Source organism: Desmodus rotundus, chromosome 7 (assembly GCF_022682495.2).
Source record: "Desmodus rotundus isolate HL8 chromosome 7, HLdesRot8A.1, whole genome shotgun sequence".
NCBI lineage: Eukaryota > Metazoa > Chordata > Mammalia > Chiroptera > Phyllostomidae > Desmodus > Desmodus rotundus.
Window position 1 is genome coordinate 100848424 of NC_071393.1, and position 144179 is coordinate 100992602.

A 144179-nucleotide genomic window follows, 5' to 3' on the forward strand; every position below is an offset into this window, starting at 1 on the left:
TTAAGCCCTTAGCACTGTATGTCGGAGAGAACCTGTGCTTTTGTGAATGACTAAATGCATGACATAACTCCACCCTTTTTGAGCATCAAGAAGGGAACAGTTGTTGGGTCTGTCTTGGAGAGGGGAGCTGTAGTGTGGGAGAGCCTTTGCAAGATTGCTGTCCCATGAATTAGGGTGGAATGAGCAAGCTGGCCCAGAGCTGAATCACCCATGACATATCTTTATTATTAGATTTGTGACATTTTAGTGAGTGCTGGGTCTGTGCATGTGTAAATACTACTCCAGAGCCTCTTGATAAAGGACATGGATATGGGTTTATATGCCCCAATTAAATGATACAAGTGAAAGTGACAGGATTAGGATTTGAACTTAAGCAGTCTAACTCCCAAGTTCCAGTTTTTAATGGCTACACTACACTGAAACTTCCTGATATATACATAGAATCAGAACAGTCATCATCTAGCCATCAGAGCTCCAATAGCTTGAAACACCAGCCAAAAGTCCTAGGCAGTGCCACAGCACCCCTGCTGGGGCCCACATACTCATTTTCTAGGCCAACAAAGCTAGGCCTGGGGGGAGGATGTTGTGTAGCCTCTAACTCAAGTTCTAGAAGGAAGTAAGCTTCCCTCGGTTATGTGGTTGGTTTAGAATCAGTCTGAAAAGATAGGAGGGAGTTAGCCTGCCTTATCAGTAGGGAGACCATACAATTTACTATCCAAAATAAGTTACTTTTGAGAGTGAAAGAAAACGCTATAATAGTTATGTTAAACTACGAATGTAAACTGGGACTATCCAAGGCAGTCTTCACTTACCAAAGCCTCCAGGGAAAGGGAAAGAAAAATGTATGTAAACTTGGTAAATGTGGGAAGTCAATTATCTGAAAGAGGATAAAGTTGAGGTGAGGGCGTTGTATGTAGGGACAGAAATAGGATGCAGTTAACGATGGTCAGAAAAGAATTGAGCAAGTATGTATGATAGAATGAAGCAAAAAAATATGTCTAGACAAGCAGAACACTATGGTAGTTTGCATGAGAGTTAAAATAATTTGGGAGAACAAAGGAAGCTGAAAATGGATTTCAAACAATTTGGCAGGAGGGTGAGGCCAAGATTGAACTAACATCAGATGGGCACATCACTGCAGGAGGTCTGAAACAAATGGTGGTCATCCAAGGCTCGGGGTGAACTTGAGAATCCAGGTTTGCTACATCAGATTCTTCCTGGGGCCAGGATTGTTCCATATTGTCAGATGATGTGCAGGCACCTCTTCTTAGTTGGCTGAGCTTTCTGAAACCTCCAATGGCCAAACAAATGTAAGTAAAGTTGGGAAATTTAGGAAGCCAACTATCTGAAAGAGGACAAGCTTGGGACAAGCTCAGTGCATCTAGGAACAAAAACTAATGTAGTCAATGCTGTTAAGGAAAGAATTGGGTGAGTATATAGGACAAGAAGAGACCTGATATCCAAATGCAAATTGAATGTGAGTCAGTGGTGCATTTCCAGATCAAAAATGATGGAAATTCGACATCACAACTCGGAAAAAACCTTTTGTCATTCCAAGAGTTGCCAAGGACTTTATGAGAGCAGTATGGGTGGTTCTGACTTTGGCATGTTTTAAATGATGCAAAGAATTAAAGTCCAGAAAAGCATATCCAGATAGAATATAGTGGTGAGAGCGTGTCCTCTCATCAAATTTAGTCGGGAGAGAGGAAGCGAAGAGTTGATTCACCATTTTCAGGTATCATGAAGAATATGGATCCTCGTTATTTTGCTCCTCCACAGTATATTGAAAAGAAATGTGTTGACGCAGCAGCAAGAGACATACTAGTAATGCTTAAGGTAGAACTTCCTGACCAAGTACTGGGGCAAGGAAGTGCTGAAATCTCTGACCCTGTAATCTTTTTATAACAGGACAGAAAATCATTAGTCCTGACTTGTCCTTATACAATGTGTTTGATGTAGGAGGCCCTGAGAAGAGAGTAGAAGAATCGGAAGAGTATGACAGTGTCTCTTAGCAGATCTGACTGGTCTGAAACTGGCTAGAGGAGAGAAGGAAAAACCAAAGTCGATTAGCCATAAAAGTGATAAAGTGGACTCTATTCCAAGGCTGTGGGTGTGTTGGGACGATCCTTACATGGCAGGGCCCAGCCCCCACTTCTGAAATCCAGATGGTGACTCTCTGATATTGCCTGTGACATCAGCACTGTTATTCCTCTTTATTCTACTTTAGTCCCAGGTGACTCACCTGGGTGGGGACCCTGCCTCTGGCTCTGCCTCTGTGAGTTAAGCATGACTTCTCCCTTTAGAGCTGGGAAGAGCAGCTTCTGTAGCTGTCCCTCCCAGACACTGTACGCAGCTTCCTTAAGCTTCAGAGGCTTTTCTCTGGTCAGAGACCCAAGACAGCATGTTCACCGTGTTCTAATGTGGTTGCCTTCGATTAGGAAAAAGGAACACCCTCTCATCAGGGCAGCAGCCGCCACCATCAAATCAGTTTCAGCTACTGTGTAAACTGATGATGTAGCAGTTCACCCAACACCTTTCTTGCTGCTGCAGAATACCACTTAGAGTTCAGCACCAGAGTCTCTAAGCCCCACTGGCCACTAGCCTTGAAGCTCCCTCACGCAGATCCTCAAGCCTAGAATCTGCAGAACTGGAGCTACACAGCTGTCCTCAGCAGTGAGGTGCCGGTCCCCTTAGTGGACAGGCTATGCTCTGCGTGTGAGGCAAGTGACGTAAGTGGACAACCTCTCAGTAAAGATTCACAGCTTATTCCTGAGAGGTAGAAGGTCAGCAACAGAGAAAGGATGCACAAACCTACCGCTTGCAATGTGGGTATGTGTACAGTCATCCTGGCATTTGCTCTGAAACCACTAAATTGAGTAAGTGATCTCCTTGCTTCCTGATGTGACTTTCAGAAATGAATCTTCCTGCCTTTAGATCCTAGGCACTGTTTTTGCCTCCTTTGCAAGCCCTGGATTTGCTGAGCTCAATAGCTACGACACTCTTCCACAGCCACTAAAATATAGTGATAAGTAAGACCAAAAACATCTCACTCTCGTGGGGTTTACACCTAATGAGAGGAGACAGAGTATAAACAAATAAGCAAAAAATAAATAGATAAAAAATATCAGATGGTGACAGGTGATAATAAATCAGGGTGATGACTAGGGAGTTACTACTGGGGTGGGGGAGAGTGGTTTAGCTTGAGATGTTGAGGACAAGCTCACCGAAGAGGTAACTGAAGAGGTTAATGAGTGACTTAAGTGATAAAAAGAGCCAACTGGTTAATGATGCAGGGAAAGAGCATCCCCGCAGCAGGACTTGCTAGTGGAATGGCCCTAACCTGGAAAGGAGCTGGGCGTTTTGGAACAAAGAAGGGAGGCCCATGTGGCTGCAGCTGAAAGATAAGTTTGGAAAGTCGGTCAGGAGCCAGATCACAAGGGCCCCTGTGGGCCAGGACGAGAGTGAATTCAAAATGGTCTTAGATACAGATTAGACCCTAGAGATCATCTAGTCTGCCCTTCTTATTTCAAAAACGAGGAACCAGAGCCTGGAGAGGTGACATTTTGTTACTCCTTCTCTACCAGCCAACCTCGGTAATGCTACGAGCACAAACAAAATCTTCCGACAGGCAGCCCTGGCCACTTTCCATGAAACTCCTCCTGAAGGCTGAAAGGTGGGACTCCTGAATGTCATTAGACATATAAGTGCCTCGTGTTTAAAATAGTCCACAATCATTTTATCTTTTGGACTCACATTCTACAAGTAGAAAATCATAGAGGCAAAGTGAATCTTGTCGAGGAGGTTTTATTTTCTATACAGGAGGGGAGTGTGACCATTTGCTTCTCATACATAATTAAATTTTATATGGAAAATAATTTTGTTTTTCACCAAGAGCCTCTGTTCAGCTGTCATGCTTGCCATGAAGGATCCTCATAGCCAAGATCACACTTCGGAGTTTGCAGTATTGATCCCTAAAGCTTGGGTAGGACCCGTTTAAGTGACTAGATGAGCATGGCGGGAGGGGAGGGGCGCATGTGTGGTTATGAGGCAAACATGGGTGAGGACTGGGCAATTGTTAGAGCTACTCAGCAGCATGGTGTACTTCCTGAGCACACACGACTCAGTAGACTGCCTGGATCTGAATTCCAGCTCTGCCACTAACTAGCTCTGATTCTCATTTTCTGTACCTGTCAAGTGGGGCAGTGATAGTATCCAGTTCATAGGGAATTAAACACATTAATATCTGTAGAGACATTTTCAACAATGTTTCTTACATAGTTCTTGTTATATAATAAACACTAAATAAAAGTTTCAAAAATTAAAAAAAGATAAAAACGTGGAATTATCCTTCATCTACCTTGTGAAAATGGCAGAGGGTGAATCTCATAAACATCTCTGTAAACCAGTTATGCATTGTCTCAATGGTAGGTGCTTGGTTTGACTGTTTCATGTTACAGACAAAACGCAACTGTTTTACTCTAGGATTGGGACACATTCCCACTACAGGGACATATGGTGCAGCTTCTACATCTGGGAGGAGCTGACATTCCACAGTACATACAAACATTCAGAATCAGAAAATTGTATTGTAAGTTCTGTACACACAGGACACATGTGTGTGCATACATCTTGGTTTTTCAAACAGCAATGACATTGCCTGAGGGAGCAATAGCTTTCACATCCTGCTTTATTTTGAAATGAAGGCTTTATTGAAGAGGACATATGGATGGAGATTCATGCTGGAATAGCTGGGGTCTTCAGTTCTAAGAGGATTTGAGGCTGGCTCCAATAAACAGAAGCCCATGGCTAGAGATGTGCTGGTACAATAGAAGCTTGTTGTCACTGCTCTGGCCCTTATTCAGGATTTATTTGCCACCAGCCAGATGTGATGGCAAGTGACACCCTCCTTCTGTGGCCTGAGTTTTCCAGATTTCATGCTACTATCGTTTTTGCTTCCTTGTGCTTTCCTCCCCTTAGCGAACTGGTGGACTCAGACAGACTTTCTGTTTTCTCTACTTTCTATGCTCTCCCCTTGGCTCCTTGAGGGAGAACGTAATGGAGAAAAGTCCCATTCCTTCCACAGGGCGATCTTGAGTGGACAGGAGAAGCACTTTGTGTTTGTTTGGGGATGAAAGTATGGATGAGGCGATGGCTTTAAACCAAAGATAACAGGCTGCAAGGAACTTCAGAGTCCATTGGGACACATCCTTACTTTCTGGGTTTTTACAGCATGTGTAGAAGGGGTTACTGTGTGTAGAGTGCACTAAGGTAAATGGAGGAGATTGCTACAGCTGATGTACCCGCCTGGGCACTCCAGCTGCCTTGGGCTCTGCTCGGTCACCCTGAGGGCTGAGGGGAACCAAACTTAAACTTGACAGAAGCTCTGCAGCCTTCAGTGCCAACCATCTGTATCACTATACAGCCAAAGGCAAGCGAAAGGAGCATGAAGGATCATCAGGATTATTATCCAGGCTGACTGCAAATTGACTGGCCTTAGTCCACATTCCATTAGCCAGAACTTGTCATAGAGACACATCTGACTATAAGGAAGGCTGGGAACTGGGTTTAGCTGTGCATCCAGAAGGAAAGAAAACAGGCCTGGTGAATAGCTAGCCAATCCCTGCCATGCAGAGGATGTGGCCAATGATATTGTAGGGACAGTGGCAGAGTTGAAATGAAGACATACATTTCTTAGCCCATAGCACAGTGCCCTCCTCACCAAACCACATGCCTCCACGTACCTCATATGTCCCCTCCCTTAAAACAAAACACAGCCCACAACAGGTAGCAAAAAAGAGAGCCAAGAAGAAGTGGTTGGTCCACTTCCTAAGAAAGACTGGTATGCTGTGAACGCACCAGCTATGTTCAACATAAGAAATACAGAAAGACACTGGTCTCGAGAAGTTCAGGAACCAAAACTGCACCCAATGGCCTCAAGGATCATGTTTTTAAAGTGAGGCTTATTGCTCTGCAGAATGATGAAATTGCATTTGGAAAATCTAAGCTAATTACTGAGGCTATTCAGGGCACAAACTGCCTGACCAACTTTCATAACCTGAATCTTATCCATGAAAAAAATGTGCTCCATGGTAAGAAAAGAAAAAGGTAGGCCATTATTGAAACTCATGTTGATGTCAAAATAACCAATGGTTATTTGCTTCATCTGTTCTGTGATGGCTTTACTTTTAAAAAAGCAACAACTGCATCGGAAAACCTCTACACTTAGCTCTGACGGGTCTGCCAAATAGGGAAGGAGATGATGGAAATCATGACCCAAAAGGTACAGAGAGATGACTTGAAAAAATTGGTCCATAAATGGATTCCAGACAACACTGGGAAAGACTCAGGAAAGCCTTGCCAACCTATTCATCCCCTGTGTTCATTAGAAAGGTAAAAATTCTGAACAAGCCCACGTTTAAATTAGGAAAACTCATAGAGTTTCATTATAAAGGCAATAGTTCTAGAAAAGCTCTCAGGGATGAGACAGGTGATAAAGTTGAACAAACTGATGGATATGAACCACGAGTCCAAGAATCTGCTTAATATTCAGACTCTTAATAGTGACAAATAAAAAGCCTTACTTGTGGGAAAGAAAGAAAAGCACAGCCCAATAAATACAATTCTGATATACCTTCAGTCAAATTCTACTCACAAGAAAGCCCAGTACAACATGTGGGAGTCTCGCAAAGGGTCGGCCTTGCTTCCTGATACAGTGGAGAATTTCCACCGTACCATGGACTCTTTGTAAGGAAATCAGCATCTGAATCCTAAGCCTCGCTTTTTCTTATTTCTTTCTGTCCTTCCCCCATGGTCCTTCCCCACTTGGTTGCTTCCTGAGGACTGGAAGGCAAGATGAGGGTTATTGCACAGTTCACTGCAAACACCTGTCTCTCGGTTTTACCTCAGCCTTTGATTCAGATGTTTTCACTTCCTCCCCTTCTTCCATTTGGCCCTTTGGTCTCTGTCCCCTGCGCTGACTTTCATCATCCAATTAGAAAGAACACCCTCTTCTCGCTACCAGCTTCCCTGGGAACCTTAGGGAGTAAACCCCAAGCCTCCTGCCCTCCCCGAGGGGCCAGCAGGGCTTCAAAGAGCATGGCGGTGGCCGCACCAGCTCACGGCTGGGATTCCTTTCTGTTTGAACAGCTTCCATTGCTCACTGCTGATCAGTAACTCAATGATTCATTAAACACACAAACAATGAGTAAATCTGTTCCATTAACGAGGCCACCTGTTGATCTCAGACATTCTCAGCTGAACTCGGGGACATGAACAACAGAATGCCTACATCCGTCGAGTGCCCCGTCCCTATTTGATGGCATGTTAGAGCAGGAAAAGCAGGGTCTGGCTTTGCTGGTGCTTTTATGCTCTTCCTTTCATCTGGCGGAGGGCTGCAAGAATATACTGTGCAATACAATGCACCTCTCTATAATCAACTAGAGAACTCCAAGAGCTTGGTCATTATCGCCTTCTTAGGCTTTCAGAATTAGACAAAGAAGAGAGTGGAAAGATCTGCACCCTTTTGCCTGCAGGTGCTGGGGCAACAGAATTAACCAAGCACAAAACAAAAACAAAAATAAAAACAAAACAAAACCGACCAAAAAATAAAAAAACAGAAAGCAAAGCAAACTATCTGTGAAAGCAATCCTATTGATTGTGATGACATCTTCTCTCCCCTGGAAATAATACAGTTTCTTCGCTACTTATCCTCTGGTTGCCGCAGCTGCCAGGCCTTTAGGAGCTGGTGTGCTGGTGTTTACCGTCTACTATAAATCAGGACAGCTCGCATCCTGTAAAGGTGACTGAGGAAAGCTAATGCAGGCATTAGGAAGTCAACAAAAGTTGGTATTTTATTATTTATAACTTGATATTTGGTCATAAATAATTCTTCTCGTTATTATAAGAAAGAGGAGAGTTTTCATAGGGCCGGCAATGTTTGGAACCTGAAAGATATATCATAGCAGGAATAGGAAGACATGTAATCTTTCCTCGACTGAATATTAAATTGCCTCTTTAGGGCAGACTTAGCTTTTGCAGCACCATCGGTCGTCACACTGGTGCTGCATGCTTCAGAATTGGTACGTTTGAAAATTTGTCTACAGTGACGCTTCGATTAGAATATCCGATTGCATAGCTCAGTGTTTATATTTTGGATAGATTTATTCTAGGTGATAAGTTAAAAACTTAGTTGTCCAGTTTTTATAAGAAAATAAAAGATGAAGAAGTAGAGGAAAATGACTCCTCAAAGGAAATTCCAGTTCCTATTAGTTTAACATATAATTTTTTTAAAAAACCCATCAGTTTTAAATTTCATGACAGATTTCAGAGATGACTATTGCTAGTGGCTGTCTTACTTCATTCTTGTAGCCCAGCAATGACAGAAAGCCATGTGCGGAATTCCGTTGGAGCCTCTTTCACATGAATGTTCTTTTGCTTTTGGAGGGAGGATGTGCTGTGAGCTACAAACGTTCAGAATGAACAAGGTGAACAGATTGAGGCAGGCTGACCCCATGACTTGGGTTCTTTAGGCAGGGATGAGTAGTGTATCTCCCTCATCCCATACATAAAAGGACCCGGTGCATTTTCAGAGGGGTTTCTGCAAACATGGTCTTCTGACAACCACTGTATTGCCCAGTGCACGTGGCTGCGCAGAGGCCCAGGTGTGCAATCAAAAGCATCCTCAGATTCTTCTGTGTAAAAAGAAAGGCACAAGAAGTGGCTGATAAAGAAGACTAAAGAGATGGGGATATAAAGTAGAGCATAGGGAATAGAGTCAATAATATTGTAATAACTGTGTGTGGTATCCGGTAGGGACTAGATTTATTGGGTGATCACTTCGTGAGATATGTAAATGCCTAAACACTATGTTGTACACCTGAAATGAATATAATATTGTATGTGAACTGGAATTGAAAAATAAAGTAATTAAGAGCTCAAAACATGAAAGAAAGAGAGAAAGGAAGGGAGGAAGGAAGAAAGAAAGGAAGGAAGGGGGGAGGGAGGAAGGAAGGAAGGAAGGAAGACTAAGTAGAGGATCGCTACATATAAATTAAAAGTTAGCGGAGAGCCCTGGCTGGGTTGCTTAGTTGGTTCTAGTATCACCTCATACACCAAAAGGTTGTGGGTTTGATCTCTGGTCACGCACATACCTAGTTGCTGGTTCATCCCCGAGTCAGGACACGTATGGGAGGCAACCGATGGATGTTTCTCTCGTTCTCTCTCCCTTCCTCTCTCTCTAAAATCAATAAACATATCCTTGGGTGAGGATATGCTCTTTTTCCCACTTGTCCATCTTGGCAGATCCCTGTTTATCCTTAATGACTGGAAAGATTACTTTCTTTGGAAAGCCTTTGCCAACTGCCCCAAACCAAGTTAATGACACTTTTCTCTCAGTGTCTGTAGGGGTGTAGTGTACGTGTCAGAGCAGGGGCGTCTTAAGGCTGACCCTCAGATCTGTGTGTACACATGTGTAAGGAGATTCTCAAGGGAAACTAGGAAAGTCGTGGGTGCGGGTGGGGAGCAGGGAGGAAGGAACCCAGTGCATGCGCGGTCACGAAAGTGCACCAAGGTTGCTTCTGCCTGACCCGCAGGCCGACCACATTCACTCTGTAAATCAAGGCTCAGGGTCGTTCTCACCCGAGGCAAAGAAACTAGAGTTTCCACTCTCTCCCATCCACCGGTAATTGCACGTGCAGTCCCAGGCACTCGGTCTCTCCATTTGTGAGGCCAAAGAAATTCAGAGGATGGTTCTCCAAGGAAGAGGGCAGGCGCTGCTGTGGGAGGCGGACCCACTGGACAGGTGACACATCCACCCCGAGGGATGTCAGAGTTGAGTCTCTCTGGGCTCCAAACCCTGACCTATCTTTTCCTAGAGAAGTGACTGAATTGTTTTCAATCTGTTTCCTCCTCTATAAAACTTAGAAAGTAATTTTATCTCTACTCCAGTGCTTAAGGTGAAAATTAAATAGGATAATGTGCAAATTATTTAGGATAGCATGGGGTAACTAGTAAAAAGTCAAAATTTGCAGTTATTATTATAACGTAGCAGTTTATTTTTATTGCATATTTGACTCTTCCACTAGCCTTGCGGTTTTCTAGGGCTGTTATCTGCCTCATTGGTCCTTAAATCACTGGCACCTCAGCCAATGCCTGACCCCAAGTGGATGTCAGATCAATATTTCTTGAGTAAAGGAGTGACACTCAACTTTGAACCTTATCTTTCTCATTATCTCCAATGATATGTTACATTGAAATACTCTATTCATGTGTCTATTTTTCCCATCAGATCACCTGGGTAGGATTTATTGTTCTTTTCTAATTCCCTGAAATGTAACACAACCTGATATATGACAGTGGCTAAGTAATTGTCAAACTGACCTTTGTAGGGTAAGGGTCCAGAATTTTCGAAGGGTAAGACCATTATAATCCGAAGGGTTGTGTTCTCCACTTGAGTTTGTTTGTGGACAGTGACCTTAGGTCACACACGGTTCAGTACGGGAAAACAGAAGCGCCTCTGGGGTTTTCAAGCAGAACGTGATTGAACAGAAGAAGTTAGGTGCACAGTAGGCAGAATTTCAAAAATGGCCCCCAAAGATGTTCCACCCTACCCCCAAAAGCTCTGAATATGCTCATACAAATCACTCTTGTGATTATGATGGGCCCAGTCTCAGCAGGAGCCCCTCAAAGCAGCTGAGGGCAGACCCGAGCGTCAGAGTGGGGGTGTGTGGCAATGCTAGCTGAGGGATCCCGCTGACGGCTGCGATGTCCTAAGAAGGACTCGGGGTGTCATTGCTGGTTTGAAGATGGAGGTGGCCGCATGGAGAGGAATGTAGGTGGCTTTAAGGAGCTCAAAGTGGCCTTTGGCTGTCAGCCAGCAAGGAATTGGGTTCCTCAGTCCTGAAACCACAAAGGGATGCATTCTGAGCCTCTCGCTAAGATCCAGCCGGGTTGGCAGCTTGATTTCAGCATAGGACCCAGTTGACCCCACTTGAACTTCTGCGGAACTGTGAGGCAAGAAATAGGTATTATTTTAAGCTGCTAAGTTTGTGGTAATTTGCTACCCAGCAATCAAAAACGAATACAAATGCTTACCAGATTCCAGAAAAGCCTGGAGTCAAGAAAGTAAGATGGGCCACTGCTAGCTTTCAGGTTATGTCACCACAGGCTGCCACCTGAGATCAGGCAGCTGCAGGAAATTACAACTAACCCCAACTGAGGCCTGGCAGTGAAGTGTGGAGCCCAGCCACTGACGACAGAGGAAGATGGGCCTCTTGCTCTTTTCCACCTTACAGATATCCCACAAATGAGGTTTATGGTTAAATAGGTCATAGTCAGGATCTTGGTGGAAAGGAAGTCTGGGATATAGAGTTCCCAGGCATCCAGCACCTGAAATAAAGGGGAACCTATAGAAGTGGGCGGGGATAATGCTGACTGACAATGAATCATACCCAATGGGGCTCTTCAAACCTTCAAGCTCCTTTTAAGTCAGCTTTCTGTTAGGAGTTATTATTTTCATTTTACAGATCAGAAAACTGAGGCCCAATTGGGTTAAAATCTTACCCAGAATCTCATAAACAGGTAGTAGCAAAAACCAAGATTAGAACCCAGATCTGTTTCTCCCCAAGCCTACATTTTTCTGCCTCTGTGGTTGATGCTGTCCTTGATGTAGAATTTATGTAACTAGCGGGCAGTTGGACCTGTGGACTCCACTGTGGAGGCAAGTGAAGTGGCAGCAATTTCCTTGGGTTCCTGGTAAGAGCTGCTGTTAGTCTCTTGTCAGGGCCTTCTCTAGCTTTGTTCTCTCCTCCTTTTCACTTGTCCAAGCTTCCTCCTTGACCCACAGTCCTTGCCTTTGGACACAGACCTTGCAACGTGTGCTCTAATCTCTGGATTTATTTGGGGGAAGAGTCCTGCCTCCTTTCACGGGCAGTCCCTGCTGTCTCTTTGTCTGGTCAGGACACAGAATTGGCCTGTCTCCTCTGTGCTCAGGGTCTCCCTGCCTCTCCTCCACAGGGGGCTGGTGCTGGGCTAAGGAGCAACACTAGAGGAACAGCCCCTGGAAGGGGGGCCAGGGAACATGCTCCCCGCCCCCCTGCCTCTGACAGCTCTGTCTTCGCTGCATACCAATGTGATTACAAACAAATTAGCCCACGGGATTCAAGCACGAGAACAATTTGGCCCTCTCTCTTTCCTCGCTGACAGTTTTAAACCTTATTTCTTTAAAACCCCAACTCCAGGAAGAGATTTTAGCACCCACACTCAAGAGAGGGGGGACACAATTATCTCAAATATTGGGGTGTAGTGGGGCTCAGAGGAGGAGCTCCAGATAATATTTTTCAGGAAAAAATGTAAAAGAGATATGTTATCTAGGATTTCTCGGAGGCCGCAGGTTGGCTGCTGGGAGGCTGGCCATCCCAGCTCTGACTCCACTGGTGTTCTGGGTGCCCCCACTCCCACCTGGCCGGCTGCCCTTTCCTCTCCTGGACTTTTCTTCAATGGTGAGGAATTCATCCTCGGTTTATGGAGGGAGAGAAGGAATGTTTCAACATTCTTTGCCTTGAAAGATACACTTTTTTTGGAAATACATGCTCACAACTCAATACAACTGAACTCAAACAAAAGCAGGGCACCTGTGCCACAGATAAGTGGAGAGCCCACCTACTGAGGTCTAGGACAGGGGTGTCAAACTCATTTTCACCGGGGGCCACGACAACTTCACTGTTGCCTTCAAAGGGCCGAATGTAATGTTAGGACTGTATAAATGTAACTACTCCTTAACTAGGGGCAAGGAGCTTGGCGCTGCTGCTGGGTAGAAACAAGGTGCCGGGCTGGATTAAACCAGGTGGAGGGCCGGATTCAGCTGGCAGGCCTTGTGTTTGCCACCTGTGGTCTAGGATCAGCCAGGCTTTCTGCACTCAGGGACCCCATGGGAAAACAGTCAGGAGGGAGGCATGTGAAAAAAAGTACTCCTTCTGCCTTTTTAACTCTGTTTAAACATGCTCTAAATTGAAAACCCAACTTAACTAGAAAGAAAAGCAGATATAAAATAATGTTTGGCATATAGGTGGTTTTTTTGATTGAAAAAACCTCTGTCCACATTTTCCTGAAGTGGAATTATCCTGGGTTGCACGTTGACATTGGTTGAAAAAGTCTGCTCAATTTGCTTCCTTCTGTTTGCCCCTCTTTGTTGAGAAACATCACGTCATTTTTATCGTCACACCACTCACATGTCTCACTCAAGGACCTGCACGGAGTCTCTGGTGGAGATCTTGTTCACTTGGGCTGCAATGTCCAGCCAGCAGGGAGCCTGGGACAGGGCCCTCATCACAGGTCCCATCAGGGGAGCCTCTTCAACACCACTCTTTGGTTCAGAAAGATGTCTCAGGTGATGTCCAGGGTGATTCGGATGCTGAGAAAAACACAAGTCACAGGGTGGAACTAGAGATGGGCATGTGCTCTGCTCAGCACCAGGGGATACGGTGATGAATTGGATAGGTGCATTCTTTGTTCCCAAGTGGTCTGGAGTCCAGCAGAGGAAACAAACAAGCACAGGTGATTACAAGCAAGAGAAGTGGTGTGATAGGGAGAAGAATGTCTTGAGAGCACGAAGAAGGCATACATAACCTTGACTTAGCAGGAAGACCTCCCAGAAGAAATGACAAGCGTGCATAAGAATGTTAATGACATGGCCACAGTCTGTGTGATGAGATCTCAGAAACTGAAGAGAAGATGGAGGCGTATGTCACCGAGGGAAGCTTACTGGGGGAGTACCTCCGTCAGGTCCACTTGGACGGATTGCACCAGAATCGTGGCCATGCCAATGGATTCTGCAGCTGCGCTTTGATGGCCTTCGACTTTCCATCACTAAGTCAGTCGAAGAGCCAGAGCTCCTCCTCCTTTATTTCCTGCCTCTCTTAAACAACAGCTGTGTAACTCAGTGCCTCTTGAAGGGGGAGTGCTGAAGAGTAATAGGAATCCTGAGAGGAATGTGTGGTGAGGGGAGTGGGAGACGAGGCTGACTCTTCCCTCCACTCAATTATGGCACCTGCCTCACCTCATCTGAGCTTTCAGCCCTCAGGTCACGATGAAAAAGAAGATGCCGGGATCATCCTGTCAAACTGTCAAATTTGGGGGTGAATGAAATATCCACTAGGGATCTCCAAGAAGCCAGAAAACTCATATTTACTTTCAACCAGGGAGAATTCGTACCTATGTCTCCAGATTTGAAAGTCTAGGATATTAATTCATTGTGACATCTGGCTTGTCTCTTTGATATTTTAAAAATAGGCTAGAAGCAGAATTGTGAATCCATGCTCCAAAGTGCTACTCTCAGATTCTGGGAAAGAATGCAACTCTGAGTTTATCTTGTTTATCCAACTAGTCTCTGGTCATCTGTGTAATGTGATATTTCATCCATTGGATGCTGTAAGCCAATTTCTAGCACAAGGTTTCCATTTTGTTTTAATCATCCATGAAAGAAAAGAATGTGGGAATGTCTGTTTGGCCATTTTCAAGGACTGTGGTGGCACCAGTAGCTGGCTGCTGGCTTCTGGTCTTTGCTGCAGCTACTTGAGAATGTGAGATTCGCTAAGAATCCTAGAATTTTGGAATTAGAAAGAAAATTCAGCAGTATGTAACAAGAACCATAATGGTGCTCATACCCTTTGTTTCAGTCAATCACTCCACCAAATTTCAAAGAAATGTCACTTTTTAACAAACCCACAAATATATGAGTACATTCTCAAAGATGTTCACTCTAGTACAATTTTTTTATAAAAGGAAAAAATTGAGAAACCATCAAGATGTTCAACATTTATTGGCCTGGCTTTGAATGTTAGGGTACATTAACTTGAAGAAATATTATGCAGTCCTAAAATAATTATAAAAGCTACATACATTCACAAATGTTTATTGAATGCCTACTGTGTATCTGTGCTCCTATATAATAAAGGAATATGCAGATTTCAAATCTATGTATTTTCTTATGTCAGCTATATGGAGGGAAATTTGCAGAAATGTTTTTAGTTGGTGGGGTAAAGGATAATTTATAAGTGTCCTTAAAAAAACATGTCACATTGTCTTGTGTTAGGTAATATATGTAAAAAATATGATAGGAGTACAAAGGTGCTGCCAGCTTTGGGAAAGATGTCTCAGAGCGAAAGAGTGACTGTTTATTCTTGGTTAATCTATTTATTGAATAACTACTTCATGCTAAGAATTACAGCAGGGCTAAGACAGACACCTCCTCACAATTTTCAGTAAGATCTATGTTTTACTTTAACCTTTTAGTTAATAAGTATTTGAATTTTAAAAGTCACCTTTAAAATAATCTATGCTAATTTCCTTCTTTCCTATCTCCCTCCTCCCAAAACACTTGTTACAGGCATAGAATTTAAGTTACAGGGATGATTTTGCCTGAGGTCACACAGCCTATTTGCAACAAACCTGATTTAGAATCTGATTCTTGGTTTTCCAGCTACCTCACCCCCATGTTTCTCTTGTGATCCTCACATCTTTCATAAATATTTGATGGAACAATAACGGAAGATGAAATAAGTCCTTAGAACCATGATTTAGCGATATTGGGCAGAAAGTGAGAGTGATCTATACCTGTGCTTCTCAAACTCTGTGGCACATAAGAATCACCCACAGTTCTTGTCCAAATGCAGATTTTGATTCTGTATTCTGGGGCGGGGCTTGAGATTCTGTATTTCTTACAAGCTCCCAGGTGATGCTAACTTCACCTATTCTTAAGTAACAAAAATCTAAAGGATTGAAGCTGTCCCGGTACTGAAGAAATTCAAGATTATGTTCTAGCCAGTGTTCTCTCTAGTTTTATCAGTGGGGAAGTACATGAAGATGTCAATATTTTACATAGTCTATGTTTTCCATCCCTAGCTGCTGGTGCCTTTCCCCTGTCTTTCTCAGCACTTACTCCAGAGCTGAGCCTCTCTCGCACCATGTGCCCATGAAGGTCAGGAAAAGTATTCTAGAACCTTTCCACGGAGAGGTAATGGAATGAGACTTTACACCTGGGTCGTTTGACCCCCAAGCCCTTGCTCTGAACTGCTGTGATGCACAGCCCCCATCCTGTGCCCCCCATCACCAGTGGTCAAGGGCCAGGGGTCTGGAGTCAACACCAAACCTGAGCTGAAGCCCCACTGAGCATTTGATATGAGGGCAAATCACTTCATCTGTTTGCATTTCTATTTCTTTACCTATAAATGTGGATAATAATAACACTGATCTTGTTGGGTGGTTGTGTAGATTAAATGAAATCACATACACAAATAACTTACTTCAGCATCTAGCTTGATGTGAGTAGTCAATAAAAGTAGATATTATCTTGGTTAGTTGGGTCTGAATCTCATTCTGAATTCCTCTTCTAGGGAAGTTCATACAAGCCTAGTGCCTAAGGCAGACATGATATTAAACAGTTATATTTATTTTAAGTTAATATTTAATTGAACATACTCTAAATAGAAATGAATACAAATATATGAATAAAATGTTAAATAAATAAAAATGAAAACATATAAAGCACGTACATATACAAATGTGCATTTTAATTTGAACATATTTATAATTTAAATAATTAGTGATTTAATGAAACATTTACATAAAATTATATGAATATATGGATAAGATATAAATTAGTGATAACTCTATAAGTATATAAAGTTATAATGAAAATGTAATATAATTTAAATCATTTAACTTTAAATAGTATAACAAAATTATTTAAGTAAATATATATGTGCAACAATTGCTAGTGCTTAAGTGTTTCTCAATAATATGAGCACACAGAAGACGGTATAGCTAACTTACTTGCTGGGATGATAGTAGAGAGAACTTTTTAGCTGAGTCTTGGAAGATTAGTCTGAGGGGGAACAAGCACCCTGGGGTGAGGATCTGGGTGAGGAGCGCAATAGGCAATAAAGCCGTGATGAAGATCCGTGCGAGTTTGTAAAGAGCCCCTGAATCATGGCATTTATCTATGGACGTGGAGGGCTACGGGGGGTGGTTTTGAGCAGACCAAGCCTGTGATTAGACGTGTGTTTTAGCAAGTAAGCCTGGAGGGTCTGCTTCCTTCAAGGGTCTGAACTCTTTTCCAAGCATCCTCAAACCCTGCCATGGCCTTTCAGGATGGCCTTAGCCAATAGAAAGGTAAGGGGGAAGCAGTCACTGTGTAATTGGGTATTTTTCACTCAGTGTTCTCTGGTTACTAACATTGAACCTTTAGTGGTAGGGTTTGAGGCATTTTTCCTGCAGAGGAAAAAAGGCAGGGGGGAGTCAAAGATGGGAAAAAAAAAAAGAAAAGAGGTAACACAGAGAAGTGCCTTTCTTATGTTGCTATTGTTAACTACTAGTTTCTTTTCCTTAGAAATCCTTCCCCATAACCTGACCTTGAAAAGAATGAACTCTGAATGTTGCAGGAGTGTTTGTGATTGAGTGACATGTAAAGACTAAGGTAGAATGCTGTGTTGATGGAGGGAAATTTTAATTCTCTTCCTTCATCTCTGGCGAACTCCTGCAGTTGGGAAAGAAATGGAAATATTTTCTTTAAAAGGAAACATTCTAAAATTAGAATCTGATGAAATCCCTCCTATCATTTCCAAAAGGAATCACTTTATAGGCTGTTTGTTGGCAATCAGATGTATATCTGCATATTTTTATTGGACTTTGTCACAGGAATAGCATCTTAAAGTCTTATTCCACAACATATGCAAAAATGAATGATAATTAAACTTGACAGTCCCTTTTATCTCAGGATCCTAAGCTTCCAAACATTAATTAATACAGACTCACAACACCCTGTGAGGTAGGTAAATATCACTTCCTATTTTATGGGTGAGGAAGATGATAATAAGGAGATTAAGAAATTCGCCCCCAAACAAGGTGAGTTTGTAGATATGGGGGAGACAAACATAATAATTGCTAAACTAGGATAAAAAGCCTTTATTCATCTTTTTTAAATGATCTTACAGGAGTGAATCATGGCTTTTTCACTTCCAAGTTACCTAAGAACCTAGAGATCACCCCCCAAAATTTTTAAATGACAATACAGTTTTCAAAAAGGGAGAGTCTCACATTTATGTGTATGAATCTTCATCAGTTAACAGAACCTCAGGAGAGTAGTGTTTTGTTCCTTGATCAATTTGCACCTGCATTATAACCTTTTCCAAGAAGGTGTGGAGCGTGTTATTATTTGCAATACTCTCTTCTAAATCTTTCCTGTATGTAGATCTATACAGTGTAGGACACTCCTATGACAATCCTTTGCTGCCTTGGATGAGAATGAATCATTTCATACCACTTGTTAGGATGTAGGGTTCTGGTGCACTAGCAATACTAACTATACTTTATTGAGCACTTATTATGTGATACTCTGCTAAAGCTCAACATTATTCACATTTATTATTTAAATTCTGTGAAGAATGTCCTATCTCCATTTTACAGATAGGAAATTAGAAGCTTCAGTACATTAGGAAACTTGCTTAGTCAGGATGACATATCCAGAAGGTGGTAAAGCCTGTTCCCTGTCCTGAGAGTGTCTGACCCCAGAACCCAACTATTCTGAAAACCAATCCTGAGCACTAACACCAGCTCATTAGATTTCCTTCCTAAGAAATAACAGGACTTCATATACATGTCTTTTTTCTGTGCTCTAGTTTCTTTTACAATGAGGTTAAATATTTGACACACTTTTTTTTTTTTTACCTGGCCAAAAAAGTGGTAATGGAAATATGTAAGGTGGCTACAGGCCCAGATCTAGACTTTGTAGGAGGGTTGGAAACAACTATAGCAAAGCATTAACTTCAGAATGTTTCCTGATCCCTGGAGTTCTCATTTTTCTTCCCAGAATGGGGTGAGTATTTTACTCTTCACTGGTAGTCTCTGCCTCCCGTACCACACCAAGAATCTCCCCAGAGTACATACTTGCTGGTAGTTGTCAAAAGTTCATTTTGTTGTTCCAAAGCCTCTTCTGTCTGATACTCCATTTTGGTTCCCTTTCCTTTTTGACTCCTCCATGAAAAGTTGGCAATGTCTGAAGATTCATGCTCTCCTGCTCATGAGGACATTCCAGCTCTGTTACTATTTACTGTGTTGGTTCCATGGAGGACTTTTCTAGGTTGTTTGTTTTGCTAGAAGATTGGTAAATGATGTGTTTCAGAAGTGACATTTTGACTTGCAGGGGCCAGGCAATCTGGACACGGAGAGAATTTCTATAAATCCCACATGTTTTTCTGTATTTCAATGCTGTCATCTTAAAATGCAGCATCTGTAGCATAAAACTGCCAAAGAAGGTCATATTTTTATTTTTACCAATAATTCTAGGCGACCTGCTTTTGCCTAGATCCAACAACTTGGATTATTTACTGACTTTTCTATTAAATTGGGTCATTCTTTCTGAACATTAGAGATTGGATGTAGTATAAAATATCTCCTTGGCACTACCACTTAAAAATGTATACACATGCTGCTTCCAGAAAACAGTCTTCTTGAAGAACAAGGTGGAAAGTTAAAGGCAGCTTTAATTTTAACTTAAGACACTTACAATATTACACCAGCAAAGAAGAATTCACCAACAGCTGCGTGGCTGGGAGACCAAGGGACTGATGAAACCTGTCACACGGACAACATCTAGCTCTTTGAATGGTCGGTGTGCACTGCAGTTTGAGATAAGTCTGTTACCGGATGAGCCAACTTCAAAGACAGTGGTGGGCGTGCAGAGGATAGTAGGAGGTGTGGAAGCCTCAAGGCTTCAAAGAAAGTTGGTTAGTTTTAAGAAAATCATTAAAATTCACTGGATGCAGATATTTTGAGGTATGTTGATAAGGACCTAACAATTATTTTCCCCCCTTTTTTGGTGACATTAGTATGCAAAGACAGATTAAGTAAATAATGCAAATTAATTGCTTTTATATTTAAACAGAAGAGTACTTCAAATGCAAATAGGAGACATCCTGTCTACAAGGATTTTTAGCCAATTGCTTGATGCATGTGGTTGCAAAGAGGATTGAGTATTGTCCAAGAGGCACAGATGGGATGATTTAGGCACAAACAACTTCGATTTTGTTACTTCTGTGCAAACTCTTGGACATACCTGCCTTTATAAAAATTATATTCTTAATGTACATATGAAAAGCCTTAAATACACATCAAGAAATGATACAGAAAGCAGTTTCTTGGATAATAGCGAGAGTTATTAAACTTTAATATATTACAGATCCATATTCTTTACAGATTTGTTATAATTTAGGAGCTAAATGTTGACAGTTCCTAGTTATAGAACTTTTACTTAAGATTTCTATTAAAATACTATTTACCACCTGATTTGAAGCAGCAATTTCTAGGATTCTTTCTTTTTTTTTAAGCACACATATTGTGAATGCACTAAAAGATAGATTCAGCTTAAAGTGCTTTTAATACTAGGACACTCTCATGCTTGAAATGTTTTAAAAACTTTTTCCTGAGCCCCCAAATGCCCACTGAAGCGTTTGTTTGCCTTTCCTCCTTGCATTATTCCAGGGGGTGGAGAACCGTGTTTGTGGCCCAGCTCTAGTAATGACTAGGATTTCGTGACACACATATTTGTATACTACTCTCGCTTCTGGTTTGAACTGACTTTCCTATTCTTGTTTGCTTTTTAAATTTGTTAATATTAAAATTTTTAATTTCAAATAATTTTCTTTAAACTTTTACTTAATGTTATCATAAGCTACTCTAGAAAATCTTTTTTTTAAACCAAGTAGCAAATCAATGAGTGAAACAAAAAATACCAATGTTTTCACACCTACAGCTGACTCAAATGCCAAAGGTTCAACTCTGCTTTTTTGCAGAGATGGCAAAAGAAGTTACAGGGTTGCCTAGATTTCCAAGGGTAAAGGAGCATTAGAAATAATATTACTGTAAATGAATAACTTATCCTGGTCATAATGAGGATAATTATTTGTGTGTATCTTTATCCCTCTGGGATATGAAATAATTGCTTTGGTGCTCTGCCAAGTAACATTTAGATATTGTTATTGGTTGAAACAAAATGAAAATCTTTCTCTGGCCTCCTCCAGTGTGTCCATATGCAAAGGAAGATACAGAGAAGGTAACACCCACATTCGCATTTACTAAGGGATTCCAAATAATGCCCTAAATGACTATTTTGGAGCTCAGTTACATGCAGGTGCTAGGAGGATTTATGCTCTGAATGCCTGAAATACTTTCTCCACTGAGGGGAGATTATTAAGTACTAGTGAGCCAGAGTGTTTGGTGCCAATACTAACCATTAACTTTTGGCTCCGAGCCATGACTGTCTACTCTGCAGTGGATTCTGCCACCAAGGGGAAGGTCATTAAGGGCTGTTCTTTATTCTCGTTAGTATGTTCCAACATAATTAACAGAAGTTGTTCACCAGATGGTTTCCTTCCTGTCAGCAAGTACCTCCAGCTTAATGGGCTATGCAGGATTCTTTACTTTAAGTGGGTGAGGCGGGAAGCAAATTTAAAATATATCATCTTTGATCCTCCCACTTCTAATTAGTTCTAAAGGTTTTAGATAATAATGTAAAGGGGGCAGGGAATGAAATTATTCTAAAAATCAAAGAATCACAGAAGGCCAACAGGAGTTTATACACACCATTGGGTGTTTCTTCCTCCACTCTGAATCTGTGCCCAGCACCAAGAAAAGAGCAGAAACTATTGTCAGCCTACTACTGAAATATGTTCATAGAACCTTAGAGCTGAAATAGATTTAAAACCTGGTAATAAAACTCAGTAAATACTTACTTTGTTCCCACTGAGTCTCAGAACTTGTACTGGGTGCTGGGGACCTGCAGCAAGACCTTGCCCCACTTGTCCCAGAGGTTGGAGAGTACAGGGGGCTTCAGACATGTAGACAGGCAATTTACAGTAGAGCTTGGTGAGTACAGAACTGTATGAGACATTGTTGGCTTTCAACCCCAGAGCCATTTCTTCTTCCTGTGAAATAAACCTTGATCTTGCCCTCTCTTGCCCATGGCATTGGGTGCAAAGCGGTTCTGTTCTAAGCCAATCTTAGCTGTTCCATTCCCCTTGCCAGTGTTTGGTTTGTGAGTTGGACATGTGAGCCACCTCTGGCCAGTGAATCATGAAGGGAGGCTTGATTGGGAGCTTCTGGGAAAGGATTTCTTCTTGCTCTTAAGAAAGCACCAGAAGATATGGCCTCCTTTTCTTTCATCGTTGAGGTTGGAGTATTAGGAATCATCCAGCTATATGGTATAAAGCATCATAAAACACATTCTAGTTGCTCAAATTAAGTGGTTTCCCTCTAAACTCATCATGTTCAGGAAGTGTTTCTATTATAAGGAAAATACTAAAACGTCTTATCCATTATCTCAAATGATTATTATAACAATCTTGTGGATCACATGAGTCAGAAACCATCCTCTTTGTCTGAAAAATACTACTCTTGCCTTTTTTTTTTTTTTTTTTAGTTTTTATCCTGGAATTCTAAATTTGGTTGCATTTCCTCTATATCTTTACATGGAGAAATATTTGAAGTAAGGTAAAAGAAGTACTTTCTAATTAGATAAAATGATATTAAATATCAGTCAAGACTACTAATGATCAGATTTTGGGGAATAGCAAAAGCCTTCTAGCTTCACGCTCTGCATGTCATCATGCCGCCCAGGAAGGGCTGCAACGATGAGGAATGGGCTAGAAGGCCATGCTAGAAAAACAACGGCCGGGGTGGTTCCAGGCTTAATCATCATGAGGTATAGTTCAGTTGTGCAGACAATTTCACTCATTCACTATAGCTGTTGGGACTCCTTTTTTTGCAAGTGACAGAAAGCCCAACTCCATTGGTTGAAGCAAATGGGGATGGTTATATCCAACGATTATGTCTAGGGTTTCTCCATGTACCTTTCATCTTCCTGCACAAACAGCTCACATACAAGGCATGTTCTCCTTATGATAAAAGCAGAAGTGCAGCAAGAGAGTAAGCTCAACTGTGCAAATATACTCCAACTTCTTTTATATCATATAATTATTCATTTGGAGTCAACACCATTCAAGCGTAGCCTTTATCAGCCAAATCTCAGCCACCAGCAGAAATGTGGGCAAGAAACAAATGCTTGTTGCTATAAGCTAACTGAATCTTGGAATAATTTGTTATATGGCAGGACTAGAACATGAGCTAACTGATACAGTCCACTCCTTCCTTTACCCATCCCTATGCCAATATGAAGGCAGAGTGTTGAAAGGTGATTGGGTAAGCCTAGATTGTGAGGTCTGCTGTTGGAACCCAGTGGTGGAGCTGACTCACCTTTGGTGTAAAGGCTGAAAGGGCAAAGAAATAAGGACACTATTAGTGAAAGAAGGTGCTGACAAACAAAAACAACAGATGTCTTCTGCACCCACCATCAGCAAAACCTGCATTTAGAGTTGGTGATAGATTGCATCAAGCTGCCACATTCTGCATGCTGAACCCTTGTAAGTAACTGATAATCTGACATGCATGTGGCAAACAACTGATCAATGAAGAGCAGATAGTAATGACGGGGGGAGAAACAACCTTTGAAAACTGCATTTTATATTGAACCCTGTGCCTAGACAGAGCAAGTAGGAAGCTTGCTGTAGTCTATGATGGTTGGGACACACCTAAAATGTGGGGTGTGGTCCTGGCCATCATATTTTAAGAGATACATAACTAAATTGATATTTGCCATGAGTAAGGGATCCAGAAATTTTTTAAAAATGCAGGTATCTATTGGCAGAGCAGAGGTGGGGAGGATGGAATATGAATCAGGGTTAGCAAGAGCAGAGATGATAATTTTTTTTTTTACTTTTTTTTCATCCTTACTCAAGGACATTTTTTCATTGCTCTTAGAGAGAGAGGAAGGCAGAGAGGAAGGGAAAGAGAGAAAAGATCAATGAGAGAGAGAAGCATCAGTTGGTTGCCTCTTATATGCTCCCCGACCAGGCACACACATCTGGACTGGAGATTTTATGCACTCATTCCCAGACCAAGGATTGAACCCGCAACCTGGGTATGTGCCCTGACCAGGAATCTAAACTGCAACCTTTTGGTAATGGGACAATGCTCCAACCAACTAAGTCACACTTGCCAGGGTGAGATGGTAATTATTTTCAAATATCAGAAGGGCTAATGTATGGAAGAGAGATTGTGCTTTATGACCTGCAGATACATGTTTTTGTGGAAAGAATATGGGCTTTGGGATTAAGGGGACACAGCGTGGTTCAAATCCAACCTTACTACCTCTTCACTGTGTGTCTTTGGCAGGTGACATTCCCTCTCGGTGTCCGCTGCCTCATCTGTAAAATAGTGATAGATATCTCAGTGTAACTAGAGCTGATGGGGAGCTTCAAAAATAATACATGTAAGGCCTGGCCCTTCGTTTGTACTCAGTAACTGTTAGCTATTTTAATATTGGCGATGTCATCTTTATTAGGACTATTATTAGTACCAATGTGTGGAGTTTACAGGAAGCCATTTTTAGCTAAGGATAATAAGGAAGAACACTTAGCACCGTCCAAAAATTGAACAAGCTTCTGAATATCATAGCGAGTCCTCTGTCCCTGGGAACTGTGCCAGCAGAGGCTTGACTTGGGGAATGGAGAATATAGGACTTTCTGGGAATGCCAAGAGGCTACATTATGTGAGTTTCTAGGGCACCTGTAACTCTGAGATCCTAAGTTCAGTGAATTGTGAACCAGCTAAGTCCCCAACTAAGTGAACACTGAGAGGCATTATAAATAAGGAGACCAAACATCTGGATGTGCTTGGAAGAATCTTGGTTTAGACCTGTTGCTCTGGTGCAATTATGAAAGTATCCCCTTTCTGTCTCAACAGGGTCCCAGTTTAGATTTATTAATATATAATCACCCTAATTATAACTAATTCAGTGAGTAGAAACCAAGCATACTCCTGTTATTTCTAAATAAGTTGCCCCCGACCCCCTTAGTGCCAGAATTACTCTCTTCTGGGTTCCCCTTCCTGGTGTGATAGTATTATCATCCTCCTATTGATTCAGCCTCACACCTTGGAAGCCCCTTCAGCATTTCTGCCTTTCTGTCCCTGCACCTTCAATCAGCTGCCAAAGCCTTTTGATCCTACCTCCAAAGCACCTCCCGTATCTGCCCCTTCTTTTAAGTCTTACTGCTTTAATTCACGTCTTGTTACCTCTTGCCTGAGCATTGTAAAATCCTCCCATCAGTCCTGAACCTTGTACTATCCATAAACCCACTGCCCCTGGAGAGTGACTTTTAAAGCATGTCACCAATCTTGCTGATGCTTTTTATTCATCTTGATAAATAAAATTGAGTTTCTGTTGTCCAAGTCCTACTACATCATGTAAAAATGGATGGCAGGGTTTTCACCAAATATGGAGGGTACATTGAGGAGGGCGTGATTCACATGTAGAGTTATGTGGACTGCACAAAATCCCCCTGGAGGCACTTGGGAGGGCAGCTCGATGGGGCAGGTCATTAACCTTCAGAGCAGTGGAACCTGCCACTGAAGCCAGCCTGCGTGACTCCTGCTTGGAAGAGACAAAGCTAACAAAATCAGTCATGGGCAAAAAGACAACAAACAATGGTTTCCAATCTGAGCCCAAATTGAGTATTTAAGGGCAGGTTCTCTGAATTTCAGATGCTGATTTGTAATAGATACTGATTTTCCATGGAGTTGCTTCTTTCATGGACAATTTGATGGAGCATTTTCTGGAGTTATTTACACAATGTTGGTGAATGATTGCCTTGAGCAATACCAGAGAGACCAGCCAGAACAGAAAAAACTGCCAACTGCTTGGATAGACATTGACAGTCTTCTGAGGTGTTCATTCCCTCAGACTCCAGTGATGCTGTGTACACTGTGCAGACCACCTTATGGCTCTCACCTGGGTCTATATTCCCCTTCTTCCTGAACTGGGGCTCAGGTGTCTTCTTCAGGAGAAGTACTCACCCATCACCTCTAATGGTGGGAGGGCTTGCCCTCAGTAAGCACTCTGCTCAAAGCCACTCCCTCCGTAAGATTGCAAGCTTCTCCCAGGACCATTCATTTTCCCCCTGACCACTTTTCACTGCATGTTATTTATTTTCAAATATAGCTATTTGCTCTATACATGTCTTTTAACTTGTAAGCCTCAGAGAAGATAAATAATGTTCTATTCATCTTGGTATTATCTTTAGTGGTTTTCACATGGAGATTTTCAATAGGTATTGAAATGACATTTTAAAAGAGCATCTGCGCTGGGTTGGCAATCATGCAGTTACGAAGTGTCCCCTAAAAAGGAGACCGTAAATGCAATACTGTATCATTATTTGATTGGGAGAGGAGAACACCTTTGCTCTTCTTGCTGGCGAAATCTATTTGTTTCGTATTTAACAAATTATAAGAGGACAATAACCAACTTTTTGAACTGAAGTTTCAGAAATTTTTGAAAAGCTGTGAATGCCAGAAAATACTGAATATAAAATGAATCCTAATACTTAATTCTTGATTGTCCTAATGCTTGAGTTCTTAAATTTGGCCAGCGATGTGTGGAATCTGCTAAATGTATGCCTGCTGGAGCAACTTATTATGCTACTCACCTAGTTTGGGCAATAACTCTAGAGAGTATCAAATCTTCAGCAAAGTCGTTGGCCCCAATCTAAGCAATTTCGAATTACCTTATGGGTTCCAGTCAGTGGGATATCAGATTGCTTCCTGTGCAGAACGCAGGTTTAAACCAAGAACCACAAGGGCCTATCTTTGAAGCATGAAACACTTGGACATTAAAACTTCTTTTTGGCACCATACCTTGGGTCAGAAATCTGCATTTTCAGCACACATCACCTGGGATTTCTCAGCACACATGGCCGAGTTCCACATTCTCACTCAACTTCCAAGCATGCAGTCCTGTTGGAAAGTGACAGACTGGTTTGGGAGTCTTTAACAAAAGGAGAAGCAAAAAATGGGACCTCAACCAGGGGTGACCAGTGAGAAAGATACCTTCTTGAAGAGAGAAATTGTGGAGACCATGACAAGGGTATCAGGAAACCACTTGAACTACTGCTGGTGAAACTCAGAAAGGCATTTGCATTAGAAGAGCACAACCCAGGGGCAATTTCCAGGAAGATGGTGAATATCAGACATTGGGGGAGAATGGTTCAGGGAGAGAGGTGAAAGGGCTGTTACTAGATTGTTTGAATTCTGGCATAGGATCCCAAGGCAAAAAGTCCTCTAGCAATAAGAGGCCCCCAATTTGAAACTGACAGAATGAAAGAGAAGAAATAATTAGGTAAACTTGCAGCCCTTAAGGAATCCTGAAAGTATACGATCAAACACAATGCTTGGTGAATTTTTAAAAAATGCTCAAGGCACTACTATTTGCCTTCTTGACCAAGTGTAACATAGGAGGGTGAGACAGAGTGGAGGGCATTGTGTGGCCTGTGGTGGAGGACTGAGAACCTGCAGGGAGCACTCAAAGGGTCCAGCAGAGTAGCTGTGTGCAGATATAATCACATCCTCCCGAAAGTCTTGCCTGCCACGCCCAGAGCTGTCAATTTCTCCTCTGAAAACCCTGAGATCCAGAAGGCACCTTAGAGATTAGTGTTTAGTCTGACACTTTGGTTACTGAGAAGGAAGCTAACCATAGAGAAGATACCTGGGGTTCTCACACGCCCATTTTACAGAGCTGGTTCTTGGTTCTAATCCTTATGTTCCTCATCTATGCTTCTTCCCTTGGGGCACATGCCCTCAAATCAGATAGTGTTTTAGCATCAAGCCCCCACTTCCTCTCCGTGCAGAGTACTCCCAGAGTGCTTTCAGATTTCATGCAACGACTCTAAAAGGTTCCATGAAAGAAGGCATGCATGAAGTGCTTTGTCTCCATTGCCTTGGAAACAATCCCAAGAGGCAGGGATCACTGACCTCATTCTGTAGGAAGCTCAGGGAAGTTAAGGATCTTGTCAAAGGCAGCAAAGCTAGTCAACTTGGGAAGTGACAAATAAATTCAGTAGTCTGACTCAAAGTCAATGCTCCTTCACCCCTATGGTGAAAACACCCAGATTTCACAGTGAGCTGCTTCCTGAATAAGTTTCTCCAAATTATGGAGAATCTGCTTTTCCCTGTCCTAGAGTTCTGATCCCCCCAGTTTCCATACACTCCATACACACAGATAGTACACTGCACACAGTGAATGTCTGCAAGTCTATTGATTGAATAGAGGTCTAGTTGTGAACCAAATTTTCTGTGTACAGAACTGTGTCCAGAAAGTCCTCAGAGAAAGCTAAGACAAAGAGAGTTTGCTGGACTGGGACCTACAGGCACTGAATCTGTTCTTGACTCTTTTCTACTCTTAACTTTTTGTGCAGGATTTGGGTATCTCAGACGAAAAATATACTTAATCCCTTCCTTTGCACAGCTCCAGTGGGTTGTTGTAGGATTAATTAAGATATATGTCAAAGTGTATATCTTGAGGGGCTCAGTATAACACTTACACCCCCACTCAGGAAGAAGGGTTAGTTCCACTGGATCCCTTGTAGTAGGGTGAGGCATTTCCCTTTGGGAGCTCAGCTCTGGACGCCTGTAGCCTCTTTTAGGTTGCTCTGGGAAGTCCATTAGGCCAGAGACTAGAGACAGGAAAGATCAAGGAGAGTGAAAAATCACTATGTGGCACTAGAAAGTGACAACAAGGAAGACAGTATCTTCCACCCCTTTCCCCTTAAGAACCAAATACCAGGAGGAAGGCTTGAAGTGCAGCAAGAGCGACATAGCTAGGGCTAAAATTTTAAAGGCACTTAACAGCTCACCTATTCTCCCATTATGACTCTGGCTCAAGCCAAGCTCACATGGAGGATTTTATAAATGAAGATGAATCGTTTCATAAACCTCAGTAGTGTCCCAGACCATGACTATTGAATGGTGTGAGGAGAAGGCATTTGAGGAGAGCTTGGGGTTGGAAATAAACTGTCTGCCTTCTGGGCTCTTGGGGTTATGAACACCAAGTCCTGATGGGGTGGAATGAAGATTGGAAAGGAGACTCTGGAACTGGAGAATTAGGTTCTTTTTGCATGCAAGCATAGTTCTTTGTGAGTGCTTTTACATTACAATGTTTTCATTTATAAGCAATAGGAAAACCAATTCAAGCTAGCTCATACAATAAGGTTATTCTTCAGCTTCATATGTGAGGGAAGTCAGAAGTAGGGGTGGGCTTTAGCATTAGTAGATCCAGAAGTTCTATGATGTCATCAAGGACTTAGCTTCTTTTCATCTTCCACTGTGCTTTCCACAGTGTCAGTTTAGCCCTAAGGCAGTTCCTCCTGGGGCTGTGGGAGGGCTGCCAGTAGCAATCAGCAGGGAACGTCTGCTTTCCTGTTGCTCTCTCTTCAGAGTGAGAAAGCAATTCCTCAGAAGCCTCCAGAAAAAATCTCTCTTTGGTTTCATGCCCATTCCTAAACCAGTCACTGTCATGGGGTATAGCATAACCCTCTGCACTACTGGCAATTCTGCAAGCTGCTCTGACACCATCCAGGAGAGAGGGGATGGCATGGATGTGGCCTATCAATCACAACATCCACTATACACTCCATACACCTAGATAATAAATTGCACATAGCCAATGTCCACAAGCCTGTTGATTGAATAGAAGTCTAGACTGTGAACTGAATTTCCTATGTATAGAACCGGGTCCAGAAAGTCACCAAAAAAAGACTAAGACTGGGCTGGGATCTGGAGGCACTGCATTCTATTCTTGACTATTTTCTACTCTAACTTTTTGTGCAAGATTTGGGTATTCCATACACAAAATATATTTAATCCCCTCCTTTGCATAGCTCCAACAGGTTGTTTTAAGATTAAATAAGATATGTGTCAAAGTACTTTAATTTCTTAGGAAGAAAGAAAATGTGCAATTTATTGTTATTTCATAATATTTTGTAACAAGATAGGAATTTTTCAAGTACATGAAAATCATCTCTTATTAAAATAAAAATCTCCTGCAATGACAGGTGACCAGAAGTACTACTTTTTGAACTATAATAATAATAATAATAATAATAATAATAAACACTAAGCAGCATGGGGGTAACCGGGAACCACCCATGTCTCTGAGTCAGTTCTTGGCCCATCTTTCTTGGGCTTAAGACTTTCCATTTGATTTAGTGAGGATTCTGTTAGAACTTCATTCTTTGGCTTCTCTGTCTGCTCTTAGGGGATTTGAGCTTGTTGCCACTTTGATATCAGATAATACAACACTTTTATTAAGTTCATCAGTTGGCTGGCTCTCTGTCCTGGGGGCCAGAATGTGTTGGTCTATTATCAGGACTGTGTTCCAGTACTTCTCAGAGCAGCTGTTTTCAAACACATTCTTGGGCTCATACTTAAAGTATGAGGTTAATCCATTTGTTCATTCAACTATCTGTTGATGTAATCTTGATCACTATCAAACCCTAACATATTTAGTAGGCCTAGATCCAGGAATAGCACTGAGCTATGCTTTGATCAGAAGGAATTACTCAGACATGTTGCCTCTGGGTGTGACCCTCGGTGCCCCGAGGGAGAGCACATTGTGCTTCATTCTTTCATTGCTACGTTTACCACCTGCAACTCCTATTTTTTAAGTGCCCTTCATTATACCGATGATGGCCTAGTTAACCCAATCAGCACATTAGACTTCCTAGCCTTCAGCTGCCCCATGAGCCCTTGAAAGGGATATTGTAAGCATTATGAGTGCTTTACAGGATTGGGAAAACCTAGGCCCAACTGCAAGAAAGTCAGTGTTTGGACCATTGTCTGCTCCGTACGCACCTATTTGTTGTCATGGCTCCTCAGCAATAAGTCAAAAATTTCTAGATCATGTCCTTCCTCCTGTTCAATTATAATCCTTCCTATATATCCCATAACCTGTAAATTACCTTGTAAACTATCACCAGTACACCCTATATAAACTAACAAGAGAAAAAGAGAAGAAAAGTTATTTTAAAAATAGAGATTATATAGATATATATTGTATACATAACATATAGAAATAAAATTTCCATTTAAAAATGCATATACATTTTATATGATATAACAAGAAAACATAAAATACAGGTAGACATTATTGTTCACATATTTGCAGCTGGTTAAAAAACTATAGTTAGTGTTTATGAGTTCCTTATTCTATTACTCATTCCATGTTCTCTTTGCTTTGAGGCATTTTTTCCTCTAGTGGGTTAAATTATACCTTCATACTTGAAAGTTCTGAGACCTTGATGATCTTGCATGTTTAAAGTTGTAATCTTCCACTGAGTTTTCTAATCTTTGGAGACTGGTACTATTTCTTCCCTAAATATTAGAAGAATTCACTGGGGATGACATCTGGGCTTGGAGTTTTCTTTCTGAAAAGTTTAAATTACAAATTCAATTTCTTGAATACATATAGAGCTATTTAGATTTTTTAAATTCTTTGGAGGCTATTTTGGTAACTTTTTTTTTGAGGAAATTGTGCATTTATTCAGAACTTTCCAATTGCTTACCATACAGTATTATCTTTTTAATGTTTGTAGAATCTATAGGATGAGCCAATACAAGAATCTTGAGTTGCATTGCAGTATTATGCTACTACAAGTTTTGGTGTGCTATATTCCATTAACATTCAGCTTTAAATGTTTTCTAATTTCCACTGAGAATTTTTTCATTCATAGATTATTTGTAAGTGTATTGCTTAATTTCCAGATATTTAGGTATTTAGGTATTTCTGTTATCTTATTGTTACTGATATGTACATATACATATACATATACATACATGGTTTAAGGTATCAGAAAGCTACCAAGGCAGCCAGGACCTGAGGGGAGGGAAACCCATCAAGGTGAGCCAAGAAATTCTGTGCTATTTTTCTCATGATGCCTTTGCTGAAATCTAAGCAATGGGCTGGAAAGCTTGGAAAACAGTAAAAAGTAGCTGTTAAGAGTCAGAGAAGTGGAGTAGCTCTTCACTGCCTCTCAGGGTTGGGGAGTGAAATTCTGGAGATCAGGGTTACCAGGCAGCCAGATTGCGAGGCTAGAAATCCCAGAGGAGAAGGAAGGCATATCGTGTGTGTGTGTGTATGTATGTATACATACATACACACACACACACATACACACACACACATATATACATGACATTTTGTTCAGATTGTCTATGTCTTCACTCATGTTTGTTCTTGATTCTCTCCGTTACTGAGAAAGGTATATTAAAGTACATATTAATCACAGTTTAACATCTGTAACTCACAACTTTATTATCTGGATCCCCTGTGGAGCTACCTCTAGGTTTCCCTGCTTGATTCTTTTTCTTGATAAATGCTGGATATTGTGTAGAATATGTTATAGAGGATCTGTTTGATGTTATCTTTCTCCAAAGAGAGTTTTCTTTAGATTTTGGCAGGCAGTTACAATAGGAGTAAATCACTTAATCCAATCAGGGACTGATCTGATTCAAGACTGAGTTTCACATTGTAAGGCTTGATGTATTTCTAGTGTGTTCTTATTCCTAGGGTATAGTTTTTGGGGCAATCCTGAAGCTTTTGGTGTTTATCAGAGAGCTCAACCTTGGTGGGCTCTATACTCCAAATTCAATCTCCTCAGTGCTGTGAACTACTGATAGTTCTGTTTAATGTCTCAACCCCCCTTTCAGCCTCCACTTTCAGCTGGAAGTTTCCACCTATAGGTTTGTGCTACTTGTGAAAGCCTCCAGGAAAATAGCAGGTGAGTGCCTGGCACACTTAAATGTGCTTTCCTTTCCTCTGGGATTTCTAGCCTCGCAATCTGGCTGCCTGGTAACCCCGATCTCCAGAATTTCACTCCCCAACCCTGAGAGGCAGTGAAGAGCTACTCAACTTCTCTGACTCTTAACAGCTACTTTTTACTGTTTTCCAAGCCTTCCAGCCCATTGCTTAGATTTCAGCAAAGGCATCAGGAGAAAAATTCATGAGAAATAATAGCACAGAATTTCTTGGCTCACCTTGATGGGTTTCCTTCCCTCAGGTTATGGCTGCCTTAGTAGCTCTTTGATGCCTTAAAACCATTTTTAATTTGTTCAAGATTTTCTAATGGTTGCTGGGTGGAATGATCTACCAGTTAGGCTTCATAATCTGATGTGAAATTCTCCCAATAGCCTTCCTGGGCATGGCAATGCTAAGAGATAAACCAGATACTCTCCTTATACACTCTCTTGCCACCATTGTGTGGCAACAACCCTTATTAGGCAGGCTCTGTTACTCAGTTAAGAATCAAATTCCACATTTCCTTTAGAATGTTTATCCCTTTAAGAAAAGGAGCAAGAAGTAAGCAGATGGTGATCTCAGTTTCCAATCCAATGAAAAAATTGTTTTGTATCTATGGAAAAATCCCTTCCTTTGATACCAAGATCTCTAATATAGCAGAGTCGTGTTGTGGGGATGGTAGAGCAAACATTTTTAAGTGAATCATTAGATAAAATAATGAGAGCTGATACCCATGTTCCATACCCTGATTCCCAGACCAATGTATTCTGGCTAGGGGAGAATCATCATTTTTATTGGATACTGATTCAGAGAATAAGCCACCTCCTAAAAAAATACCATCCCAGCCTAACTAGGTTGGGTGTGGTACCTCAGCTGAACTTGTAAGTGACACTAAAATAATTCATCCAACTATACAATACATTCAACTCTTCTTTGTGTGAGGTTTACAGTACATTGCCTGAAATAATTGGCTCTCGGGAGGGGAAGATTCACCCACTAGGGGACATCTAGCAATGCCTGGAGATGATTGGGATTATTATGACTTTTGTATGTGTGTGTGTTGGTGGGGGTATCACTGGCATCTAATGATGACAGACAGAGGACGACAGAGATGATGCTAAGCACCCTGTGATGCACAGGACCGACTTGTGCAACAAAGAATCATCCAACATGTCAATAATGTTAAGACGCAGTGCTTTAATGAGTTCCTTGGTCAGAAACAGTGTTGCACAGCTTAAAAATCACTGAGGGTAGAGCATTTAGTAACTTTGGCTCATTGGAAAATTATTTTCTACCCTCCTTGGTCCAACACCTTACTTAGAAGCCATTCCCTCACACATTTCTACATTTTTCCCATACACGTTAACAATATCTTTCATGTCTCCTTCTGGAGTTCAGGTGCAATTGTCCTTCTAACCCCAGTCTTAGAACTTCCCAGATCCCATAAGAAGACCATTTTCTTCACTTTTCTCTGCATGTTCTGGTTTTTAGCTTACGTGGTTCCATTTAGTCACAAAGTAAACAGCTTGTTTTCTTTTTACTTTCCAGGAATTTGTTAAAATTTTTGGTACACTGGTAACCTCTCCTCCCTTCTCTCAATACTGTTATGGATTCAGACTCCTTTATAATTCTTCCAGTCATCTCAGAAGGATGACAAGGGAGGTATGTGCGTGCACTCAGTCTGCCATTTTGAATTGGATGCCCCTCATTCAGTTTCCAACCCCATATTCCACTAAACTATCCTATTGAATCTACAGATTGCCAAATCTAACTGGCCCATTCTCAGCTTATTTTACTTGACCTTTCTGGAATTTGGCATTGCTGATTATATTGCTGAAAGGCTTTCTTCTTGAAAGCCTTTCAATCTTTCCCTTCAAATACTTGACACTTGGTTGGTTCTTTGACTTCTTTCTTCAGCCTCTTTTATAAGATTCCATATCCTCTTCTTAATCCCTAAAACACTGGTTTTATTAAGTTCTGATCTTTGTTCTTTATTTTCTTCTTTCATTGTTCGCCCAGAGGTGGGAGAAAAATCAGATAAGACTAAAATGAGGATTGGACACATCATCAACAAGCCTGTATACTAGAACATGAATCCATACTTCAAACCTATAATTTCCATTTATAATTCTATGCCCAACCAAATTATTGGTGCAAAATAAGGACATATTCAAGCATGTTAAGACTGCTACAGTCATTAATGCAATCTTCATGCTTATGACTTCTAAATCTATACAATTAGCCCAGACCCTGACACTTAGTTCCCAACTTATTTAATTACCTGCTAAATAGCTCCATCTGCATATGCCAAAACTCCCTAACTTAGTATGTTCAAAACTGAACTGACCAACGTACCTGATAAAATTTACTCCTTGTATTATACATTTTATTTTAGCAAATTATACCATTATCCACTCACTAGACTTTCAGTGATTGCTAAATTCTTCTTCTCTCCCATCACCAAGAGAAGTAAGTCATCAAGTCTTCTCGGTTCCATCTAATGCGTGTTTTTCATAGCCATTCAGTCTCCCCCCACCTTACTGTTGCTTCCTTAATTCATTCTCATCTTTTCTTATCTGGCCTCTCCATTTTCAATCCTGATCTACTCGAGTCCACCCTCTACACTATGGCAAGAATAATCTCTCTACAAGATAAAGATGGTTATTTCTCTTCACTGATTCAAAGATTCAAGAGTTTCCCAGTTCTTACACTAAAACCTCAACTCTTTCATTTTGTGTCTTTCCTGACCATCTTCCCTTTCTTACTTCTCCCTAGTCCCTACTTTCATTTTTTGCTCAAACTGTACTAAATCATACTATACATGTTTCATGCTGCATATTTTTACTTCCGTTATTCCCATTGCCAAAAAAAGCTCTATCCCAATGTTGATTATAATCTAATCATGCCTCAAGACTTAAGGGAAGCATCAGCTTTTCTAAGGAAACATTTCTGAATCCCCATGCAACCCTGCTGTTCTTCTGTACAACTATGAATTTACATTTTGTATGTCCCTAGTATGCCCTGGAAACACCTGCTCCTGTTCCTGCTCTCTACTAACCTGGGAATTCCTTAAAAGCATGGACCATGTCTTGCTTACACATATATAATCATTGCAGTCAATATTTATAAATGAATGGTAAATAAATAAGTGAATGAATAAAGCCTTCATTACTATCCTCTGTTCTGGATAATCCTTCTCCAAACTCAACAGTTATCCTTAAACTATTGCCTAATTCTCTCCTTACTTTAATAGACTAATACCCCAGACTAGGGGCAAGGACATAACTTCCAGATATGTTTAAAAGGAATCTGAGGATATCAGGACATGTACTTGTTTTTGTTTATTTGTTTGTTTGTTTGTTTTTAACTTAATAAGCCCACAAGTCACACAGATAAGTCACACTGGACTTCTCCGTAGGATTGAAGCAGTAAAATAGTAAGGTCTCAGGGAGATGCCCTGGAGATAGGTTTGGGTAGCTTCTCAGGACCTCACCTACTATATAGTGGTACAAAAGAAGTGGCTGAGAATTCTCAGGCCCACAAGGAAGGCAGGGATACAGAAGGGTAAGGAAACTAGTATATCAGAAAAGATCAGGATAGGATGTGAGAGTACCAGGACAAGGAAGAGGTAATGAAGAAGTTTATAGATTCCAGCCTGACACTCCAAAGACCAGGAAGAAGACAGAACACACAATGGGTGCAACCACAAGAGAAGCCATAGCTTAGAGACCAGGTTAGATGAGAAGCCCAAACCAGAAACCTCTCAGGGCTAGAGTTCTTTCTCAATGCTAGGAGAATGTGAAAGTCAGCCGGGGTGTTAGATTATCTCCAAGGAGAAAGAAAGGAGAAAAGGAAGGGGCAGAAGCTCTGGAAGTTGACATATAAACCAAATGTGACAATTAGATAGTGGCTGAAATAGTAACACTCAGATTGGCTGCACATCATTAATTCAACTATAAAGATCTGAATGGAATAGGACAACTTGTCTGTCCTAGGAAGACAGAAGAGAGCAAGAGAAAAGTTGTCAGTTATAGAAAGTAAAGAAGTTATCTTTCTCCTAATGTAGACATTTGAGTGACCCTGCTTCTACTCTCAGCTCTCCATGAGCCACACATAGCAGACATTCCAGGAGAGCCCTAACTTCAAAAGTTCTGTCTTTCGGATTGCTCTGATTGCATCGATTCTTCTGAGTCCATGTGTTCCGGGTCTGGGTTTAGAAGGTACTGCATTCTTAGTTCCATTATTGACTTGCCGCTACTCCGCCCTCACACCAGGGAAAATGAATAGGTGGTAAGTTGCATTTTGCTTTCAAGTCTCTTTACTGTGCCCAGGAATTTGGTGTGGCACATGCTGAACAGATTTATGTGCACTGATGTTTGAGAACTGAGACACATTTAAATTTGCACATTGGCCCTTTGGGAGAGGCGCTCTGCGCTGTTTCTCCACTTGTTTCATCATTTCATTGTAATTAGGCATAACGAATATGACCCTCCAGTGGAAAACGGTGATAGGGATAAGAACACATTGTTAACCCTTGAGGGAAGCTTTTAGAAACTTCAAGGTTAGTTCAGGTCTTCAGTCAAATTAGCCTCTGGAAGTTTATATATAAATAAAAACAAACAGGAATCTCAAGAACCTCTTTGGTTGTTAGGAAGTGGTAGGAGGGGAAAGCTGTAATTAAGTTCCCTTTGTCATTAACCACTTCTCAGATAAATGATTATAAATTACTAGAATGTGTCTTTTTAAAAAAATTATTTTATTGTTGTTCAATTATAGTTGTCTGCATTTAACTCCCCCAACCCCCCACCCCCACCCCATAGAATGTGTCTTAACTGCTGATACTGTGAAGCCATAAAAAAAAACTACCCCTTGACTTGTTTTAGAAATTTGGTGTAAGAAATTGAAAAAGTAGAAGTTTTCAGGTTCAAACCCTGGCTTTCTTAAACTTATTAATAAGGCTTCTAAACTAATTGAAGTAGATGGTGCTTAAACTAAACCACACTCTGGCCTAACTCTCTTCTGCATCTCAGTTTTGCTGGAAGGAGAAAATAGATTTTCCAACATCATATTTAATTTCATTAGCTACTGTTGGTCTTTGGGAATCTACTTATAACACATGAAGATAAACACTCTCCCTGTGATAAGGCAATGTTTATAAACTACGTTTAGGATGAAAGAGAGCCCTGAACTGATGTGTTTTTATTGTGGGGTTAATGGTGCTTTACTAATCCCCTTTCTGTGGGCCAGCAAGGCGCAGGCATTCGAGCATTTTTGGTGACTCTCACATATTTGCCTTCCTAAGCATTGTAATAAGAGGAAGCCCTTTCCCTTGCTCAGGACCAAGAAATGATGCCCCTCCTCCCCCTGGAATGGGTCTTTTGTGCAGCAAAAATAGAAACATACAGACTTTTAAAAACTTGTGAGGGTGAATGAAAGATATTTTCCCCTTTCATAACTGAACCCTTTATACAGGGGTCTCCTCTCTTCTTTTTCGTCTCCCTGCCATGGATGTGAGTCTCTTCTCTGCTGAGGAGGGAGGGAAGGGATTCTACTTCTATGGGGTGGAATGGCCATTGCCAGTGTGGGCTTCCCCGCTTCTTCCCAGGAAAGGACTGAAGCCTGAAAGAAAATATACTGTTAAATATTTCAAAGCTACAGAAAGGTGTAAGGAATTACACAGTGAACACCCATGTGTACACCACCCAGCCAAAGAAATAAATCCTTACGAATATAGTTGAAGCCACTATGCACATCCCATACCCCATCCTATTATTTCCCCTTCCAGATGCAAGTCTTTGGCTTTCCTTATACATGCATGTGTCCCTAAACAAAAAAATTGTGTTATTTTACAATTTTTAGACTGTCTAAGGAGAATCCTGCTGTATAGATGTAGATATAGATACAGACACAGATATTGAGATAGATATTCTTTTGCAACTTGCCTGTTTGTTTTTGAGTTTTATCCATGTGGATAAAGTTTTTGTATTATTTTAAATTTATTTTTATTGAGATATAATTGAATAGAACATTGTATAAGTTTAATGTGTACAAAGTGTTGGTTGGTTTGACCTAGTTGTATATTGCAATATGATTACTACCATACCATTAGCCAACATGTCTATCATGTCACATCATTATTATTTCTTTTTTGTAATAAAGTTTTATCATGCACATTTTTTCTATTCCATCATTTCTACTGTGTGATGTATAGCTATACCACAATTTACCTCTTTATGGAAGCTCTTCTTTCCTAAATGATACAGCAATATTGGGAACACTAATGGAACCCTCAGATGGCAGAATTCACAGCAAATACCATATCGCTGCGTAAGAAAGATTCTCACAAAGAGAAAGTGTAAAGAAGATGAACAGTGTATGATGTTCTTGTAGTTCCATTTTCTGCTTTCACTTAATTGTATTTAATTTTTTTGTTATATATACTGATGTGTGTTTCTGCAACTGGATGAATTCATTCTTTCTACACATTGCACTGGGTATTTTAAATGCTGAAATAAGGAACAGTGGTCACTTGCTCACAGACCTAAATCTTCAGCAGGTAAAGGCATTCCTGGGTGCTTGTCTTAGTGTGTTCTCAGCTTCAGAGGAGGCAGGACGAGATGGGGATTCTTTAGCAAGGTCAGAAGAATTCTGCCTTGTGAAGTGGCAGTTCCAGAAAGTTCCAGAAAGGCTGCTAGTGACAAGAACTGGAGTATCTTTTCTCTGTGTGTCTTAAACTGCACATGGTGGCAGAATGCAAGAGGCTAGGAAGTTTCCATAACACTAAGGCTACCTCCTGATTTTAAGGAATGAATTAACAAGTGCCTGGGCAAGGTCACGGGTAGCTGACTCCCAGGCCTGGCTTCTATTTCCTAGGCTTTCTATCTTTTGCTCCTTCTACAAGTGTTAGTCATTTTCTTATCTCTTCTGTTGCAGACTCAGTAAGCCCAGGGATTTTGATCTACTGAAAAGTGTTTATTAAATCCTGCTGAGTCTTCCTTTGAAATGCCTCTTATCCACACCCCTTCCTTTCCATCACCTCCCCCTCTCCCAGCCATCACTTCACACCTGCACGGCTGGCCTGGGCTCAGAGTTGGACTAGGTGAGGCCTCTTCTTCCTAACTCATCCTACATGGCAAGGCTATTCATCTTCCTCAGATACTCTTGTTCCACAGTTCATTGGTCCCCAAACCTTCAAAGACTCCCTGTTTTCTAGGACTTCAAATCTACTACTCCTCTTTTCTGGGTTTTCCAGACCCATAATTTCTCCCTCCTGGTAATCCTTACTTACCTCCTCTTATTTTATGCTGCTCAACCTCAGCTCTAGTTTGGCTAATCTCCCTCAGATCCATCAATATGCCATTCTCATGCCTCTCTGCTGATGTTGTTTTCTTATCTTACAATACTTTATTTCTTCAAACGATTCGTTCACTAACAGGATGTATATTGAGGGCCTCCTAGGGTTCTGAGATCGAGACTCTTTAACTGAATTTTTGACTACCTCATCACTATTAATCTCTTTCTTTTATTAGTCTTAACCCATTCAAAATGTAAAATAATATGTATGTGTGACAGGCCCAGTGCATAAGAGTAAAAGCAAGTGGGAGACATGGACCGCTCCTCAAGTAGTAAACACTTAAGCAGAAAGAGGAATGTAGAGCGTTTTAACCTCTAGAGAAGGATTTATATAAGGGAAGGTATGAGAATTAAATGAAGTGGGATGTGACTAACAGAGCAATGATCTAGCACAAAATTGTTTATAACCTTATTCTGTTCACATTTGTTTCAAGTGGGTTTTCCTTATCTTCTTGTTGGAAGATAAGCTATTGAGGGCAGAGGCTAAGCCTCCTTTGAATCTCTAGTACTAGATACACACCTGAGTCTTTACCAACTTTCTCTTCTCCTGACTTCCACAAATGAAATCCTCCCTTGCCTGTATCCCCGGGAACACTCCTGATGTAGGGAGAAGTTCAGGGTGCATCCACCTTCCTAGCCTTATCCTTGGTTTATTTCCTTGGGAAATAGAGTCCTTTGGATAAGCAAGTGTAAGCAGTGATATGATGAAAGCAGGGAAGTCTAGCCACCCACCTGTTTTCCTTGTGGTTCTCCCATTATAATACAGCAAAGAATGTTGTTGTACTCCCTGGGAAGGTTTGTCCATATGTTCACATTATCTGATGCACTCCCTCTCCTAGATGGGCTTCCATTGTTTTAGTCATTCCTGCTGACACGTCATGCCATTTTTGCCATTCTCTTAAACCACAAACCCTGGTGAGACAGTAAGATTGTAAATCAGGGAAATGAAGAGCCACTCCTCAAACCACTGGAGAAGAATCTAAAATGATTTTGCTTGGGCATTAGATTGGAGCTGAGTTTCAGTCCAAGTCACTCCGCTACCATTTCAAACCACTGTTGGTGACAGTGGCACGCAGCCTGTATTTTTGCTTTCTCAATAACTTCACTCTCTGTGGTGAAAATTAATTTTGAATAAGATCGTAATTTGGATTTTGGGGGATTTAATCAGAGTTGTGCTCTATTATGAGTCAGCATTTTGGTGTGTTCTGTTTCCCCTTGTCCTACTGAACTGTCTGCTGTGACTTTTAAATTTAGAACATTGGGTCTGAATAAACAATGAATCATGAACTTTCAGAAAAGATGATGAAACTATTTTTTACTTCAAGGGGAGCAAGCTATAAATGCTAAAGAAGCCAGTGATTTTTGATACAATTTTTAAATTGAGAATTAACAATAAATAGAAAGTTCAGTGATGTTGCAACAGTGTGGCCATAAGCAACCCAAGTAATTCAATCACAATGTCATGTAAGAATTAACTTATGGTGCTTCCAAATACATAAAAAAAGGAAAAGACACTTCGTGGATGTTTCTAATAACTTAAAGAGGGGTGGTGCTATGCCTTTTTACTTCAGAAAAAAACTGAAATGTCAATACCCACTTAGAAACTGGAATGTGATGGGGAAGGAGAGACCGTGCGAACTGATGAAGACATAAAGATTTCCTATAAAGTATCTTGGCTTAAAAAAAGATGCAGATTATATCTTTCTTTTCCCTCCATATGCATACTCACCCCCCACCCCCATCCAAATGTTACATTAATTTACATTTGGCCTGGAAGGGCATATTGTTGTGATTTCCATTTTATGGGTAAGGAAATTAGGACACAATGGCACAAGAAGGACTCAAATTCAAAACATCAGCTGGGGAAACAGAAGTAGTGATTGTTCTTCCAGTGCCAGACTTACAGTTACTCTAAAAGATGAGGATATCTCCTGAGAAATAGGAGGGTGACATCATTAGGATGCTGCTATGGTCCAAATGTCTGTGTTCTCCCAAAATTTGTATGTTGATACTCTGGCTTCTCTTCAGATTGTATAAATCTTTCGCCTTTTACCAAAATTCATATGTTGAAATCCTAACTCCCAAAGGTGATGGTATTAGGAGGTGGGGTCTTCATAAGGTCATTATGTCATGAGAGTAGATCCCTCAGGAATGGGAGTAGCACCCTTACGAAAGGTAACCCACAGAGTTCTTCAGTCTTTTCTGCCAATGAACATACCATGAGAAGTCATGGACCCAGAACAGGGTTCTTACCCGACCCAGGTACCATACTGGCACCCTGATCTTGGACTTTCAGCCTCCAGAACCACAAGTAATAATTTCTGCCACTTATAAACCACCCAGTCCGTGGTAGTATATCCCAGCAGCCCAATGGACTGGGGCAAACTCATTTCTATGATCGGGGCCAGTTCTTCAGATCACTGTCTGCAGCCTTGGTGCATTAGAATAGGATGAAGGTCTTAGAAAAGCTTCGCTCTAATCTCCCTTTAAGAACACGCTGGTCTCTGTAAGCAGTTAGGTGACAGCTACCAGTAGCAGTGCCTTCAGGATCTGTTGCAGCATTTGAGCTGAGACTACTCTCTTTCTGGAAAACCCTGGCCAATAGCAGAGTATGACAGGATTAATAGGACCCGGCCATTCCTGCCCCATACAGGACTCTCTACAAGCAGTCTTTGTATTGGAGCCCCCCCTGGGCTGACTGTCCCTCTCCCAGAGATCCAGCACAACCTTGGCCTTTCGCTACATAATATTTCTTCCCTCCCCATCCTCATTTATAGAGGTCACAACAGTCTGAAGGCTACCTTTGCCAATTCCCGCTGGCACTTCACTTATAATGTGTGGTTTTATCATCCCTGAATCTCTTGCACTTTTAACTCCATCCGGGGTCTCCTTTCTGGAGAATCTGAACTGATAAAACTTGTCTACGGTATCACTAGTTGGCAGAGACCTGTTTATATTCATACTCTAATATCACTTTTATGTATCTAGAGGGGTAGACCTGAGATCTTGTGATGCCCAGTGGACCAAACATGTAGACATCACCAGTTTCTTTTGTTTATAACATTTGTTGGTCTCTGTATAGGTGTAATTGTGATCTAAGGTAGTGAAGCCAAACGTTTTTCAATTTTATAGCCCTGTAAAGTAAATAAGCAAAATATTGAGGGATTTATATTGTGTTTCCAGTTTTTTTTAACTTACCAGAAAAAGTATTAAAAAGTATTTACATACAATGTCATAACTGTTTCATAAAATATTTTTAACAACAGAAAAGAGAAAGAGCACGATGTAAAAATTAAGAATGTTTTTTCTCATAGTAAGATAGTTGAGAAAACTGCACTGACCTATTAGAAATAAATTATCATGCAAAAACAACAAAAACAAGGTAGAGTACCAACTTCCTCTCTTACAGGATTAACTACCATAGTAATTGCCCTCCCAATATAAACAATTAGAAGTCATACACAGTACATGAAATAAAAGATTTCGGACACTGGAGAGCAGGTAGCACAGAATGATAGTCCTAAGAGAAGAAGAATAGATGAGGTAAGTGCTATGATAGCCCTGCTTACTGATTGGGGCAGTTTTCAGGAAGAATAAACTGACATAGAGCCTAGTAATGACATCCATTTGAGATGAGTTTAAAAGGAGACCTGTTGAGTTTATGACTGAGTACTTCTCTGTACATTCCTGGAGTGAATTCATTCATTCATGGAGTGAAACCACCTAAGGCTTGCAAATCAATGTATAGCAATAGGACAAATGATTTTCAGAGCTCTTCAGGGCTGAATATGGTATGTGATTCTATTAACTAGAGTGGAGGGACTTCATTAAAAATGCAGACATGGATCAAGCTGTCATAGTTATGGGCAAAATTATTTCCAGAATAAAGGCTAGTCTAGACCTGCCAGAGCAAAGCATGAAAACAAGCCTTAAAGGGATCAAACTGATTCACAAATAACTTAAGTGCACATCAGAACAAGTCCAACATTCTTTAAAGACATAAAATTCAGCACTAAACAATATAAAATTCAAAATTCCCAGCATCCAATCAAAGGCATGGAAAGAAGTAAGAAACTAGGACTCATAATCATAAGAAAAACCAATCCATAGAAACAGATCCAAAAATAATACAGACTATGAGATTAGTAAACAAGAGCCATTAACTAGCTATAGAAAATTTTATAAATACTTTTAAGGATAGAAAAGAAAACATGAAATGATAAGAGATATAAAGAGTAATTTTTTAATGACCAAGATTCAACTTCTACAGAAAAAAATTATACTATCTATAATTAAAGAAAATGCACTTGGTGGAATTATTACCAGACTATGCACTGCAGGATTAAATATCAGTGAACCTGAAGATGTAGAAATAGAAACTATCTGAAATGGAGAAATAAAAACTAGTGTCCTTTCATGTGACCTGCAGGGCAGTATCAAATGGCCTAACACATGTAATTGGACTCCTAGAGAAGAATAAAGATGAGGGAGAAGAGAACAGAAAAAAAGTTTGAAGAAATTATAGCCATTAAAAAATATTTGGTTAAAAATTTAAACTCACAGATATAGGAATCTCAATAAAGATTCCAAGGAGAAAAACATAAAGAAATCACATAAAGATACACTGTGATCAAATTTCTTAACAAAATAGTAATAAATTTTTTAAAAACCTTAAAAGTAGGCAGAGGATAAAAGACCTGTACCCATGGCGGGAAAGAATGTTGGCAGACTTCTCATCATAAACAACAAAGACTCAAATAATGTGGAATGGTATCTTTAAAGTACTAAAAATCAAATTGTCTACCTAGGATGCTGTTCCCAGCAAAAGAGTCTTTCAAAAATCTAGGAGAAATTAGACTTTTTAAAACTAAAAAAAAAATAAAATTAACCACTTACAAACCTGTATTTTAAGAAATGTTAAAAGAAATTCTATAAGCAGAAGTAAGATACCAAAAAGAAATTTAGATTTAGATAACGGAATGAAGAAGGCTGGAAGTGGAAACAGGTGGGTAAATTTAAAAAGGAATTTCTCTTCATTTTTAATCTCTTTGGAAGATAATTTAAAGTTCAAAGCAAAATAGTAACAATGTATCATGGGGAATATAACATATATAGATTTAAAATATATAAGAGTAGCACTATGTTGGGGATGTGGGAAGTGGAAGTCTGGTTTTGTAAAGTTGTTAAATTATAAAGTAGTATAATATTATTTGAGCTTAGATTGGATAAATTAAAGATATGTATTACAGATCTTATAAAAGGGGGTGGCAAATTACAGCCTGTGGGTCAAATCTGGCCTGATGCCTATTTTGTAGTTAAAGTTTCATTGGAACAAATATCCATTCTCTTACATTATGTCCATGGATTCTTTTTAACTACAATTACAAAGTTGAGTAGTTATAACACAAACCTAAAATATTTACTACCTGATCATTGACAGAAAAAGTTTGCCATCCCCTGGTCTTGAGCAAAGATGTATAGCTAACAAACCAACAGTGGAGAGATAAAATGGTTTCATAATAAATAACTAATGCTGAAGAAGGCAGGAAAATATATAAAAAGTAAAAGTAGTGATAGAACGAATGGAAAATCTATAACAAAATGGTTGATAATTACATTAAATTAAAAATTTTTCAAACATTCCAATTAAGAGGCAGAGAGTATTGCACTGGATACAAAAGCAAGATAAAACTATATGCTCTTTATAACTCTAAAGACATAAGTTAAAAGTATAAGGTTTGGAAAATATATGACATAAAACACTAATAGAAAGGAAGCTTCTATGACTATAGAAAGAGTAAACTCCAGAGCAAAGAATATTACCCAGGATAAAGAATTGTTACCAAGGATAAAGGGGCTTTCTCTTGCTCCTGGCTCTCCATCGTGTAAGGATACAGCAAGCAGACAACCATTTGCAAACCAGAAGTGAGTACTCATTAGACACTGGATCTGCTGGTGACCTTGATCTTGGACAGCAAGTAACCTTGATCAGCCTCCAGAACTGTGAGAAATGTTTATGCTTAAGTCACCCTGTCTATGTTAGTTTCTTTATAGCAGTTCCAACTAAGATACCAACTTAGCCTAATTTTCATGTATAAAAGCTCCCAACAACAGCATACTATATAATCGTATCAAATCTACAGTCACAAAGACAGACAATGTTGTGGGCTGCAAAACAAGTTTCAAAAAATTTAAAGAGATTTAAATATTTACTGAGTATTTTCTCTACAACAGTGGCATTAAACTAGAAATCACTTGGAAAATATTTCTGGAAAATCCATAAATAGTTAGAAATTAAACAGCATACATGTAAATAAGTCATGACTCATGAAACATCACAAGGGAAATTAGAATAATTTGATATAAATTGAAAAATACAACATATCAAGTTGTGAGGTTGATTTCAGTTAGTATATATAAAAAATGTAGAGCATTGAATGATTGTTACAAAGGTGCAAAATCAATGATCAAAACTTCCACCTAAAGAAACTAAAGGAAGAAGAGCACCAGTAATTAACTTAAAAAGAAGGAAATAAAACTACAAACTACAGAAACCAATGAAATATAAGAAAAACAAAACTATGAAAGCAATAGACAAAAATAAATATATCCAAACACTAGTTATTTGAGAAGATCCATAATATTGATTAAAAATTGTAAATAGACTGATCAGGAAAAAAAGAAACAAATTATCACTATCAGGAATAAAAAAGGGAATGTAACTATAGAATCTGCAGATGTTAAAAGAATATAAGGCATTATGTTGAATAACTGGATGCCAACAAATTCTTCAGTTTGATGGAGTGGATTCCATTTTTTGAAAGACATGACATACCAAAGTTTGCACAACCTGAGCTAAACAGTTTCACATCTATTTTTTAAATTGAAATCAGAATTAAAATATCCCCTCAAAAGAAAACCTTAGGCACGGATAACTTTACTAAGGAATTGTACCAGGCATTTCAAGGAAGAAATGATACCAATTCTAAACTGGTAATTTAGTGATAAACTCTTCCAGGAAACAAAAAAAATGAGGGGTATTTCCCACTTCAGCGTAGGAGGCTGCCATTAACCTGTTACCAAAACAATACAAAGATACTGCTAGAAATGAAAATTATAGATCTACATCCTTTGTGAACATATATGCAAAAATCCTTAACAAAACATTTATAACTTAAATCCAGCAACATACAAAAAGGATAATATATCTGGACCAACGAAAGGCATATGAACTGGATAAAGAGAGGTAAAACTTTCTTGATTAGTATATGACAATAAGCTTCTATGTATAAAATCCTAAGGTATCTTCAAAAACACTGCTAGAACTATTGATAATTAGTGAATTTAGCAAAGATATGTATTGCAAAATCTTTGTGATTTGCAAGGTTTCAGCCTACAAGGTCAATATACAAGAAACTATTGTATTTTCATATGATAGCAATTGACTATTTGAAATTAAAATTTAAAAAGTAATATCATTATAATAGCATGAAAAACATGAAATATAGACATGCTTAATAAAAGTTTGTAAGAAATGTACACTAAAAATGACAAAACATTACTGTAATGTATGAAAGAAGGCAAATAGAGAGGTATACCATAGCAATGGACTGGCAAACTCAATATTAAGAGGTGAGTTTTTCCCAAAACTTTCTATAAAGTGCTCAGTTTTTCTGTGAACCTAAAGCTTCTCTAATAATAAAGTCCATTAATTTTTTTAAAAATGAAACCACCACCCATGATCCTGACTTGTTACAGATATTCTTATTTTGTCAGGGGGCTCATGTGCACAAACACTCATTTCCATGTAATTGCGATTCCTGTAGAACAAGTACTTGACCTTATGCATTTTAACTTAACACAGGATAAGACACCCATCTCTTCACAGAAGCAAAGGTTTGAATTGCTTAAAGCATTTCTGCACCCAAACTATTTATTAGTAAAATGCATTAGATGTTAAAACTTAATGAAGAACCAAAGGGTAAGAAGCTAACATTTATGAAACACTTATAAGGTAACAGGCCCTGTGCCAGGTGCTTTACACATTTGATTTTATTTAATCCTCTTAACAGCTGTATGAGGTAGGTGTTATTATCTCCACTTTATAGAGAAACAAACTGTAAATAACTCAATTATCAGATTACCCAAAGATCATTCTTGGACAAGCTTAGATGTTACTGGTAATTGCCCAACCCAGATTTTCTTATGATAAGAATAAGCCAGAATAATATTTACCAAAATGTGTCTTCTGAAACCCCATTTTTATAAGAAGTTTAAAAGGAGGGAGGGACAGAGGGAGGAATAGGAGGAGAGAGGGAAAGGAAGAGAGAGAGAGAAAGAGAAAGTGACAGATACCTATATCTCTTTTTTTTTAAAGTTTTGAGAAGCTCTAGGTGAAAATTTTAAAAGCCTCTTTCCTATAGAATACTTCAGGACTTCAATATGCTAATGTGTGCTGTGAATTTTCCATTTTTTGGAACAAGACTATTGTAATGCTAGTTGCATCCAACACACTTTGGGAAATCCTGACCTATAACATCATCCGTAATTTATTCAGTGGACTTGCTGGTTAATTTTAAGAATTTCTAGAATACATTCTATGACAGTGTCCATAAAAAATTCTAAGCTTCATCTTATTATTTATTTTATCAAATGAATAATATACCTTGGGGTTAAGCCATAAAATGATGTAGAAACATAGAATTGTAAGCCTGGAAAAGATCACGAGAACTCAAATAGGCCACCTCCCAGGCTTCAGAAAGGACCACACGTAAGCCATCACGGACAGATGGGTATCTAGCTTGTTGTAAAAGACCTCCAGGGAAGAAAATTCCATAACCTCCCTGTAACTTATTCCAGATGCCCAGCGCTTCTGAGAAAATGATGACCTCCTTGAAGCTCTTCTAGTCTATTGTGCATGCTCTGAGGGCTTCGTCACCATGGTGGTATATTATATGCAGGTGTTTAGACTTTACAGAAGGGTCCTGGTGGAAGATGAAGGTACCCATATCTACAGATATGCAGATATCTATAGGTGTATAAGATATAGACAGATATATTTTTATCTATCTAGAACACAGGAATTAAAAATGTTATTGCAGAATCATCTTTGACGTCTTCTTCCATTTTCAGTTAGTCATCACATTCTGTAACTTTCCCTTTGAAGTTTCTCTTAATTCAATCCCATCCTCTTTTGCCCTTGCCAGCCATGATTGAATCTCATTCTTGCTGTCTTGGATCTCTCAAATATCTCTTGACTAATTGCCCTATCTCTGAACTCCATTCTTCTTATTTTGCCCCCACAGTGCTAAAACATTCATTTTAAAAGTGCAGCTCTGTCATGTGACTGCCATAACATTTTCTTGGTGATTCCTGTTGCCCACAGTGTACGTGTGGAGTCCATAGACAGCCCTTTAGCTTCCTGTGATTTGGCCCCAACTTCCCTTCCTGTCTCATCTCCAGTCATTCTCACCACATATTCAACCCATCACTCATAGCAAAACTTCTCTCCTGACCCTACAGATTTTCATGCCTCTGATTTTCTCATTCCTTCTTCCTGAAATTACATTCTCCCCTCTTCTTTGTCATTTTCTTAATTGTCTGTCAAGCCCTAGCTCCTCTGTGAAATCTTCCTAGGTCTCTCTAGGCTAACCTAATTATTTTCTCACTTTTTTTGACTTCCAAAAACATATATACAAACTTCACTCACATCACTTAGAAAGTTAAGTCATGAAATCTGGTAGCTACTCAACCAATGGGTGATATGACTCTGATATGTGCTACGCAGAGGTATCATGAGCAGGGATGGGGAGAAGCGAGCACAGGGAGACCAGAACGACTGTCTCACCAGCAAAGGAAAATGGTGATGGTGAGGACGGTGCTGAATGTGAGAGAGAAACAAAACTATATAAGGACCTTTCCCCTGAGGAACAAAAGGGTTCTGCCTGTAATCCAGAAAAGATGAACAGGCGCAGGGCTGAGGGCAGGTAGCAGCTCCTTAATGTCCTCTGGAACCAAGAAAACAGCACATAGGACAAACTATAACCACAGAAGCAAGAAACCTCCAGGGGAAGAACTTCTACCTTCTCCACCATCCTCAGGACTAGTGATAAACAGTGTCAAGGCCAGGAACTTGGGGGTAGGAAAAGGGAAGTCGTCAACGTCACATCACAAGCACAGCTTTATTATTGTTTTATGTTACAGTTATTTGCATCTCTGCATGATAAGAATACTTGTCCAGCATTTCAGCTGTTTTCAGGAGTTCTGGTTGGGAGAGGCAAAAGTATGCCAACTTGGCAACATTCCGTGAAGCTCATTATCTAGGGACATTCTGAGAAAAATGGCAGGAATGAGTGTGTTTAAGAGTGTTGTTGAATTGGTGAATGAATACATGCACTAGAAATGCATGAACTTAGGAAATATCCATTAACAAATGTCTCAAGAGTACACAGTTGATTTAACCATAGGGAAATAAAACCAATGTTTAAACCACAATTTACACATGTATGACAAGTATGTTTTCCTTCAAAGTGGTTACCTTAGGCAACTGCATACCTAGGAAGAGAGTATTGCCATTTCTGTTTTGTTGAACTCCTATCATGTGCTGGGTCCTGCTATGAAGGCTTTATAGTCTCCAGTCTTATAGGATTCATAAGAGGTAAGTTTTATCTCCATTCTGTAGATGGGAAAACTAAGTAATTGCCCCTCAAAGGGCAACAGCTAGGTCAGCTGCTGGCAGGTCCAGTGGTTGGTCAAAGTTCAGTTTGAGACCAAGCTCATATTCTTGTTCTTCCATGTTGACTCAAATCACTTATTTGGAAATGGTTTTAGAACCCAAGGTAATTCATTTAATATACTCACTAGTGAGGGATGCTTTTACTTTCAGGATGAATTTGAGTTTTAAAATTAGTAAAAACAGACTTTTTGAATCAAGTATGGTAAAAATGGTGGGAGATTGGGATACACGAATATGATTTGGGGCCAAAAATAAGTGGGACTCTGGGGGAAATACATTGAATACCTTGTATGATTTTTAACCAAAGTAAAAGATAATTTAAAATACCATTGATTTTGGAATTTCCAAACTACCACAGATCCTGAAAAAATGAGATTTGGTATGGAAAGTGTTAACATTTTAATTTTATATCACGTCCATGATCCCACCATTGAAACTTAGGTTTGGGAGTCCTGTTATAGACCGCTCATTTCTCTCTCTCTCTCGAACTATGTCTAAGCAAGTGGCAGGGCAAATCTTTGAACCTCAGACTGTCAGACTCCAACTGCTTTCCACTGTACGTCATTGCCCCTAAGCACTTTAGGAAATGCTTTCAGAGCCCCAGGCCCTGGCTCGTGAGCCTTTCTCCAGTGCTTAAAACCTCCAGGGATGTTAAAGAAACCTTATCTTGGACCTCTGAGCAGATTGTAACTATTAGGACATCCTCTTTTTTATATTAAGAAAAATTCATCTCCATGTATTAAGTATTTCAAGATTTTGAGAAGTGATCGCAATATGAACAAAAAGGAAGAAGTTAATTTAGACATATTCTGAACAGATGCTTCTTAAACAAAATTAAAGCTCCACAGCAGATAAACCTGATTGCCCCTTGCCAGGACAGTGGGTTTTTTTAGCTGTCACCCAACCCAATTTTCAGCATAGACTCAAAGGAAAAGCACTGAAATACTTTTCTAACTTTTCCATATTTAGCACGACACCACACAAAATTGCTAAATACCATATAACCACAGTTACCACCCTGGGGCCTATAAATTCAGAATTCAGACACTTGATTACAAACCACAGAATGACTCTGTTTAAGAAATAGTATGTGGTATTGTAAGAAAACTGCCCCTATTTGGATGCTCTTCTGGTTATTAACTTAGTAACGTGGGCTTTTTTCCTCTCTCCTCTTTGTCAATCCTTCTACCATGGCTGTCATCTCCAATTTCTGGGGCAATTGTGTGAGTATTAGGGGTGTAGGCCTACAAGAGCTGGGGAGAGCATTTTCTGCTATAATTATTGTCCCAAAGAAAAATAAACACATAACATTTTTGGTTTCTTAGTAAATTTCCATAGCTAAACAGGAGTCAGTTGCTGATTTTGAGAAGGACAAAGGTATGACAGAAAAGTCACTCTTTCCTTCTAGTCATGCAAGCATCACTACAATGTCATTTTTTTCTTTTAATTTAGGTGTGAGGTCCCCCTCCCACTCAGGATTCCCAAGCTATCATCTATTGTTTCAAACCTTTGCACCAACATCTTACCAGACCCTTTAGACATGCTAAAGTATAAATGAGGGGAATCACAACATTATTTTTACATTTAAAAAATTTATTGATTGATATTTTTAGAGAGAAAGAGGAAGGGAGAGAGAGTGAGAGAAGGAGAGAGAGAGACATCATTGATCTGCTGCCCCACCCATCCATGCACTCATTGGTTGCCTCTTGTTTGCGCCCTGACTGCAGATTAACCCACAACCCTGGTGTATTGGGATGATGCTCCTACCATCTGAGCTACCCATCCAGGGCATGTTTTTACATTTTTACAGAGATCAAACTGCAAGCTAATCCCCTGGGAGGCACTCACTGCACCCCACCCCCCTTAAGGAGATACTTCAGAAACACCGATTAGTCAGTCACTTCCCCTCCAAGCAGGCCTTATCCTACCTTATATCAAAGCTACTACTTCAGAAAAACTTATTTAAATAGATCAGAAAATAATAAAAATTTTAAATGCTTAAATGGTCTTCATGATAGAATTTTTTTTTTTAACTGTAAATCCCTCATTTTATCCCTCTTTGATAGTAAAGACTTCTTATAACTCAGAAGCCACGCCAGTGCACTAAGAATTCTTTTACAATTTCAAAAGCTCATATGGAGACTTTACTATGTTCCACAGATAAGTTAAGTGATTCGCTTGGCGACAATTTTAGAAAGTAGGTGTTTCTCCCTCCATTCACAAAGAGGACTACAAATAAGAATAATTATGAATCTCAAGCAAATTATAGAGATACTATGTGACAGACAGGACTGCAGCTGGTCCTCTTAAGCACTACACTGGAAAATACTTCTACACCAAAAGAGATGAGAACTTCTACATCAGTCCAGGTGTTTTGGATGCAAGCAACAGATACTGATTTTGACTTGTTTCAGAAAAGAAAGGACAATAGGAAGCTCATAGAAAGTCTCAGAGTGCTGGAAATTGAGGCTCAGTGGCTCTGTGGTCAAAGCAATACCAACGTTGCACTGCAGATGTGTCCGGGAGGCTGGTCTTGGAGCTGCTGTCATTGAGCTCTGGACATGCACTTAAACTATGGACACAAATGACCCCAGACACTGGGCACTGTTGCTGGCATTGCTGGTCTGTTGCTCTGAGAACTTGATCTCATAGAAATGGCCTCCACTGCCAGAGAAGCTCCATCTGGATCCTTGCTTCCTTCCATCTCTGACCCTGTAGTTAAAGACCAGAATAGGTGAATTTGATTAGTGGAGCTCAGGTCACATGTCCACACACTAGCTGCAAGGAGGACAAGGAAAAGTGAGTTTAGGGCATTTTTTAGCTTCCATGATGACATATTTCTGTGTTTCCCACCAAAACCCATAGGGAGATAATTGTCTGGAATGAGGTATAGATGCTTGGTAGCCAGAAGGAATAACAGATGACCACTACACCTGGGAACTAGAGTGGGGAGCTTCCCTAGCACCATACAATTTACTCCTCTGTCCATACAGTATAAGGTTCTCCTTATCCCCCGTCATCAGTATGTACAGCAGGGCTTTGTGGTTCACCAGAGGGTTGTGCGGATGATGAATGGTGTCAGCAGAGATCCTGAGTCATGTATGACTACCATTTAAAGAAAAAACAGAAGGAAAGCTTAAGTACTTTTGAAAGGTTGGTGCTGGTGAATCAATGCTTTGTGGATTGAGGCTAGAGAACATTGTGTCCAGTGTAACTTCATTTTGGATGAAAAATAAAAGAAGAGCTTCTGTAAACTTATAATTACCCTTCTGGCATGCTCAGGGTAAATGCCAACAGTATGGATGTCAGCTTCCAGCTTGGGCCAACTTTTTGACCAGATCCATTTTATTTTCACCAGAGCTCATCACTCAGAGGTCCTCCACTGTAAAAGGAAAGAAGAGAAATATCTCTATTGGGGGAAAAATAATAACCTTTTCCTGTCACAGATATCTGTTGTGTTTCTGTGCTCAGCCTTCATTCTTTTTTCTTGTATTAACAGTATCGTAGTATTCCTTCAGGAATGACCCTACCCTCCTTGCTCTAGGGATGTTTGTGTCACCACGAACATCTAAATACAGTGAATGATTCAGAGATGGGCATGTGATACAGACCATCCCAATCTGAACATTCTAGGTTTCTCTTGCATCGCTGGAAAAGAGAAAGTCTGTCTCCTGGAATTACTGAGCTGGTAGGTTGTACCTGAATGTTCAGATGAACATCTGGCCACTATAAGGGGAGCCTGTCTGAGAATGCAGCCAACAGAGAAATCAAACAGATATTTAAAGGAAGACTGAATATTTACAACATCATTTTAACACCTAGATCAGAACAAGCTAGAAGCCAGTAAGTAGCCTTGGGCTTTTCAATTACCTAAGCTTGTAAGTTCCTTCCTTCTCTTAAGCCAGTGTGAGTTGGGTCTCTAATCACATGCAGCAAAGAACCCCAACCAATTAGCTGACTTTGTTCACTAATTCATGAAGTTCTGGCTGCTTTGGTTCAAGAAGAAGTCCAATAACTAGTTGTCTTGAATGCTATAAAACAGGCTCACAGTTTGGGTAAAGACTTGATTTGAACTTTGTCCCCCAACATTGAGAGTCTAAGATTGTATGTAGAAAGACAAATGAGAAGCACTTGTTAAAATACATTGGATGCTATCTCAGAAAAAGATAATGATGGGATTGCCATTTAGCACAACAGAAAACATTACCCAAACTGAGTTAGTAACTATTTTAAGTTCCATTTAACTTCTCGTGGTAATGCTTTTCATAAGTACTTTGTAATTTCTAAGTTTGGGAGGCTTAAATAATTATGTAATTACTTTGCAACAACCACAGAGCTCCATTTGGATTTGGTAGCTACTTTAAGCCATGTGAAGTTTTTCATTATAAATTATATTATGTTTAGGACATAATTTATAGTTTGTATGAAAAGAATAACCATATCATGCAACTATTCTGTAATAGTGCAGCAATTACTCCCATATTGTGGTAACTGCCAGTGGAATAGCTATTTCTTTTGTAATTACAGAAATGATAACATCAAATCCAACGATTTCCTGGTGATAACATTTATGACTATAAATTCAGCTCTAATTCAGTTGCTTCTTCTTGGCCATTCTAGCCGAGCAAGATAATAAATGGAGTAAAACCTTTTCCTGCCACTTTAATATTAGATGATATTTAGCAAGTATATACTACAGGAACTGAAGCTTGGAAATAGATCATGTGTAATGAGATCAAAGTATATTATTTGCCTCCATTTATACACTGGCTACAAATAGGCCTTGATCAGCTACAACAGTTCAAGATCAAGGAATCATGCAGGAAAGTTATATTTTATTGTAACATAAACCCAGTTGACAAACTCCTCTGAAAGATGTGGTGTGAGAGATAGGCTTCCGTATGGCCTGGAAGGAAACTGAAAGGCACAGGATATGGAATTAGAAACCTGCGTTTAAGTCTAAGTTTGCTACTTCCCAGCTAGGTGATCTTACCAACTGTATAATCTCTCTGACTCTGTTTCTTTTTCTGTAGATTTGGCTGACTCTTGCTTATCTCATAGGTTTGTTGCAAAACCAAATGACGCGATATATTTGGAAGGGTGGTATCAGATACTAAAGAAACATGAGGTACTCCTAAAGAAGAAAGCCTTTGTTCTGATTCAGTTTTCTTAGTTTGAAATGAAATATTATTCTTTCACATGAATTTTTATAATGAAAAAAAAAGAAAAATAGATAGTGCCTACTATGTGCAAGATACTACACCAATGCAAAGCATTTATCTGGGGACCACTTTCCTTTTTATACAGTCTGGACTTTTCCCAAGGGCTCTTCTCTGCATTCATTTTCCCCTGAAAGATGTAATGCTTGAGGGCTTTTGAATTTTACTTTATTAATGAAAAGTACAAATTTTCTTAGGCAATCAGAAAAAAAATGTAAACAAGAAGCTATTTTTTCACCAAAGGGTTTAGTTTTGAGATATAATGCAACTCCCCAGTCAGCTTCTAAAAATACAAATATCTAAGTCTTATGTGGAAGAGTAGTGTCATGTTTTAAGGGTGTCTAGAGTTAAGTATGAGGAACTTATTTTTTAAATGTAGCCAACTTTTAAATCTTAGGTAGGTAGTTTCAGTTAGTTGATATGACTCAAGTCACTAGATAGTAACTCCACAACTTGTTAAGTTTAATTGGTTGAATATAAAGTTTAATGTGCATGTATTTTTGTCTTGGAGTTAAAAGAGTCCAGTATGTTATTCTAAACTAGAAAGGGGGACTTTAAAAGGATCTAAAAGACTTCTGTGGGACTTTGAACCTGTGTTGTATTCAATATCTATATTGATACTATGAGCATTCATAACTGTAGCAGTGGTTTTTGTGGGTTTTTAGAGGAGAAAAAGGAATAAAGAATCTAGTCATCCTCCCTTCAGGATTAAAGAAAAAAGCAACATCTTTCCAAGTTGAGCCCTTTCCCTACAAGCACTGAATACTGGAGGAACTCTTCACTGGGGGCAGAGGTTCTGGCAAGTTTGGGTAGGACTGGTCCAGGAATGTCTTTTTGTTGGTGCTAAGCACTGAAAAGGTGCACACTGGTGCACCGAAGAGGTAATGCGCCGTGCGCCAACCCTAACTCCCTGCTGATTCAGGAAAGTGTTTTATTTTAAGTTTTCTTGTCAATTACCTTGCTGTATTATTTTTCTAAGGCTGCCATAGCAAAGATCCCAGACTGGGGAGCTTAACAGTTGTGGAGGCTAACAGTCTGCAGTCAGGGTGTTGGCAGGGTACACCTCTCACCTCCTGGTAGCATCCTTTCCTAATTGAGATTGCGCAATTCTAAGTGGTTTAGGGCCAGAGTCAGAGTGTCCATGACTAGAAATAACAGTATTATTGAGCTCCAGTGGAGGTTTTCCAACTATTTTTAATTCCTCCAGATGCAACTGCAATTATTTAATGGTTAGTGTCACTGTTAGTATTTAATAGATCTGTTTATTCTCTCTATGTAGATAAGACAATGTCAGAAATATACACAAATGCACAAACAAAACCACACCATATCCCAAAGCTAGTCACTGCCTCTCAAAAGTTGAAATTATTGCTACATTGCTGATTAAAAGTATCAGTTCACAAACTCAAGTATGCAGAAAAAATGTTTTTATTGTTTTTCTATTTTGAACGCAAATGCTGCCAGGGTGGCAGAAATTTCAACCAACACAGAGTTTCACCTGATTTTTCCCAAGTTACACCAAGTAAGGATCTCAAGTGTTAGAGACAGTTCATACTATCCTTAATGTCATCTCTCCCTGCAGACAGCCCCCGAAGCATCCTTTACTCCATCTGGTCTTGCCAGGCTATGGCAGATGGGTCCTCCTAGGTCTACACTTCTCTCTGTGCTTTCGATGCTATTCCTGGGAAGACGATAAACATGCCGATGCTCTGTCACATTGGAACACGGGTATTAAGGGTGCTAGCCATTTATTTTCTGGGGTCTAGCTGTCCATCTCTGGCTTCCCCCAAGAAATGAGGCTCAAGCCCCTCTTCTTCTGGATACCACAAATCTCTGATTTTTACCACCTCTTCAGGGCTTGGTAGCAAGATACAGGTTCTACACTACAACATCTACACTCATTGCTTCTGCTTCATTGCTCTTCTCCCTTGCAAGCTCTAACTCCTGTGTAGGTGTGCCAGAGTGTGTGTGCACACATGTGTAAACTTGACTTTCTATGTTTTCTTCCAAGTCATCTATGTAGTCACTTACTGCAGTTCCTATAAAAGCCTAAGTCACTGAGTGATAGATAACAGAGTCCTTTGTCATATTGATTCTCTGAGCCACACACATAGAGGAGTCTGACTGTTTTATGTGTGGAAAGACAAAGGGCAAAATAAAATGATGGAAAAAAGGCTAATATTTAAAATATATTATGTCATTAAAATATCTTGATTTTGTTTTTGTCTCCTTTTACCTGATTTCCTCCCAGCTCTATGACTCACTCTTAGGAAAGTTACTTAACTTGTATGCATCTCGGTTTCTGCATCGAGAAATGGGTGTAGTAACCTTGAGTTATTATAAGGATTGAGTGCAAAAAATAGGTAAAGTACTTTGGATACTGCCTGGCACTTAGTGCTCACTAACTATTAACTATTAGCTTAATTATTATCATTCACCAAATAATCAAGTGGCTTAAATGGAAGAAGGAAGTTGGGTATTTCCACTTGAGGTAAAACTCATAATCTGAAGTCTGAAAGAGTTATGAGACTTCTCCTAGCCCGGCTCCATCAGCGGGTCAACTTGCCTAAGAGGTTCTTACTGCTAAGGGAAGACTGGAATCTAAAGCCCGGTCCTCCCAATTCCCAGTGAATACCATGTGTATGTAAGTATGTTTCCATGACACAAAGGACACTTAAGTGCTACCCACATTTTCTTTTCACATAACTAAGGGAAGAAGCTAATTTTCTTAGCTCCTAACAAAAGCAGTTGCCATTCAGTGAGGTCTATTCAGTCTGGGACAGTAATGATTGGCTGTTTCCCTACAATCTTGGGATGTCACATAGCCTCCCAGTGCTCTGCCCCAGATCAGGGAACATGTCTGATAGTAGTTTCCTATGTGTCCTTGAACATGGCACTTACCCTCTCTGGTTCTCAACTTCCTTTACCACAGACGTTGGACTGGATAGTGTTCCCCCAATCATATTCCACATAGTTCCTGCTTCAGAGCTGTGTGATTCCAAGAGTTAGCATCTCTGAGGAGGGATGTCTGCATTGTCACCAGGTTTTCTAAATAAATCTTAAGCACTTCCAGTTTGGAAGTGACCGGCCCAGAGGGTTTCTAAAGGTTCTTCCAACTCTAACATGCTTCCATTCTAAGTTACATTCTTATACCTCACAGCCTGCCTGTAGGTTAGTCTAAATAGTGCTGCCCTTGTATCCAAAAAGGATGGTTGATACAAAACAAAATGCATCCTTATTTCTGTAATGTATTCCAAACATCTTTTTACCATGAATGCCATTAACCTCCCAGTGGTCATTTAGTCTGAACTTTACATGTGAATGTGAAACGATCTCCAGTTAGGATAAATTACTACATTGTGTCTCTAATTTTGGGGGCTCACTGGGGCATTTTTATAATACGATCCTTGGTGAATCTGTCATAGCAACTGTGTTACAGGTGCTACACTGTTCTAACAAGGTCCTTCTGATATGTTCACTAGTGTATCCCTTAGACAGGTCTCTTAAATATGCCTGGCTCTCCTGCATCCCTTGTGAAGCTCCAGTGGACATGAGACCCCTGAACTCAGGACATTCCAGAATGTAGGACGCCACCTGACAATTAGAGCTTTAGGTTTAGTCCGTTTTGGCTTAGAAAGATGGCTGATATTTTCTGACACGAGGTTTCCTCCCATGAGGACAAAGGGCAACCTAATTTTTCTCACTGCTCAAATGTTGATCTGGATACCAGAGACAGGGCATCATGCACTAGAGCACACCTGCATGTCTGGGAAATTGTCCCGGGACCACTCATTTCAATGCCAAGTGGCTGGGACCTTGGTTCCAGTCTCCTCTGGAAAAACTGAGGCGTAACTGTTTACATAACAATCTTGGGAAGCAGATATTTAACTTGACAGAATTGATTTTGACCTGAGCATCATTCCTTTGAAAAAATAAAAATAAAACATTTGCTGCAAATGAAGCAAACATTTGCTACTTGGAGCGTAAGAAATGGTGCTCTCCAATGCAGATATACTCGTGTGTTTTTGGATGCTTTTCTAATTAGGCGTAAATTGGTTTAGTTTTGGAGTCTGTACTGAAAATGCTCTTTAGGATTTATCTTTAATCATATTCCCCCTTAAAATAATGCACAACAACATAAGTTGCAATAGGATTGCTCATGTCTTGACACGTTTTTTCCTATGATCTGAAACTAAAAATAATTTCTGATTTGTGGACCAGTTTTAGAAAGTACAATCTCTTAACTTAAAGATGATTGCCGTAGGATTCATTCGGCTGATCACAGTTTCTTATCCAACTGCTGACTTAATAGAACATTGCCCTTGTTTTAAGAATAACCTTTGATAAGTTGCTACATAATCTATTAAATGTCTAAAGTTGACCTCACATTCTGTTAAGTGTATATATTCCTTCAAAACTGTGACATCTTGGGCTGTTAAAAATTATCCATAATCTTTAAACTTACACTAAAGAATCATTGTCTTCAATTGGAAAAAAATGCTTTCTTTGGCCTTTCCTTCTCTCTGTACACTTACAGTAGCATTACCTGGTCAGGAAATGGTGCATAGTGAACGCAGAGCAGAAAGACACCTCAGAGCACCTCCCAGTGAGCTGCCCCCGACAGAGGTCAGGTGTTCTCCTTGTATGCACTGATGTAAACTAAGAATTGTAGTTATTTCTTGTTGGCTTTTAAAGACTTAAAAAAAATAAAGCCAAGAATATGAATGAAAAGTGGCAAACACAAGTGCTATCCTTGTCCCAGGCTCTGTGACTTTTTGCCAAGAAGCCCAGGTGAGCTTTTCTTTTCCTTTGGTTAATCTCCTTAAATTGGCTATTCATTCCCCAATGCCATTAACTATTCCAAAATACCCCATTTGCCTTTTTCACTCTGAAATATAGAACCATATAATTAATGAGCCTCTTAATTCTATGTTGTGTGTTGACTTATTCAGCAATGAAACACGACACTATGTTAGAATTAGATCACTGGGTTCTTTCCAATAACTGAAACACTAGATTTCTAAAAAATTTGCTGTAGCATGTCCAAGCCAATTCAAGAGTAGATGGCTCCACATGCAAACTAACCCATCTGTGTAATGTGAAACTATCCTTAAATTTTCTTGTCTCTTTCAACATCAGCAACTCCCCGTTTCTTTTCTATGCATCAACGAGTTCCATGGGAGGTATCATGGAAGTAGGCTCTTTTAAAAAGTATGGGACAGATTCATCATGAAAACTAAGTTTTATCGGCCTGGTATTCTACTTTCCCTTTAAAAAGTAGACTCAGAAATCTTCACCTTACCTTGTGTGCCTATGTGTGGGTTGAGCTGATTACCATCTCTAGATTTCAAAATGATTAGCCGTGCAAAACTCCACATCACACGGATACCTTAAAAGCACTATTTAATGAGGACAATAGTAAGCTATTATAGTGCCTATTAAATGCTTAAAATACTTAGAAGAAGTTAGAGATAGATTAGCAAATTGTATCTTCTAAATCTTTTTAAGTTAATTATTTGCTTCCACCATCATTCTGCAATTTAAGTCTGCAATTTTTGTGTGTGTTTAATTGCCAGTGTTCTTTTAAACAGTTTGGAAATGTTTATGTAGAGAAAGATTCTCTTACCATTCAACCAATATTGTACAAAAAAGAAAATTACATGCCAAAGTACGTAAGAATTCATAAAAGGAAAACTGAACCTATTTTATATGTACATTTAATGTGCTTAAATGTACATCTAATTTTAAGATACATTTCTGAAGGTTCATGAACATTTTGAAGCTTTCAAGAGAATTCAGAATAAGAATGTAGCCAAGAAGAAAAAGATTTATATTCTTGCCTGCATAAAAATTAAAATGCCTATATGTCAAAAAGCAGCTTGTGAATCAAAATAAACAGCAAGTGAGAAACTTGAAAAAAGTATTTGAGCGCTATGTGTCAAACACAGTAGAACATCCTGCATATGTAAAGAGCTCTTAGAGATAAATTAGAGAAAGATTAACACCCTCAATGAAAATATAAGGAGATAAAAAGACAATTCACAAATGCCAATGGACATAAAAAATGTTTGTGTTATATAAGCATAGAAAAAAATCCCTGGAAGCCTGAACTCTCATAGAAAGATGGGTTCTTTTGTCTTGAGTCATACTGAGGGACTAAGAAAAGGTGACTTGGAGAATGATGGGATTAAAAATCCACAGAAAGGAGTTGTTGTAAATCTTTTATTCACCATGGCCACATATTTTTCTTGTTTTTTAAAATATAGGTACTAAGTAGTTTCAGTACCCTGAGTTGAAAATATCATCCTTTTGAGAGAGTTACCTACAAAAGAGTTCCCATAAGACTATGAGATGATTTCTCAAAAAAAACCTTGCAGGCAAGGTGGGGCTGGAAAGAAGTATTCAAAGTCATGAAAGGCAAGGATCTACATCCCAGATTACTCTATCCAGCAAAGCTAGCATTTAGAATTGAAGGGCAGATAAAGTGCTTCCCAGATAAGATCAATTAAAGGAGTTCATCATCACCAAGCCCTTATTATATGAAACGTTAAAGGGACTTATCTAAGAAAAAGAAGAAGATCAAAACTATGAACAGTAAAATGACAACAAACTCACAACTGTCAACAACTGAACCTAAAAAACAAAACAAAACAAAAAAACAAAGCAAACAACTAGAATAGGAACAGAATCACAGAAATGCAGATCACATGGAGGGTTATCATCAGGGAAGGTGAGGGAAGAGAATGGGGGGAAAGGTATGGGGAGTAAGAAGTATAATTCATAGATACAAAATAGATAGGGGAATTAAGAATAATATAGGAAGTGGGGAAGCCAAAGAAGTTATACTTATGGTGCATGGACATGAACTAAGGGTGGGGGGAGATGCTGGTGGGAGGCAGGGTGCAGGAAGGAGGGGGAGAAAGGGGAGAAAAAAATGGGACAACTGTAATAGCATAATCAATAAAATACACTTAAAAATATCATTCTTGCTTTATTTAATTTCCTTTGCATCTTTGTCAAAACCCAGTTAATCATCCACGTTAGTTTATTCCTATCCTCCCTCTTCTGTTCCACTGATCTCTGTGTATACCTGTTTGCCAGTACCATACCGTTATGTTTAATGCAAATTTTAGTAAGTCTTGAAAGCAGGTGATATGAGTCCCCTTCTTCATTATTGTTTTGACTATTTTAGATTCTTAATTTTTTTAAATATAAATTTTAGAATCAGCTTATCTGTTTCCTGGAAAAAGTCCTGCTGAGATTTTGACTGGGATTGTAATGAATCTATAGAGCAGTTTGGAGAGAAGAACGACATCTTAACACTGAATCTTCAAATTTATGAGCTCAGTTTATCTCTCCTGCTATTTAAGTCTTTGATTTCTTTCATTAGTATTTTGTAGTTTTCTGCATAGAGATCTTGCATATGTTTTATTACATTTATGCCTAAGTATTTTATGTTTTGGGTACTATTTTAGTTACTGCTTTAAAATTCTTGAGGTACAGGATTAATTAAATAGAGAAAGGATAGTATCTTGGACAAATGATACCATAACATTTGTACCTTCATGGGCAAAAAAAATAACGAACCTCAACCCATACTTCGCAACCCAAACTTTGAACCTCAACCCATACCTGAAACAATTATCTCCAAATGGATCATAGATCCAATATGAAACTGAAAAATTTAAGAAAACTTCTATAAGAAAATTTTGGTTAAAATTGGTTTGTAATTGGATTATGCAAAGATTTCTTAGAGATGATGCCAAATGCATAACTAAAAGAAAAATCTTGATAAATTACACTTCAAAATTATATACTTATGTCATTTGGAGGACACTCTTAAGAGAATAAAAAGACAACCTACAAAATAATATAAAGTATTTTTAAAACTCAAAACTGATAAAAACACTTTTATTCAAAATATATAAAGAACTCTCAAACCTCAAGAAGCCAAATTTGATGAAAAAATGGGCAAAAGATTTGAACTGACACATCATAAAGATACACGAACAATATACAGGAACATGAAAAGGTGATCAACATTGTTAGTCACTAGTAAAATGCAAATTAAAACCACAGGAGATATCACTACAAACACCTAACAATGGCTTAAATAAAAATCCGTGACAATACCAAGGTCTAGTATAGATGTGGACAACTGGAACTCTCACACATTACTGGTGAGAATGCACAAAAAGGTACAGCCACTTTGCAAAACAATTTGACAGTTAAATGTGAAATGTATACTTACAATGTATTCCAACAAGTCCATTTCTAAGTAGCTACCCAAGTGGAATGAAACCTATATTCACACAAATATTTATAGAATCTTTATATATATAATAACTCCAAACTATAAGCAACACAGACATCACTCACCTGGGCAATAGATAAACATGCTGTGGTACATCTGTAAAATAGAATACTTCTTGGTAACAAAAATGGATGAACTACTGATATATGCAGCAACATTGATGAATCTCAAAGGTATGATGCTAAGTGAATGAAGCCAGACTCAAAGGCAATGTATCTATAATTTCATTAATATGGCATTCAAAGCTATAAGGTCTGAAAACAGGAGAGAACTGATAGGGTCTGGGGCATAAAGTGCATTTGCCTAAGCAATTTACCTAAGGCAAATTGCTTTACCTTAGGCAACTTACCTTAGGCAATTTGCCTAAGCATTTATCTAGAAAGGGTAAATATTACTGTACATAAATCATACCTTAATTGAAAAAAAAAATGTTAGTCTAGAGAAATCTCCCAAACCAGTTTAGAACCTTCATTTGATTCTGCTATTGATTCTAATCCTTTACATTGGAAACTAGTGAGTCAGTTGTGAGTTACAAAACAGGGGAGATTTTTGTGGGAAATAGAAGATGAAGTCTATACTAACTCTATGGAATAATGTGTTTATAATTTAAAATCAAACAAGAAAAGAATATAAAACCCTAAGGTATATTTCATGTTCATGGGAAAATTAGTATTTTTTAAATTTTTTATTTATTTATTTTTAGAGAAAGGGGGAGGGAGGGAGAGAGGGAGAGAAACATCAATGTGTGGTTACTTCTCATGTGGCCCCCACTGGGGACCTGGCCTGCAACCCAGGCATATGCCCTGACTGGGAATCAAACTGGCGACCCTTTGGTTCACAGGCTGTGCTCAATCCACTGAGCGACACCAGTCAGGGTAAGAATTAGTATTTTGAAAATGCCCATATCCCAAGTGATCTACAGATTCAGTGCAATCCCTGTCACAATTCTTGTGGCATTTTTCACAGAAATAGAACAAACAATCCAAAAACTTGTGTGAAACCACAAAAGATCCCAAATAGTCAAAACAAAACAACAAAAAAACCCCACCAATAATGCTGGAGGCATCACAATTCTTAATTTAAAACTATGTTTCAAAGCTTTAGTAACCAAACAGTATGGTATTAGAAAAAAACACACAAAAATCAGTGGAAGAGACTAGAGAGCCAATAAATTATGCATGCACAAGTGGCCAGTTAATTTTTGACAAAGGAGCCAAGAATATACAACAGGGAAAGGTAATTTTCTTCAATAACTTGTGCTGGGGAAAATGGGAAAAATATTTGCAAACCACATATCTGATAGAGGTTAATATGCAAAGTGTACAAGGAACTCATACAACTCTCTCTCTCTCTCTGTACACACACACACACACACATACACACTCACTCACACTCAGATCCTTTGCCCACTTTCTCATTGAGAAAATGAGAAAATACAAACCAAAACCGCAATGAGCTAACACCTCACACCATCTGTGACATCAAATATCAAAAAGACAAGAGGGAACTGAAGTTGGTGAGGATGTGGAGAAAAGGGAACCTCTGTGCACTGTTGGTGGGAATGTAAACTAGTACAGCCACTACAGAAAACAGTATGGAAATTCCTCAAGACGTTAAAGATAGAACTATCATATGCTAGCAATTCCACTTTTGAATATACATCCAAAGGGAACAAAGTCACTATCTCAGAGAGATAACCGCGCTCCCATGTTCACTGCAGCATCGCTCACAATAACCAAGGTATGGAAACAGTGTACATGTCCATTGATGAAGGGATGGATAAAGAAGATTGCACACACTCACATTAATATTATTCAGCCTTTAAAAGTGGGAAATCCTGCCATTTGCGACAACATGGACAAAAACTCAGTGCATTTTTCTAAGTGAAATAAGCCAGATAAAGACAAATAATGCATGACATAACTTCTATGTAGAATTAAAAAAGAAAAAAAAAAGAATTAAAAAAGAAAAAGAAAAAGTAGAACTCACAGAAATAGAGTAGAATGGTTGACAGAGGCTGGGATGTGAGGGACATAGGGAAAAGTTAATGAAAATACAAACTTTTGAGGCATGGGAGAACCAAGATGGCGGCGTAGGTAGACACACTGCACCTCCTCGCACAACCAGAACTGACAGAGAATCGAACAGCAAGGGGGACCAACACCAAGAAAATAGAAAATAACCATTCATCCAGACTGGTAGGAGGGGCGGAGACGGGCACTGGGGTGGAGAGGACTTGCGTGGCTGTGGCAGGACTGAGACTGGTGGAGTGTGGGACAAATGGAGCAGGCAGTCCGAGCACTAGCAGACCCTGCGGCCCCACATTTGCACAGATAAACCCAGAGGGCTGGACTCAGAGTGGCGGAGAACGGGGCAGGCAGAGCAGCGGGTAGCACCCCGCGGCACCACATTTGCCCACAGATAAACCGGACAAACGGTGGGGAGCGAAGCAGACCGCGTAACCCAGGGCTCCAGCTCAGGGAAATAAAGCCTCAAACCTCTGATTGAAAACGCCCGTGGGGGTTGGGCCGGCAGCAGGAGAGACTCCCAGCCTCACAGGAGAGGTTGTTGGAGAGACCCACAGGGGCCTAGAGTGTGCACAGGCCCATTTACTCGGGAACCAGCACCAGAGTGGCCCAGTTTGATTGTGGGTAGCGGAGTGAAAGATTGAAAGCCGGAGGAGAGTGAGGCGGGCGCCATTGCTCCCACTCAGCCCCTCCCCCACATACAGCGTCACAGCGCTGCGACCAGCATTACCCCGCCCTGGTGAACACCTAAGGCTCCGCCCCTTAAAGTAACAGACCCGCCAAGACAAAAAAAAAAAAAAAAAAAAATGGCCCAAATGACAGAACACTTCAAAGCTCCAGAAAAAATACAACTAAGCGACGAAGAGATAGCCAACCTATCGGATGCACAGTTCAAAGCACTGGTTATCAATATGCTCACAGGCTTGGTTGAATCTATTCGAAAAACAGATGAAAAAATGAAGCCTATGCTAAGAGAAACAAAGGAAAATGTACAGAGAACCAATAGTGATGAGAAGGAAACTGGGACTCAAATCAATGGTGTGGACCAGAAGGAAGAAACAAACATCCAAACAGAAAAGAATGAAGAAACAAGAACTTGGAAAAATGAGGAGAGGCTTAGGAACCTCCCGGACGCCTTGAAACATTCCAACATCCGAATTATAGGGGTGCCAGAAGGAGAAGAGGAAGAACAAAAAATTGAAAACTTATTTGAACAAATAATGAAGGAGAACTTCCCCAGTCTGGCAAAGGAAATAGACTTCCAGGAAGTCCAGGAAGCTCAGAGAGTCCCAAAGAAGCTGGACCCAAGGAGGAACACGTCAAGGCACATCATAATTACATTACCCAAGATTAAATGCAAGGACCTACATCCAAGATTACTGTACCCAGCAAAGCTATCACTTAGAATGGAAGGGAAGATAAAGTGTTTCTCAGATAAGGTCAAGTTAAAGAAGTTCATCATCACCAAGCCCTTATTATATGAAATGTTAAAGGGAGTTACCTAAGAAAAAGAAGATCAAAAATAGGAACAGTAAAAATGACAGCAAACTCACAGTTATTAACGGCCACACATAAAACAAAAACGAGAGCAAACTAAGCAAACAACTAGAACATGAGGGTTGTCATTAAGGGAGTGGGAGGGGGGGGAAGGTACAGAGAATAAGTAGCATAGATGATAGGTGGAAAATAGACAGGGGGAGGGTAAAAATAGTGTAGGAAATGTAGAAGCCAAAGAACTTATAAGTATGACCTATGGACATGAACTATGGGGGGGGAATGTGGGAGGGAGGGGGTGGGCAGGATGGAGTGAAGTGGGGGGGGGGGAATGGGACAACTGTAATAGCATAATCAATAAATATATTTAAAAAAAAAAGAAAATACAAACTTTTACTTATAAGATGAATAAGGTCTGAGAATCTAATGTATAACATGTGACTATAGTTGACAACACTGTATTGTGCAATTGAAATTTTCTAAGAGAGTATAACTTGTGTTCCCACGCACACACAAAATCGTAAATACCTGAGGTGACAGATGTGTTAATGAACTCTACGGTGGAAATCCTTTCACGGTATATGTGTGTATCGAGTTACCATGTTGTACACTTTAACTCTATTACAATTTTATATGTCAATTATACTTCAATTAAGTTGAAAAAAATAAATTAAAGTCAAAGATGCAAAAACTAAAATATATATATAAATAAATACAAATAAAACTCTGTGATGCACTTTAAATCTTGCACGTTGTATTTTGACTTTATTTCGTTTCCCCCCGGTGGAATGTTGCTTATTCAGCAAGCAAGTACAACTATACTTCTTCCTCAGAGTGAATGATTTCAAACTTTTCTGAACTTCTTATGAAGGCAATTTTTATAGTAGAGAATTGCTACATTAAGACCCCATAAAATGTATGATGTCAATCAGTTATATTAAACACCCTCCCTGGAATATGCTGCAGCAAATTACATTTTCTAGAACTCTAACCTCTTGAGATTTAAATCCAGTCCAAACAGAATTTTTTTCTTTAAATCAGAAAGCTCTCTTCAACTGAAACTTCCTATAGTCAGTTTGCAGCAGTTTATCATGTGGTTTATTACCCTTGAAAATAATAAAATGAAAGTCCTAACTGACGTTTGTCTAGTGTCAGCATCTTAGGACATCTGTGATGCGGGAGAGATGCTGAGGGTATCTTTTTGTTTTTCACTCAACTGAGCTGTGATCAGGTTATGTGGGATGCAAATACAACAAGTAGTGAGGGCTGAGGACTTGTCACCGCTCACCAAGTCAGTTCAATGCCTGTAAGTGTTACTGCATAACCTACTTTCCTCACTGAATCCTGGGAAATCCTAAAGCCCAAATCCACCAGTTAGGCTCTCCAGGGCAGTTAGATAAAGTTCAAAATCCTTAACTTGATTTCTAAGGCTCATCTTGTGCTACTGGCTCTCTCACACTCCAGTCACTCTGGGCTTGCTTATTTTTCCAATTCTCCAAGCTCAACACACCCACCCCTAAGTCTATATAACATGCATAGTAAATCAGCTTTATAAACTGGCATTACTAACACATTAAATGTCAAGTACTCTATTGCATCAGATCTAAGTTGCATTTTGGAAAATCAGTGTATGTTGCCATATGTCTGAGGGTGGCATAAACCCCCAGTGGTAGTTTGGGAATATTGGAACTACGAGGGCTGCTTCCTTCCCATGTATAGCATGGCGTGCCTGTTGGGACAGCTGCTACTCTTAAGATAAACACAGAGAAGGGGCCTTGGCACAGAGTTAGGGAGCTTTGCTTCCTTGAGAGCTTTAGTAATGGCTTTGCCCTGAGCAATTTTCCATGGGATTAGTGGGGTTTGAAATCTGTTGATGTTTTCTGAGGACACACTGGAGTAAAAACACACAAAAATATGATTCTTGGGGATAAATTCATTGAGAGCTTGGCATTTGCCCCGTAAAACTAGAAAGTATATTTGAAATCTGAGACTATATTGTGCTAGTAGAAGCATATTGAGCACATTTGCGTATTTCTTTAAAAGAAGGATAATGACACTATTTATTTTTCTTTGTCTGAATCACATTTTAAGGTGACTTTTCATTTGCTCTCTATTTTTCTTTATTTGAGTCAGTAATTGGACACAGCAATTCATCTGTAGCTAAGGCTTCCTCTATCAATAGGCAACTATATTTGAATGGCTTTCAAAAAAGGGCATCACACACTGTGTCTAGCACTGAGAGTGAACCTTGGTTAAGAAGTTGGAACATCACTGCCATCAAACACATTTGTACACGAATTACAGAGGGATGGAAGGGAATGAAACATCAGAGTGTGTGTAGTCATGAAAGTATCTTACTGAGCTGGGACCACTGTGTGCCCTGGTATTTCTTGATGAACTGGGTATTTTAAAATTTATAAGTCACAGCAAGTTACCTAATTCATTAGCTGGAACCTAAAATATTTTTAGAAAGCAAATGTGTCATATTTTCTCACTGTTAGAGAAAATATGACTTTAAAAATCTTTCACAGCCTTGAAAATGCCTCTGTTCTGTATTGATTGTGAATATTTGAGCTATGGTATACAATTACAGAAATAGTGGCATTTGAAATAGTGTGTCTTTGGTATGTTCATCAATTTGTCCTGAGGAACTAGAGCATTGATTGAAAATCGATCAGTTGGCCATACTATTCTATCGTTTTCATTATTGCGATGGTAGATGCATTTTTATGGTCTGGTTCATCTCTTCCAATGGCCAGATCAGGGTATTTGCATGTGTTATGATTGATGGTTATTCTACATTGGCCACAGGTTGGTAAATATGCATTTTATATACAATATATATCAAATATAAAGTGAATTTTCCCTCAAAATTATGACTTGGAAAAGAAGAAATCATATTTAAATCCCTTCAAAACCTCTTGTGTGATGATTATGTTATTTTATTTTGAACAAAAAATACTTTTTAAGAAAGACATATTAGTTTAAAATGGTCTCAATCCAGTCTAGTATTTAATGCATACATAGATTTTTTTTCTGATGGAATTCCCTAAAAGACAAGACAAATTTAGCAAAACTTTATAGTGCTTCCATATGCATGTTTTAAAAAATTCATTCATTTTTACACATGGTACAGAATCACATGGTACAACATTCAAACTATTCAAAGAAGATACAGTAGAAAACAAAAACCAACCCTGGCTGCGTGGCTCAGTGGACTGGATCATCGTCCTGTACACCAAAGACTGCAGATTCAGTTCCCAGTCAGGGCACATACCTAGGTTGCGGGTTCAGTCCCCAGTTGGAGAACTTATGGGAGGCAACTGACTGATGTTCCTCTCTTACATCTATGTCTCTCCCCCTGCCTCTCTCTCAAATCAATAAACATATTCTCAGGTGAGAATTAAAAAGAAGGAAACCAAAACCAAACATAAACACAAACAAAAAACCCTCACTCCCAGTGTTGTCCTGCAAACACCCAGTTGCCTTCCCTGAAGACAATTGATGTTATCATAAATATACTGTTTTAGAGATCTCTTTAAAAAGAAATATATGCCCTGGCTGGTGTGGCTCAATGGATTGAGTGCCAGCCTGCAAACCAAAAGATCACTGGTTCCCAGTCTAGGGCATATGCCTGGGTTGCAGGCCAGGTCCCCAGTAGGGAGGGCGTAAGAGGCAACCACACATTGATGTTTCCCTCCCTCTCTTTCTTCCTCCTCACCCCTCCCTAAAAATAAATAAATAAAATCTTTTTTTTAAAAAAGGATATTAAAAGAATAAAAAACCATATACTGCAGGCATGGGATGAACAGAAACATCAGATGCTTTAATGTCCTGAAAATGGGTTGTTTAGGGCTTAGAATTGAATTTCTGATGTTTCCTACAAAGATTCTCAGAGTTCTGTATCCCAAATATCTCAAATCGAAGGTAGAATATGTGCCAGGTACAGCTGTGTTAGAGGACGTGAACTCCTGCTGCACATTAAGGTAGTCCCATGGTTAAAAATTTAATAATGGTATATGCTGAAATAATTTCATTTGTTTCTTCATTAATATATATTGAAAACCTATCTATATGTCAAGTGTTGCAATAGGTATTATTAGAGATGAAATTGTTAACAAAAAAGACATAGTGCCTGACTCCTTAGCACAACATTGTCTCTATTTTTAAAACCACTAAATATTCTTCCTTTGACCAGTTGTCATTTTGGTTATAGAGTTAGCATGCTTTCAACCAAGTTGTGTTTTTAGGGACAAATCATTTAGAGCTATTAGTATATAAGGCATAATTAACATCCCACTTTATATGCTCTCGTCTGTACTTCTGAATATACCTATAAATTCTCCAGTAGGGCCTTCGTGATCTTGTGTTATAATTCAGGTTCACCTGTCTTTCTTCCCTTCTATGATGGGGTCTTTGAGGTTAAGCAATGTTTTATTCCACTTAGTATTTCCAGCTCTTATCATATAAACATACCAGTCATATAACAGACACTCAATAAATATTGACTGAAAGAATGAATAAATGAATAATGACCCTAAAAGTTGCAAAATGGGTTTTGTGATCTCACCTAATTACAAGGAAACCTTTTTGCGATTCAGATTGCTTCTGGCCTCATCCTGCTTGGAAAAGGGGACCCAAAGGGAATGCCTCTTTATCTCACAATTAATGAGCCATCTAGTCTCTGTTTATTGCTATGGCTTTTTAAGTATACATTTGCAGGGGGTTTTTAAACCATTTGGAAATGTAATTATCATGTTTTCCACCTACATAAATACATAAGGGATGGATTTATTTATGTGCGTAGGTATATAATATGCGTCCTGGGTTTTGTCCCTTAGAATTTGCCCTTTTTCAGCAGACATTTCTGGGGCAAAGAAGGTTATGCTATATTTTCAGTCACCGTCCATCAAAGGGAACATGGAGAAAACGTGCATATACCCAAGAGCACCTTTCTCGGAGGCCTTGGGTAATGACTCACCGTTGTTTACAAGAGGATTTTGCCTCATGTGAAGCAGGTGTTGAAACATTTGGACAGCTCTGTAAAAATTTCAGTGAAATGTGGTGAGTGTTAATCATCAGCCTGCGTGTTTTTTAAAAGTGATTTTGGTGCTCTGAGCCACCTTCAACTTGCAGAGCGAATTTTCTCATGTTTCCTTTGACCTCTCGTCCCCTCCTGTCTTGTAGCCTGCACTCATACCTCGCATCCACTCAACCTGTGCCCCCACCAGCCCCAGCCCAGTTCACCAGCATCGCTCTAAAATTCCCCAACAAATCTCACCACTACAGGAAAGTGGACTGGCAATTTCTCTTGGCCCCCGAGCTGTCTGGACACGCCACCTCAGGGGGGTTCTCTGTGCAGTACCACACTGCTGGGTAGATCACAGCAGTGGGTAAGCAGGGAACAAGTAAACCCTCAACAAGATGAAAGTTTGTCACTGCGAAACTCTTCTGGGCCAACTCCAGCCTAAATTGCTGCACTGTGTAACTACAGGAATTTGTTAAAAGAACAAAAATACTAGTATCATTTCACAGTGTTGCCTGGAAGTATAAAATTTTCCCCACTTCCCACCATCATTGTATTACTCTTTTTACAAGTTTGTGTTACACTACCCAACCTCATCAGAAGTTCCTTTTTTGTTTTTCTCTTAGAAAATTATGTTATATAAGAAAGGAGATGGGAGAAGCATACCAATAGACTAATGCACATTTGGGTGCTCAATGTCAGACACGAGTGACTCCAAAGACCAGAGAGAAAAGGACGATGTCTGTGTCAAGTTCCCCAGAAGGAGGCAGTGAGAAGAGGACTTGTGTGAACCAGAATGTGCGTTACTTCACGGGGACGCTGCAGTGTCCGTTATACCACAGGGTTGTCCCCAGAGAGTGAGGGAACTGAGCTTTCATACTCTGGCATCCTCGGTCACTGGCTAAGGGCCACCCAGGGGCCATGTAAATTTCTAGGCATTTCCAAGACTCTCCGAGTGTATAGGCAAGATGGTCTCTGGACAAGGACAGTCCGCTATAAAAGAGCTACAGGTAGCACCTCTTGGGAGCAAAAGCCTACCTGTTCAAAAATTTTAAAAAATCAGTTCAAGGTGACCTGGAATGTGGAGAAAATATGCATATACCCAAACAACACTGTTTGATACAGAAAGACTTCCATAAGTGATGCTAAGACAATTGGGTTTTGATCATTAAAAATTTAAATAAGACTTATAGAATATACAAAAGTAGCTGAAACAAATTAGAGAGTCAAAACTTTTTGTAAAGCTTTTACCATATACTACAGTATAGGAGAATATCTTCCTTATTTTAGAGTTAGGAAAGAATATCTTAGATATTAAGAGCATTAACTACGAAGGAAAAAATTGATAAATTTGACTATATTAAAATGAGAAGTTTCAGTGAAACAAAAGACACCATTAAAAGAGTGAAAGAATATGTAAGCAGTGAAGAAGGTATGAGAAACCACACGTCTGGTAAAGGAGTTGCGTCCAGAACATAGAAAACTGCTACACGCCATTGTGAAAAGGAGGGACAAGTGAGAAAAAGGGAAAAGATTTGAACGGCCACATTAGAAAGAAAACATCTGCATGGCAAATAAACATATAAAAAGGTACTCAACTTTGTTAGTTATCAGGAAAATGTGCATTAAAGCCCCAGTAAAATACCACCACACACCCATCAGACCTGCAACAGCGAAGAAGTCTGAGAGCGCCGAGTGTCGGTGAGCTGTGGAGCAACTGGAATTCGCACTTGCTGCTTGTTGAGGTGTCAGCTGGTGCAAGCAGTTTGGAATACAGCTTGGCATTTTCTAGTAGAGTTGACTATTTCATATATATATATATATATATACACATATATATATATACACACACGTGTGTGTGTGTGTGTGTGTGTGTATATGATAGTCATATACATAGCCTGTGACTCAGCAATCCCAACCTGGGATATTCTCCAGAGAAATGTAAGCACACACATCAGTCTCCAGACAAGAATCTTCATAGCACCATTTGCTGGTAATAGCCAAAACCTGGAAACAATCCAAATGCCCAGCTCCAATAAGATAGATCATTTATGTTGGTATGTGAACACAATGGAAGCGAATGAACCACATCTCCTTACAACAAAATGAAAGCATTCAAAAACCTAATGTTGAGTGAAAGAATCCAGAAACATGGCAAGACTTCAAGTGTGATGCCATTCCTATAAAGTACGAATCATTCCAAACTCGGCAATGTGGTTTAGAGATGCATATGTAAATAGTCAAGGAAAAGGGAGGGAATTCTCTCGTAGAAGATAAGTGGTTATCTGAAGAGAGAAGGAGAGAATTATGATAAGAGAGGGGTATAAGAAGTACTTGTATATCCCTCCGCATTCTTGAGTGTGTGTGTTTTATTTTATACTTAAAATGTTAAACAGAAATATGAAAGCCAGGGCTGGTTTAAGCAGGGCAAGGCGGTGGGATGTGAACACCACAACATGTTGCACTGGAGAGTACTCTGGTCTGTTTTGACTAACAAATCTTAGCTAGAGTTCCCAGAAGTCCCTTGATTGAAAAAGGCTTCCATACGTCTCAAAACAGGTTACCCCTAAGCTGTACTCAGTTTTAGGGGTAACAGTATAATTGGTGAATTACAATTTGTTTAATTCTTCTCCTTCTCGTTCTCCTTCTCCTCCTCCTCCTCCTCCTTCTTCTCCTTCTCCTTCTTCTTCTTCATCTCTCATCAGAAAAGATAGCAGTAATAATACACACCAGGAGGAATACACATTCTCTTCATCATTTTGTATATCTTTGCTTTATTCCTTCCCTATGGTAAAAGAAATACATGGATTTAGTAGGGAAACTTCATTAGTAAGAATTTATCCACGTTACTTTTTTTGTTGTTTTTCAGCTCTTTCTTTTTAAATTTTCCTATTACACTTTACATGTGCACATGTTACTTCTTGATCTTATGTCACTGTTTTCAACTTTTGAGTAAGTTGTTATATATCAATATATATAACCTATTTCATATTTTCAACTCTTAAGGGTAGGGGAAATTTGATCAACTTCTTTCTGCATCACTTAGCAGAGTAGAGCTGAGTATGTAAAAAAAAAATTCCCTGAGTCTAAATTAACTTTTACTCCCAAATAGTGCTCAGAGGACAAGCAATAAAATTTACAGTTGGAGATATTTTGTGGTCAATGGCAATGGTTGATTTTAACTGCGTGGAGTGTGGTTTTCAGACACCCTCACATTGTGAGTGAGTAAACTGCGCAATGACCTCATGTAGTTAAAAGTGGCCAGCGTCAAATAACTGAATCTGTTTACATTGTGTGGCTACAAGTGGCCATTCATTAATCAAACTACTAATTTGATGCTTAACTTTATAGTTAGTTTCCCAGAAGAATGCACACACATTCACACCCAACAGCAACGAACAGTTTAGGGAACTGTTTTTTTCATCCCTTTGGGAAATATGTAAAACAGTGCCTCCTAATTTGGGGGGTGGGGGAAACCTTCCAAGAAGATATCATAAAAAATTCTTAGTCTCGTTGTTCTGTTGACATAATGACCCAGAATTCTCACACATTCAAAGTGCTAGCTAATAGTCTGTCATCTGAGTATGTACCCCAGGCCTCCCAGTCTCCAAGGATTTCTTCATATTTGTCCCCCATCTTGACTGTTTCACACCCTTCGCCGACAGTTTCAAATCCTGCCAATCTCTCAATACTTGAGGCAAATGTCTTCTAATCCGTGTAGACATCTCTTGTCCTATCAGTTGGAAATAAACTCATTCTCTTTATCAGTTCCATAGCACTTGCTCTAACTCTCATATAACACCCATCACTTTTATATCTGCTCTGTTAGATGGTAAAGTTCCTTGAGGGCAATTCATCTTCTTCATTCTTGACATCAAAGTGCATGCACACAGTAAGTGCTGAATAATATTTGCTGAGTAAATGACAAAATCATAGCCACTGGAGCATTTATGTCACTACTGAAGTGCTTAAAGTTAAATTTAGAATATTAGAGATATAATCAAAGCTTTGTTCTTTCCCTTTTTTTTTAAAGCCTATTTTTCTGGAGCAGTTTTAGGGTGACAGCAAAACTGAGAGGAAGGTACAGAGATTTATTTCCCCTACACTTCCCCTGCCCTGGCCACATGCATAGCCTCCCCCATGATCACCATCCCACACCAAAGTGGTACATTTGTTACAACGACATTAATGAACCTACATTAATATGTCATAGCCACCCACAGTCCATAGTTTACATTACAATTCATTCTTCGTGGTGTACAGTCTATGGGTTTAGCCAAATGTTTAGTGATATGTATCCATCATTACGGTAACATGCGGAGTATTTTCACTGCCCTAAAAGAATCATCCGTGCTCTGCCTATTTATCCACTCACTCCCACTGCTGCCACCAGCTCCTGGAAATCACTGATCATTTTCTGTCTCCTTCGTTTTGTCTTTTCCAGAACGTCATATCCGGAATCATACAGTCTGTAGACTCCTCAGATTGGCTTCTTTAACGCAGTAATATGCATTTAAGATTCCTCCATGTGTTTTCATAGCTTCATGTCTCAGTTCTTTTTAGCATTGAATAATTTTCCATCCTCTGGATGTACCTCAATTTATTTGTCCATTCACCAACTGAAGGACATTTTGGATGTTTCCAAGTTTTGGCCATTATGAATAAAGCTGCTATAAACATCCACATGCAACTTTTTGCATGGACATAAATTTTCATTTCCTTTTGGTTAGTAACAAGGAGTATGAAGTCTGGGTCATATGATGAGAGTATGTTCAGTTTTATTTAAAAAAAAAAACCCTGCCAAACTGTCTTCTAAAGGGGCTGCACCATTTTGCATTTTCACCAGCAATGAATGAATGTTCTTGCTCCCCATCCTCACCAGCATGTGATGTTGTCAGTGTTCTGAATTTTGGCCATTTTAAATGTGTGTAGTTGTATCTTACTGTTGTTTTTTAAAGTATATTTTATTGATTGTGCTATTACAGTTGTCCAAATTTTTCTCCCTTTGTCCCCTTCCACCCAGTACCCCCCTTCCCTCCAGCAATACCCCCTTAGTTCATGCCTATGGGTCATGCATATAAGTTCTTTGGCTTCTCCATTTCCTATACTATTCTTAATATCCCCCTGTCTATTTTGTACCTACCACTTATGCTTCTTAACCCCTGCGCCTTTACCCCCATTCTCCCCCTTTCCCTCCCAGCTGATAACCCTCCAAATGATCTCCATATCTATGATTCTATTCCTGTTCTGTTTTTTTGATTAGTTTGTTTATTTGTTTTAGATTCAATTGTTAATAGTTGTGAATTCATTGCTTTTTTAATGTTCATAGTTTTGATCTTCTTTTTCTTAAATAAGTCTCTTCAATATTTTGTGTAATAATATTTAAGGTGATGATGAACTCCTTTAGCTTTACCGTGTCTGAGAAGCACTTTGTCTGCCCTTCCATTCTAAAGGATAGCTTTGCTGGATACAATAACCTAGGTTGTACGTCCTTTCTTTTTATCACTTTGAATACCTCTTGCCAGTCCCTTCTTGCCTGCAAAGTTTCTTTTGAACAGCTGATAGTCTTATAGTAACTCTTTTGTAGGTAAGTCTCTGCTTTTCTTTTTTTTTTTTAAGATTTTCTTTATTTTACTTTTAGAGAGAGGGGAAGGGAAGGAGAAGAGAGGGAGAGAAATATCAGTGTGTGGTTTCTTCTTAGGTGCCCCCTACTGGGACCTGGCCTGTAACCCAGGCACGTGCCCTGATGGGAATCGAACCAGCTACCCTTTGGTTCGCAGGCCAGCACTCAATCCACTGAGCCACGCCAGCCAGGGCTCTATGCTTTTCTTTTGCTGCTTTTAAGATTTTCTCTTTATTTTTAACATTTGGCATTTTAATGATGATGTGTCTTGGTGTGGTCCTCTTTGCTTCTATCTTGTTTGGGACTCTCTGTGCTTCCTGGACTTTTATATCTATTTCTTTTGCCAAATTAGGGGAGTTTTCTTACATTATTTTTTCAAATAAGTTTTCAATTTTGTGTTCTTCCTCTTCTCCTTCTGATATCCTTATGATTCAGATGCTGGCATGTTTGGAGATGTCCTACAGTCTTCTTATACTATCCTTGTTTTTTTGAATTCTTGTTTGTTCTTTCTGTTCTGTTTGAATGTTTATTTCTTCCTTATGTTCCAAATCGTTGATTTGAATCCCAGCTTCCTTCCCTTCATTATTGGTTCCCTGTAGAATTTTCTTTATTTCACTTACTATAACCTTCGTTTCTTCCCTTATGTTGTTACCATACTCGGTGAGTTCTTTGAGTATCCTTATCACCAATGTTTTAAACTCTGCATCTGATAGGTTAGTTATCTTTGTTTTGTTTAGTTCTTTTTCTGGGGTTTTGTTCTGTTCTTTCATTTGGGCCATATTTCTTTGTCTCCTCAGTTTGGCAGCCCCTCTGTATTTGTTGCTGTATTTTAGGTAGAGCTGCTTTTACTCCCTGTCTTAGTAGCATGGCCTATTGTAAAAAAGGCACCTATACATTGTATGGGGTGCAGCCTTAGGTAATCACCAAGACAGGGCAATCTATTTTACTGCATCTTAGTGTTGTTTTAATTTACAGCTCCTTGATGGCATCTGAAGTGGAACTTTCCTTAATGGCGGAAGAAGCTAACACTCATTGAGGATCTGCCTTATGCCAAATATTGTGATAAGTACTTTATACATTTCATATCAAAAATTTTCAGAAATAACATCAATTTACAAGTGATAAAATTGAGCCTCAAAGAGATGACTTTATTTGCCCAGCTTCACAAGCAAATAATAGGAAATGATAATAAGTAGGAAATAAAAATAATAAATAGAAAATGATAGTAAGGAGGCAATAAAGATTATTAAATCCATATTTCTTGAATTTGAAATGCTGATGGCCTTTTTTTAGTCAAGTACATTTGGTTCCTATAAACAGAAGCCTCTCATTTTTATTGGAGTAAGAGAACTTATTTTAAAGATCAAGTTGAAATGATTAGGAGGGTGTATCCCATGAAAGTCCAAAACATGAGCCATTTCAGACCTGGGTCCACAGTCACTGAGAATGGACTATGATTCTAGAATGTCTCATGGAAACTATTCATTGTTGAATTCATCATTTTCACGCTATCATCCCTTTGTTGAGATGGCTCATTTTTGCTTCTGTCCTGCCATCCTTTAGCTTTGTCTAGGTAATCAGTTTCTTTTCCTTATGATGTGGGCCCACACATTGTTTTGCTTACTGTGAGCCTTGACTCTACCTCATGACAGACCCACTTGGACTTTCTCTGCCAATGAGCAAACTTGTTTTGGATTTCTTATTTTTAATTCATATTCCGTAGCCAGAGAGAATTTGATAAAAATAGTTCTTTTTGAACTAGGCCACGAACATTAGGTATGAGGTATGTTTATAGATTTGTTACCCTGGGACACTTCTCCCTCAGAGTCTCATCAACAGAATCAGGAGCTGTGGGAGGTGTTGATGTAGGTGTGAGGAAGAACTACATAATAACCATTTCCAGCCCAATCCCTAAATGAAGATGTCCCATCCAGACTTGATTCTAAGCTCCAGGTCTTATTATCTACCACTTATTGGTGATATTGGTGCTTTTCTCCAGCGTGATGCTGTATCTCAATAGCAGTACAGTTAAGGTATTCCTTATAGTATCACCAAAGAACCCTACTCTATTCTTTGTCCCCTAGCTTGCCTCCAAAACTACCCCAGGTTGTAATGATCTTTCCTTCTTTTTCAGATACTATTACTTTCAAGTGGGAATATCACCATTAGAGTTCACAAGGTGCCAGTACAAATAGTGAAATTGTTGTTAGATTTTTAAAAATTAGACAATCACTAGAGCTGATAAAATAAAATATGGAGTACTTCAACAACCACATATTTTTGGGTAAGTAGAAATACAAAATTTATAGCTTATATAATTATAAGTACTTTAAAGCAATCTCGAAATAAATTCTATTCAAGGGATGGACTTTTTCTTTTAAGCTGGATGTTGCATTATCAGCTCATTAGCTGTCTTGAAAATTAAATTTAAATTAACACACAATGTTAATGAAAAGCATTAATGCTCTACACCACTCTATTTGCATAAAATTATAGTTGCAAAAACTATATTGAGAATAGTCATTGACACTTTCAGGAGTTTTTAACTAAATGCAATCTTAAAGGTTGCAAGTTAGCATTAATGAGCAAGAACTGCCAACAAACTATGAATATTTAATTTTTGAAAACAAGCATTCTGCAACTGAGGATAGAAAACATGTCTATATCCTTCTTAGAGATTCAGATTTCTTATTTGTATCTAGTATGCTTTGGAATGGATGTGTACCTTGAATTGTGCCCAATATATTAAACAGGAAAAATCCACCATGCTTATCCAAGGTCAATATTTTTATGTAGAAGTACATTTTTCATCACTATTTTTGAAGTTTTGGAGAGCAATTGTGGCTTACATAAGATTTCAAATAAGTTAAAAATGTAAGCGATTTGTTTAAGCATTAATCCTTGTCAACCTGGTCAAATAAAATCACAGCCTTAAAATACTGATCTAGAGATAAAGCTATCACTAAGAATTGAGATTGTGTTTGAAACCACACAAAATGGCAGCGTCATTCAAAATGAGCATTCAGAAGAGGCAATGTGAGTCTAAGCACCAAATCCTGGGTGTGTTTATTATGAATAAAAGGGATACGATTTTGAGGGCTAAGTTCTCCATAGACAGGGAGTCAAGGCTTGCTGTGGGCTCAGCTCAGAGGTGCACCTGAAGGATGCCAGTCTTTCTAAGAAGTGTGGTTCATTCACCACCTGCAGAAGAATGGCAGACAAAGGTGCTGGCTAAAAAAATTAAAAATAAAATAAAATAAAATAAATCTACCCAAATTCTACCCTAGGATTCTATATTTTTCTTTCTTTTTTTCCTTACACCCATCCCCTCTACCTCTTCCTCTTTTGGCAACCACCAACTTGTTCTCTAACTGTGGGTCTGTTTCCATTTTGTTTTGTTTATCTACTTGTTTTGTTTTTTAGATTCCACATATAAGTGAAATCATATGCTATTTGTCTTTCTCTGTCTGTCTGAATTTCACTTAGCTTAATCCCCATGAGGTCCACCAATGTTTTTGTAAATGGTAAGATTCCATTATTTTTATGGCTGAGTAATATTCCATTGTTTATATGTACATACATTCTTTATTCACTCATCTGTTGATGGACATGTAGGTGGTTTCTTTATCTTGGCTATTATAAATAATTCTGTAATGAACATAGCAGTGCCTATGTCTTTATGAATTAGGGTTTTGGTCTTCCTCAGATAAATGCCCAGAAATGGTATTACTGAGTTGTACAGCAGTTCTACTTTTCTGAGGAAACTCCACACCATTCTCCATAGTGGCTGCACCAATGTACAATCCTACCAACTGAGGGTTCTCTCTTCTCCACATCCTTGCCAGCGTTTGTTATTTGTTGATTTTCTGATGATAGCCATTCTGGCAGGTGTGAGATGGCATCTCATTGTGGTTTTGATTTGCATTTCACTGATGATTAGTTATGTTGAGCATCTTTTCGTAGGTCTGTTGGCCATCTGTATGTCCTCTTTGGAGAAGTTGCTATTCAGGTCCTCTGCCTATCTTTTGATTAAATTATTTATTTTTTAAATGTTAAGTTATATATCCCTTATATATTAAGAAACTCATATATTGGATGTTACTCTTTTATCAGAAATATTATTTGTGAATATCTTCTCCCATTTAGTAAGTTTTTTTTTTGTTTTATTGATGTTTGCAATCTACATTTTAAATGACCCACAAAGTGATTCTTATGCATACCAAAAAGACACGAGGTTAAGTGAACCCTTGGGGAAGGTCTGTTGACCTAATGTTTGCAATATTTGTGCACCATATATACGCATCATAATATTGTATATATTTCATCATACATACACATGCATAACTGGTCACTAAAGATATGAAAATATCTTCCTACTTATTTGCTTGTGAGTCTGGGCAAATAATGTAATCTTTCTGAGCATCAGTATTATCACCAGTAAATTGATGTTATTTCTGAGAATTATTAATATAACATGTATGAAGTACTTATTACAATATTTGGCATAAGCCAGATACTCAGATGGATGTTAGCGTCTACCTCCATCTCTTCTCTATGCAAAAAGAGAAACATTGATGAAATGCTGTAGGACCTTAACTCTTGTTTATATCAATTAGCCTGTGGTAAAGTTGGTTTTGTTATACATTGTTTTGCTTAAAGTCACAGAACCTATTGATGACGTTAAGGGAGGACTTCCCGTATATTTAATTAGTTTAGGTAACCAATCCCAGATTCTCATTTGCTTGAGGGTCTATTATACAACCATTTTCCCTAACACCAATTCATTTAGAATAGTACACACTCTAATTTAAGCAAAAGAGATTTGTAGAAACTATCAGGCAACTCACAGAAACTCCAGGAGGGTTAAAGAGTCAAGCTGGTTGTTACACAGACAGGACAATGTAGTTGGGGATGGCAGTCAGGACTGCTGCTGCTGCCTGTGGCTCACGACAGTCCCCTGAGCAAATTCCAGGAGATTCTGCCAACAAGTTTGATGTTCAAACTCCTGGTCCGAGGCTTCCTGCTTCAGGTTGTTCACTTCTGACTCCAACTTTTGTGCTGCTTTTGAGGAATGAAATCTAGGTTCTACGTCTGCTCCCCATCTGAATAAGAGTCCGAAAAGTATAGGAGCTGTGCTTTGAGCATAGAGGACTCACAATGTGGGAAGTAGCAAACTGTCAATATATTGTTTGAAAGGTACAGAGCACTAATAGCAACTGAGTCCCACCCCAGTTACTGCAGTAATTACAGTACCTCACATGCAGGCCACGGGACTACCACAGCCTGACAGTACTTAATGGTGATGATTCAAACAGTAGCTTCTTTGGGAAAATACAGATCATTTATTAAATGATAAAGATTCCCTTTTAAATCACCATGGAAAAAATGCATTATTTAATGAACATACTATTTTGAAATATTAAAGCTGGATTAACTCTCTACTTTTCACCCCCAAATAAACTCATATTGTTTTATAATAACAAAAATACTGGGAAGGATTTAATCTCTGTCAATAGATAAATTAAATAAAACATTCTTGAGAAGATGTATAAGACAAATTAACATGAAAAAAGCTAATTATAGAGCAACAAGTACAGTAAATGTAGTATAATTTCAGCAGTATAAAATCTATGTATCAAATCTAACTATTTTTTATATGGCAATATAGCTTATATGTGCCAATTTTTTTCAAAAACTGTTAATGCACAGCATGATTTGAACCTGAGTGATGTCAGGATGTATATGGGGAAAATATTATTTTCATTTTTAAGTCCTTTTCTATTTAGCATGCATTACTTTGATGTTTGAAAAAAAAAGAAATTAATACAGTTGAAGAAAAATAAAGGAAATGCGTAGGACCTAGAAGGAAGATATCAGTTGAATTCAAGCCAAGTGTACAGATAGCAGTGTCTGAAACGGCTTTCCCTCTTCTGACGGTGATATATTTGGAAAGGTCTGGAAGGGTGTTCCTAAGGAAACTTAGCAGTGAAGTCCAAAACCGTCATTCCTTGAAAAAAAAAAAGGGGGGGGGGAGTTGGTCTATGCGTTCTGGGAAGATAAAAAGGGGAAGTGAACTGAATATTACATTAATAACAAAAGTAAACATCTTTGTTTAAAACAACAACAATCCTGCAGCTATTGAATCTCAGCAGACAGAACCAGACGAGAACAGGACTAAGTGCCCAGATAAGACCTTGCCAAGAGTGAAAGTATCAGCGAAAGGAAATGTATGCTGGTCTAAAACTCAATTTCATCAAGGGTATCAATGAAAACAAATTATCATGTCTGATAACACAAAACCTGAGCAAGCCAAAGGACAAAGATAACACTGGAGTTCAAAGGCTTGCAGCTTACTTTGTTTTTAGTAAGCTACATTTTCTCTAAATCTAAGAGGAATAATTAAAGGATGTTTCCTGTGCTGTTTCTGGTATTAATTAGGGCTGTCCAGTAGTGCCGATAGGAGAACAATAGTAACGGAGCCAGCCAGTTCCATGTGAACTGCTGGTTGCAAATCAGCTAAGGAATTTGCTGTTTGGTAGTAGCTGCATTCCACTTGTTCCTATTTGGAGTTAAAGCAATGCAAAGTATATCCTTTTTCTCGATAACTACCCTTTGTTTTTCCTTTGGTGAAATTAAGAAAAGAGAATGAATGTTTGGTATTTGGACAAGCAAAGAGAGTGCTCTGTAGGCAGCTGAAGTCTTTCTCCAGTAGCTGTTGGCTCGTGCACAGTCTAATCACCATTGTTTGGTCACTCAAATGTGGTTGTTTTTGCTTCTTAACGTGCTAAAGAAAAATGGAGAGTTGAGGAAACAGCTCAGGAATGAAGGCTGTGGCTCTGTGTTCTCACTCCCAATGGTGACTCACGTCTCTAATGAGGCTTGCCACAGGCCACTTAACTCCAATTTCTCGGTGTCTTCATCCATGCCATGGAAATGGCAGTACCACACGTTCTACAAGGGGCTTGTTGAAATTACCTAATCAGTGTCAAGAAATCTGAAAATAAGAGTATCTATCATCTATCTAGCTATCCAGCTATCTCTCTGTCATCTCCTGGCAATAAGGGTTGCTAAATGTAAAGCAAATTGTTGTTAAGGAGGAGAACTCTAGGGGAGAGCTTTAAAAATAGAACAAGTTCTTATTTCTCTGGGGTGGTCCTAAAGGATCTGAAGGCAAATATTGGGGCAAGATAACCTCTCCAGGTCTTTTCCAGTTCTGTGGCTTCATAACGTCAAATCCTGAAAGACTGTCTGGGTTGTATCTGCTAAAACATATGTATCATTCTGGTCATTAAAAGACAATAACATACCATAGTTCTTGTGTGTTTTACAAATTGGGAAAAACTGATGAACTAAGAAAAAAGTTTTAAATCTCAATTAGTATAGGTCTTGCAAATCTCAGGAAAGGTTCTAAAATCTTGACTTATAAACATGAATTTTAGCAAAGACATTGGTTTACTTTCCTTCCATTAAAATTCTAAAGGAGCCTAGAGGTCTTCAGAAGAAAAGATACATAAACTGTTTTTAAACAGATACACACACACACAAATAAAGTAATTTATTGAACATATGGATTTTTGCGAATGCCTCAGCTTGCTGCCAATTTTGTAGTTAATATTTCTGAAAGTCAGCATATGCTGATAACCATGTGTTTATAAAACATTCTCATAGTGAAGACAAAAGATTGCACTTTGGCATGTTTACTGGCCACATGGGCAATTACAGCAGACTCTTACTTCACCCAACAACCAGGAGAGGAAAGTAAGGAAGCCTCTTCTGCAGCTTTATGTGATCTGTGTTAATACCTTAGGACTTCTGACGTAATTGCTTGCTGTGTGAACAGCTCACCAACATAAAAACAAATGAAAATAGTCCTTTAAGTATTTAGTAATTGTAAAAATATTTGGGAAGATAAAAATGTGGGATTTTGTGTGATATTTTCCAATGACAGCTGGAAATATGATTTTTCTTTTCTTCAGGAAACTAAAACCTCTGGGATTTTTCAAATGTTTATTTTGGACAAAGACTATGAAAACATTCAGTATTTACCCTGGTGCCATTTGAAGCTCATGCTTTGTACGCTTGGGTCATTTGGGCCTGAGATGGGCTCAAGCAAATTTTCATCTGAGTAGACGTAGCTTTGACTTGGAGCAAAACACTATCTGTCACAGACTTGCTGCTGCAGAGAAAAACTCCAACCGTGAATTAGTTTCTTTAAAAATGTCTTCTTTCAAGCTTGCAATCCTTCGGAGAGGTCTGAAAGTCAGGAATTTAAGACTTTCCCAAATACAGGGGTTCTCGTAATACATCTGGAAGACGGATCTTTTCCCCTCTTGCTTACAAAGACCCCCGATTTCAAGCTAACCTACCCATTATGATACCAAGAGAGACCCTACATTTCTCATTCTCTGTCTTCTCTAATTAGGACTCATATTAGGAGGGAAACTGTCTCTGATGGTTTACAGAGTAGGATGCATTTGTATGTCAGACTCTCAGCTCTGCTTTTAAGACCTCTTCATGGGTGGGGGCAGGGGTGGGGAAGGGAGGGTAGTTTTTTTTCATTTACTTTAGCAGCAAGTCTTACAAAAGTTTCTTGCTTCAAAGCGGTCTCCTACTTTACCCCCATGTTTTTTCACCTGGTTAAATTTACAGGTTCACAATCATTTCAGCATCTTAAACTGATTTCTCTCTCTTGATTTAGGTGAGTGAGGACCTGGGTTTGAGAATGACAAAGATTTAGGCAAGAAAGACAGCTAATAGACGTAAGCAGAGGAGCAAGGCTAAGGAGGGGTCTGGGAACACCAGCATGGGAGCAGGTGTTTCTTGAGCCCGAGGAGTGAGAACTTTCTATGGAGATTAAGCTGTCTTTCTAGTAGAGGGTGTCAAGTAGACCATGTCTGCCCAGAAGTCTCATAGTAGAGCTCAGAAAATGCGAGTTTACTTCGGGTCCCTGTTGTGGTTCCTTTGGCCGGGGCCCTGGCTGCCTATAAAGCACCGAGTTCCCTTATGTAGAGTGTACAGACAGCACATGTTCAGATGTGGCAGAGATAGACATTGTGATTTTTCACCATAATTTTAACCTAAATCTTAATTTCTTCTGGAATCAACATCAGAACTTAGTGATGATAACATGATTGTTAGTCAAAGAATCATGTATTCAAAAGAAAACTTGTATGAAAACCCAGTATACAAAACAGCTAAAAGTAGAGCTGTTCTTGGTCCATGGTGGGGCGGAGGGGGTCCTGAGACGCAGCTTACTCCATCTCCCACAATCCCTGACAAGCTGTTCCCAGAGGATAGTATGAAAATCACCGCTATAACCAAACACCTCTGTTTTGAATCTATACACGTCTAGCACAACACATGCTAACAAAGAGATTCTCTTTTTTTCCCATTATGCATAGTATATTGCCAGGCTTTCATATCCCTGTGGCATGTACATGAAACACTCCATGGATTGGATCTACTCATCCATAAATGCTTACCAAGTGCCTATTATGTTCCAGGCACTGTCCTAGGAGCAGGTGTACAGTGGTGAGTCACATAGCTGTGATCCCTGCCTGCAGAGAAATATACTGTGTAATGAGGTGTCAGTGAAATGACAAAGTGCTTGTAAAAACATCAGCGCTCTCATTCCTTCTCCTTGCTTTCTTCTCTTAGTTATTCCTTCCCAACCAGCTCTCTAATGGGAGCTTCATTAGTCTCACTTAACCATATCAACACTCTGGGTGAATTCTTGAACAATAAATTTGGCATTAGAAGGAGAGAGGGTCCATGTCCCAACTCATCAGAAAAAGCCTGGAAGTTTCAGTTCGCTACGTTGGTATGACAGGGCTCACAAAAAGCCTAAGCTGCATAAACAGCAACATAGTTCCTGATGGAATGAACTTCTAGTCTTCTTGCTTCTGTCTCTTTAGACCACTTCTGGGGACAGGCACCAGTTCTGGGAGCCATTTCGATAAGGAAATTGATCAACTTGAAAGCATCCCACAGAGATAAAGTAGGACCATGGGAGATTCAGAGGCTAAGAGAGCACATTAAGGAAGTGGAGATATTTAGCCTGAAGAAGAAAAAATGTCTTTACTCAATATGTGATCAAAGGAGGGGGGTGGAGAAGAAAGGTATTTGAAAGTGATAGGCATCCATTTAATAGAGCTACTGTGTTAAAGAGGGAACAGCTTGATCTGTATGTTCTACAAGGCAGAGGCAGAATCAATGGATGAACATTAATGGGAAGAATATTTGGGTTCAATGAAAGAAAGACTTTCCTAATTATTACAATGATCTGAACATGGATTGGGTTGCCTCAGAAAAGAGTGAGTGTCCTGTAACTGAAAACATTCAAGTTAGGACGAAATAACCATCAATTAGGGTGATGTAATGAAGATTCCTGTGACTGTTTCAACAAGCATCTTGTGCACCAGTCATGTAGATGCTGAGAGACACAGAAGAGAAGGAGAAATGCTTTCTCCATCAAAGAGCTTAACGTGTAAGGAGACCCACCATGTAAACAAACCAATAAAAACAATTTGGTATAATTTGTGCAATCAAAGGATTATGTGCCAAATTCTAACAAGCAGAGAGGGAAAAGTCAATGCTATGGTAAGAGTGGGAAGAGACTGGAAATAGAACCAGAGAAGATTTGAGGGAGAAAGCGATGCATGAGCAGTTGGCGGATAAGTAGGTTTGTTAGATTGTGTGGATCCTGCTGTTCAATAAGTGGTGGTCCATAAGGAGCGCATTCAAGATAAGGGTCAGGGAGTTGTATGTGCAAAAGGCATGGGGGTAAGAACAGCATGGCTTATCAGGGAACCAAATGGTTCGAAATGTCTAGGGCATGAGGTGGTGGGGGAAGTGAGGAGATGGGAAGTGGCAGGAGACCAGAAGAGATGGGAGGCCTTTGATCTTGAATGGAAGGGATTCTCTCACAGAGATGAGAGGAAATGCTTAGGGCTATAGACAGAGTAAGGACTGGTCAGTAAGATAAATATGGCTAGTGACAACATGTTTTTCACTGAAGTAAGAGATAAATGGTTCAGAATATGGAGAAGGAAGATTGCATGGGTGTTTTATGGAGACTGTCATAAAAGGTTAGTATAACTGAGGGCAAAGTGAAAGAAAGATAAAATAATTAATAGATGGCATTGAGGGCCCAAAATGAAAATGAAACTTCTAGCATCAGTCTATACAACCCTGTGATTTTCTTCAGCAGCACTCAGTTGTGTGGAAGTTCAGAGGATACAGCTTCTAAGATCATTTCAAATTTAAGATTCCCAAATTTTATGCCTCACTATCATTCCTTCATGGGCATATATTTCTGTTTTGTTTGTTTCATTAACAGATTTTTTTGTATATGCCATAAATACCAAGTAAAATTACATAATTCAATGTTTTTAGTATATTCACAGAGATTGTAGTGACCATACCAGAATCAAGTTTGGGACATTTCATTGTCCCAAAAAGAAACCTTGTACCCATTAGCAGTTACTGCAAACCTTACCCCAGTTCCTGGCACCTAGAGGTCTATTTTCTGTACCTATGGATGTGTGTATTCTGGACATTCCATATAAATGAAATCACACAATATGTGGTCTTTTGTGGCTAGCTTCTTTCACCTGCTCAGCATATCACTTAGTTGGCATATTCTCAAAGTTCATCCATGTTGTAGCATGCATCAGTAGCCCATTCCTTTTTATGGCTGAATAATATTCCATTATATGGATATACCACCTTTGTTTATCCATTCATCAGTTGATGGGCATTTAATTGTTTCCACTCTGGCTATTTTGAGTAATATTGCTATGAAAATGAATGTACAAATCTTATATTGACACCCATTTTCATTTCTTTGTCATAGTGAATATTTTTTGACCCCCACTGCCTGAGCTATCATACCATGGGTTCACTGTGTTTTCAGAACAACCACAACATTTCCAACTGATACTGTGGAATTTGCATACCAGCAACTCCCTAGAGGTACAAAACACCAGTACTCTTTCGGGTGTATCTGCAGACCTTTATTTTCCTCCCGAGGAAGGCCGCTCTGCAGGTTCCAGGGCATCGAGCATATTTAAAGAGGCCATGTGTGCTCTTGCCCTCACAAATCATGTATATATAAGTATATACATATATACATATATGTTAATTTGCAGTGTTTATAAACAGATTACATATATTATGATAGAATGTTATTGTTTTTTCATCTGATTAAGGGAAAATCTTTTTCCCTCTAGCTGTGGGCTCATAGCCATTTCATCATCTTGAAATGATTCTCCTCTCCTGTCTGCTCTGCCTTATAAGGATACATGAAAGGGAAAAATTCAGGCCAGAGTTCCAGTGGGGCAGCAGTTGCCTTCCTCATGGTAGAAGCGGAATACCTGGTCAGAGCGCTCCTAGGTAACTTTATGTAGGGAGAGGGAATACAGTTAACTTTTTACTTCCCTGAGTTCCTAGTCAGCAATTGTTCTTATTTCCCTAGTCAGAGAAAAGGGAAATAAGAACAAGACCCACTGGATGGTTCAACTCTTCACACTTTAATATAGACCAAGTAAAGAGGATTTATTAACAGGAAGCGGGTTTAAAAAGCATGACTACTAGAGCTCATATGTGGGACTGAGCCTGCAGGCCTTCATCTGTGGGAGGGCCTTCTTTCAAGGCCACTGGTAATGTCACAGGGAAGAAAAAAAAAATTTCTGTGTCCTTAGGCCTGCAGGATCCTTGGCAGTGGCCTTGTAGTGAACTCTTCCCTGAGATCCCCTCTGCTTGGGGACCCTCATTCAGCTCTGCGCTAGAGAACTACTTCTCACCTTCTCCCAGTGAGGACTTCTCTTACTCGGCTTACCTGCGACTTGAGCAAAAGGGGCTCCATTTTCCCCTAATTTCACCCCCATTGCCATGCTTCTCTGAAAACCTACAGAGATCCAGGGACATATAAAAAGCAGGTAGAATTGAGATGGAGACTAATTCAGAAAACTTTAGAAGGTTTCTTCTCCAGCTCATCACTTGCCCGCCCCAGGCCCTTCGACACTCCTCCATACTCCCAGATTGTTCTTTCTTCTGTTTGTTTCTCATCTTCCTGGGAGCTTGCTCTGCATTCTATTCAGTGAGCCAGATGTGAGGCCCTTCACTGTGCTCCCATAGGGGGAGGGGCTCTCCCATCCACGAGTGATTTATAATCTACGTGAGAGATCACTATTTTATAAGAAACTTCCCAACAGCCACGATGGAATGTTTTGGCAAATTACAGGAAGATTCATGCTGACATTATCCATTTTGATGACTGTCTACCAACAGCCATGGAGATAGTGCCAGCCTCACTCAAAGTGGACCACTAAAAAGATAAAACTTGACTGAGTCAGAATGGAACCGGACAGGTGAGGTGACGTTCATAATCGGAAGAAATAATTCAAAGTATCATAAATTGTTATCTGCCTGTGGCTGTAGCCAAATCTAAATCTTGTAGCTAGTTCCTAAGGGCTTTAGCAATAAATGTTTTTAGCAGAAAATAATACTATCAGGAAGCTTTAAAACTATGTTTAAATGGTAATTGAGGGCTTCTGTTTCTAAGTAGAATGGAGAAGGAAGCAACAGAACACCACTCCCACGATAAGAGTGCCAAGAGCCAGATAATTTGGGGAAAGTATATATATACACACATATATAACTTAATAGATTTTAAAACATATATAACATATAAATATAATTTTAAATATATATTTATGTATCCAACATATTATATTATGTATATAAATATAATCATATATGTTATATATACACTATGAATATATATAAATATAAGTTGACCCTCATTAGTCACAGATTCCTTACATAAGATTCACCTATCCACTAAAATGTATTGTTTAATGCTCCAATCAAAGCTCACACTGCCCTTGTTGTCCCATCTGTGATATGCACATGCGCAGAGGGGCAGAAAAGGTGAGTCACCTGACGTGCACATTCCCAGCTGAGGTCAGACAAGGCAATGCTCTGTTTGTTTCAGCTCTCAGAAGTAAATAACTGAGTGTCCTTCTCGTGGTCTATTTAGTGCCATGTTTTTTGTATTTGGTGATTTTGTTGGGTGATCTTGCTATTTAAAATGGCCCCAAAGAATAGTGCTGGGGTGCCGTTAGTGTTCCTAAATGTAAGAAGGCTGTGATGGGCCTTGAGGAGAAAATAGCTGTATTAGATAAGCTTTGTTCCAGGAGTGCAATGTTAATGAATCAACAATGTATATTAAATAACCTAAGCCTGTATTCTCCCCAGGGGCAATGATTCAGTATTTGCTGATTCAGTGTTTTTGCTGACTTTATAGAACATAACTACCTCAAATAATGAAAATCAATCGTGTCTGTATTTCTGCATATATATAATTTTGTTTATATACTTATATAATTTTTATTATAGATATAATTTTTACATATATACTTTACACACACATTTTTTAAGACACTGGAGAGATGTGGAACAAAAAGGACTGACTGAACTAAACCAGCGAGTAGCAAGCCCTTCCAAAGTGAGCAGGACATTCCTGGCCACTTTCTTACCTAGGGGAATTTGCAAACTGTGGGTAAGGACTAAAGATTGGGCTTCAGGTGGAAAGAGAAACCAACAAGGCTTTTAATGGTTTTATAGGACAATTGTAACAAATTGGAAATTTCAGGAGCTCTAAAACCTGATGGCCACCCCCTCCACCACCCTGCCCGAGATCATTTGCTGAATCCAAATTGCTATATAGCTTCTAAAAGGCACACTGCAATCCCTCTTCATCAGCAATCTTTGGAAGACAAAGTACTACACGAAAGGGGGGACTTTATCACACACAGGGCCAAGTCATCTCCTCAAGGCATGTAAAACATTTTCCAGATCACAGATCAGAAGACTGGAGAACACAGCTGACAACTGCCAGAGAACACATTAACTCTCTTAGTCTTTTGGGATGGGGAGACCTGCCAAGATTTTTAGGGGTGGTATGAAGATCTGCCAAGTTTTCAATCAAAAGGAAAGACCCTTTCTGAGGAATAAAGAATACAGCCTTCAATCTCTACAAGTACTTTATATACAAAGGCTGCCATAAAATTATTTAAAAGAGTGGGGGAGGGATGTGTGAAGAAGTATGAGAACAGTGATCAAGACCGAAAATAGTCAATAGGAGCAGACTTGCAAATGATTCAAATGTTGGGATTAGCAGACATGACCTAAAAGAACAATAATAGCTATGCTAAATAAAATGGAGGATAATATGAATAAAACATGTGAAAAGATTGATAAGTTAAGCAGAGAATTAGAATCTAAAAAGTTAGATGGATTCTCTAGAACTGAAAAATACAATATCTAAAGTTGAAAACAGTGTATGAAGTTAAGCGCAGTGAAGACACAGCAGAAAAAGTCAGCAAGAGAACACTCAAACTGAAGTGCAGACAGAAAAAAGTTAGGAAATGATGGAGCAAAGTGTAGAGACATGCCGGGCACAGCAAAACAATCTAAGGTACAGGTAATTTGAATTTCAGAAGGAGAGGAGAAAGAGAACAAGGCATATTTAGTAAAGCACAGTATGTTAGTAATTAGCAACTATGTATTAACGTTTAGTTCGGTATTTAGTAAACACTAGTGATGTGTATGTAGTAAATTAGTAATCGGTAATGATGAGTATGGCTTATGGGAAGTTGCTAAGTGGCTTGTCCTCCTGCCTCTTTCCCAGGACTCCTGGAATATCAGGAAATGGGGCAAGTATTCTCTCCATAAAGTCATATTAAAGTTCAATTTACTCAAAATGCTATATTAAAAGAACTTTCATTTATTCTGTAGCATTAAATCATGGTAATTTTTAAAAATTCTGTGCTCCTGAGGGAAAAAATTTGAACCAGCAAAAACATCTGTCTATTGTCAGAACATCACAGTTATTCTTTAGGTGTTATTCCTCAGTTTATTCCTCAGTTTAACCACAGTTTAACCACAGTCCTTAGTCTATGACAGTCTTAGTGTCACCTTGGGGGTCTTCAGCTGCCATCTTCTCCAGTTCTGACATTGGGGAAGCCACAAGATCACGAAATGTTACTTTCCTGCCTTGCTCTCCTCTGACACACTCGTATGCAAGGAGGAAGGAATTCACTGTCTACCAGTTAGACCCTCCCACTTCCCCTCTACAATCACCGTCCAATTTCCTCCCTTGGTCAGCCTCCTCCCATACCCACGGGGTCTTTTGAGAGGAGCCCTCAGTCCTCTGAGTCCTACCCATTCTGTTGCAATACTTTACCTCTCTGCGTAACAGCCTCTCTAGAAAAAGAGGCACTTCTTGAAAGTAGAACTGAATCTAAATGAGACAATACACGCATTGGTTTTTTTTTTTTAAGATGGGAAACAAAGATTTTAAAATCAGACCAGCCTGGGTTCAAATTCTGACTCTGTTGCCTAATCTTGAGGAGACATGAAAGAAGCTTGACATGACCTCTCTGAATTTATTTCTCTAATGGGCAATAATATCTTCTACTTTGCAATGCTGTTCTAAGGATCAGGGATCATTTATGTAAGATGCTAGATTAACGCCTGGGCAGAAGAGGTGCTCAATCAGTGGTAGCTTGCTGTTCTTAGAATCATTTTTCTAATAGGAGGCACAGAGTATCTGGTGTAAAGCACACAACTATGTTTGCTTTCGTGGAAGCAGACAGGTCACTTAACTAAGTGGGTACCTAGATTTGTACAGTACACATTCAACACATTCTATCGAATGAATGATAATAGACACAGTTCCCTGTTTATATCAGAAGGAAGATATCTTTCTTTTTCCTTAAACAACTGAACGTCGTTGCCTTCCAGTGTCCAAGGTGCTCTGAACTCTGTTATAAAACGCAGTGCACAGGCAATACACTCGTAGCTGCAGACTCCTAAATCAAAAGCTATTAACTAGAATGTCAAGGCTCTGATTATACCATGATAAATGGTGCTCATAACATGACCCTGATTACCAAAAGATCTGCAAGTATATTCTGAATCATCCAAGACTAAATTGATTCAACATGATTTTCTCTTCAGCATATTTGTGGTATAAAACCTTTGAAATTAGTAATCTAGAGGATCTCCTTGAGGGAAGGGCCAGGGTGTTGTCAGTTATAGGCTAATTATCCATTTACATGATGCCTAGTGAAGCAGGAGCTCAGTAAATATTTGTTGAAATTTAAAAAAAGACTGAGAATTGGTAAGGTATGTAGTATATATGACAATTCAATCTTCTAACCAATTAATAAGAATTTCATATCACTAAACCACAATCGCTGAACACACAGGCATTATTAAAGGTTAGATGCCTTAATATTACTATTTTATAGCATAATTTCTTTTTTAAAATATATTTTATTTATTATGGTATTACAGTTGTTCCAGTTTTTCCCCTTTTGCCCCCCTCCACCCAGTACACCACATTCCTTCCGGCAATCTCCCCAACTTAGTTTATGTCCATGGGTCTTGCATATAACTCTTTGGCTACTCTGTTTCCTATACTGCTCTTAACATCCCCCTGCCTATTCTGTACCTATCAAATATGCTTCTTAATCCCTGCACCTTTTCCCCTATTCTCTCCCTTCCCCCTTCTAGCCAATAACCCTCAAAATGATCTCCATAGCTATGATTCTATTCCTCTTCTGGTTGTTTGCTTAGTGTTTTGGGGTTTTTTTTTCATTTTTTACATTCAGTTGTTGATACTTGTGAATTTGTTGCCTTTTTAATGTTCATAGTTTAGATCTTCTTTTTCTTAAATGAGTCCCTTTGACTTTTCATGTAATAATGGTTTGGTGATGATGAACTCCTTTAGCTTTTCCTTGTCTGCCCTTTCATTCTAAATGACAGCCTTCCTGGATAGAGTAATCTAGGTTCTAGGTCCTTGCTTTTCATCATTCTGAATACCTCTTGCCAGTGTTTTCTTGCCTGCAAAGTTTCTTTTGAGAAATCAGCTGATGGTCTTATGGGAACTCCTTTGTAGTTAACTCTCTGCTTTTCTCTCTGCTTTTTTCTCTTTATCTTTAACCTTTGGCATTTTAATTATGATGTGTCTTGGTGTGGTCCTCTTTGGGTCCAACTTGTTTGGGACTCTCTGTGTTTCCTGGACTTGTATGTCTATTTCCTTTACCAAATTAGGGATGTTTTCTTTCATTATTTTTTGAAATAAGTTTTCAATTCCTTGTTCTTTCTCTTCTCCTTCTGGCACCCCTAGATTTGGATGTTGGTGCATTCGAAATTGTTCCAGAGGCTCCTTACACTACCCTCATTTTTTGTTTGTTGGTTTGGTTTTTACTGTAAATACATACAGAGAAACAAACACAGGGAGGCTGCCAAAATTAGGAGACAAAGAAACCAAATGAGAGAACAGATCAAAACCCAGAAAAAAAACTAAACAAAATGGAGATAAGCAATCTATCAGATGCAGAGTTCAAAACACTGGTTATTAGGATGCTCAAGGAACTCAGTAGGTATTTCAACAGCATAAAAACACCCAGGCAGATATGAAGTTTACAATAAGTGAAATAAAAAAAAATTTACAGGGACAAAACAACTTTTTTCTTCTTGCTGTTCTGATTGAATTTCTTTTTCTTCCTTGTGTGCCAAATCGTTGATTTGATTCTCAGCTTCTTCCATTCCACTGTTGATTCCCTGTAAATTTTTCTTTATTTCTTGGTTGTCAGACTTCCATACAGCTCAATTTTCTGACATTTTGGATGATAGTTGTTTCGTAGTTCTGTTGTAATTTTTACTGTGGTTGTGCGAGGAGGTGAGCCGTGTTTACCTACGCCTCCATCTTGAAGAGAAGTCAGAATTTCTTTATAAAATGGAATTTCTTTAGCTAGGCTGCTTAGTGGGTCACCTTATTATTTTCTCATCTGTATGAACAGTGATTTCTAAAAAGAGATAGAAGTGCAAAATTTAGGTTTACTAAATACTTAGACATTCCCTAAAATGTGCAATGTTACTTTCACACAATCGGCACTTTAAGAAGTTATGTGTTGACCCCACAGCTGGTTTTTATACACCAGATCGACTCTGAGTACCGGCTAGTGACCTAGCATTTCAAGCCATCATTTTTATAGCTGCCTGCCAGACACAAATTCAATTTTGGCATCATCACTTCATTTGTCCCCAAAGCAGTTTGTATAATTGCAATATATAGTTTTGTAATGTTGTCATTATAGTTTTATGAAAATGCTGCTGCTACTAATAAGAAGCATAGTTCTGATAAACTTTATAGCATTAGAATACTGAAAATAATTATTAGGTTGTTCAAACCAGAAGACATTCATCTCCAATTAGGAGTATATTTAACCCAGGTTGGTCAAAGATCAGAAATATAAAGTGTTGCATAGATATCATCAAAGATTAACTCTAAATTAATGGTCAGGTATAACTGTAAAGTTTTAATTACATATAAGTCTATATGTATAAGTCTATACACATCCATATGACTTTTCAGAATACATTTTGTAAAAGAGGATGGACTCACTTGTACTCAAACAAGGAGATTGGGGGTGTAATGGCAAAAAAAGAGGACCTTAGAAGCTTTGGGCTGTTCGTCCGCTTTTATGTATACTTTATTTTTTGTACCCCTAGCTTAAAATATTGGCATATTCCATTTGGAAGATACACATATTCTCTTTCTTCTACTCGGGGGAAAGGAAGTGAAGTTTGTTAGATCTCCATGGGACCATCATGATTTTCAAATACAGCATGGGTAGTGAGTGCTAGGAGCCTCAGCCCCCAAAGGTCAGCCTTGCCAAAGCTCATGGCTAAGTGAAGACAATTTAAAAGAAGGCAGCAAAGGGACATATGTTGAAAAGAAACGCCTAGCCTTCGTACTTGATACATTACTTCACTTCTTATGTCAGAGCCATGCTGACAATCTCCCATATCAGGCGTGGATTTTTACCAAGCCTCTGTTCATGCCAGATCTCCAAGCGCCGCTCCCAGCGAAGCAGAGCTGGGCCGGCACATCCACGTGCACTCCGCCACCCCCTGGGTGGCTCCCCGAGAGACTGCTGGTTCCGTGCGACCCCAGAATGCTCAACCCAGGCTTTCTTTGTCTTTACGGAACATCTGCTTAGAAAGGAGAAGGGAGTTTTCCCCAAACCGATGTTTTATTTTCCCATTTCTCTTTTGGATCTAAACCTTGCATATTTGCTAACTTAAACTTATTCTGACACGCTTCGTGTGAATTTTTGTTTTGAACCAGACACACCAAATTTAACCTAGTGTTCTTGGGAAAAGCTATAAAATGACTGCTTTAACTGATATTTTTTTATTGAATTAGGACATATATTACAACATCTGTTTCATAGTTACTATAATAAATAATGTTTCTCTTGTCAAGACTGAGTTATAAAAATAATTGATTTTGACACCAGCCCATCTATTTAATATGGTCTATAAAATGTTCAAAAAATTCCAAATAATATGATGGCCCGACAAAGGAGCCAATCTGCTAGATGGATGAGGACTTCGGAGCTCTGTCTGGGGGCTCTACAGAGACACGGTTACAAAGACTGTAGGTATCAGCTGTCTGGTCCGAATGTTTGTTTATCCACCCAGCATAGCTTAGGGTAAAAGTCCTGTATTTGTTTCTATGGTTATAAACGGTCCCACCCTTCTGGACATTTACATCGAATCAGTCAGCCAGCCAGCCAGCCAGTTGTGCAAAAAAGGGTCTGGGAGTAATTAAAATGAGAGTTATAAATTTTTTTTGACGTACCATTTCTTTGTCGATTTCTAACAAAACCAGCATATCTCAGACAAGACCAGCATATCTGAAAATGCTGAGAAGGTATCGGCAAACATAAAAACTTATTAGCAGTTAATTCCATGTTGGTAATTAAAAGCGTGTGGATCAGGTGTCCCTCCCGCCCACCAGCTGTGTCTACCACAGGAAAGCAAACACGTCCACGCAGCCCGGCCCACTGTGGGGCAGGCCCAGCGGGGCCTGAGTTGTGTGAGGGGCCCTGGAAGCTCCTGGGAAAGACCTCTTTCTAAGGGGAGGAAGGGTCACCCACACGAGTCTGGGCCAGTAACAGACCTTCACCCGTCTGAGGAGATGGGAGTGAGAACAGCAAAGCACTTGTCGCTCACATTTGTCTTCGAATGTCCCCTTCAGGAACGGGCAGTGAGGAGGCTGTCAGTAAAGGCGGGAGCAAGCTTCGGTGACATTTTGGGAAATGGGAGATTCTGGGCTGGCACAGAGTGGCTCTAAAGCTTCAGTGGCGGTAGCGGCAAGGACTTCGTTGTGATGGCAGCAGGAGCACCTGAAGGCCCTTTGGTAGGGAGTGAGAAACAGAGAGCCCTTAGCAGACACCTCAATATGGCCCTAAACGGGATTGGGGCAGAGTAATTTATTGAACTTAATTTATGTCTTGTGTTGGAAAGGGATGGAGGAGTGGTTCAAGTTCTAAGAACATAAAGAGCTTGGGCCCACTCTGTCTACTTAGGAAGGCTGTACCTAGAGCCCAGGGCTCCAGGGCTTGCCTGAGGCACCTGCAGGCATCCTGGGTTACAGAACACACCAGCTCTGGCAGGGAGCATATCTGCAGCCCCTTCCCAAATGTTCGGAGCCACGTACATTTCCGGAAGACTTCCTCCCGGCCGGTAGGGCCCTCAGCAGGGCTGGGTTGTATATCCCAGCCTGGCAGGATGGAGCTACAAATTAATTAATTTGATTTGGAAAATTTTTGTCAAATGTGCCATTTCCATGTTAGTTTCGTGGTGGAATCACATCCACGCCCACTGCATTGGGGGGAAAAGGAAATTCCATCTCTAATTGTACTTTTGTCTTACTTATATAATTGTCAAAATCATTTTAAACGTGCGGATTGACAGCAGTGCTCATGCTCCAGGTGTCCGGTGGTCACGTGGCATGAGCAGAAGATGAGGTGGCAGTCCCACAACAGAGAGGGGCTGCTGGCACAGCTCCTACTTGGGAGTTTGCTTGCAGTGTGTTGAGACTTATTACTAGGCCCAGTTACGTGACTATAGGTTGTATTGTCTAATTCACCAAATAGACAAAAGGATTAAACGTATTCTTTAAAAGAATCCTCAAGTTGAAGTATTCTCAGGAACACAAATATGTAGGAACAATGAGATACGCAGAGCTGACACTTAACCTTCCCTCTGTGATGAAATGAAAACAAGAAAAAATTAAAAAAAACCCACTATCCAGAAGTTGTTTGGAATTATTAAGAACAGTTTTCAAAATTACAAACTTATAGTCACTCTAGTTAAAGTTGAACTTTGTACTAAGAATATAAATTACTTAGGATATTAACTAATAATGTTTAGCAAAATCACTACCAACAACTAAGGAGCTAGACTATTATTAATCGCATAAACTTTAGTGAGGCCAGATATTCTGTGCTTTATTTTAGTTTTGTCTTATTCTTTGTAATTCTTTGTGTGTGTGTCTAATGTATAATTTCCATATGAGGTCACATGCAAAAATGTTTTATTAATATGAGTGGATCAGTAAAGTTCAAGACCACTGGTGTAATTCCAGATCCGGAATGTACGCAAAAATATTTCAGAGAGGGCCCAGTAGTCTTCCCCTGAAGCTGTGTTTAAATCTTTTTCCAAAATGAGGCCTCAAGTATTTAATTAAAGAAAGGATTCTGGACTAAGAATAAAATTTTGCAACCATTGTGCTAGACAGTCTTATACCTTAATCTGTGATGAAGTAAAATACTGCCCATTTTAGAGATGTTTTTTTAATCATTGTTTACTCACTGGCAACACATAAATACCATTGTTAAAGCCTTAAGTCAATAACAATGCCACAGTTTGACCAGTTCCTCCATGGAAGCTCAAGAATAAAGATTCAGGGAAATACACAGGGAACACAGGTTTATTGTCCATAGGTTTTGATAGTAGAAGAATTTCTTGTACTGAGATATACATTTTATTAAACCATTTTGAAGCTAGGTTCCTAAGTTAGCTCTCAGCTAGACCCACTTTTAAAGCCAAGATAAAAAGTAGCTGTACTCTTAGTATTTCAGTCTTACTCTTTAAGATCTGAGGTGACAAGTCATTTGGAAACAAACAAACAAAAAAAAGTCATTTTAAAATCTGAGTTCTTTTCATTCTTCTGTATGCTTGAAAATGTTCATAATACTGCCCTGGCTGGTGTGGCTCAGTGGATTGAGTACTGGCTTGAGAACCAAAGAGTGACCAGTTCAATTCCCCGTCAGGGCACATGCCTGGGTTGTGAGCCAGGTCCCCAGATGGGGGCATGCAAGAAGCAACCACACATTGATGTTTCTCTCTCTCTCTCTTTCTCCCTCCCTTCCCCTTGCTCTAAAAATAAATTTTAAAAAATCTTTAACAAGAAAGAAAGAAAATGTTCATAATACAATGTTGAAAAATTGGCTTTTTTTCCTGGGTTAAATGTGAAAACATAATTTAATATTAAATGTGTGGAAATTCATATCAGAGAAGAGTATAAATTAGAAATGCAGAGGTTGATAATGATCCTTTAAATTTGTTCCTTCTATTTGTATTATTATCTCCTCATGCATTTGAAAAACATGTATGGGATTTAAAAGAAGATACATCAAGTGTGTTGTCCACCCTCTATTGTTAATGAAAATAAGTTGTAGAAATTATGATGGAACAAATTATTAAATTTTAACCAAACCCAGGTAGAAACAGAATTGGAGAAATGGAACTCATCCTACTCTCATTTTACAAAAGAGTGAGCAGACCGCCGGAGAGACCAAGTGACTCCTGAGGGCTGCACGGCCTGCGCGGTGTGTGCGCAGTGGTCTCTCCACCACACTGTACTGCTTGTCAGGAGAGAGACAGAGGTGATGATAGATGCAGTATAGTTAGATGGGTAGCTCAATAGATAGACACATAGATATTTTGATGGCATTAAAAGTAAAATTAAATCACGTAGGTTTTTTTTTTACAGACAAGCCCCTTCTGTCTTCATCTTTCCTCTTAAAGGACAGTGACTGTCAGGAATAAAAAAATCAAGGTGGGATTTTTCTTTTATGAATTTGTGCTATTTCATGAAGATTGACATCTTGAGAGCTTGAAGTGCAGATCTCTTGAAATGTATACAGACTGGCTACCCTTTACCCTCTGTTTGCCCTGGTTCTATGCCTTTCCTCTTAGTCAAGGTTTTACTCTCTTGATTCCCACTTATTAAGCACCTGGAAGGTGCCAGAAGCTAGGGATTTATGGGAGAAATGGACCCCACCTCTGCCCTCAAGTAGGTCCATCAAATAGATATGGAAGCAAAGCACTCTCCTCCTCTCTCACACTCTTGTTCCCATGGCACCGAGGGTCTCAAACTGCAGAGCAGTGAATTCTCCCAGGCTGTGCCTGAGACACGTGGGTGCTCAGGTGAGGATAATAATTTGGCATACTTCCAAGTATTGTTCTTTAGACAGTTTCTCAAAGGAGCAACTACATGCCAGAGAAAAGAAGAAAAAGGAGACAAGTATCCCTGTTCAGTGGCCCCAAGGTCACTGGGCAAACTTTGTACATTGAGATGGCCAGAATCTGGCTGCTGGTGGAGCCACAACTTACATCTATACTTTATTAGACCTTTACTTGGATGAACATTTCCTCTCTGAGGGTATGTCATGAATTTGGGGTGTGCTTGATTGTGTTGAATAATGCTATAACAGGGTTCCATTCTATATTCTCTCATCTTTTCTCCTTCAATTCTTTCCACAATACAGAATTCTTCTATGTCTCTAGAAGTTAAATATTTTGAGGTCTTGAGACTTTGGCTTCTTTGGCATGAAACCACCCAAAATTGGCTAGGTCTTTGATTCTCGTAGATATCTGGTGTACACATATGACAAGCGATTTTGGCTCCAAACCGGTCAAAATGAATACGTCCTTCTGCAGGATCTTTATTGACATTCAGAGGCTTGGTGTGACTGGTGTGCTTGCATCCTTGTGGTCCCGTGTGATGGTGGGCCTTGTTTTCTTTCTACCGTATTAGGAATATTGTGCCCTCGGAGGGATCATGGTTTCCTTAATCTTCCCACCCATTGCACACTCCCCTCTTGCTTCCCAAACATGTAATTGTTCTTTTGGCTGCACCTAATCCCTTTGATAATGCGAAGAAGAAGTTGTCTCACAATGATTAAATGAATAAAGTATAAAAGGTTATTAAGAGAAGGAAATGTCATAAGTATCTATAGGGCAATGGGACAATGAGCAACAGGCTTCATGAACATAATAATAAGACTTTGTATCTTTCATGAGGCTCTCTGAGTGCTTTATGTATTAGTCAGAATTGTTAGCCTACTTTAAAGATGGAGACATTGACACGTAGAGAGATGTACATTCCCAAGTTCATACACTGAGTCGAGGGAGAGCATACACGGAGCAGCAAACAGAGGAGTGAGCATGCATCCTATAAAGCCATGTTGAAACCAAGTGGGTTTTGCAAAGAGAAGAACAAAGTGTGAGTGAAAACAAAGCTATTACAGTTATTAGCACCACCTCCTTCTCCCAAATAATTGCATTAACCAAAAAAAAAATGTGTAGATGAAAATCAACTTACCTTCCCCTGCCATTTAAATCTTACACAACCCCACTGCCTCCACCAAACCCACCATGTCCCAAGTGCAGCACCCTGCTGTGCATATGTTGGTAGTTCACTTCTCTTCATTAGTGCCTGACACAGCACAATCACTCAAAGAGCTATTGAATGAATAAATTATAGATATATAAATACCTATTACTAATGTTAATATCAATATTAATGCCGTGTTAGTGATGAGTGATGTCAGCAAGGAACAGTTAATTTGAACAGAGTCACACAATTAGTTAATGGCAGAGCTGGGATTTTTAATTCTTCCTCCATTTTATCAGGCTAAAGGGTTTATCAAGATATTTCAACCACGTACAGTACTCGTCTTAGAAGAGAGGCAGCAAATATAGTGTTTATTTTGTTCCATTTCCAAAAATGTTCAAATATCTCATGATCTTTCTACTATCCCCCACAGTCTAGGTCCACCTTAAATCCCTCAACTCATAAAGCAATGGTTCATGTCACTAGTTTAGCAATGACATAACATTTTATAGCATTTATGACATTTTATAACATAACATTATGACATTTCTAGTGCAATGATTTCATATGACATATTTTGTACCTTCAGTTGTAGGTTCTTTGAAGGCAGAGGTCTTGTGCTATTTACATCTTTGCGTTACTCTCAGCATTTGTGTTACGTTGTTCCCTACTAGTAGTTATTTTGTGTTTTTAGCAAACTAAAATGAAAGGACATTATTGATGCTGCTTTGTGATTGGACGTTAAGAGGCACGGGGGAGTTTTCCTTAATCCTCAAAGCCAGCATCTTACCACTATAAAGATTACTAAAACAAAAACCATGATCCAGACCTGGCCCTTTGAGACAGGCCCAAAATAATAAAGAAATCTGATGTACCCAGATACAGTACATCCACCACTTGCTCTTTCTTCTTCCTCAGTAAACAATGGCACACATCTGGGTAAAAACGAGATAATTCAAAAATTCAATACTTTTTTGGTATTGCTAGAAATGAGAAATGTTGAGGCCTTTAGGACTACACATCCAAATGGGATTTAGAAAAATAGTTTATATACGTTATTTTAGCTAACCAGAAACCAGGTAGGAGACCGTTTCTCACATCTAGAACATTATTGACTGTTTCCACTATCCTCAAAGTGAAAGGGAAGCATTGGTTGTACCAAAATGGTGCCACATAGCCTATGGGCCCACTGAGCAAAGCACAAAAGGCAATATACAAAGTGTCCAAGGACTGGAGGACTCCAAGGAAGTTGAGGGGCCATGTTTGTTAAGTGTGGAACCTTCTTGCATAGGTACTGACAGCTAGTAATGAGTTGCAGAAACTTTTACCACGTCAGTAGCCCCAATCCTTGCCAGTCTGGAGCTGTCCCAAGATCTGTGCCCTCAGCTACCGTGTTGATGACGCACAGCACAGCACGGGCTGCTGAACGTGCCCATTTTTCAGTTCTAGGGGTGCCCAACCATTGCTTCCGCATCTTCACTCACAAGAAGTGATTTCCTAAGTTCCTGGATGCTGGAATTGACCCAAACACAGCTCACTAAACTAATTTATCCTAGAATTTTTAAATGCATGTGCGTTTGAGCGTAAACACTATCCATATGTTTCTGATTCATTTACACTGAATTCATCAAAGGGCTGTGTTGTAAGAGTTGTTTGATGTCCAAAAATACTTGAGGGTTTTTTTAATGGAATTTTATACTTTCTTTCACCATTTTCCTTAGGAAGTCAAATGTTGTTGAGAGTAAACAAACTTGGACCCCCAAGGATCTTGGGTTTACCTTGTACTCAGAACTCAGGAGAATGTAGCTTGGCAGTTTGGCAGGAAGGGCACCCGTAGCCTTGCGTGTATCTTGGCACTATTCCCCAAGGATAGGAGGGCCTACCAGTGAGCAGGGAAACCCCGGTCAGGAGATCTTCTTTCCTTTGGTGGTTTATTCAATCCCAAAAAGACCATCCCAAACACAACTCTTGGAAGCTACTTGGGGCCTCTCCCTTGAGTTTGAGGAGAAGGCTTTACAATGCTGCTGCTGCAATTGCCCTTTTTTTTTCTGGAAGGGAACCAAAGGAGGTTTTTCAGGAAAAGAGTATTTGTTCACCTGAACACATCATGTCCTACATTTATATACTAAGGAGACAAGACAAGCATCTCTGGCGACAGCTGAGAACTAATTAAAGTTGCTCTTTTACAAGCATTATGTGGTTCACTCCATTCTTCCTTGATTAAGAACAAAGAGAAGGAGAGTCATTTATTGCCATGAGTCACTTGAGGTACAATGGAAGGAATTCCAAGACGCTGCTGAGACAAAACAAAACTGACATTATGAAAGCCATGTCTAAACACTAATTTAAACTGTCAACTTACTACCAAGGAAGACTCCTGACAGACAGAGAATTAAAGCTTTAAAAACCTCATAAATCACGGAGGAGATTAGCAGCAGCGTGAATGAGTTGAAATACATTTCTGCCTTCAGAGAGTTAGAGTGGTTCAAAGCAGTCCTTTAGGATTTGATGGGAAAATTAGTTGTAATAACTAGGAAGAGAAAAATTCTCAAATATAGCTTCTTAGGGATTTCAGAGTGCAAGTTTCACCCACCACAGTCATTTCAGTTACTTGAGTTAGTGAAATACAATATAGATGCTTTCAGGATCCAACATACAGAGCAATAAAAGTAACTTGAAAATGTTAGAATTCAAAAGTATTATTTACAAGTGCCAAACATTTTTCCAAACCCCTGAAACACTAAAAATATCAAAACTGTCAGCCTAAATGTATGACTCAGCCGCGGGTTTCACACCACTTTGTCCATCTCTTATTTCCTATGTGAACTTCTCTCTAAGAATCCTACTGCATACATATTTATGCTCAGCAAGACCCATCACCGCCTCCCCCATTGGGTAGGGTTTCCAAGCTCTGTCATCAACACTGAGAAGTTTTCACAGAAAACTTTGGTGGGATTACCATCAGTTTTTATATTTAACTATTTCCTCTTCTGAGCTTTTGAGTTAAGAATAAAAACTTCTTCCTTAAAGCATCCTCAACCCTACCTACTGCTGAAAGCTCTTGCTCCCCAGTGGTCTGCACCCACAGGGGCTGGGGCACTGCTATGAGAGAGAAGCTACTGGGAGTTATGTAACTTTTTCAGAGAGAACAGGCAGAAATGTGAACTCGAGTTAAATCACACTGTACTAACTCTTCTCCCCACGCATGAGGTCTCACTAACCATTTCTATATGGGTTCTTTCCCAAAGACCCCATAAACTCAAACTGTTTCCTAAGGCGCTGGTGCACTCCAGATGATCTCTTTGACTTGTATCTTATCACATCTCTGCCTGTCCAGGATTGGCTTTCTGAAGCGTGTGTTGAGCTGGTCTCTTTCTCCCCTAAATCAGAAACTTTTGCATGCAGTAATTTTATCCCATTCTTTGATTTCTTTTTCCTTTTGGCTTAAATCTAAGTGATACAGAAATCCACATGGAGAAGACTGGAATATAATTGCTATAGTCTTCAGACAGAATCCACCCTTCTCCAGTACATAGCTGTCACGTTCTCCTTTTCTCTTGGGCAATTGGCTTCTCTTCCTCTTCTCCCCCATTAATGGTAGTGGTCATAAGCAGTCACAAATGGGTTTAAATAGCCAGTATAGGACACCGACAGAACATTCAGGAGAAGCGTCTTGAGGGTGGTACCAGTTGATTCAACCACTCAAATCCAGCTATGGGACACTCACTCCTAACTTCCAAGACATAAAACTTAGACCCCCATCTTGGACACAAGTGTGAGGACCTCTTTAAAGATGGAGATGGTCCCAGAAACTTGTCATCCAGGATCCTATCTGTGTTAGTCTTCTGCCCAATGGGCATCTTAGTTTAACATTTTTATGGTGTGATAGGGGTTGAATGACACTCATGGTACTCTGAATTCAGTTCTTTAATGCTTAGATTTCATTCTTTTTTAGAAGAGAGGCACGAAGCATGCAATATAATCAAGACCCTCCTCGGACTCCCCTTTCAGCTTCCAAAATAGAACTCAGATCAGAAAGTGCAGAAGTGGTCTCAAGAAAACTGTTGTGAAGGGCATCCTGCTTCTTTGGAGGTAGACTTGATTGCATGCCCATCAATCCCCACAGAGTCACGGACCCATTCCCAAACTACTCTTTGGCTGATCATAAGATGAAAGACACTCAACTCCATCCCTCACTCAACAGCAAGAAGACCATCGCTCTCTCTTATGCCTCCCAAACCTGTTCCAAATGGCGAGTGGTAATTGCCACAAAACTTACACATGTAAATCAAAAGAGGTATCTTGTCTAAAAATAGGCAGAGGGACTCAACAGTAAGATCTACCTGAGTAAGACACCCTCAGAAAGAAACTAAGTTATCAAGATCTGCTATCTGCTTCTGAATATCATTGCTTGCTTTTTACTGATCATTGGCTCTCAAGACCAAAGCTGTGGGAAAACCCCACTAGCTCAGTTCCAATGGCTTGCTGTTATTTCCAGGCTCTTAATTCATCATGAACACATATATATTTCTTGGCTCCTGTGGTTCTTTTTAAGCTTTAGTCCATAAAAAACTATACCAGGTATTAGGCAGAAACCCTGGCATCAGGAAGGGGCCAGCTTGCCAGAACTCGAAGTGCAGATGAATGATTTTATTTGGTTACACTATTTAAAGCTCTGAGTGTAGGGAACACCTTGCATAGCCAGAAACCATGCTTTCTGTTTATAGGTCAAATGACTAGCCACTTAGAGAATCATAAAGATCATATTTGGATTTGGCCATCTCTTGCTGACTTTTCTCCTATGTTTGTAAACATTGCTGACTTTGACCCCAATCTCTCACAAATCCATGACCAACACCAAACAGCCACAGAGGAGCTGTAGAACATAATGTGATTCTGTAATGCAAAACAGGATGGCTTGCTAAAGTGCAGATCTGGAGAGAATTCCTGACATAATTCTTCTTACATCTTTTATGATAATCATTTCCATCTTCAGAACACACGCACGCAGTGCTCCCTTGGACATTGTTTCTGGAGGCTGGTCTGCAATCCCTTCTGGGTGAACTGCTTATGCTAAGGCACTAGGGCAATGCGTATGGGAGCGGGACACAGTATATCCTGAAAAAATAGAAATAAGCAAGGCAAACCCAGAGACTGATTAGCTGCAGAGATGCTTCTGGAGAAGGAAAATGTGCAAAACAGCAACCATTCTCCCTACAACTTGGAAATCAACTCCAGTCATAATTTACTCATCTGTGTATGTACTTAATGATCATTAAATGAAGACCTACTATATGCCATAAGTGCACTGTGTAGAAAAGGAGCATTTTTTAATAAGGGCCCATGAGTGCAAATTTATTGGTAATCTAACATTCCTGATACTCATGCCAAACAAAGTCTCACCTGGCAGAGCGTAGCAATAGTCTTCACAGTGGACTGGGAGTATTTGTTTAAAATATCATTATCATTTTTAAGAAGGTAAAAACTGTAGAACATTGGAGAGGCTGAAAATAGGAGGAGCCTAAGTTGATTAAGTACATGAAGGATAAAGGGTCGGATCTTGATTCCCACCTAGTCTGTACATTGTAGAAACGCAGTCTGGAACCAACATTTCCCAACTTCAGTTGTCAGGACACCTGGAGGGCTTTTTTCTGGGGAGTCTACTCTGTAAAGCAAACCTGTAAAGATCCTCATATCTTATACTGAAAACTCCAGTCCAGTGTACTGGTGGGGAAACCACACATGGGCACAAAGCCAAGGTCCTGAGTTATATACTGTAGGTCATGTATCTGGTGGACTGTAAGGAGAATTGCATCCTTGGGTCAGTCATACAGTCTTACAGAATCCCATGAGAAAAACAAAGGAATATGGATCTGATTTGGGGCAAGGATGCAATCATGGACACGTTTTATTCCTACAGTTGTCATTATTTATACTTCAGGAATGAGAGAATTTCAAATCTTGAAAACCTTATAATCAGTCTCATAGATAATAACTATTTCTTGAATTTGTTGCTGAGTCATAATAGCAATAAGTATAGCCTAAGATAACAGAGGGGGGAAGAAGGAGAAGCTTTGAACCTAAGGAAAAATATAATAATGTGATAATAACTGTCCATCATGTGTAGAACACCCTACTGTATGCAGTGTTATCTTTGTTTATTTACTATACATTATTTCATTTGTTTGCTTATAACAGTCTAGTGAACTAGATATTATTAATCATTTCTGGTAGATGAGAAAAGAGACTGATGGAGATCCAGCCTTGCCTAAGACCCCACAGATCCCACACTGAAAGCTTCAGATTCTAAGACCTGCACTCCTCTTATAATACATTATGAAAGGTGTTTTTGGAGACTTTGCACAGTAAACTAGTGGTATCAGTTCAGAGGAATATGATATGCAATGCAAGAAAAATATTTTTACATTATTTTACATAGCCATAATATCATCATCATCAGCAGCAGCAGCATCCCAAATCCTGATATGTACAGGGATTTTAAAACACATGTGAAAATCACCTCTGGACAGCAGTACAATCTCTGCAAACTAAGGCCCAAGCAGTTAATGGATTTTAGGTGAGAAATTTGTGGCAGAAGTGTGGACTGAACAAAACTCTGTGGATAATATTTCATTATCAACATATCTTTTCAGAAAACTAAATTCAGAACATTATATAGAGAAAAAGAAAGACACATACATACTTGGGAGTAAGTAGGTAATTTGAGTTTTCAATTTTCATCATAGGAAATCCTAATATTAAATGTGATGATTTTGTGAAAAAGAAAAGGCTAAGCATGAACTGAACCTGAAATAAGAAAGCTCTTGAGATGAGAATCTTCTTCAATGTTCTTACAGACAGTGTGTCCTAAATCTGCTAAAATGAATAATTAAAAATTTGGTTCAAGATAACACATTCATAGTAATGGCCATACCCAAAGAATTGTGCTAGATGCTAAGTCAAAGAAAGGATGCAAAGAAGTTTAAGATTTATATATTGCTCTCAAGGAACTTAGAATCTATAAGAGAAGTGACTATCTTCTTTTTGCTCTCCTATCATCTAGTAAAAAAAATGTAATAACACATAGTCAGACCAATTTTAATCAGTTTACCTAGCACAAAATGGAGGTGAAATTTAACGGGTAAAGTCTGAATAAATAATTTGCTGAATTGGGAGTACTGGATTTTTTCTAGTTTCCAGGTAAAAATCAATTACAAAGGTCAACACTTATTAAACCTTTTAAAATTTTGCTTCCCACTTTTCATCTTTAGGATGATTTAAACAACTTATGGCACATTATGTGTTTTCCTCACATAATGAAATAGCTAAAAACTTTGAATTTCCTTTTCAAGTAGAAACTTTAATCAATTGAATGTAATTTAATCATCAATCAAATAATAATTGCCCAATTAAAAAACAGAAGGCAAGGAAAAGAGATCTAAGCACTCTCCAAGTTAACGTCTTGCTAAGTATGTGTAGATGACCTAATAATGACTGAATAGCTCTTCTCAGCTTGTAATTCCATTATTCAAGATTGATTCTTTTATATAAAATTATGTCATCACAAATATTCTGTTCAGATTTAGAGTTTGTCTTAAAATACTTAGAATTTCATTCCATTAGAGAAAGGAAAATTTATGTAACCAAAGCTAATTGTTTAATTTACTTCTTGAGATGAAATGTGGAATTAAAATTTGAATACAATCCAACTATAACAGCAATATTGGATCAGGTGTTAAGTTGTAATGACAACCAGGACAAGGAAGGTTAAAAATGGTCTGAGAAAACCCATATTCACCCCCAGAACTATAGACGCATTCAGGAAGAATGTAGCATGGGGTGGGGGGGAGGACACCAAACTGGAAGCTATGAGAATGTCAAAGACTTAGGAGTCAAGGTTCTTCTTCTCAAAGAGTTTACCACCTATTTGAGAACAAAAGATAACATGTGTGAAATGACCAAAGGACAACTATATGGAATGGAGGTGAGGTGGAGAGGGGAAAAGAGGCAAGGAAGAGACAATCAGTGGCTTCTGTCTTCTCTTTTCCAAGAACATCAGTGAACTTCAAAAATCAGGGACCCGTACTCAGCCATAAGAAAAAAAAGAATGAAATCTTCTCATCTGAAACACCATGGATGGACCTGGAGTATTATGTTAAGTGAAATAAGTCAGACAGAGAAAGACAAATCCTGAATTATTTCACTTATATGTGGAATCTAAAAAACAAAACAATAGAAAAATCAAAACAAAACAGAAACAAACTCACAAATACAGAGAACAAACTTATGATTTCCAGATGTGTGGAGGGTGGGGAAGAATGGAAAAGAGGAAGGGGATTAAGAAGTATACACTTTTAGTTATAAAATAAAATACAAGGGTATAATATACAGCATAGGGAATAAAGTCAATAATTTTGTAAGAACTGTGTATGGTGACAGATGGTTACTAGACCTGTTGTGGTGATCCCTTGGTAAACTGTACAAATGTTGAATCACTTTGTTGTACATCTAAAAGTAATATTGTATGTCAACTATAACTTTAAATGAATTCTTTCAAAATTGGGCACCAGTGGTAGAAGTTTCCTGGAAATTTGAGAAAGAAAGGGTTCAAAATCTGTACATAGATATGAATTTTCCTTGTGGAGCCCTGGAACAAATTATAATAATAAGCACCCAATAAATGGATACTTATTACTACCACCATTGTTATTGTTATTATAAATTTTTAAGTTGATATATATTAATTATAGAGAATAACTTTATAGAGCCCCAGTAATACTCACAAATTTGAATGGGTAGTTGCCAAAGATAGTGGTAGATCATAGGTAGGGTGACCACATGCCCAAGTTGACTGAGACAGTCTGGGTTTCCATCTGCTGCTCCAGCTTAATTGTAATTGAGCCTTCTCTCATTCTGATAAGTGTCGTGATTTACATGACAATGAGTGCCATGGTAACTTAGTTGTAAAACAGATTAAGAAATCTCCAAATGGGACCTTCTTTATTTTTACCAATCAATAGCCTTTTTAAAGCAGTGCTCTGAGGAGGTCCAAGGGCAAGCACAGACTTTGCAGAACACAAAATTAGAGACAGAGGGTTTCCTTCCAGGCTCAGCCTTTTCTTGATCAGGGAAGAACAGGTATCCAGAAGGCGAACACAGCTCCAGCTATAATTGAAGTGGAGGACAGGCAAATTTATAGATTCCAAGAGCTGGTCCCTGGCATAGCAGTTTTCACCAAGTACAGAGAAGAAACCACACATCCTGGGTCAACCCATGATTCTGAATCTCTTCTCACTCCCTTAAGTCTACTGAATCACTGAACTGGTGATATAAACTTACATCAAGCAGAACTTCAGCTTAAGATATGACAGCATCGTATCTTTAAAGTCATCCCAATAACAACAAGGGAATCCAAGAAGACCTCGCCAATACTCTATTGGGGCAAATTCCAACTTTGGATAACATCTTGTCCTAAAACTAATGACCTTAAAGCAATAACAATAATGTAAAGTAAAGGGTTGTGAAGAACTAAAATTTGAAAATAACTACATATACCTCATCAACTTTAAATAACTTACATTCTCAAGGAAATTCAAGAATACAGGAAGTCTGTGAAATAAGAGATAAGATGAGAAGACAACCAACTGAAATGGAAAAGGAAAGGGCTAGGAGGCATGGAAAAATATTTTTAAAGCTACATGAAAAAAAAGGAAACTAAGTAAACAAAAATAAATTTAGTATTAGCTTAAAAAAATGAACATAGGTAATATGGATATTTTGATTATGTTAATTCTTCCAACCCATGAATACAGTATATACTTCTATTTATTTGTGTCTTCCTTAACTTCTTTCTTCAGTGTTGTGTAGTTTTCTGAATAAAGTTCCTTGGTTAGGTTTATTCCTAGGTACTTTATTTTTCTTGTTGCTATAGCAAATGATTTTTTTTCCTGATTTCTGCTTCTGATATTTTGTTGTTAGTGCACAACAATGCCTTTAATTTCTGAATATTGACTTTGTATCCTGCTGTTTTGCCAAATTCACTTATTAGGTTGAGTAGTTTTTTGGTGGAGTCTACAGGGTTTTCTATGTACCCTATCCTGTCATCTACAAACAGTGACTGTTTTACTTCCTCCTTTCCAATTTGGATGCCTTTTATTTCTTTTTCTTGTCTGATTGCTGTGGCTAAGACTTCCAATACTATGTTGAATAGAAGTGGTGAAAGTGGACAACCTTGTCTTGTTCCTGATCTTAGCGGAAAAGCTTTTAGTTTTTTCCTGTTGAGTATGATGTTGGCTATAGGTTTCTCGTATATGGCCTTTGTTATGTTGAGGTATGCTCCTTCTACTCCCACTTTGCTGAGTGTTATTTATCATAAATGGGTGCTGTGCCTTATTAAATGCTTTTTCTGCATCTATTGATGTGATCACGTGATTTTTGTCTTTCCTTTTATGTGATGTATTACATTTATTGATTTGTGATTATTGTACCATCCTTGTATCCCATATGAATCCTGAAACACCAATTCAAAAAAATCTATGGACCCCAGTGTTCATAGCAGCAAAACTTAAAATAGCCAAGTGTTGGAAGCAACCTAAGTACCCATCAGTAAATGAATGGATCAAAAACCTATGGTACATTTACACAATGGAATACTATGCAACAGAAAGAAAGAGCCCCTACCTTTCACAATAGCATGGATGGATCTGGAGAGCATTATGCTAAGTGAAATAAACCAGGTAATGAAAGACAAATATCATGTGATTGCACCTATAAGCAGAACCTAATCAACAAAACAAGCAAGCAAGCAAAATGTGACCAGATACGTTGAAATAAAGAACAAACTGACAGTAATCAGAGGGGATGGGGGAGAGGGATAATGGGGGAAAATAGGGGAAGGGTCATCAGGGAGCATGTATAAAGAACACATGGACAATGCCAAAAGGGGCAGGGTTGAGGGTGGGAGGTGGGGGTGAGTGGTTGAGTGGGGTGGGGATAAAATGGAGACAACTGTACTTGAACAACAATAAAAAAATTTAAATTTAAATTTAAAATTTAAAAAATTAAAAAATGAACACAGAAGCAGTAAAAATCAGAATTAGCCCTGTAAGAATAAAATCTGTGCTACAGAAAGCAAGACTAAGAAGCTCTCTATGAATGAAAACAAAAGGACAAGAAAATTAAATCAAGTGAAGATGATAGGTAAGAAAATTAACAAAGGTTATCTAATTGAGGCATAAATAATACAAATGTATTAGATTGAAGAATGAAAATATAAAAGAAGAGAATTTTACTGAAATGGGAAAGTTATAATTATATAAATTAAAATACCTCACCATTGTCAGATAAATTTAATCAAAAGAATATAAACCTAGACTTTGGTGAAAATTATAAATTTTAAGAAAAGAAATAAACAATATTAACATTATTAAAGGAGAAAAACACTTATTTCTAAAAAATTGGACATTTTCCTTGATATTAAATGCTAGAAGACCATGGAGTGACATTTGAAAAAGGGTTTTGACCCAAGATTTTACATTTAGCTACATAAAGAGATTCATATCTCAGATGTATACATATTTATAATTATACTATTTATATGTATATTTGTCTTTAAATTTATAGCAAAAGTAAATGAAAATAAAAAATCTGAAAATATAAAAATATACATTAAATGACTTCTGTATAGTGACATAGAAAACATGCATAAAAGTAAATTAAATGATATATGTCTTTCTAAAAGCAGTATTTTAACAATAATTAACCTAATCAAATGGTTCCATCATAAATTCAATAAAACTAAGAAATGGAATATAGAAGTTTTAAAACAAATAAAAGTAGATATTTTCTCAACATAATATATATTTATATGATATATTTATATAATACTATATTTCTGTAAATATAATATTATATAATGCATAATAATATATGTTTATTACTTGACTCTTGGTTGTTAAAGTTAAATTCTAGATGAATTAAAATAACAAAATGTTAAATTTTAAAACTAAATAAAGTTAATATGGCAAAATACTGATAAAAAATAAAAAATCAAGTGTACAGCCACAGAAGTATAAAACAAAGGAACAGGATTAAGAACAAATACAGCTATAACAATAATGATTAAAATATCATTTAAAAATACAACACCCACAATGGGACAAAGTTCTAACATTAAAGTTTATAAAATTTGTGAAGAAATAAACATGACAGTTTGAGAAACTTTTAAAGTGATCAGATTTACAAAGATACACACAGCTACTGCAAACTAAAACATAACACATCTCAATATTTATATCACATGAAGTCAAATTCAAGTCAAGACACTTTTAAGGAGGCAAATTGAGTCATTTTGTGTTAATATAGAGTATGTTTCTCAATAAGAATACTGTTAATATGCTAAAAAATTCATAAGAAGAACATAAGATAATACGTGTCTGTCGGACCTCTTGATGGAGCAAATAGACAAAAATAAACAAGAATGAAGACAATCTGGATTATATAATTTAAAATGTTTTTTATAATAAATATTTATCAAGCTCAATACTCTATTAACAGAAAATATACTTCCTTTTCAAGCGTCTACATAACATATACAAAAAAATGACCTTATGGCAGGTGACAAAGAAAACTCTAATTTTTAAAAGGAGAAATTACATATTGTATTCTGTAACTACAGTGAAATAAAACCTAAATTATTAACAACATGTAAGCAAATCAAAATGCCAAAACTGTTCTTCTTAACCTAAAGTTCTATACCAAGTCAAACTATAAATCACAAGTGAGGAGGGCAAAATGAAGATATTTTCAGATATAGGAGAATACAAGGCAGGCCCAGAGGAGTTACAACGAGAACCTTCCTTGTCCAGTAACCTGAGAGTTAACAGTAAGAAAGAAGACAGCTTGAAATCCAAGGAGACCAATAAAGAGAAATCCAGAATGACTGTTGGACAACAGGCCTTGAAAGCAATTATTCTAAATTAGAACAGTTGGCTCCAAATAAACAGGAAATTATAAACCCCAAATATTTTGATTTAGCCTTGTTTAAAATTACTGGTGAAACCGTATGTCATGAGGCAAAATGGTATTTAAACTAGAACCATGAAAGCCAAAAAGATTGTTGACACAACCCTTTGTTTTAAAGATGAAGTAGAAGGTTGAAAAATGTGCATAGAGGAACAAAGAACCATAGCCAAGCGGGTGAAGTTTCTGTATAATTTAATTTATACTTATTCGTATCTTGTCATCAAGGAATTTAGTTTTTATCTAGTCCGTTTACCAAGAGGGAATAAGTTTCCAATGATTTTCAAATAATCATTTCCCATTGACTGTGACCTGTGACCTCAGGACTGTGTATCTTTGCCATTGGAAACTGCACTTGTTGGAATGTTTTGTCCTTAAAATTGAATTTGCCCCCTAATCTCGTGATAATTAATCCACCAACTATGTCCTCATGGATCTTGTTATTTTTTACTCTAACTAGTATATAAACTAGATTGTCTTGCAAGTTAGGAAACATATTTTTAGATTTTCCTTACAAGACATTTTGGAAATAAAATAAATTTTATGGCAAATTAATTTTTAAAATATGAAGCAAAATCATTCACAGCTCCAAAAAATTTGTGAAAAGAAAAAAAAAAAGAGTGGATTCCAAGCAGAAGTCAGAATAACTAAGGACCTGGATAATATTAGTGCATAGTGAATAAAGCATATGTCTCTCCCCCCCCCAAAAAAAAGAATGGCAAATGGAAATTCAAAACAAAAAAAAATACAACTGAATAAGAAAGCCGTGATCCAATTATGAAGCAAAATCAATGTAAACTACTTGCGAACATTCAGTGGAACACAAGAAAAGGTCAAACTTTGGACTTCGTTATTTGCTATTTGTTGAGATTGACATAACTTTGGACCATAGAGAGGGAAATAAAATACTAGCACACTCCTTGGCTCCATGGTGAACAATATTGATGTGGTCACAATATTGTATATAAATAACATAAATCTTAGGTTCAAAGTATAGAATAAGCTTATAAGGAAATCACTCAAATTAAATGTAGTTACAGATCAAAATTTGACAATGTAAAATTAGAGATATATCCGATGGACTATGGGAAATAGAAAGAAGAGTAGGGGCTATTACTGTGCCTATTCCAATATGAAAACCAAAAAGTACAAGTTTGAGAATAAAGGTATAATGCAAACCAATACAACAACAAAAGAAACTATCAAAAATTGCAATGAAGTCCTCAGTCCTTTTTAGGTTTTCCAGTATGATGACCAGTGACCCTCACTTACCAGCCAGCCTGCTGTTGATAAGCCCCATCCAGAGCTACAGAGCTCCTGGTCATTCTTTCTAACCTCATTTATAGGTATATAGGGACAACCAAGGATCACCAGCAAATTGAGGAAAATCGGCAACATCAAAGAAAAATAGATATGAACTCTAGAGAAATGAAGAACTCTAGATGAAGGGGGAAATCTAGTATTAATTAGCACCCTTAGACAGAGTCAAACAAATATTTTATCCTTGAAATAAAAAGTATGTAAAAAATAACAACCAGGGAAAAATAAAGACCTTTTAAAAATTGGCAAGGTGAATACTAAATAAAATAGTTTTTTAAAGGATAAAATTGAATAAATCTCAAAAAAACAGATCTAAAAGGTGGAAATGCAGAAAACACAGGAGAGAGGAGATAAGATACATAGACATTCAATGCAAATACACAGAAAATTAATCCAGAAAAGAACAAGAAACTCAGAAAAGAGGAACTTCTAAAAGAAATAATATTGCCGTATTTCTCAGAGCTAAAAGGCAACATGTCATAAAAGTATGATTCACCAAGTTCTGAGTAAGATAAAACAGGACCAACCTAAACTTAGCTATGTCATTGTGCATTTTCAAAAGACCAAGGCTAAAGACAATATGCAGATACTTCCAGAAAGAAATAAAAAGGATTGCCTACCAAGGAAAAAAGATATTTGATGCTAGGAATATTGTCCTTTGAGAAGTATGGGGTTATGACACTGGAAAACCACCAAGAAAAAAATATATAAAATCATCTGATAATACTTGCTCTGTGGTAGACAAAACACATACAAATAACATTATGCTTACACAGAAGAGTGTTATTATTATGGTAATAACACTCTTAATAATAATATTTTTATTATTACTATTATTAATAATACTTTATTGTTATTAATATTATTAATAATAATTTATTAATAATAATTATGGTAAGAGTGTTACCATAATAATAACACTCTTCTCTATAAGCATAATTGCAGTCCCTGCTTCATTAACAGCACCCAGCTCCCCCAATTCTGATTAAGTTATTTGTATGTGTTTTGTTCACCACAGAGCCAGTATTAGAGAAAATGCAGACAATTGTAACTGAATAACAATAAAAAGAAAAAAAAAGTGTTATTACCAGCTCTGACATTTCAAAGTGGAGAAAAGTCCGGAGGTGGCATATGAAGGGATACGGTGGGAGTGATAAGGGTGATAACATCCTCTTCCTAAAAAACATGGGAGTCAAGAGGCAATAATATGTGGAACAAGAAGCACAGACTGAAGTACAAGAATTAAAAATTGTGATATTTGTCTATTCTCAGGTGAGAAAGGGAAGTTGGAGTTAGTATAAAAGAACCAAATCCATATCTCTCAAAGCAGGGAGTCAACCAATCATGTCTCGTATTGATAAGTAAAGAAACAAAGACATAAGTATATTATTTAGAGGAATACAGGTAACCACTGAAGAAATTAAAATAATTAAAATAGAATTTTTGTCCCTGCAGAGCAGGATAAAAAACAGGGAATTGTGGCTTATCTAGACTGTTTTTTATCCAATAGATGATACTGTGTTTTGATATATCAAAGGATGGTGACATAATAAGTATTTAAGTTTACAGAAATAGTTAAAAGAACAAGCTAATGACTTATTTGTCAGGTGTAAGATGGAAGGAAGAATAGGGAGAAAACAGGAAGAAAGAACTGGAAGAAAATAGGTCGGATAGTTTCTAGGGTTTATATAGAAATAAGAACAACTCCAGTTCTACCTGCAAGAGAGGAAAAACCTTGTAGTATAAGGGCATCCTATGAAATCCTCAGAAAGCTTAATGGGGCTCAGTTAGCTCTATGCTAATGGCTTTTCTAGACCCAACCTAACAAATCCTTAAAAGGCTCATAATGATTCTGCTGAGTCCAAGTAACTTAACTCTGCATAAGCAAAATTGAACACTATTTAAAGAAATATCACAAAATGCAGCCACCAAAAATGAAAAGTTCATTATTTTCAGTATCCAATCAGAAACTACCATGTATGCAAAGAATGAATAGAATATGACTCATAACTAAGAGAAAAATCAATCAATAGAAAAGACACTGAAATGACAGAAATTTTGTAGGTTGGCTGCAGGGATTAAATATGCTCCATTTGTCAAGAAGGCAGGGGAAAGCTTGATCACGATGTGAAGAAAAACAGGAGATAGAAAAAAGACTCATGCTCTGGCTGCTGTGGCTCAGTGGATTAAGTGCTGGCCTGTGAACCAAAGGGTCGCTGGTTCGATTTCCAGTTGGGGCACATACCTGGTTTGAGCCAGGTCCCCAGTAGGGGGCACATAAGAGGCAACTGCACATTGATGTTTTTTTCCCCTCTCTTTTTCCTTCCCTTCCCCTCTCTCTAAAATAAGTAAAACCTTTAAAAAATAAAAAAGAAAAGACTCAAACAGAACCAGAACATCTGGAGATTAGAGCTACAGTAATCAAGACATTGTGGTATTGGCAGAAAGATTATATATATATATCATTATATATATAATATATATATAACATAATATATAATATATAATATATATAATGAAACAGAAAAGAGCCCAGATACATAGATGCTCATGTATAAAGTCAACTGATTTTCAACAAAGACTTTAGGCTATTTAGTGGGTAAAAGATACTTTCATAAGTAGTACTGAAATAATTAGATAATTGTACATAAAACAACTTTGATCTTTACACAAAATTAACTTAAATGAAGCACAAACCTGAAGGTAAGAGCTAAAACTATACAACTTTTACAAGAAAATCCTTGTGATCTTAGATCAGGCAAAGATTTCTTTTTTCTCATTCTCTTTCCTACTGCTCTTCCCAACTCAGTCTACTCTTGGCGCACTGACCTTGCTCTTCCTCAAATGCTCCAGGGACCTGTCTACATTAGGCCTTTGTGCTTGCTGTTTCCTCAGGCACAGATTTCTTTGATACAACACACACACACACAAAGCACAATCCATAAAAGAAAAAAATCAGATAAATACTTATTAAAATTAAAGATTTGTGTTCCTTGAAAGAAAATGTTAAGAAAAGAAAAACCATAGATATATGGGCGAAATATATGTCCCATAGCACACATACCCAGAAAATACAAATAACTCCTATGATTCAATAATATAAAGACAACCTGATGCAAAATATGCCCAGTACAGATTTTGAATAGGCACTTCACCGAGAGGATATATGGATGACAGTTAGGCACATGAAAAGATGTTCGACATCACTCATCATTAAGAAAATGCAAATGAAGACCATCAGACACTACTACACACACTAGAATATACAAAATTAATAAATCTAGCATACCAACTGTTAGCACAGATGTAGAACAACTGAAGTTCTCCTGTACTTCTGCTTTGATTGTCAAATGTATAGATACTTTGGAAAAATGTTGGCACTTTAATTTAAAGTTAAGCATTTGCTTACCATATGACCCAGAAATTCAATGCCTGGATGTCTGTCCAAAAGAAATTAATACATACACCCGCACAAAAACTTGTACAAGAATGCTCACAGCAGAAAATTCGAACACTAGAAACAACACAACTGTCGTCAACGGGTGAGTGGATGAACAAGTTGCGGCTTACCTGTATTCTGAAACGCTAGTCGACAATAAAAATAAGTGAAGTATTAATACACACAGCAGCCTGCAGGATTCTCAAAATCACTAAGCAGAACAAAAGAAGCCAGAAACAAAAGACTAAATACTATATAATTCCTTTCATATAAAATTTTAGAACAGAAAAAATACGAGTTACAGAAAACAGACAGTGGTCGCCAGGGATGGGCAATGGAGGAGGAGTAGCCTGTGACACAGCAGAGGGGCGCTTTCTGGGGTGATGGAGATGCTCTCTATCCTGAGTGCACTGGCAGTTGCATCTACAGGCATTTGTGAAAACCAATCAAACCGTACACTTAAAGTTAACAAATTTTGTTATCTGTAAATTATATGTCAACAAAATTAATTCTAAAAGAATAAAAGTGAGTATCTGTAGAAGCCAGCCTGTGGGTTATAGAACTTCTTATCACTTGAAGTTCTGTACTTTCATTTCCATAGGCATGTGTGACATTGGTTTAAAAAAATTTTAATGGGGAAAGAAAATTGAGCTTTTCCGGATTAACTTCAATCACACCTTAATGTGGTCAATCTGATATGTGTTTTGTTTCAGGGATTAAATAACTACATTTAAAATATCGCCAGAGAAACCCACAGAACATATAATGTAAATGTCGCATTCACCAGGGTAAAATCAACCTACATGAAAAACTTCCTGAGCTCCATGAGAAAAGACTGGACAAGTGTCGAGATGTGCAGTTACCATAAAATCACAAATTTTTTAAAAATTTACAACATAATCCTAATGTTCTTCTGGAAAAATACATATGCAGGAAGACTCAAGAAATGCCTGGATAAATAATTTCTGTCTCACAGAGCAAGGATGCTAGGTATTTTTAAAATTATTCTCCCTGCGGTTTAACATCATGCCCAGGGTTGGTGGCTTTGTATATGTTCAAAGCAATCCCTAGCTAAGTGATCTGGGTTTACCATAGATTCTAACGAGGCAATACTGACTTCATACTGAGCAAGAATCTTCCAAATTCATTCTCTTATTACACCATGAGATGTAGATAAACTGCACTTACTTACTGGGCTCAGATTTTAAATATTTAGCTGTGAACTAGATGCTTGCAGAAGGTCAACTTCTATATTCTGGAGGATAGAGAAGGCCTTGTTTGAACAGACCTAGAATGTGCAAATTTGTTTGTCAATATACCCAAATCTCCTCCAAATAATGGGAGTTTAAGAGCTTATGAATCAACAGGAACAGCTTGCTGATGATCATTTGACAGACTGTGTGGGAAATTGAGTTTACTTCAAATTTATGAACTGGTGGAGCTATGCCTTCTAATGATTAACAATGAGTCATAGAAGAAACCAAGGGTCATTCTCAGGCACATGTGCCTCATGTCAGGTGTGGAGAGAGTGAGAACAGTTGTAGAAGAGGTAAAGGTCTCATGACAGTCTGTTAGCTAATTTTCATTTTTAAAGTGAAGACACAGACTGGAAAAATTTTAAGGTGAACTCAGTACCTAAAACATCTCCAAAATGGGTGCTTTGTGAAAAGCCTGGGTCACAATCCCCAGAAGACTATTACTAATATAAGAAAGCAATAAGTCAGAGGAAGCTATAATAATATCACAATATGTTTACTTAATCTGGAGACTTAGAATAGAATGCAAGTGCAGGGAGCATGGGGTAGTGCAAACACTGCCCCGATAATTGATGTTTCTACCTGAGAAACACATCATACGCACATTCCAAGGCCCATATGTGCAGCACTTAGAGAAGCATAGAAAAAGTAAGTGAAGCAAATGTAATAGTAGATGGCGAAATAAAAAGGCACAGCATCAATCTTCCAAAAGTGATTTTTGTAATGCAGTCGACGTTAATCACATTAAAAAGAGTAATTAATAAATGAACAATACTTCCTTGGAGTTCTTTCAACGATTATTTGTCCAACAGATATTAATTGGCTATCTACCATATACAGAGACTGTGCTAAGCACCTTAAAAGGATTATCGCATTCCAACAGCACAAGAATTAGAGGTAAATATTGTTATTTTTTATATTTTATAGATAAGGAAACCAGTCATAGAGTATAAAATTCTGTCCAAGTTCACACAGCCAGTTGGATGTGAACTTGGGATTTAAACAGGATTTCTGGTACTAAGAACAGAAGCACTGACTGTTAAGCTAAAAATAAATAAATAAATGCAGATGTATATATATTTATCATATATATGTAAGTCAGTGCAGAATGAAATAAATTTTCATTAAAAAACTTTTTATTAATATGCCTTCTGGCTGTAGTAAGATCAGAAAATGACATAAAGTTCCTTTTACTTCCTTTTACAAAGAGATATACCCAACAAATATCAATTCAACCATAATTACGAAGTAACCATGTCTGCATTTCTGTGCCTATCAAGCACACAGTGTTTAGCTCTAACATCAGACACTAAGGAGAGTATATACACACACAGAGTAGTTTATAATAAGAATAAAAGAAGACCAGTGTATATACAACCATTAGAAATGACATTGGGAGTAATTGTCTAAATAACTCCCCCTAAACAATTGATGAATAAATCTTGATACAAACATCCCTGTGTATAAAAGAGCAATTCTCAAAGTGTAGTCCAAGAAAACCTGGGGATTCCCAGTGCCCTTCCAGGAGGTCTTCAAGGTCATCTTCACCACTGTCTTCACATGGTGTTTTACTCTCAATCTGTCACGGCTACATATAGGTGTTTTCCACTTACTAAGCACTTGGAATGTAAACTCCTAACCTTTCCAACTCCCACAAAGTGGTGAATGTCAGGGAAAGACCAGAGCTACATGGCCTGGAACTATGGAACAGGCCTTCAAAGGTCATTAAATGGTGCCTACATCACTTCTTGGCCTTTTGGCTGAGATCAAGTATAATATGGTCCCTGCACAGCCCTGTACACAAAACCTTCAAAATTTGTGCTAGTAGACTCATCCACCCTCTACAGCAGTGGTTCTCCAATTTGAGTAGGCATCAGAGTCTCCAGGAGGCCTTCTTAAAACACAGTTTGCTGGGCCCCACCCCCAGATATTCTGATTCAGTAGAGTTGGGGTGAGTGCTGAGAATCACTGTTTCCAGCTCTAGCCCAATCAAACTGATCCCTGTCCAACTGGCGGGTCTTCCAAGTGTATGACCTACTCTAAACTTTTCGGCTTCCCATGGTTTATCCTCATACATTGCTCTTCAAGAACTCTCTACCCAGGTAAAACTGCTCTCCGATAAGTACTCATGAAAAAGCTTTTGAAACATTTGGCATGAAAGGTTCTTTCCAGAAGTTCATGCAGAGGAAATATTAGCTGGAGATTTTAGTCTCGGAATGATTCCCCAGAACTGCAAAGTTGTGCAAGTGAAACACTCAGAGCACAAGCAATCATCTGGGAGCCACCCTCAATACCGTTTCAGTCAGTGAAGGAGGGAAGGGTTCAAAGAAAAATATCTGTGGTTGCTAAGAACATGTGCTGCACCCAGAAGAATTCCTCACCATGGAGAAGTCTTTGAGGGCCTGTTGTCCTAACAGAACGCCAGCCAGTACAGTATCCTGACGATGAAGAAGTCTTCCTTGGGATGGCCCTCTAGACATGAGCACGCACACAAAGGAAGGCTTCATCTGGAATCATGAGCAAATGAAAGTCAAGGGAGGAAAGTGGAATTAAATTTTAGAATTGGCCAGTAGCAGCACTTTGTACCCTTGAAAATATTATTTCACTAAGAGTTGGATGCCACAAAACTGCAAATTTGACAAGTGAATGCTCCCCGAAGGTGAAGGCTTTACCTGGAAAATGATCTAAAACGCAGTTACTTAGCACACGTCAGTAGGCACTAAAGTCATACGTGGCAAAATGCTGGGAGGAAAAGTAATCTGTAGAAAAGAAGGAACAGAGAAAATTTTCCTGAGGACATGGGGGTTGCATTTTAACACTCCTTAGGTGGGCTGAGTTGTAGAACCATTTTCCTTGTGTCTCTACCTAGGTGTTTAGCATTTCCACTAAGAGATCTTCCTTAAATAATTTCAGGCCTCTGTGTGAGCCTGTTGACATTGATGCAGTGATATTTTACCTGCTGTCTTTATATTTCCCTTTTCTCACATCTGGAATTCTCCATGGTTTCTAAACCAAGAACTTCAGAAAAATCCCCAAACCACTCTAGCCTTATCCACTCAATCATTCAAGATTATTCAACAGGAGAGTGTAGGGTGTCTATTCCGTATGACATCCCACATCTGATGATTTGGGGAAAGAAAAGATGAGTCTGGTGGGGATTTTTTCCCTGGAAAGTCTTATACATGATCTGGTTGAAGAGATAAGTTGCCCACATTTATTAGGATGGAATAGAGGTGCCAGTGATGATGGCTGCAAGACAGGCAAGTGTAAGGCACAATAAGAGTTGAGTGTGGGTGTGCAGGTCAGACAGGCTTTCAGAAAAAGGGGCTATTGAGACTGAGCTTTGAGAAATAGTCAGAATTTGAACATGTAGACCTCATGGAGGACAGTTTTATTAAATTTGCATGACAGTATGTCTATGCAAAGCAAACACAGCTCAATAGCGCAGAATCAGTACCCCCATGAGTCGGAGCATCTCATCCACACAGCAGTCTCCCCAAATAAATGCCTTTCGGAGTTCCAACAACATCTAGAAATATGTTAGAAGGTTTTTTCTTTGTCTCTTCTCGGGATGCTCAATTTCCTAGTGTGAAGTCCAATGCTCCGGAGCACACATTCACATTTGTGCCTTGTCTGGAGTAAATTCTTGAGACGAGCTATGCCGAGATTTATATTATTTGTATACAAATGATGCATTTGAGATGGGAAATATCTCACAAATCTGGCTGCAGCCAGACTCTCTTCAGAGAATAACAGAGAAATCATTTCAGTGTAAACTTCACATCCTCAGGTCTGTCCCAGGGATGCATTTCCAGCTGAATCATTTGAACTTCTCTGTCATAGAAGAAAAAAACTTGAATTCAAAAGCAGAGAGGGACAGATTTAACAGAAGGAGAGAATGAGGAGGGGAGAAAAGAGCCCAAATGCAACAAATGAAGGAGGAATTTGTTTGGAAATGAGGAAAGCGTAGAAGGGGGCAAGGGGAGAGAGGGAGAAAGGAAATAAAGTCAGGTGACAGGAAGCCTTTTTATGCAAACCTTTCTGCCTATCCCTACTGGGAAGTGCCAGGGACTCTTCTGGGGGGGTTACTCCCCATGGGCACACCCGTTATCAGGATTCCAAGCCATCCGTCTGGCCTAGCCTGTGGCATTCCTGTTTTTGTGGGATAGAGGAAAGACAGACAGAATGCATGGGCTGGAGGAGGCGATGCATGCCGGAGAGGCCTGCGAGGAAGGGAGGAAATAGACCACGCTGGCCCCAAGAGCCAGACACCTGTGTAAACTGCAGGAAGCTTAGAGGAGCCCAGCTGAGCTGATGGAGACACCACATGCATGCGGCTGCAGGAGGCAAAGTCCTACGGAGACAAAGGCAGGCGCACGTGCACACGCACAAGACACACAGTGAGTCAAGGAAAGGAACAGAGCACACTGGTCTGGGAAGGGGCAGAGAAACACTGAGAGGGAAAAAGCACTCTGAAGTCAAGGAAAATTACCCCCAAAGAGGTGTCTAAAGAAGTATGACCATTTTTAAAGGTCCTTGTATTGCATTTTGGTAGAAATTTCTTTGCTACGTCAAAAAAAAGTATAAACGACACCTTTCTAAAGGTTGACTACCCAATTAATTTAACTTAAGAATTTGTCAAATGGCTAGACAGATGGGAGCTCACATTAAAAACACCTACAGGTGTTTTATAAAATACCTATGTCCAGGCCCCACCCGAGACCTAGTGAATCAGAATTTCCAGGTGTGGGGGCTGAATGACCAAGGATGCTGCTACCCGCTCCTGCTTTAAGAGCTCCTGAGAGGTTGGGAGCAGCTTCATTCCTTTTAGAGGAGCCTAGAGCCTATCTCTAGGAAGTGAAACTGTTCACCTGCTCTGCGTTTTAAAGGGAACGCCTCCAATGCTCACCTGACCATCTAGAGGGAAACAGTGATAAAGATCTTAAAATTTGAATTCTTAGAGAAAGAATATACCATATAAAAACTTAACACCAAGGACATGCACAAGTGCTCGAGTCCGATATCACTAGGTGTAGTAATTCTCACGCAAGCATATTTATTCCCGTATGTTTGGTACCTAGGAGTGTAGTGCAAGACAGTGTGTTCCAAAGTACGTTCCATGACATGCTGATCTCCTGGAAGGCTCTTTGGAGAAAAAAGTTAAAGGACATTGAGAATCCCTACATATTTTCCCCAGGATCCCCCACACATACACCAACCACCACAATCCAACAAATATGATTAGTATTTAAGACATTTTTTAAAAACCTATTTAATCTATTTCAAAACTTATTTTCCAAATTTATGTGACCACAGAACCGATATTCCATATAATGCCTATGAGTACCATGAGGAACTACACTACAAGGAATTCACTTTTTGAAAGCATTAGCATCCTGTATACAGAAAGGTAACTGGTCACCAACCACAGCTTCATTTTTTAGAAAGAGGCAAAGCCATGATGTGCAAGATTATGCAGCACAGCAACAACACCAGCCTGTATTAAAAGCACGTGCACTGGTATTCAGCATTTTCCATACTCTAAGCTCCTAAATTACCTTAGGTGAAGATCAAGTAAAATTATTTTTTGATACATTAAAAAAAAAAGCTGAGGAATTTGAAGTAAACACAGAACAGAGTTCCTAGGGATATCAGACAGGAAAACACATGTGGCTAATCTACGGAAGTAAATTTTAAGCGAAGGACAACATGAAAAGAAAGCCATTAGCAGGAGAAGGGTAACTTGGAAGAGCCTCTCAGATGGTCAGGAAGACCTGCTGCCCTTTGGTTGCAATATAGAGTTGGATCTGGTCCTGTGTGGCTCTGGGCCCTTCTCTTTGCAGCTTGTCTGTGGTCCCTTCTTGTCTCAGGCTCTCACTCAGAGCCAAGACACAAAGAGGATGATTGGCGGTAGGTCAAATGAGCTATTGGTGAAAACACTGTGTTGATTCATAACTGCATAATTCACCAGCTCACACACATCTGTTACATAAGTAGGCTAGCTTGATAGAAAGGCCTTCTGAGAGCCCCTGAAGGTGGGGCAAATCTGGTCTGAGAAAGGAACACAGGATGTGAGACAAAAGTCTCAGGAGGGGAATTGGGAAGATGGAAAGTTAACAAGAAAGGTAAGAATGTACAAACTTTTATTTCTAGACTTAATGAGCCAAGAGAAGGAAAACTCCACAGTCATTCCTGCGTGGCATACATAATTGGTACTGTAAAATGAGCAAATAAAATAATTTTTTTAAGTTGGCCTTTTTATCATGGAGGGTGGCTTTTACACATGGTTTTGGAGCAAATGGTTGCTAGGAAATATGACAGAATGAGGAAACAGACTGTAAGTGATATTTGGGGTGTGTGCAAGATGATGTAATGTAACTAAATGTAACTAAATACATTTCATGTCCCTGGTTGATTTGGCATCAGTTTTAAGTCTTTATTTTGAAATTTCCGAAGCACACCTCTCTAACTGGGTTTTAGAATATGAAACCTGATATTCAGTCTTTAAAACCCGGTGTCCACACAGTAGATGGTGGTGGCAAGAGAACAATACAGCAAGAAACACATAAAAAATTCCTTTGGGTGGTTTATCAAGTCAAGATTTTTTTCATTAAGTCTCAGTTTTCATAACAGGTGTGGTTTATTCTGAAGGAAAAATATCAATATCAAGTAACCTTCAGCAGCAAAGCTATGTAGCTGCTGCTTGTAGGTTCCCAGTGCCTTCTTTCCTGCCCCAAACCTCTCCCTGTCCCACCCCTGCATATCTCAGCACAGTGCTAAGCCAACCGCTGGAGGAATCAGGGCAGAGCAGTTGGCTCTTCTGGGTGCTCAGAAAAAGAACAACCCCCAACATCACCACCACCAGCACCACATCAGGAATGGAAACAAGGTTCTGCCTGTCAAGGCATCTTCTGTGTGAAACGTGCCTCAGACACAGACCTACATCTAGTTCTCCCGTGTGGCTTCACTGGGTCTCAGAAGAGTCCTTGGTAAAAAGTCTTTATGAATACTTTTGAATTGATTGGGTTTAGAAGTGTGAGAGTATGTACTGAAAGAAGTATGTATTGATTTGTATAATATTGTTTTGAATAATATGATAAATTATAAAAAGCAGATCACAAAGAGGTATGTATAGGATGATCCCATTTAATTAAAATAAGTGTTCTTTTTCTCCAAGGAAAATATATTGTGGGTAACAGGTTGCTAAGATGATAGTCTCAGTGTATCAGTTTTTACAATTTTTTAGTTTATTTTTCAATTACAGTTTATATTTCATATTATTTTGTATTAGTTTCAGGCGTACAGCATAGTGGTTAGACAATCATATACTTTACCCAATGTATCAGTTTTAACTGACACATCAATAGAGTATGTCTCTACTCAGAATGAGGATGAGACAGGCCTCCATAATTTCTGACTCTAGAAAAAAAATGATCGAGCACCAAGCTCACAATTCTAGGTCACTTGCCAAAGGACCCCTCACTCACGCTGAGAATATGAAGGGGTCAGGGTCACGAGAAAGTGGGTCCCTCATACAATGCTGGTGGGAAACAGTTCGGACGTTTCTTTAAAAACTAAACACGTACTTACCGTGTAAGCCAGAAATTTCACTCCGGAGCATTTATCCCAGAGAAATAAAAGATTATGTCTGCACAACAATCTGTATGACTTTTCACAGTATATTTATTTGCAATAATCAAAAGCCCTTCAACAGATGGGTGGTTAAACAAGCTGTGTTACATCCATACTGTGGAATACTATTCAGCAACAAAAAGGAACAGGATATGGGTGCATGTAACGACTTAGATGGATCTCAAGGTCATTATACTGAGTGAAAAAAAGACAACCGCACATGGTTACATATTGTGTGATCCTATTTATATAACACTCAAAATGATACATCACAGAGATGGAAAAACAATTAGTGGTGGTCAGGGTCAGGGATGGTGGAGTGCAAGGAGGAATGTGGATGTGAGGAGGATATCGTTATCACGGTGAAATGGCTCTGTATCCTGACTGGTGATGCTTACACAAACCCGCACCTGGGCTGAGATGCCGAGAACTATACTCGCGTGTGTCAGTGCCAAATTCCTGGTTTTGATACTGTGCCACACTTAGGTTTGACCATTGAGGAACCCTGGTTAAAAGGTTCACCAGACCTCTCTTGTTTCAAAATAAAAAATAAAAAAAAGTAAAAGTCATGAGTGGGATAAACTCTAAAATAACAACCCTACAAATTGTAAATCAATGCTACTTCTTAAAGTAAAACTATTTTTGATACAGTATACTAACCATTTCTTTCAGAATGTTTTTCAAGTCACAGTGTTATTGCAAAAGGATCCTATATACACTTATCAATTCCTTTACCTTAATAGATATACAATATGCATTAATATACAGGATGTGCATTATGAGAAGCAAGAAATAGCACCCACATCTTCTGCATATTAGCAACTTGTCACTCCCGAGCAAGAGTGTTCACGTCACTGAGGCCTGGGAACCGTCACTTTGCTCATTCATCTGGAGTGAACAATGACTTAAGTAAAAATGCAACATCTCGTAAACAATTTCTTACAAAATAAGTTACAAATTAAACCAAAGTACTTTACAAAATTTACTACAAACACCATAAAAACTGCCTTTACTTAAGCTCTCTCCCCACATATCCGGAGAGGCAACTGGGTGTCTTTGGGCATGATGGTGACTCTCCGTAGGGATGGCACAAAGTGTCTTCAAATAAACTGACCAGGCACACTTCCTTAGCCTCCTGGAGTGCACCAATGGCAGCGCCCCAAAACCTCAAGCCAGCTTGGAAATCCTGAGTCATCTCCCTCATCTACCTCTGATAAGGCAGCTTCGGATCAGAAACTCCTCCAACAAATAGAATACCAGACCACTGCACTTAACTTACCATTTTTTTAAAACCCTCACCCAAGGATATGTTTACTGATATTTTAGAGAGATCGGGAGAGGGGGAGAGACACAGAGAGAGAGAGAGAGAGAGAGAGAGAGACAGAGAGAGACAGAGAGAGACAGAGAGAGACAGAGAGAGAGAGAAAGAGAGAGAAAGATGGATCAGTTGCCTCCTGCCTCCCGCAGGCACCCCAACCAGGGCTCAAACCCACAACCTTTCTGTGTAGAGGACAAAACTCCAACCAACTAGACCACCCAGCCAGGGCTTTACTCATCATTTTTAATAGTTGAAGGTAATGAAATATTGAAATTTGCCCAAGTTATATATCCTAAAAATGAAGTTATTTCTAGAAAACAAGTTAGCAGGGGGAAACGGTTTTTCTACTATACCTCCACTGTGCACAAAATGGTTAATGATGTTATTAAATGTGGCACTTCTGTGTGTTTTTGTACACCAGCTTCAGGTCGAGCAGCCAGTACCAGAAGTCTTTTTTAAAGTTTGACAGACCCAGAGATTAATGGCGAATTCAACTCCACTTCTGCTTTACTTGGCTGCCAAGAGATTTCTGGTTGTCACACAGCAAACTTAGTGAATCTGATTGAAGAAATATTTATGGGATGAAACAATCAGTTGAGAAGAAAAAATCATGCAATTATCACTGACAATGAATCAAACATGGTGAAAGCTCTGAATGATTTAGGAGGAAACCCCAAGCATACAACGCTGTGTTCTCACAATTTGTGTCCATTTTTTGGTTGCTTCAGGGATGACAGTAAATCTACTTCCCGATATTCCATCTTGACTGGAAGCAGATGTCCCCAGATATTTGCTTTTAAACATACTAATTCATGTAATAGAAACTTGAGTACAGTTTCAGCAATTGTGATGTGAAACTCAGAGCGACAACGGGAAATCTGGTCCTTCAGGTAGAAGACATTTTTCTGTCAGTGACAAGGATCTTTCTTTATGATTAACTCCTATATCTTTGTTCTCCATTTTAAAGCCTAAGAACATCCTAAATATTTGAGGTTTTTATTTATAATGAATTCCATGCGGAAAGGCGGGGCGACGTAGGCAGAAGCAGTTCTTGGTGAGTGTGTAAACTCTAAATTAGTCACAGCCTTTAATCTATCACATAAAGTTGCAGTTCTCTATGGCAGTGTTTCATAGAGGGGCACATTTATGCAATCACAATGGCCTAATGGACAGGAGATTGGCAAGAGCAAGAGATTCTACTTGTCTAGAGCTCACTCCAGGTTCTACCCCCAAAACAGCCGTGTGACCGTCCGTGCAAGTCACAAAACTCCTTTAAACACTTTTTTTTCACCTGTCAAATGCTGTGGCTAGATAACGTTAATGCTCCTCACAAAATTGCCAAGGGATATTTATTCAAAAATTAAATCACCAAGGGTTATTTATTTGTCCTGAAAGAGCTATATGGCACTGGGGATGGGGATAGAAATTTTGAAAAAAGTAATGACAGTTTGGATTCGCCCTATAAAGAAGGGGAGAGTGAGCTGAGCAAGGATGTGTGAGAGGACAGACCCGGGCTGCTGAGGGGCCAGCGGAGACTTTGGTCTCCGCCTTCATGAAGGTGTAGCTTTGCTGCACTAGATGTCAGAAAATATTTTTCTTTTATGTCATGTTTACTATGTTTTAGTGACTGGAGGGCCAATATTAGAAAAATGAATGAAGATGACATTAGATGGGGGTTGATAGCGTGGGCTGGTTAAAGTACCTTTCAACCCAGAAATTCTATATTCCTATGAAACACAAGAATGGAGGTGCAAAGGATTGTGGGAATGGAGATAAAGGAGAAATTAATGTTACATCAGAAGAATCAAGGAGGCTTGATGAAGACAGAGACTGAACCTTGATGTGTGCATGCTATTTGATGGACAGGTATAATTATGCGTATTGCAATCAACAACCAAAAAATAATCTCAGAAGCATGATAACCAGGTCTTGAAGAATAGTATGTATCTTCACTCTAGGTTTTCTTAGATGGTGAGGCTGGAGATTTCATTTCACACAGTTCTTCACAGGTAAATTTCTGAAATACCTGTTTAGACAAAAATTTCTCTTTTAAGTCTTCCACTCACGACAGCTGCAACTTTTCTCCATCTCTCAACAGCACGCTACTCTCTCCATGCCATCACTGTCTGGCCCTGCTGTCCAGGCAGAAAGACCCAGCATGCCCCACTCCTACCCTGCAGCTTCACAGCTCCCTGTAGGAGCACCCAGGCATCCAAACCCTGTCTGCTCCTCCCTTTTCCCCATGGGGAAGGGCACAGAGCTCTTGTGACATGTGATCCATTTCTCACTAACTTACCTTTCTCCTGAAAAACGACAGAGAACTTCTAGTGAAACAAACTCTTCATTGCAGTATAATAAAAAAGAAACTTAAGAGTCAAATAAATGCAGTTGCTTAAAACTAGAATTAAAAATACATTGTTTATAAAAGTGTACATACAGTCTTGGTAATTTGGTAGAGGGGATAGTGGAATAGAGACTCCTGTAATTTCCCCCTTCAACGCTGGCTGAGTCATGTTTCCACTAACTCCATTCAGCAAATGGATTGTCTTATTGTTCGGAATATGTTGTGCATGTGGTCTACGACATCACTCTCGAAACAACAATACCACCCTTTGCCTTCTCCCTAAACATTTGTGCATATAGCAGACTTCTCTGACCATTTAAGAATAACAGGAGAGAGGCTACATAACCGATAACTCAACATTGAATACTCAGCTTCGCTGTTCTCACAAGTCCCCCAGCTATCGACTACAACCCAACACAGAGCTCCTTAAAGGCAGAAGAAGGAGGACCCCAAACTGAAAAGATACCAAAAAAGGAAAGATTTTAGAAGACCAAGAATATAGAGTAATTTAGTTTAAAGGACCCTAAGAGCAAGAAGCAAGCTGAGAATTGACTTTTTATATTGAAGATCTTCAACCAAATCAACTGCATCTTCTTTGTTTACCTATGACATTCAAGCTGTTCAGAGGAAAATATAATGGGACTTAACAGATATTTCTTTGAAGTACATTATGTATATAAATCCAATGTTTTCAGTAATAGTATTACAGTATGAAATTTAAGGTCATTGGTTTTCATACTGCTTTAGAAAACATAAGGCAAAAAAATAGGACAATAGAAACTGTCTCACAAATGCACATAAAATCTAAAAGTACATTTACTTTTGATTTTAGTATATAACTGTCTAGTTTTCACTAGTTTTCTTTTCTCCTTTCAGTCTTTCTAAGTGCACACACATACATATGTATGATACTGTTCTGCTGTACAATAAATGTGTAGATCAATTACTATTTCAAATAAGCCCATGGAGTTTCGAAAGAAAAAGAGTGATGGTTCCTATTTTGAGATTAGGGAAACTGAAGCACAGAGGGGTTAAACGCCTTCCTTCCCGCAAGGCCACAGAGTGAATCTACGCCATGGAGAGAGAGGAGGGGTCTTTCCCTAAATGCATACTGTTCTATATGTTAACCATCATGCACATGCTAAGTCAATGGATGCTGGCACTTTACATAAATATATGATGATGCAGTGCTAAATGTAATAAAAATCTGAAGCATGAAATGTGGAAGCAATTCAAGAAAACAGATCTCACATTTTTGCCTTTGTCAGAGTCAGAATCTGACATGCTCTGATTAAAATTCAACATCTGCAGGCATTTAAAATTAAAATATACAGGTATTCGTGTTTTCCTCCTTCCACAATGTTTTATTGCTGCTTTTTTTCATCTTAAATATTAAAAACATTACATTATTTTATTTCATATGTCGAACTTCATGTCTCAGTATATTACACATTGCCCTTTCACCCCGCGCTCTGGTTCAAATCCAGCTCTTAGCTGAGGAAATAAAAAACATCTGAAAATAGTTAGTAGACGCATCTCAAGGCCTAATGGACTACAGTTTACATTAACTTGACAAACACAACAAACAAACAGATTTGCCACAAATTAAAATGTTTACGTGAAAGCATTTCAGGAATGAACAATATAGGAAGGCCTCTCAGACAGACCTAAAAGCTATGCCTTGATTTCACAGAGAGTTGGAAACAGCGATGGAGAAAACTCTGGGCTGCACCTGCCCCACCCGAAACAGGTGAATGAGGATCCAGACGTAGAAACCCTCCCCCGCCATGTTGTGCTGGGAAAACTGAAGTTTGCAAGGGCTCAGGGAATGGGAGAAATAAGAGAAAACAGCTCTTAACATGCAAAAAAAACTGCTTATTGAGGCATGCACCGCACTGGAACATTTTGCCTGCTCCCTTTTCATTGGTGCCTTCCAGCAAGTCAAGAAAATAAAAGTAATGTTGGCTTAGAGAAAAATCAAAGAAAAAAAGTATGTTTCTTCTCTGGAGGACCAGCCTTTGTGAACAAGTTTCTATTTCACGACTTAAAAACAACAAGACAACAGATCACTAAATGTTAAGTCCCCAGGAGTTCAGGATCACGTGCCTTCAGAGGCAAGGGGTGCACCCGGCCGTGATGGGCTGAGGGAGGCTGAAGAGGAGGTGCTCATATAGTGCCCTATAGTGCCAGTGCCCTGTAGCCCAAATAAAATGCACGTGCAGGCCGCCAGTGTGTAACCTCTGCCCCACACTCGATGACTTCAGGATCACCACTATGATGGGTCTAGTCGCTGTCCTTTCCTCCGCCACCACCTCCTCCCTCCCCTATTGCCTCATCTTTAAGAAACACTGAACAATTGCAACTATGAGAGACAATTAATTCACATCCCTAAGCCAGAAGTTCAGAGTGTATCAAAAGCCCCCAAGGAACCTGTTAAACTGCGTATTCCCAAAGCCCACTCCCAGAGATTCTGATCCTGAAGGTTTGACATAGGCCTGGGAGTATGCATGTCAGAGGCCTGACGTATGATGCTGATGCAGGTGGCTCAATGGCCACTCTTTGGGGAAAACAGCAGATGCCATAGCATGAACTTGACTCTTGTTCTCAACGGATTTATCAAAGCACAGGGCGAGACCAACACAGTGGAAACACCCATACCCGTCATTGCTTCCTTCCTTCTGCCTTGAGGGCTGGCACTCTAGGAAAGTCTCACTGAGGACCAGCATCATCCTTGGCAGAGGATCTGATGCGGCTGAGAAGAAAATAGAGCATTGCAGGTGATGGGGAGCAGCAACTAGGTAGAGTCCCCATCCCAAGTCTCCTTAACCTGGCAGCCCGCACCCTCCTTCCACTCCCTCCTTAGTAGCACACCCCACTGTTTAATGTTCTCCACTGGTCAAAAGTTCTTCCTCCCAACTCATCCGCCTACATACAATTTGAAGCCATTTTTGCTTTTAATTTTTCACCCAATGGCAATGGGAAACATCAGGCCCTATCCTTGGGTAGTAGAGAACCATTTATATGGCGTGTATGCATATGGTGACACTCCAGCCGTGGTGAGGGAAATGCTAAATTCAAGCGTACTCTGAATCAGGCTTTTATATTAATTATTCAGTGGTTGGCATTCTACTTTACGATAACAGTGTGAAATGTCTTCCACAGGTCCTTTCAGCTTCTTAATCATGTAATTCAGAAATGGTTCATTCTCTCCTGTCTTGTATACAAAGTTTGTGCCAAGCCACAAATGGCCTTTTTTTCTTTCATTTCCTGAAAATACTTAAAGACAAAGCTGCACTCAAGTATTCAAATTTGGTGGTATTAACTCTGCTAGCATTACTGGCATTCCACTCATGGAAGGGAAAAAATCATAGAAACTATGTTTCACTTAATTTAATGATTGACAAGTCCCTTAAAGAATAACTAGGTGGGGGGATAAAGCAACTGGGATACTCTCACCAAGTGCTTTCAGCCCTGTCTTCACCCCATCTGTCCCTGGAGTTTGTCGGTGAGCATCTGATGGCACAACAAACCCTTCTTTCCTGACGCCCACACCCTGAACAAGGATTGTGTCAGATTGCGTTAAGCACGGGTGCGGACCCGATTCCTGGGCAGCCGTCTATCTCAGGGACAGGAGATCAGTCAGGTTCGTCTTCCGTTGCCTTGTGCGCTGTCTTCCCCATGAGATGCCTTTTAGTCAGGGCTGGCCAAACAAGGAAAAATATTCTCCTCTACTGAGGAATTTGAGGAGATCAACCCAAATTCAATTCATGAACTTGACACGGCTCCATGTGATTATGACTTGACAATCAAGTGACTGAGGATGGGTTTCTCTGGAAACTGAAACAGGGATAACTGGCGTTTCCCCGGATGTCTGCTACGGTCCCCTGGCAAGCACTCCCACATCACAAATCTGGTATTCTTATGCGGGGCAGTGCTCTTGGAGCCAGTCACGATATGCAGATGCACTTCACACTTTCCGGGAAGGGTTTTGTTATTAGAAACACCATAAAGTGGGGTTGAAGGTATGCTCTCTCAAAGAGTAGCTTTCAAGGGCAGAATAAAAGGAATTTTCATTGCTAAAAGTTAGCTCACATTTACTTACTTAACCAATGAACCAACCAACAGTCATTTCTTGAGATTCTATTATTTCCCCAGTCCTGCAGTCTCTATTAATAACCATTTAACACTATAGTAAGCCCCGTGCTTACTTTTCCAAAGTCTAAAACCTGGGTAAGAAGGCAAGACTTACTATGAAGAAACAATTCGAATTCCAAGGTCCAGTACTGTGCACGCTCGGTCCATGATAGATATTTAATTATTTCTCACCTACGCAGTAGATGAGTGTTAAAATTTGAGGTGCAGGTTATAATTCCTATGAGCCAGTAAGAGAGAGCATGCAGGACTTCCTGAGCACCTCCGGAACCCAGCTTTCTGGAAGCTCCTCAGGAAATTGTCTTCCACGGAACTCACTTCAGGAACCCTAGCTCAGACACACTTTACGGGACAGGTGGAATTCCTAGTGGGTGTTGCCAGAAGCAAAGAATTAGAGGGATGAGGGGGAAATCCAGGCAGAGAGAATAACAGAAGAATGAGGTGGAAATCAAAATTAACCTAGAGCATTGGAGGTCAAAGAAATCTACCCAATGGTTATAGCTTAAATCACTGGAGGTAACTTGATTTTACAATATTGTCTCTGGCCAAACAGTACCTGTTTTAGGTGAAATAGACAGTGAAAGCCTGGGGTAAACTTGTGACAGTACAATAAGCGCTTAGATTTACATTCTCTTGGAAAACTAGCAGCCAGTTAAACCATATTTGAGGTCCAGAGCGCAGACCACCAAGCATAATGGCTTCACAGTTCTCTTATTAGAAGCATCTGGAGAAATTGTGTAGGGGCGGGGGCAAGGATGGGAGGGGAATATGGGGGAAAGTTTTATTTTTACACTTTTTTAAAAAAATTAAGAGATACAGGGCAACATTTGAGGTTCTAGAGCTTTTTGTTTCTTCACTGATTTATTATTATTATTATTTTTTGTCTCTCATAAGAGCCTTCTAAGGGCATGCTCATTTCTTACATCTCCTTTCCTTTCATTTTTTTTTCTAGCTGCTTTTTCTTCTGAATGGATTTGTCCAGAAAATTTAGATGTGCAATAGGATTTGATAGTTAGCCTTCTCTGTCCTGTCTTGGATGGGCGACTGATTAGCCATGCGTGCTGAGTGAATCACTGATTCTTTGTTTCAGTTTCCTCTTTTGATATAAAGGGAGTGAACTAGAAGATGGTCTTCAAAAAATCTTATTCTTCTAAGAGCTATTTTTGATACTGAGACAAGGCCTATCAGGTGAAAGAAATCCACAGCCCACTCTCTCCAGGACCACAGCACCCGGGGGACAGCCCCTTCTCTGTGTCCTCCCCTTTCTACACAACACCGTCACCACACCCAGTCACTCCAGATGCCCACGATGTTTTTACAGGTCTGTCTTTTCTACCAGAATGGGAAATGCTTGAGTCAGGACCATACGTTTTTCATCTTTTTTCCCCTATTTTGTCTTTGCTAATCCTATTTCAGAATGCAGCACCTGGAGGCAGTGTGTGCCAGTGGTTAGGAATGTAGGCTTTCGCCCTGAGGGGGTGGGGTCTCAGCTCAGCCCCCTTACAGGTTGTACAGCCTTTGGAAAAGTGCTTAGGTTCTCTATGCCTCTGTTTCTTCACCTATGAAATGAGGGTCAGAATAATAGTTGCTACTTTGTGGTGGAATTAAACAAGGTAGAGTATTTAGAACAATGGTTTGAAATATTAGCTTCTTTTCAGGAACTGACAGATACTAGATATTCAGTAAAAGTTTGAATAAAAGAAGTTAACCAAAACAGAAGGTTCCATGGGCATAGATTGATTGCAGAAATACACATATAGAAGTCATGGGGAAAACAAAGTTGAATAAGACACTGTCCGTGCCAGTGTGAACATCACCGTCTACCGGGGACGTGAAGACGTGCACACGAGTAGTTACAATACTCGATAGAATCGGATAAATACTCTGAAGGAAGAAACAAAGTGTAGCAGGAGTTTGGAGGAGAGGAGAGATGATTTCCGACAGGGGATCGATCGGTAGAGGCTGTGTGGCTGAGTCTGACAGATCTTCCAGCAGAACAGAACAGAACGGTGTTTACACAGTATCTGCTCCCTCCTCTCCCCCAGCCCTCTTCTCCCTGGAGTTTAGTGGATTAACAAAAATCCTGCTTTGTGATACCTGGAAATTGAAACTTAGATAGTCGAATTTGCATCTTGTTTGGGGCTAGTAACTTAAAGTTATTTAGTTATGTTTCCCAAGTTACGATTCTTCACAGTGACAGGGGATGGGTGTTCCCAAAGGGCTGTCTGCTGTCTGTGCAACCAGAAAACGGTGGCTGCCAAGCACCAGAGGCATATGCATGAGCGTAACACCAGGAGAGCAGCCAAGGCCCCACTTGGGCTGCTTTTATTGTTTGTCTAAAGTGGATGTTTTTCCAAGCAAACTGCATTGTGTTCCAAAAGGAGATCCATCATACTTGTCTTTGTGGTTACAGAGCAGGAATCAAAATGATGTGGTAATGGGTGCTTGGGTGCCTGGGCCAAAGGAAAAGATGCTGCAGATCAGAGGGCTCTCCTTTGCCAGGTCCTTTTCAAGAACAAGAAAATCTTTGGAATGAAAACGTAATGACTGACCTTGAAGGAACCCAACCCAGTGTTTGACTCTCAGGGAGTTTTAGACCCTTGGGAAACCCAGCGCAGCCACTGGGGGCTTTCACCCAGACCACACAGAGTGCAGAACCGGTTTACATTTGTCCAGTGATGTAAAGGCTTCTTGAATTCTGGAGCATTGAGTCACATTTTGAGAATTTGGGTGATTCTGGAATATATATCCAGATTTCCAAATCCCTCAGATAATATGCACTCCTAACCACATCAAGGTTAATGTTAAATATTTTTTTCTGAAAGTTAAAACTGTAAATTCCCTGAAATTTGAGCCAAAATACATACCTATCCTTAAAAGTTTCTTTTTTTTCTGCAACCCTTCAATAGCTCTGTATTTGAAATTATGATCCTTGTTTTTCAATGTCTCAACACTCTTGACTGGTTTCAAATTACTGAAGCTGAGTCAAGTGCAGAATTTTAAGTACTTGTCTAGTACCATTCCCTGCAGAACATCTCCAGGGTCTTCAGAATGCATGAGCACTGTTTCTTCTGCACCATTTCTTCTTCACTGAACCCTCATCCTAGCTCACTCCAAGCTCCCTAAGACAAATTAATCTCAGGCTGCACCTACTACCATTCCAACAGATTCCTTATCCCACCTCTTTCCACAGGGGATGATGCCAATATCTTCAGAAATACTGATTTCCGTTACTACTTCACTGTGCATCTCTTCTCCCAATAGGGAGGCCTGCCCCTTAGTCCTATGTCCTCTCCCTGACAGCACCTCCTGCAGCTCTTTCTCCTCGGACCTAGAACGTACACATCCCTATGTCTGTCTATATCTTATAAGGCTATCACTTTGTCACCATCATCCTTTTCATCATCTGTCATTTGTTGATGACCATATGTCAGGCACTGGGCTAAGAACTTTGTTATTATTTTATTTAATCCTCAAAATAGTATTACAAGTTAAAGAATATTTCTGTCCTTGCAAGCTAACTTTCAAAGCTCACCTCCTGAGACGGATTGTCTAATTTCACTATTTGGTTACTTTGTCCAACCCTCTTTGTTTACTATGGTATGCTTTCTGTATTCATATCAGTCCTCTAAAACCATTCCTACAAAGTGTCTCCTGATAAAATTGACCCCTCTCCCCATACACACTCTCCTATCCCCGCAGATCCTTGGACCATTTCACATTCCAATAACCCACTTCTCCTTGATTGCTGCTTTATAAATCCACACCAGGTTTCTTTATAGACCCCTTCCTTCTATACGGACTCTGTTGGGGTATTAATGTACTCTACTGGTTTAATTCTCACGGAGGATATTTGAACAGTCACTCAGGCTTGTGGGCTATTTCAAACTTCTCTTCAACCCAATAAGACTATTTTCTGAAGGTTGTACACAAATATCTTTAGTACTCCTATGTTTATGTACATGAATTTTAGGAAAACATGTAAATTGTCCATCAAATTTTGGATTCCATGAATATTACTGCTTAGGAATTATTTAGGATTTTTAAATGATTGGCCAAAGAAAGCTCTGGCTGGTGTGGCTCAGTTGGTTGGAGAATCATCCCATACTCCGAAAGGCTATGGGTTTGATCCTCAGTCAGGGCATATACCTAGGTTATGGGTTCAATCCCCAGACAAGGCGCATTCGGGAAGCAGCCAATTGATGTTTCCCTCTCACATCAATGTTTCTCTCTGTCTCTTTTTCTCCCTTCCTGTCCCTCTAAACGCAATGAAAAAAATGTCCTCAGATGAGGATTTTAAAAAAGATTCATCAAGAAATTGTAAGTAAATAAGACTATACACAGATAGAGAATAAAAATTGTGACAGTAATATTCAAATTATGAAAACTGTTATAGAACATCTTGCTACGTTGTGAAAAAGGAAGCAGCCCTCCAAATTCCCAGTTTTGTTTCCCTCTTTCTCTAAATTTTCTCTAGTCTCCAAATTCTTTTACCTTACTTATTATATCCACTGATATCCTCTAACTTCACAGTCATTGAAATAATCTACATCTCCCTATTTTCTTCATTCTTTCTATCTGTCTGTCTCTAAGTTTTGCCAGACCTTCTACAATCACATTTTTAATCCCAGAGACAAAACCCTACTCGGTACGTTATTCAAACATCCGCCTAGCCTGTCATGCAGCAAAAGTTCTCCTAGAGCCATTTTAAATATATGCCCAGGAAAAGCAAAACTTTGTAGCTGCATGTACAACTATTGTTCCCTCTCCAATTTCTGGTGCCACGGAAATTGGGAGAAGGCCTTTTACAGAGAGGCTTAATAGCAAGGGAGCTAAGTTGGCAGGATAAGGCTGTCTCAAAACTCTGACAGTAATAGCAGAACAAGCCAGACTGTGGCTCTTTCTCAAATGCACGCCTTCAGCTATTTGGCCAGCGCCTGCCTCCATCACACCTGTTGTCTGCATCTGTCTCCTGAGTGACCTCTCACTGCCACCATTGTCCTCCACCAATCACTTCAAAGAAGCTTAGCCTGATTCCTCCCCTTACCAGTTCCTCCACACCCGAGCCTCTACCAAACTTGGTGATCACATCCTATGGAGCTCTTACCACATTGGCTATCCACTTTTCTAGTCATTTTCTCTATTTCATGATGATTTCTTTACCTGACATCATCTCTCCCACAGTTCTCAGAGAAGGATGCTTCTATCTGTAGTCTGTTCCAACTCTCTCTACCTCCCTGTCTAGAGCTTCAGATTTGGCTCCACAAACACTCAGCAAACTGCACTGATGTATACCCTATCCATGGATACCATGAGTTTCAGATTTCTACTAACCTCTCAATACAGCCTTATCTTCCTCAATGTTGCTAGAACCTAGCTGAGTTTTCCTTTTCATCTTATTCAAGGCCAATGCCTTTGATGACTTTAATGTCTGGCATCCGAGACTGCTCTTATTCATCTCAACCCTTCCGTTACATGACAGAGCTGACTCAGGCCTCCTTAAATCCAAGCCCTCCTTTGCTTTCATGACATTCATTTTTCTGATTCTTCCTTTTTCACTGCAACCACTGCTTCTCTGTCTCCTTCTCCAGTTCTTCTTTCTGCTGTGTTCCCTAAATTAATGTGTCCTC